This window comes from Delphinus delphis, chromosome 8 (assembly GCF_949987515.2).
Source record: "Delphinus delphis chromosome 8, mDelDel1.2, whole genome shotgun sequence".
Classification (NCBI taxonomy): Eukaryota; Metazoa; Chordata; class Mammalia; order Artiodactyla; family Delphinidae; genus Delphinus; species Delphinus delphis.
Genome location: NC_082690.1, coordinates 10,668,161 through 10,784,795, shown reverse-complemented (window position 1 = coordinate 10,784,795; position 116,635 = coordinate 10,668,161). Strand labels below are relative to the sequence as shown.

Below are 116,635 nucleotides of genomic sequence, written 5' to 3'. Positions count from 1 at the left end.
GGTTGACTTGAGGACTGAATGAGTTGCTGTGAGGATTAAATATGTAAAATGCTTAAGCAACCTAAATGCCCATAGACAGACAGCGGATAAAGAAGGTGTGGCACACACATACAATGGAACACCACTCAGCTGCAAAAAGGAACAAAATTGGGCCACCTGTAGAGACCCGGATGGACCCAGAGACTGCCATAGAGTGAAGCAAGTCAGAAAAACAAACATTGTATGTCAACGCATATATGTGGAATCTAGAAAAATGGCACAGATGAAATAGAGGCTTGCAAGGCAGAAATAGAGACACAGATGCAAGGCTTGCAAGGCAGAAGTAGAGACACAGACGTAGAGAACAAACGCATGGACGCCAAGGGGGGAAAGTGGTGGGGAGGGGCATTGAATTGGGAGATTGGGATCAACACATACACACCAATATGCATAAAATAGACAAGTAACAAGAACCTGCTGTCTAAAAAAACAAATAATAAAAATCAAAAAAAAACTATAGGCTTAGCAGGGCCTTCTAAAAATAAATAAATATGTAAAATGTTTGAAACACCTACCCTAGTTCTAGTTCATTCCTCAGGCTCAGCTGTATCCTGGAGACATTCCTGTATCCTTTTAATAAATTCTCCTTTCTCGTTTAAACCCTTCATTTCTGGGGTTCTCCACGGGGCTCCCTGCCATCAACAAATTGTCTTTTAGAATATGGTCTTATTTAATCTTCTAACAACTTTATGTGGTAAGAATTTTTTCCCGAGGGACATGAAGCTCAGAGAGGTTAAGTAACCTGCTCAAAGTCACACAGTTTATATGTCAGCATAGTGCAGATTCAGCTTGTGCTTCTTGGACTAGTGTTCACATACTACACTCCTGAAAGAGGTTGCCTCCACTCAGGCCCAGAAGTAAAAAGTGGGTGGAAAAAAGCAAGGCTCTGAGACAAGATATGAGATGAGGAAGGATAAAGGTGAGCAACAGGGACTTAAAAAAAAACAAACTAAAAACTTAGTCAACGAGAGAATGATTGGGTCCCCAGTGGTGAGTCTGGGGACACTAAGAAGATGAATTTATGATACATGGGATTCAACATAGGGAGAGACAAGGTTTTTTTTTTTTTAAATTTTATGTATTTTTGGGCTGCGTTGGGTCTTCGTTGTTGCACTTGGGCTTTCTCTAGTTGTGGTGAGCGGGGGCTACTCTTCATTTTGGTGCAGGGACTTCTCATTGCAGTGGCTTCTCTTGCTGCGGAGCACGGGCTCTAGTTGCGCAGGCTTCAGTAGTTGCAGCACGTGGGCTCAGTAGTTGTGGCGCACGGGTTTAGCTGCTCCAGCATGTGGGATCTTCCTGGACCAGGGATCAAATCTGTGTCCCCTGCATTGGCAGGCAGATTCTTAACCACTGCACCACCAGGGAAGTCCTGAGACAAGGTTTCTTAAAAGAAGGCCCCAACTAAGATAGTAGGAAGGTGGCCTTGAAGACAGGCCAAAATGTTCACCCCTTGTTATAGTACTTTTAGGGTCCAGGTCTGTCTCGTTTACAGATCCTTACCAGAGTTAGCCCTCCAGGATTCTGCATCTGGTTTGCTGCCCATCAAGCTAAAGAATGTGATTCGTCAAGATTTTTTGGTTGTAAGTGACAGAAGTTCAACTTCAACTGTTTGAAGCCCAAAAGGAGGAATTTCTTGCACCATGTAACAAAATTTCGGAGGGAACCAGAATAATTGGGAATGAGATACTTAAAAGCCATGGCAGTTATCTCTCATCTCTCTTGCTTATGTCTTGGTGTCAGCTTCATTCTCATAAACCTTCTAACGCTTTTTGAGGGGGGCCGTCGTTGCCAGTCAGTCTAAGGTATCAGTGCTGCCCAATATAACTTCTGCATCTGTGCTGGTAAGCACAGTAGCTGTTAGCCACACGTGGCTATTGAGAACTCCACATGTGGCTAGTAGGACTGAGGAACTGAATTATAAATTTTATCTAATTTTAATTAACTTGAAATTAAACAGCTTCATGTAGCTAGTGGTTAACACATTGGACTGTGCGGCTTGTTATCCACGGAGGAGGAGAATTTTGACGAAGCTAGTTAAAAAAAACTTAGTGGAGGACTGTGGCTGGTGCGGAATAGGTCACAGACACAGCTCTGTATCAGTCACAATAGTCAGGAGGATAGAATACTATCCCAGGCTGGGCCATGTGCCCAACCATGTGCAGACAAATCAGTCTGCTAGGGGCGGAAGAGATGACTTCTGTGTTGCTTCTTAAAAAAAATAAAATTAGCAAGCATTTATTGAAAACCTGTTCTATATTACACATTTCACATATATTACCTTCATTTTCACAAAAAAGTCCTGAAAGGTCAATTGTTCCACCCATATTGTAGATGAAGAAACAAAGATGCAGATTATGTGACTTGACTATAAATAGTAAATTGCAGAGTCAGAATATAAATCCAGGTTTGTTTCCAAAGTCTCTGTTCTCTGCACTATAATATGCTGTCTCTAGAGATTTGGGATATAGAAAATGAGACTATTAATAGTGGATAATTATAACAATCATAGAAGAACACACAAAATGAATGACTTGGTTTTGTCCAAATAGTTATCTTGAGTGCCTGCTACTTATTCTATAAAACATTTTTGAAATTGCTTTTAGATCCTACAACATATTTTTTAAAGTACCTTTAGTGATTGCAATTTTTATATTTTAGAAGTACATTTTCTAAAACAGTAAAAATATGGTGAATAATATTGGTAACAATTTATTAATAGATAAAATCATTTTGGTCCTAACTAACTATTGTGTTAAGGCAAAGTCTCTTATCTTCATGAAGCTTCTTTGGCTTCAAAGAACAGATACCCCAGGGAAGGTACCACCAGAGGAGAGGCACATCACAAGGATCTCAAATTGGAGAGCTCAAACGCTGAAGCAGCTCCTGGAACCAGTTTTTGTGGGTAGCTCAGAATCTTCTGCTTTTCTGCTTCATCCTCCTACATTTACCAATTGCCTCCCTCTACTTTGCTCATCTCAGGGCTCTCTCTGTTACAAACAATGTAAAACCTAATGCAAATTGGCATTCACGATAAACAACTTTCTTGGCTCACATATTTTGAAAGTCTAGAGGTGAGGTAACCTTGAGACTTAGCTTAATCCAGAGGCTCAAAAGTGTCAACAGGGAATAGCAAGGACTTTAAACTGTGGTTTGATGGAAAAAGAATAATGATAAGGATTGTCTATGTGTTTTTACACTGGGAAGTACGTGGCCTCAGAGCTGTTAGTGCCTTGGTCCCTGAGGCCTAACAACAGTCAGAGGGGGGTTGTAGGTGGGTTCTCCAGGAAGCAGACTCTAAGACTCAAGTTCAGGATGTTTATCAGGGAGTGCGCTGGAGATTGGCACCTGTGGAAGGGAGGAGGAGGAAGCAGGAAGAGGCACAGGAAGAGGCTGAGCTGTGATGTAGGTTGGACCACCTCAGCCAAGCCCACCGGGAGCTCTAAAGCTGAAATGATGGCTCATTGGCGTTGTTCCAAGTTAGGCAGAAACCGCCAGGCCTTTACATCGCCAGACCCACCGGTCTCAGGATGCGGCTGCTCCTCAGAGGGTGAGGCTGCTCTCTGAAGCTGAGGCTGTCCCTGAAGGAGTCGACAGCTCAAGGGACTACAACATTCTCAGAAGCTGGGCCAACAAGTCCTTCCTTGAAGGGAGATCTGGGAAGCGCATCTCTGTGTCCATCCAAGATGAGTATTTGGTAATGAGGAGGACAGTGAAATTCTTGTTAATTTTTTTTTATCACTCACCAACAGAAAGGGGAAAGACTTCTGCATCCATGACAAATTAGAGAATTTTTTGCAAAGATCGGTACAGCAGGTGCCACTGAGACAACCAGAACGATCTGCTATTAGTGCCACATACAATGAAATGCTGCTGCAGAAACTTATCATGCACAGGCAAGCAGAAGAACCCTCATCAATTATTCCAGTTAGAAGGGTTATTCTGTGAGGTGGGTAAGGAGGAGGAGGAACAAAGAGAACTTTCAGGAAACATCCCAGAACATTGGCTGTTAGCCCTGGGGAATCCTGCTTACATTTGGGAAAGAGAGTGGAAGAGGGTACGACTCAGCTGCCTGAGGATCCCGATATCCAGATCCCATGAGAGTGGGAATAGGCAGCTTTCCCACTTCCAGAGAGGTTCTCCTTAGGATGGGCCCTTAGGACGAACAGGTTACCAAGTTTTCTAATTTGTTACAGGTGGGGGGTGTCAGTCAGCCACAAATAGGACAGTGACGACCAAGCAGCACATTTCTGAGTTCTGTGTGGGGTGGACCACTGCCAGAGACCCAGTGACTCAGGGCTTTGTGCAGAGATGGCCAGGGATCCCCCAGCCACACACATCAGAGATCATCAGCCCAATGAAGAGTGCTCTGGAGTAGGGCCGCAAGCCTGCTGCCAGCAATACCCATTCGAGTTTCTGAAGAAGATAGACAGTTCTAAGCAAACAGTTCCCTTGCTGAGAAACAAACTCTGGCCATACAGAAGATAAGCCTTGAGAAAACGTCAGAAAATGGGTGCAGGGCCCAAGATGTGATCTCTCTAGACATACGAGAGTATATATTCATATGAAGCCACTGGCACAGCAGCTAGTGGGAGGCACAGACCTGAGGTAGAGGGTTAGAGACAGCAAGGAGCTACCTAATAACACTTCTTCTGAGTGTGTGTGTGTGTGTGTGTGTGTGTATGTATGGAGGTGTACAAATCAATCTCCCTCTGGCCCTCTCCAGTGGTATGTTCTTCTCCTCACCCTTCTGGGTGGATGTGGGATGGGTTTCCTTCTTGTTACTTGATTACTCAGTGCTATTTACAAACCATTTATTTTTTATTTTATTATTTATAAAAAGGGAGCTCCTTTTTTTTCTCAGCTTCACCTCTTGCTTTGAATCTGATGTTAGACTACGTCACTCGCTACTTTCCAGGCTACACTCATCTACCTCCAGGTCTTTTCCTGAAATTCCTTGAAGACTGTTGCTCCTGGCTCTCGCCAACACTCTTCTGGTCATGTATCTTGGTGATTTCCACAACCTCAGGAATAATCCATCCAGTGCTCTTGCCCTCATTTCTATGACCTCTTCTCCAGTAATCTTGTTCTCCGACTCCCTCCCTTGGTCATATCATAAACTTTGACAGTACCAATATCTGCAGTTTCAAGCATCCCACTCTTGGATCACCACCTCTTATTTTTTCAGTGCATTCCTTCTAGTATCCTGCTCTAACAAACCTTAGATCCCCACTGGAGCCTACAATCTCTTGATCCTACAAACTTTACAAGGTCCCTTACCCACTTGTTATCCTTTCCCATATTATCTATCTTAAATTCCATGGTCAGTCATTTAATCACTCCCTTGCGCTCAACATTAACTCTCTTGCCCCTTTCTTGTCTGAGAGTAATAGTTTGGTAAAACCTCAACCCTGGTTAAAAGTAAAATTTCTACCTATGGCTATGCCTGTAACCATGAAACTGAAGGAAAACAACTCAACCATGCTGACTAGTCTCACTTTAAATTCATAATCATGAACCTCACATGGGTCCTTAAGGCTGTCTGGCAATTGTACATGTTTCTAGTTCATACTTCTACTCTCCTGGATGACTATTTTATACCTTCTTCAAATCTCCAACGCCTCTTCCTCTATTTTATTAATTGATGAACTTGCTTTCTATTTGTATTAGTTATCTCTCTCTGTGTAACAAATTACCTCAGAATCTAGCATCTGAAAACAACAAATATTAACTCATACAGTTTCTGGCTGGGTCGTCTGTCTCAGGGTCTCTTATGAGATTGCAGTCAAGTTGTTGGCCAAGACTATACAGCCTCTGAAGACCTGACTGGGGCTGGAGGATCCACTTCCAAGATCATTCACCTGGCTGTTAGCAGGAGCCTTGAGTTCTTTGCCATGTGGGCCTTTTCACGTGACTTCCCATGACATAAATGGCTTCCCCCAGAGGAAGTGATCTGAGTGAGAGCAAGAGTAAGAGATGGAAAGAATCAGAGTGCACGCTGGAGAGAGAGAGAGAGAGAGAGAGAAAGAGAGAGAGAGAGCGAGAGAGCGCACACATAATAGAGAAAGAGAGAGAGGACACAGTGTCTTCTATAACCTCATCTCTGAAGTGACATACCACCCCTTCTGCCATATTCTATCTGTCACACAGACCAACTCTGGTACAGTGTGAAAGGGGACTACACAGGGTGTGAATACCAGCAGGTGGGGATCATCAGAGGCCATCTTGTAGGCTGGCGACAATTCTGTTTTACAGAGAAAACAGAGGAATCAGAAAAAACTTCCCACTGCCATATTACCCAATTACCAGTATATATTCTATTTTCACTGCTAGTGTTATAATGAACTCTCTCTCTCCTGCTATCTAAGACCAATCCTTCCAATAGTTCACTAGATCCTGTTCCCACTTGCCCACTTAAGGACATAGATACAAAAATTCTCCTCTCTCTCTCCTGCGTTGTCAGTTTTCTTTTGTTTACTGGACGGACAATTCCCATCAACAAAACATATGTGCTGCAATATTAAAGAATCCTCCTATGATCCTATCTCTCCTTTCAGCTACGCATTTCTCTGTGTCCCTTTACAATAAAACTCATTGAAAGAATTGTCTAAAATGACTGTCTCCAGTTCTTCCTCACCCTCTCTTTTAAGTCTACCCCATCAGGCTTTTGCTCTCAAACTACTCTAAAAATACCGCTCTTATAAAAGTCATCTATGACCTCTATATTGTTAGATCCAATGGTAAATTCTCAGTCCTCATCCTATTTGACCTAACAGCAGAGTTTAACATAGGCAGTTGGTTCTCTTAAACAAAACACATTCTTCACTTGGCTTTCAAGGTATCACACCCTCCTGGTTTTCTTCCTTAGCTTACTGGCTGATCCTTCCCAATCTCTTTGCATTTCCCTTTTCTTTCCAGGCTTTTAATGTTGGAAAACCCCAGGGTCAGTTTCTCAGCCAGGCAGGCACCCACACTGGAGTGATTGTACTTGCTGTTCCTTTTGCCTGGAACACTCTTTTGGAAAACTCTCCGGTGAAAATTAAAGTAGCTTGTTCCATTACCTCATGGAATTTTGCATTGGAGTCTTTGCTCAAAAGTACCTCAGTGAAGTGTTCTCTGGTCATCCTATCTAAAATTGCATCTCCCCTACCCCGCAACAGACTTTTTTTTTTTTTTTGGTACGCGGGCCTCTCACCACCGCGGCCCCTCCCGTTGCGGCGCACAGACTCCCGACACGCAGGCTCAGCGGCCACGGCCCACGGGCCCGGCCGCTCCGAGGCACGTGGGATTCTCCCGGACCAGGGCACGAACCCGTGTCCCCCGCATCGGCAGGCGGACCCGCAACCACTGCGCCACCAGGGAAGCCCCCAACACACTTTTAATCCTCTTCCTCGGCTTTTACTCTACAATGCTTATCAGCACCAGACACATTTGTTTACTTATTCATTAGTCTATTTGGTTACTTCTCATTGTCAATTCCATGAACAAGGGATATATGTCTATTTTGTTCACTGCTATATATTTCCAGTGCCTAGAACAGTGGTGGTATATAAAAATCTCTCAATTATATATTACACGAACGAATGGGTATTCCACATGGATAATAGCGAAGTGTCCGAGAATTATAGCAAAGCTTGGAAGCAGACAGGGAGACCACTCACGAGGCTGCGATGTTTATATATAAGAACAGGTATGAAAGAGCTCCGTTAACGTAGCGAGGTGTACAAACATCAGTATGATTTACTGTTGGCTTAGTTCGTTCCTCAAGAAAGCCCTGCCAGGCCCGCCTTCTCCCATCCTTTTCCCGTGCTTCCCTCAATTGGTCCCCTGCCCTACCCAATCAGCTCTTCGGCCCAACATACTTCTTTTCCTGAAGGATGTGGGATGGTCCCAGCGCCGGGACACGCGAGGCACGGCCAGTGTGCGACACTTCCGCCCGCCTGTTACCCAGCGCCCACGCGGACTCACCCGTGCCCCACCAGTTCCACGCGCGTTTATAGGTCCCGCCCATACAGCGAGACAAAGCGGAAGTGACGAACCTCTGGAGCGCGAAACCCCGCCCCTCACGCCTTTCCCGTCTCCGGGAGGTGACACAAGCCCGGAAGAGGCAGATACTAGGCCGCCGAGGGGCGGGGCGGGGCAGCCCCCTCCAAAGCGGCGGTTTACCGAAGGCGGGTCCTTTGGTGTCAGTGGTAGCTTGAATCCGTGGCGAACCGCGATCGATACTAGGCCGGTGCAGTCTCAGCAGGAGTGGGACCCTGAGGCTTGAGAAACAGGCTTTTCTTTGGTCCGGGACTCCCCGGCGTTCAGCGCTTCCCCCCATAACCGGACACCGATTATTCGGACTCTTTGCCTCAGACCCAGGTTCCCACCCCGCACCCTCCCAGCCCCCTTGCCCTCCGGCTGCTACGCTCTTTCCTCCCTTTCCTGCATCGCTTTGCCGCCACTGGCACAATCTTCGTTCTCTCATTCAGATTCTTGTTTCTCCCCCTTCTTGTCCCTGTTCCTTTCCGAGAGCGATCTTTAAACATTTCCTTCCTTTATTTCCTACCCCTTCTTTTCCCTTTTTTCCTTTTTCCTTCCTTCTTCGCCAGTATCCTTGTCAGGCTACTGCCTCCTCCAGGGCTTCTCTCCTTTTCAGAAGCCTGTGGCATACGCGTGTTAGGGGGTTGAGCTTTTAAGGCGGTCGTTTGAAGATTTTAAGCTTTTCCTCTCTCCTAACCAGGAGTCATAGATGCCAGGAAGTATGGCCCCCATCAAGAAGCTTCGAAATACCACAAAGTTGCCCCTGGCTTTAAACCCCCTGAAGAGCAAGGACGTGTTGGCAGTGCTGGCTGAGAGGAACCAGGCTATAGTACCCGTTGGGGCATGGGTGGAGCCTGCCCCGCCAGATAGTTCAGCAGTCCCGGCATCTGTGAGTGTCAGTTTGATGCAAGTATGGTGGGGTTCTTCCTCCATCTTTCTTTTTCTTAGCCTTCTCAAATCCCTGGTGCTCAGATAAGATGAACAGTCTGGGGATGCCGTTTCTATTCTGTCATAAATAGATATGTTCTTGCATTAGGATTATAGAACAAATATGTATCTGCCGAAACTTGCTGCAGCTTTAGTCGGCATAATCAAATATTTATTACCTATATATATTTCAGTTTGCTTTGCAAACCCTTGATTGCTTTCTATGCACAAGACATAGGCACTGTCTTCCAAACACTCTACAATGTAGTAGGGATGACGACCACAGTTAATGTAACATTGATTGCTTAAAGTTTATGGTAAATTTTGTAATGGAGATTCAGTCAGGTTCAGATGCAGTGGGAGAATAAAGGAGAAAGAGATTAATTCTGATTGGGATTCCGAGAAAGTTTAACTGTAAATTCCATGAGGACAGGGATCTTGATGTTTTGTTCATTCCTGTACTGGCATATGGCAAGTCTTCAGGATATAGTTGTTGAATGAGTAAATGAGGTAATATAGTTTGTGTTAATCCTTAAAGAATGGAAGTGCTGTAAGTACAGATGAAAGGGAAGAGCATTTCAGATGAAGGGAAACTTTTGCAAATTGACATACATGCCTGTCAGACAACTCTCTTACGTAGCTAGTAACACAGGAGGACAATTTTGTAAGATTTTTTTTTTCCTTTTTGGTAAGAAGATTTTTGATTGTCTTTCACCAAACTGTGCTCCTTAGCTATTTGTTCATATATTATTGTGGTTCATTTATTATTATAAATACCACATTATATTTATAGTAAGTTGTTTACATATCTACTTTTCCTGATGGAGCATGTAGATATTTATGGAATGCACAGAATGTTTGAAGATCTTCAGAATGTATAGACAAGGTGCTGAACATGAGTTGAAAAGTATGAGGTAGGTTCTCATAGTGGTCCTTCATCTCAGAGAAGAAATGAGACATGTTGCAAGTAAATGTTAAATAGCAGTGCAATGGCATGTATTCATTCATTTTATTTATGTCTGTAAGGATGTATATACATAAGCATTCATTTATTACTATGCTATTTCCAGAAAGGATTTTGAGTCTGAGTAGTATATGAGTAAGTGCTAAGACTATTATAGCACTTAACGAAGAAAGATATGGTTTTGAATTGATGTGACCCAGGAAAGTTTAATGAAGAATTTGGATAATCAGAAAGAAAGAGGATGATTCTCCAATTAAGGAGAATGGAGAGAGTAGGAAGTAAGCAAGATATATTTAGGATTTAAGGGTAGGTTAGATTGATTGCAGTGGAAGGCCTAGTAGGGGCATGGTGGTTGATAGGATTGTGGAAAATAGGAGTGGTAGGGAACCACAGGAAATTTTGGAGATGGGATTGACTTCATTCATTGTTTAATATTTACAGATTAATTTCATGATCAAATAGTGTTTTGATTAGATAAATTGCTTTAACATTTTTTTAAGTTCTATTTTTTAAAACTATTTATTTATTTATTTTACTTATTATTTTTGGCTGCGTTGGGTCTTCGTTGCCGCGTGTGGCTTTCTCTAGTTGTGGCGAGCAGGCTTCTCATTGCGGTGGCTTTTCTTGTTGTGGAGCACAGGCTCTAGGCACACGGGCTTCAGTAGTTGTAGCACGCGGGCTCAGTAGTTGTGGCTTGCGGGCTCTAGAGTGCAGGCTCAGTAGTTGTAGCGCACGGGCTTAATTGCCCCGTGGCATGTGGGATCTTCCCTGACCAGGGCTCAATCCCGTGTCCCCTGCATTTGCAGGCGGGTTCTTAAGCACTGAGCAACCAGGGAAGTCCTGCTTTAACATTTTTAAAGGTGAAGGAGCAGGGAGACGCAAGAGGGAAGAGATATGGGAACATATGTATATGTATAACTGATTCACTTTGTTATAAAGCAGAAACCAACACACCATTGTAAAGCAATTATACCCCAATAAAGATGTTAAAAAAAAAAAAAAATGAAGGAGCGATTGGCTCCTGAGGGACAAATTGGGTTGTAATGGTAACAATTTAGGCATGAAGTATAGCACCAAGATTTTAATGGTAAGTAATGTAGAGGGAAAGCCTTGAAAAGGGGATTGAAATGGAAATGAAAAGGGATAAATGTAAGAAACATCCCAGAAGAATCAGTAAGATTTGGTACAAAGGTATTTTGGTATTTAAATTATTGACACCTGTTTTTAATTGCCCATATTATGATATCTTTATAATATCAATAGCATAAAAATATCTAAAAACGACCAAGATTTTCTGTGTTAAAAAGAATCATCACATATTCCCATATATCAACTCAAAATATTAAAGTCTTGGAGCATGTGTAAACATGTCTCCTTTCCTTCATTTAAAAAATTCTGATCATTACCAGTCAAAGGCAATTTGGTCAAGCATCTAATAGAACTCTTTATCACTTTAGCATATACAGCCTGGGGAATTCACTCTTATTAACAGACGTAGGTCTTGTCAGCTCAGAACTTCTAAAGCTTGGTTACCCTAAGTTCATGTCTGTGCTAAAGGGAAATGCCTAATCATTTTTGTCCTTAAGTTTCAAGGAGCCATCAGAATTCCTATAAACGCCATAGTTTGAGACTGCCCCTTAATTAAATTATCATCCAAGGGTACTGCTCTCCTATCAGCATATATAGCTATTGCATTGTTTTATATAATTTATCTGATTATCTACTGTTGCGTAAGAAACCACTCTAAAACTTAATGGCATAAAGCAAACAATATTTTGTGTCAGGAATTTGCGCAGGACACAGTGGGGATGGCTTGTCTGCTCCACAGTGTCTGAGCCCTCAGTTGGGGTGACCCCAGTAGCTGATGATGTCTGGGACAACTTGACTGGATTCTGGCTGGTGGCTGGATTTCTTGGTTCTTCTTTATCTGGCATCTGCTGGGCTGTAATATCCTACATGGCTTTCTTACTCATATATCTGGCACTTGGGCTAGGCTGAGTAGAATGGCTGAGGGCTGGCTGGACATCTTCCTCTTTCCACATGGTCTCTCTGCTTGGCTGGTATGGGCTTCCCTAGGTGGAGGTTGCTTTATGACCTTGCCTGGGAAGTCATGGAGCCAACACTTGTGCCTCAGTCTATTGAGTATAGAGTCAGACTACATTCAGTATGGGAGATGACTACACAAGAGCATATATACTGGGAGGCTTGATTAATTGGGGGCAGAAGGGGAGATCATATTTGGAGACTAAGGACTATGTAATCTAACTATTAGTTCCACCATATATAAATTATCCGAATGTATTCTTTGACTGTCCTGAGAAACACTTCATTCTATATTGCCCCTTGGATAGTCTATAGGGTGCAAAAAGGCTATGAAGAATTGGTTGTACAATTGAAACAGTACAGTTGTCCCTCAGTATCTAGAGGGGATTGGTTCCAGGACCCCCCTCTTCCCCCACTTCCCCCACCTGCAGACACCAAAATTCACAGATGCTCAAGCAGTTGTATAAAATAGCATAGTATTTGCATATAACCTGTGTACATCCTCCTGTATATTTTAAATCACCTCTAGATTACTTACAATACCTAATACAATGTAGATGCTATGTAAATAGTTGCCTGTGCTTGGCATATTTAAGTTTTGCTTTTTTGGAACTTTCTGGAAAATTTTCTTTTCATCCATGGTTGGTTGAATCTGAGGATGAGGAACCTGTGGATACAGAGGGCCGACTATTTATTTTTGTTTAACCCAGTATTTCTCAAGTTTATATGATTCTGGGAACCTCTTAACGTCCCATGGAACAAGTGTTTTCAGGTTCTGGTTGTCTTACACAATAGTGTTGCTAAGAAAAATATGTTTCTAAAATATGTTTCTATGGTACAATCTTATCTTTGGTTTACTCTTGAGATCCACAATTTGGAACCAGTCATGCACTTCAATAAGACGTTTGATAATCTCAAGGTGCGAGTAAAAGAGGGCAGACAGAGACAATGGGAGTAAAAGAAAGGCAGAATGGCTTAAATTTGTCTGGGTCTTGACTTAACTTGAGTCACTTGTTCAGGCTTTACTACATATATATCTACTTTGGAATTATTTTACTTAATTATTCATTGATATCTGTCTTGTACACTCTACTCCTATGGTACATACTCTTGTAGAATAGTTTATGGGATAGATTTCTTGGGAATTTTAATTTTAATTGGAACTTCAATTCATTTGATTTTGAGAATTTAATGACTGTCTGTGAAATAATTTGGGGCACCCCTCAGAATTAGAATTTGGAATCACTGCATTAGGAGAAGGGATAGATAGGAGGTATGATGATTTTATTTAATATGAAGATTCCTTATGGATGAGAGACATAGTCAAGAGAAAAGCAGTACAGTACAGGGCATAAGTGTTGGAGTCAGAGAAACTTCTAGCTCTGCTACTTGCCAGCTGTAGGATCTTGGACTACTACTACAGATTAATCCTTCTGAGCCCCATTTCCTCATTTTTAACATAAGAGGTAAGAATACCTAGTATTGGAGGTAGTTTTGAGGATTCATTGATACAAGGTAGTTAAAGTGTTTATCTCATAATAGATCTTTAATAATGGTAACTGCTGTTATTATAATCAGTTTGTTATTCAAAGCACTTACAGGAGGCAAACAATGATCAAGGACTCAAATGTGATAAAATGTTCCAGATTGTTTAGAATGTTCTGGAATTAATCAATTATATAAATATTGAGTACCTTTGTATTCAAGGCTCTGTGTTGTATACCATAGGGGAAACAAAGGAGAATTAAATACATTTCCTGCCCTCAAAGCATTCGTAATCTAACGGGGGAGTTAAGAAGTATTGTACTCAACGTTAATAAGAGTGAGAGGTACTAGATGGGTATTGGATGGTCTTGACTGAGTAGGCCTTTTCTAGACGGAAGTGGCAAGAAGGGCATGCTAGGTTAAAAATGAAGCCTAACTCTCATTTTATAATAAGACATAGTGGGTGAGTGGTGAGCAATCTGGTGTATCTGGACTATTTTACTCATTTTAGAAAATGTAACATAATGTAGGTTTGAATTGGTTCATTAAGAATTAATGAAGATACTTTTAGTTCTCAGTACAATGAAAAATTAAGATTTGATTTGAGTGCTCACAGATTCCAATTTTTAGTTTGTGATTTGGTTTAAGTTCTTGGTACTCACTAGCTATGTCTAGATTATCAGCTCTGAACTCCTGTGATTTCTTTACTGTACGGGGAATTTTGGGTTGTAGAACTGAATTATTTTTTCAGGGCTGTATTCTGACTGCTTTGTGTTTACAACAGAGTCCTAATGGGCAAAGCGAATGGGACATGTAAGTTTATTTTCTGTCTTTCATCTTTAAAGACTTCAGCATATATGATTGAAGAAGAACTAAGGGAACAGCTAAGAAAGAAACAAGAAGCTCTGAAGCATTTTCAGAGACAAGTCAAACGCCGAGTAAATCAGCAAATTAGGCTGAGAAAAAAGCAACAACTTCAGAGGTCTTATGAAGCCGTAAGTTCAAAAGTGAGCCTGAGTAAAGACTGAATGGGAAGTGTGCTTGTAATGAGAAATGCTATTAGGCAATGACAGAATCACTTTCTTTTGATTCCAGGCTTCGCATAATCTGATTTACTAGTGAGGGCAGTAGATTGTATATAGAGAAACTGTTGTTTCTGTTTCCTGTGTTGTTCTGATTCCCTCTTTTGCTTTCACCAAATAGTTATAAACAATGTCAGAGTTTGGGGTTGGGGTTTGAATTCTGGCTTTGCTGCCTACTAGCTTTGTGACCTTGGGCTAATTACTTAAATTCTCTCGACTATAGTTTCTTTATGTGTGAAATGGGGATATGATACTTGTTTCCCAGTGTTGTTTTGAGAATTAGATAATGTAAAATATTAGCACGTAGTAGGTGCCTGGTAAATGTTAGTTTCTTTACCAGCTAAAGTTTTCCCATCCTTCCCCCCAACCCTGGTTTTAAAGCTTTTGGGCTGCTGGTAGACATTATTTGATTGCACTTCACTGGGGGAAGCTCACTCTTTCTTCCTTTGTGTAGGCAGAAAAAGAAGGCTCTATAGCCATGCACTCTTCAGATCCAGCAAACTTAACTCTTAAAAGAACAAGTGTTTTTCCAAACCATTTGAATGCTGCTATTGGAAGTGCTAGGTTACCTCCTTCCCGGAAGCTTGAGGATGGAATAGAAGATAGAGAGAATCAGAATGAACTATTCCAACAACAAGCCCAGGCTGTAAGTATATATTCATTTTATTTTATGTCTCTGGTTTTTTTAGGCTATGATGTAGAGATGAGGAGGTGTCACATTCAACTTTGCTTTTTGCCACCTCCTCTTTTTTTTACCTTTGTAAAGTGGGGAATAGTGGATGATGTTTATTTTTATATATATTTTAAATTTATATTTATTGGTCAGACACTTAAGAATCATTTAAAGAAAGGTGCCAAAGTGTTAGAGTTCAAAACTTATTAGAAAGAGCTTTAGGTCAAAGAATGTAGATTTTTCAATTATACTGAAATTGTGTTATGGGTAAGTTACTCTCAGTTTGTGGCATATGGACAAAAGATTATTTTTGTTTCTTTTTTCTGTCCCTCAATCTGATTATCACCATAAATTGATCTATAAGTCAAGTGATAATATAGTAAACTCTAAATTAACATATTCAGAATTTTTTATTGTAACTTTTTAGTGACTCACTTTACATAACGAATATTTAAAAATTAACCACCATGAGTAGATTTATCCACTCAAATCACTTGATGCCATCTAATCAGTACCCCCCTCCACCCTGCATAATGTACCCAGGCTTTTGTCCAGTTGATCATATTCTTCAACTCTTCTGTGGGAATAATCCTTCATTTATCATTTTAAAATGTAATCCTAGGGTTAGTGAGAGGAGAACAAAAATGTGGAAAATTATGATTATGTGAAAATAAAAGTTGTGTGATTGCTGACATACTTCGTCATAAGTATGAAGCAAATCTGATTATGCTGTTAGTATAAATAGGGAAAGCTTTATAATCACGTGTTATGTTGAAATACTTATTAAAAAGATTTTTCTCTCTGCCCAAACTATGACTTTTTCTTGTCATTATTTGGTTTGTAGTGATCATTTTTATAATCATTTTCGTTTTTAAGATTATGAACAGTTTACTGAGCAAATATTTATTGAGCCAGGCACCGCAGAAATTGCAAAGGATAGAACATTGACTGAGACAGAATAACAGTCCTTGCTTTCATGCTACTGGTAGCTATAAATTCCATTGTAGTGAGGACTTTACTTCATTTGTATGATACATGAATAGGACACATCAGTCCACAGATATTTGAATATACTGTGTTTGTTAACCATTGTAGGGATACTAAATGTGTGAAATAGGACCTTTCATGGGTTTATATTTCCAAGTAGAGAAACAAAGTTGGTAGACCCCCAATCTATTAGATAATAATATGGAGATATTTGCTGCATTGTTGATAAATTTGTGCAGTGGAAATTCAAAATTTTTTTAATTCCAAGGAAATAGTTTGGGAAGAATTCCTGGAAGAGGTGGAATTGAGCTGTGTATTTTGAATTGGTAAGCTGAATTTAATTGGTAAATTCAAAAGAACTTTGAGATAGGAGGAATAGTAAAAAGTCTAGAATATGTAATGAGCTTAGTATTGGGTTGGCCAGAAAGTTCGTTCAGGTTTTTCTGTAACAGCTTACAAAAACCCAAACAAACTTTCTGGCCAACCCAATATATTTGCTAATAAGTGATGGAACCTTTCTAATTGATAGTGTACAGGGTAAAGCAACAGAAAATGAGGTTAGACGGGTAGGAAAAAATCATGTTATGAAAAGCCTTAAATGTTCCCCAAATCTAAAAAGTTTTTATACTGTTTTTTTCTTTTCTTTTTTTTTTTTGGCTGTGCCTTGTGGCATGTGGGATCTTAGTTCCCCAACCAGGGATTGAACCCGTGCCCCCAGCCGTACAAGCGCGGAGTCCTAACCACTGGACAGCCAGGGAATTCCCAACCCTGTTTTTTTCTTAAAAGAAGATGCACTACTGAGGAACGTTCAGTGACTTAAACTACTTTAAGCCTGTAAACTTTTGCCCATTCAACACCATGACAATAGATGCTCAAATTTTTTTAATCTTACTGTTTTTGTTGCAGTTTCTATCCACTAGATGTCGCCAAGAACTAGACAATGAGGCAGAGTTCAAGCACTAACTCCTTTGGGACAGTTTCAGGCAAACTGAGAGTTGGTCATCCTGTCTCTACATGTGTTCTCTCTTCTTTACTTATTTTTCTACTATTAACTGGTATTTTCATCATCACAGCTCCAAAACTTTGGCATACCTGAGGCTCCTTTAGCCTCTTTTCTCCAGCTTAGGATCTTTTAGGTCCAGCTCCTGTCTCTGACTTTTTCTCTGAACACTTCCTTGTTCATTATGTAAGGTAAGGAATCTTTATTGGCCCATCCTGCCTTTTTGCATTAGGTCTAGGTTACTGGCCAGCCTCTAGCTTGGTACGCCTACTTAAAGGTATATTGATGTACTACATTGGGGTTCATAGGCTATGCTAAGGGCCTCATGTGAGTTTTTACGTGTATGGTATTTTTGTGGCTGTAGAAAAGTCTAACACACTGAAAAATCAATATGTTATCTTTTGCAAATAAACTATATTGTACTTGGATAGAATTCAACTTTGGGTAGATTTTTATGGCATTAACATACATTTAAAGACATAGGTATTAGGCCTCCATGGCAGTACAAGAGGTGAAATTCTATAAATGTTAGATCTCATCTATAGTCTTTTCCCATGACCTACATGTTATTACCACATTGTTTCATTTATATAGTTCCATATAAATTCCTAATTGTCTGAATAAATTAAAAAGAACTGAAGAAAATATGAACAATGAGTGGGAAACAGTATCACAGTAGATATCTATATTTGTCAAATTTCATCCTACATATTTGTTTGAAGTTTTACATTTTAATGTATGATCAGTGTTTGCATTAGATTTTAAGATTTAAGTCTCAAAATTTGTTTATTTAAATCTCAAAATTTGTTTATATAGTACATTTTAATTTTATTGGCCAGAACTACCTTTGCTTATTGATAGCTGGGTTTTCTATGTAATTATATAATAATTTATTTCCATCAGGGAAGTTTTAAGTCTTGGTTAGCGATTCAGTGCCAGTCTTTGCTGATAACAACAGCTACAAAGGAATGAAAATTGTGTCTAAGCTTCTAGTACAGAAAAGACTTTTGGGGGAGTTCCCTGGCAGTCCAGTGGTTAGGACTCGGTACCGTGGCCCTGGGTTCAATCCCTGGTTGGGGGACTATCACGCAAGCTGCATGGCACGGCCCCCCAAAAAGAAAAAGAAAAGACAAGACTTTTGGTCAAATTTTATGTTTTGAGTAGTTACAAACACAACATGTATATGTGTTTAAACTTACATATGTAAATGTATATGTATATATACACATACAAATGCATATATATACACACACACAGTCACCAATATATGTAGTGATCACCATTATCTTACAATAAGAGGAACGTACTTCTCTGCCTGTTCATTTTACATAATTTGATTTTTACCATCCTCCTGTCTTCTGTGTTTTGTTTAGTGCTTATTAACATTAACTTTGGTCTTTGTATTAGTTTCCTGTGGCTGCTGTAACGAATTACCCCAAACTTAGTAGCTTAAAATGACAGAAACTTATTCTCTTACAGTTGTGGAGGCCAGAAGTCCAAAATCAGTTTCACTGAGTCAAAATCCAGGTGTCCGCAGATTCTAGGGAGAATTTGTTCCTTGACTCTTGAAGCTTTTGGTGTCTGCTGGCATTCCTTTGCTTGTGACCACATCAGACCCATCTCTGCCTCCATCTTCACATCACTTCTTCCATATGTCTGATCTTCCTCTACCTCTCTTATAAAAACACTTGTGATGGCATTTAGTGCCCGTCTGGATAATCCAGGATTATCTCCTCATCTCAAGATCCTCAACTTAATCACACATGCAAAGGCCCTTTCTCCTTATAAAGTAACGTTTCAGGGATTAAGACCTGATATCTTTGGGTGGCCATTATTCAGCCTACTACAGTCCTCATAGCAGGTCATTGAAAGGATCTTTGGGTTGATTTGATGAAGGGTTTTGATAAAGACAGAAAAACTGAACGTAATGTTTAGTCCAACTGCTGGAGCAGTTGAAATATCCTGCTTAAGAGACTAAAATCAATCTGCAACTAATAGGGGTTTGGACTTGATGGAAAATGAAGATTATGTACTCTTATTTTAAATCTGTTACAGCAAGTATTTTGCATCCTTGGTCACTTTATGCAGGGCAATAATGTCTACCACACTTGGCAAGGAGTAAAAATAAGCATGTTCATGGCTTTGTATTTTTTCATAACTTCAACTGCAGATATACTATCTGTTTTTGCATTGTGATTAACTCTATCTTGACCCCTTTAGCCACTCTGCACTAACCAAATTTAGAAGTCCTCCTCTTAGTAGAATAAAGAGTAATGTTTCAAGCTGATTTCTCTGGCTAGAGGTATAGACCTTCTAGAAACAAGGACAAAACAGAGGTGATAATGCTGTAAGGAAACCGGGCTGTTAGCAAGAGAGTGTTTTTATCTCTAGGTCACTATTAGTAAATATCATAAAATATTTGTAATTTATATCTGTAAATCACAGTCATTATTTCCCTTTAAGGGAGAAATGATGTCATTAAACTTTCATTGGATGGGTTAGAACTGGTCCTGGCTTTGCCATAATTTCACTGAGTAGTATAGGGATGTGCTTTTCTGTATTTTCCTTAAAGGAACATTCTATGCAGATATGTGAAATGTAAAATAGGCTGTGTGCTTCTCTGAAAAAGAAGTCAAAATAGATACTTACTGAAATTGCTAGGTAGAGATAAGGAATGAACACAAAATTAACATATTTAATATTAATATTTATTATCAATTGTTACCTAGAGTACCTGAAACAAATTGGTCTGTTGACAGGTTTGAATTTGTACTCTAAATTAACTTAGGAAGCCTTCCTGGAAGAAGAGACATTTGAGAAAAGACTAAATAACTATAGTTTTCAAATGTTATGGGTGAAGAAGAGACTCATGTAAATAGGAAAAAAGGATTTTAGGGGGACTAGGAATAGAGAGTCTTCTTACAAGGAGTGATAAAAGTGATCAGGCATGCAAGGACCAGTTGAAGAAATAACTCTTTATTAAGAAGACGGATAGAAGGTAAGGAATGTGTCTGCTCAGTAATTTCCAAATTCAGACTTATAGGTTCTAATATTTTTGTGTACGTACTTAATATAAAGCCTACATTATTAAAAAACGATTTGAGTAACAGCACTTAAATCAAGTTATGAAATACAGTCTCTTAAGATAATGAAAATAATGTTGTAAATATACTTATCAGCAGATCAGAAAATCTCCTTTCCAAGTAATCCTCTTGTCTTAGGTCTGGCAATTTTTAATAATAGGGGCCTGTTTTCCTGTTGGAACACTTAGTGAATTTGGTATTAAGACTTTAGCCTGTTTTTCTTTTCTTTTTTTCCCCTTTCTTTGGCAGCTTAGTCAAACCATGAAAGAAGCACGTCAACGGCTGGCATCATTTAAAACTGTGAATAAAAAAAATGCATCGGTGTTTCCAGATGATCGAAAGAAAAATTTTCCCACCCAAGAGGTAAATTAAATTCTAATGAGCTGTTTCTAAAAATACAGATTAAAAAATAGGATAAAGATTAATTTACATCTCTACATTATTTAGACCTGAAAAATAATTGGAAATAACCTTAATTATCCAAAAGTAGGGAGCGGTTTAAAAGTTATGATATATTCGTTTATAGCTATTATCAAAAATATCATGCTTTCAAAGGGTATCTGAAGACTAGGGAAAGTGTCTGTGATATAAAGTTAAGTGGAAAAAGTAGGATATAAAATTAGATACAATGTAAGCTCAATTAAAAAAATTCATTCCATAAATATTTATGGGATGTGTACGATTGCCAGGCATTGTTCTAGAAGCAGGACTTAACAGTGGTGAAAAGGTAGACAAGGAGCTCCTGTGTTAGTAGGGAAGCATATAATAAATAAGCAAATAAATGCAAAATATAATTTCAAATGATAAATGCTATGAAAAAAATAAAGCAAAATATCGAGATGGGGAGAGAATGCTATGAGCACAGAGAAAGGCCTGGAAAGAAATGGACCAAGAGGTTAATACTGATTATTTCTGGATAGTGTTATTACAGGTGATTTTTATTTTTTTCTCTTGGTTTTCTTTACTGTAGAAATTTTCCATAATGTATATATTTTATTTTTTAATCAGGAAGAAGTCAATACCATTATTTTTCAAAAAGAAAGAAATTCTTTTGATTCAAAATATAGAATAAGTTTAGCGTGAATAATTGGAACCTAAATATGGAGTTAGACTTAAAAGAATATTTAAAGCTATGCTTGTAAAATTGCATTGTTTTGGTGCCTACTTATTTCCATGTTCACAAATTTGGATGTTAAACCCATGTATTTTCCTGTGTTTACTTAATTTTAGCATTAATTTCAAGTTTTGATAGGCAGCATCAGTAAAATGGCTCATTAATTAGTCTTTTTTTACTCTTTGTTTTTGGTACCATTAAGAACTCTGTCTCTTGCTTAGTTCTTTCTCAGTTTTGCTTCCTAATTGGTATTTTTTTACATTTTCCTAGATTACATATATGTTTATATTTTATTTTTGTATTTTTTCCTTAAGTATCTCTGTGCAACCATCAAAGACATTTGTCTCTTATATGTTTGCAGTTGGTAGAATACTAAGCTATAATACCTTCCTCTTCAGCGATAATTAAGAAATTTATAGTTAAATATAAAAAACAAGTGGGCATGGGTGTGCCTACATATGGCATTCCATCTTAGATGCATTAAGTATGGTTACCTTTTTCTAGGATTGCCTTGTTGTGACTTAAGACTCTTTTGAAACTAAATTCTTGACTTAGTTTCTTGACAATTTTCATACCTCTACCACGGATTTGGCAGTACTATAGTTTGGTCCATAAGACTGACTTCCCGGTACTGCTCAAAGGAGATGATTGGACACATTTTATTTAAACCAGGAAAAAAATAGGGTTATCAGAACCTAGAGACTGATACTTCACATTGTGTGGAGCATGTTCAAATCTTTCAACTGATGTTTTTCCCAGAAAGAGTACTGTTCCTAGGCCTGACTGAAATAATTCTCCAGTAGAAGGGAGGAGGATTAAGTCTGAGATGACATCCTTGTGTAAACCAGTTTGATACGTCAAAGGTGCCATTTAAGTGTAATTCATTATGATGTTGATGGTGAATTCAGGCTAGCTGCTTGCTTCCAAAGAATGCATGTGTGTTTTTCAGGTAAAACATCACAAACAAATCTACTCCATATAATTGAGAATGATCTAAGAAATTAGTGAAACTTTTCTTATCAAGTACGTAGTCTTTCCCTCAAATCTGAACAGTTTTCTATCCATTCAGTTGTGTGAAGGAGGAAGCTGCCAGTCAGAAAGGAGAACAATCTATAACCCAGTTGAACTCTGGTTTCGTATTCTTGTTAGACTTATTTTGACTGACATCTGGTTGTTCCAGATTTAGAGATAAACGTAGAAGAGATATATTTGCCTTGCCCACTGTTAGATCACCAAGACAAAATTGTAAGCCTTCTGAAATTGTTACTGGCTAGGATAGGGGCAAATTATCATTTATAAAGTTAAAATATTCTCCTACCAGGATCAACTCCGTGCTTTGTGACCACCTAGAGGGGTGGGATAGGGAGGGCGGGAGGGAGACGCAAGAGGGAGTGGATACGGGGATATATGTATATGTATAGCTGATTCACTTTGTTATACAGCAGAAACTAACACAACAGTGTAAAGCAATTATACTCCAATAAAGATGTTAAAAAAAAAACTCTCCTACCAGGAATTTCACTTCCATGTGTTTGATATGTAAGTGACTTGTTTGTATACTTGAAATAGAACTCAATATTCTGTATTAGACTACCATAACCTGCTAGGATTGCTCCAGATCTTTCACAAAAACTCAGCTTAGTGTCATGAGCATATTGCTTTCTCTAGACCATTTATATTTGTATTAATTTTTCTTCTTTTTCAGAAAGCACTTTGTAGGAAACCATCATTCACCAGGATAAATATAGGGATAAGAGGAGAAATGCCCTTTGAGGTCCATCAGGGTCTTTTTTTTTTTTTTCTTTTTTTGTGGTACGCGGGCCTCTCACTGCTGTGGCCTCTCCCGTTGCGGAGCACAGGCTCCGGACGCGCAGGCTCCGGACGCGCAGGCTCAGCGGCCACGGCTCACGGGCCCAGCCGCTCCACGGTATGTGGGATCCTCCTGGACCGGGGCACAAACCCGTGTCCCCTGCATCGGCAGGCAGACTCTCAACCACTGCACCACCAGGGAAGCCCCATCAAGGTCTTTTAACTCTTGTAGATTACCAGAAATTTATGGAAGATCAGGTAGGGAAATGTAAAGAGTAGAGGAAAAAAGATGCCTTGTTAGAACTATCCACAGCTAATTAAGGATGAGTTTAAGTATTAAGATTATAATGCCCAATAGTTATTTTTTTCTAACAGTTCTATTAAGCTTTAATTCACATACCACACAATTCACCCACTTAAAGTGTACAATTCAGAGGTTTTTGGTATATTCACAGGGTTGTGCAACTGTCACCACAATCTAATTTAGAAGATTTTCTTCACCCCTGAAAGAAACCCCATACCTGTTAACTGTCACTCCCCAGTCCCTCCCTGTCCCTACCCCCAGTACTAAGCAACCACTAAACTACTTTCTGTCTCTGTAGATTTGCTTATTCTGGGCATTTCATATAAATGGAATAATATAATATGGCGTCTTTTGTGACTGGCTTCTTTCACTTTGCATAATGTATTCAAAGTTCGTCCACATTGTAGCATGTATCAGTACATCAGTATGTCACACTTAGTTCAGCAGTTGATAGACATTTGTGTTGTTTCCATTTCTTAGCTTTTATGAATAATTGTGCTATAAGCAGTTTTTACATGTTTTTGTACGGACATTCATTTCTCTGGTTGTGGAATTTCTGGGTCATGTTAACTCTATGTTTAATATTTTGAGGAACTGCCAAGGTGGGTTTTTTTAATTTTTTTTTTTTTTTTCTTTGCGGTATGCGGGCCTCTCACTGCTGTGGCCTCTCCCGCCGTGGAGCACAGGCTCCGGACACGCAGGCCCAGCGGCCATGGCTCACGGGCCCAGCCGGTCCGCGGCATGTGGGATCTTCCAGGACCGGGGCATGAACCCGTGTCCCCTGCATCGGCAGGCGGACTCTCAACCACTGCGCCACCAGGGAAGCCCCGGTTTTTTTTAATTTTTAAAAAATTAATTAATTTTAAAATTAATTTTGGCTGTGTTGGATCGTCATCATCGTACTTGGGCTTTTCTCTAGTTGCGGTGAGCGGGGGCTACTCTTTGTTGCGGTGTGCAGGCTTCTCATTGCGGTGGTTTCTCTTGTTGCGGAGCACAGGCTCTAGGCACGCGGACTTCAGTAGCTGTGGCTCACGGGCTCTAGAGCACAGGCTCAATAGTTGTGGTGCACAGGCTTAGTTGCTCCACGGCATGTGGGATCTTCCCAGATCAGGGATCGAACCTCTGTCTCCTGCATTGGCAGGCAGATTCTTATCCACTGTGCCACCAGGGAAGCCCCTGCCAAGGTGTTTTCCATCAACAATGTATGAGGGTTCCATTTTCTCCACATTGTCTTCAAAACTTGTTATTGCCCATCTTTTTTACAGCCACCTTAGTGGGTGTGAAGTGGGATCTCTCCATACTTTTGATTTGTATTTTCCCAGTGACTGATCATCTTGAATATCTTTTCATGTGCTTATTGCCCATTTATATATCTCTCGTGGAGAAAATCTGTATTCAAATGTAGTGCCATTTTTAAATTGAGTTGTCTTTTTATTATCAAGTTATAAGAATTCTTTATATGAATACAAGTCTCTTATCAGATACTTGATTGCAAGTATTTTCTCCCATTCTCTGGGTTGTCATTTAACTTTCTTAATGCTATCATTTGCAGCACAAAATTTTTAGTTTTGGTATAGTCTAATTTATCTGTTTTTCTTTTGCTGCTGTGCTTTTGGTGCAGTATCTATTAAGCCATTGCTTAATCCTATGTCTTCTAAGAATTTTATAATTTTATCTCTCATATTTAGGTCTTTAATCCATTTTGAGTTAATTTTTATATATGGTGTGAGGAAGAGTGCTAACTTAATGCTTTTGCATGCATTCTTGTTTCTACCTGTAACAGATACATTTGGTTGGTTTTTTTTTTTTCTTTTCCATTTTTGTTTGTGTGTTCTTTAGGAACCTGACACTGAGGAATCTTCATCTATTATGATAGATAAGAAAGGGAAAAAGAATTTGTCTTGGGGGGACCAGCAGGATCTCCTTTTTGAAGACAAGGATATACCTTTCAGCACAGTTCAGGTAAAGCAGAGTGAAAGGAGATAGTATAATAAAAATTAAAGTAATTATGATTTGGACTAGAGATGCCAGTATTCTTGTACTGGTTTGAGACTGTAGATTTAGGTTCTATTGAGTTGAGCAAAGACTGTAATTTTGCATTTTATTTTAGTAATTTGTTTGACTACCGTATCCTTTTAAGATTATTTTAGGAATCTCGCAGAAAACCCAGTGTTGCTGCTGCTTGGCATTCTATATTTGATGTTTATGTTCACTTTTAGAAAGTACAATTCAAAAATCCATTATTTGCTGTGATGGAAGAGGAAGAGGTAAGGCAGTTACACCAGGATGTTCTGCCAGAAGCCCAGGATTATCTTCCAGAAGCCCCAGGTGACCTGCTGCAAACCCAGGGTGATTTGACAGGCGTCTGCAGTGTTGAGCTGGAAGCCCAGAGTGTTGAGCTGAGGCTCGGTACCCAGGATATCAAGCTGGAAGGCCAAGCTGTTGAGCCCAAAGCCCAGGCTGTTAAGACCAAAACTCAGAGTGTTATGCTGAAAGATCAGAGTGTTGAACTAGAAGATGGGAATATTGTTTTGGAAGTCCAAGATTTTCTACTCCAAAACCAGGCTTTTCTACCCACAGACCAGCATATTCTTCCCAAAGACCAGAATGTTCTACCCAAATGCCAGGACCAGGATTTTCTACCCACAGACCAGCATGTTCTTCTCAAAGACCAGAATGTTCAACCCAAATGCCAGGACCAGGATTTTCTACCCAGAGATCAGGTAAAATAGAGTGGAAAGGAGATATAACAAAAAGAAATAAGCTCTTTAAGGCTTGTAGTGGGATTTGCAAGGACTATATTGCAGCTGATTTGGAGAGCCATAGTTGGAACAAAATAGTTCACTGATTGATTTATCAAATAAATGTCCAGGGTTCTTATTAAGTGTTAAAATATTGTCAGCAGCATATTACCCCTGTCTGGACAATTTGCTTTTTAAACAATTTTCTTCATTAGGGAAAGTATTTCTTGCAGCCGTCATCTGTTTTGAGAGCTGAAAGATGGGAAAAAAGAGTGGCCCACAAGTGTCCAACAGTATTTTTTACGCAGGTTCCAAGGTCAGCCCTCCACCAGAGATCAGGTAGACCAAGAGGAAGAAGAAAGGGATCAACAGGAAGTAAATTACTTAGGGTTGTGGCTGGGTTTATGGGGAATAGAGTATAGTGTGTTAATTTATTCTATAAGATGTTCAATTAAACTCTGACCTCAGTTAACTCCTGAATTCTCAGTGCAACCTAAAGTATTATTGATTAACCTGTCTTTCTTAACTGAACAATTGCTATTTTATATTTGTTCTTTTTTAGAAAGCAAATTTGAAGCCACCAGCATCAGTTTTGATAGGTAGGAGTCGGGAAGAGGTGCTTCCTCTGGATGTCCATCAAGATCTTCTACACAGGCATCAAGATCAGGCCTTCATCAACGGCAAGGTAGAGCAGAAAAAGGAGAGGGACCATCAGGAACTGCATTGTTTGGGTTTAGTTTGGAACTTTCCAAGATTGTTCTTAGCTAGATTTCAAAAAGTATGGTTTTCTGTTTTATTCCATAATGTTTCACATTATCTGGAGTTGAAAAAATTACTGTAAGGCTCCCAATAGAGCCTAGAATATTATTGCTGTCATGTTACTCCCACTGAACAATTTACACTTTATGTTTTCTTCTCTCTTAGAAGGTACGCTTCAAGGAGTCATATTGTGATATGACAAATGAGAAAGGGAGAGAAGACTTTTCTCTGGCAGGTTATCAGTATCTGCCTCCTAAACTTCAGGACCAGGCCTTCATCAGAGATCAGGTAGAGCACAATCAGAAAGAGACAGAGAGGAAATAAAGTAGCTGGATTTCATACATTTTCAACAACTGGTAATGTGAAATGTAGAATCAGATCCTTGTTCAGTGAACTGTATCAGTCAGATCAGTTCTGTCATTCAGAAGGATGATAAATCACATTCATATTCTTATTGTGGAATCAGACTATTCTAATTTACTAAGATTATGCTATAACTTTTGCTGAAGCCCACATTATTACCACAAGCATACTGCCCTTACGTGAATATTATAGGAAGAATTAGCAGATCCTAAATTACTTAAAATTTGGGGGGGGTTGTCAGACTATTCTGTACATGTTTGGGGATTAAAAATTAAGATCTCTAGAGTTGGGGTAAAAGTATAACATCCTCGTTCAAACCAAAATGTATCAGAATAGCCTCATCTGGTGCCATTTCCCTGGAGTTCTCACTGAAGCCTAGAGTATTAAGGTTAGCATGTTGCCCTGGTTAGACGACTTGTTTTCTGTTTTTGTTGTTTCTTTTGAACATGTTTCTGAAGCAACTGTCATCTTTTATGAGAGAAGAGAGAGAGAGAGAGATGAATTGACTCTGGGGTGTCATCAGAATGTTAAACCTAAAATGCAAGACCAAGCCTCCCCTAGAGAACAGGTAGAGCAGAATACAGTGAGAGCGCTGTCTACTTTCTAAAAGAGTAACAGATGAAATTTCTTAAGATTTGGGCTGGAGCTTGCCAAGCTAGCTAGTATGTAGACTACATAGAATTAAAGCTTCTAGAGTTAGGCTAAGAGTATGATGTCTTCATTTATTTCAGAATGTGCCAGATCTAAAGAGACCAGGTGAGGAAGCATACCTCTGTCATTTGGGTTAAATAAGAGATAGGTTTTATATAAAGTTGATTGGTTATCCGTAAATTGTTCTTCTTAAACTCAAGTCCTTCAGCAAATTTGCCTTTTGACATTTAGTCTTATACATACTGAAGGAATTCTACTCTTGGCCATCTGAAGCAGTACACCAAAGCCAGACATCAAATTTGCAAACCAGTTATGATGAAGGAAAAAACAAGCTGTTTGCCACTCAAAACATCCTAGACTTCACCACTTCTAGTATTTATGCATGGAGTTATTGGGGACATCGAGTAGGAGTACTTTGGGAAATGACACAGCTTTTTTCCTGGCTTTACCTGAGAAAATGCTAGCAACATTATAAAAATATTGCCTTGTTGCCTTATCTTCTTCGAAATGTGTTGTTGAATAAAGAGTTGCCCCATGCAAAAAATGCAAAAGAAAAAAAGTGCCAGAATAATCTGGGATTTGCTTCAAAATACTCCAGGAAAGAAAGTGGGAGAAGAGATGGATGAAAAAACATGATGTTGCTGGGAGGGACAAATTGGGAAATTGGGATTGACATGTCACACTACTATATATAAAATAGATAACTAATAAGGACCTACTGTATAGCACAGGGAACTCTACTCAATATTCTGTAATGGCCTATAGGAAAAGAATCTAAACAAGAGTGGATGTATGTATAACTGACTCACTTTGCTGTACACCTGAAACTAATACAACCTTGTAAAACCAACCATACTCCAATAAAAATTAAGAGAAAAAACAAAAACAAAAAACATGATGTTGCTAATTGTCAGTGCTGGGTGATAGGTATCTTGGGACTTATTATACTAATTTTTTCCCCACTTTTATGTATGTTTGGAAATTTTATATTAAACACACACATGCACACCTCTAATTGTTATATTACCCTCCCCTGGTATCATTATTTCAGAGTTGTCACTGAAGTGTACAGTATTGTCACTAACCTATAATTTTTGCTTAGACAATTAGTTTTGTGTTTTGTTATTCCTTTAGAACAAGTGTATCAAGCAGCCCTCATCTTTTGAGAAATGGGAGGTTGAAAGACGAGTTGCTTCTGAAGTGTCATCGGTATGTTTCACTTGGTATTCAAGACCTAGCCTCTCCCAGAGAATAAGTAAAGCAGAATATAGGGAGAAGTAAGTAACAGAGAGTAAATTCCTTAGGTTTTGGTTCAAGATTGACAGGGCAAAGTAGTAACTGTTTCAGGGGTTTAGTGTTAAGGTCAATAACAATGGGCAAAGATATAATGTCCTCCTGTTCTGTGACCATTCTGCCCTGTTAAATCTACTTCTGGCCTCTTCACTAAAGCTTTTACTATTGCCCTGGCATGACGCTACTGCTTGGACAATTGATGTTCAGTGTTTGTTTTCTTTTAGCCCAGGAACTGTGGGCAGGCCTCACATAATATGACAGATGAGAGATGGAGAAAGGAGTTATTTCTGGAGCACCATGAATATGTTTTACATGAAATCCAGGATCCAGGCTCCACCAGAGAGCAGGTAGAGCAGAGTATAGTAAAGTGTAAGCAGCAGAAAGTCAGTTAGTTAGAGTTTGATATAGACTTGCCAGAGCTATGCTACCAACAACAACGATGATGATGATAGTGTTATCTCTTATTAATATTATCAATAATGTTATTAATATTATTAAGACTAACAGCTTAAATTCATTAAGCATTTACCATAGCCAAAATGGTTCTAAAACTTTGTATCCATTGTCTCATTTAACTCTCACAATTACCCTGGGAGATGGATACTATTATTATCCTTGTTTTATGGATGGAGAAACTTAGGATTGCTTCGCAGATACAGTTAAGATCCATAGTAGTGGCGAGAAGTGTAATGTCTACTTTTATGCCATAATATATTAGACTATTCTGACCTATTTAGATTACATCAGGGGTATCGCTGCAGCCTAAAGTATTTTTACTACCATTACGTCACTGCTCACGCCATTTGGTGAATGCATTTGTATCTTTTAGAGCTTACGCTCCATACGGCAACCATCTGCTAGAACAGCTGAAAGATGGCAAGCAGGTTTGCTTCCGGCTGGCCGTCAGCATCTTCCACCCAAGCACCAGAGAGAGGCTCCCAGCAGCAGACAGGTAAACCAAACTGTAGAGCATAAGCCCTGGAGTTTAGATAGGGTTGTGGGTCCTACTGAGCTGGGAGCAGTAAGGCTCAGCAAAAAGCCGATGCTGGGTTTATTTCATAGTGTGTAAAACCTAAGATTACTCACCGAAGCCTAGGGTATTGTCAGAAGCGCTTGTTACCTATTGGAAAAACTGTATTTTTTACATGTATGTTCTTTTATTAAAGGTGTATTTCTGGTGGCCCTAGTCTTCTATGGTATGAGAGGGAAAGAAATAAGTGGTTTCTGGGGGGAGGGGGAGGGAGGATCTTTCACCAACAACCAGGACTAGATCTCCATCAGTAACCTGGTAGAGCGTAAGGTAGGATCACCAAGAAAGAAACTATTCAGAATCTGGGCTGGAGCTTGTTAGGGTTATATTGCCTAAGTTTTGGGGTATTGATTTAAGATCTATAGTTTTTCAAGAAAATGTCACAGTACGCTGGCCTACTAAGATTTTTCTATGACTTAACTGAAGTCTAGTTTATTCCCGCTAGAATTTTACCATTGTCTGGATAATTTCTGACTTGTGGTTTCATGTTATTTTAAAGACAGAGCCTTCAGGCAACCAGTGTTGTTAGAATATATGAAAGAGATAAAGAGAAATTTCCTCTTGGCTCTTTTAAGAGAGCAGAAAGAAAAGGAGGCATAAAGGCAGAATTATGGATTTGGGCTGAGGTTTTTAGGACTAAACTGCGGGTCCTTTGTTATTTTTGGTTTGGGTCTCTTAAGATTGGTCTAAGGGAAGGCTGTCATGTTTTCTTCTGCATCGCCGTTTACATATCCTGAACTATGCCAGGCCCTTTTCTACTTCAGCTCTTTTGCTTTTTTTACCCCTCTGCTTGGATAGTCTTCTCTTTTTTCTTCACAAAGCTGGTCCCTTCTCATCCTTCACGTTTCAGCTTAAATGTCACCTTTTTAGAAAAGACTGCTCTGACCACCTTATCAAGATTAACGTTATTAATATTATTAAGACTAACAGCTTAAATTCATTAAGCATTTACCATAGCCAAAATGGTTCTAAAACTTTGTATCCATTGTCTCATTTAACTCTCACAATTACCCTGGGAGATGGATACTATTATTATCCTTGTGTTATGGCTGGAGAAACTTAGGATTGCTTCGCAGATACAGTTAAGATCCATAGTAGTGGCAAGAAGTGTAATGTCTACTTCTATGCCGTAATATATTAGACTATTCTGACCTATTTAGATTACATCAGGGGTATCGCTGCAGCCTAAAGTATTTTTACTACCATTACGTCACTGCTCACGCCATTTGGTGAATGCATTTGTATCTTTTAGAGCTTATGCTCCATACGGCAACCCTCTTCTGTCTTTCCTCTGTCCCTGCATTCTGTTTGTTTCCTTCTCCATAAACAAGACAGTTTGTAATTATTTACTTATTTACATGACTTCCACTAGTCTATAAGCTTTATGAGGAGAGGCACCACACTTGTTTTGTTTACCGGAGTGTGGACGGCATTTAACATGGTGCCTGGTACCTGCTGGTTTCTTGCTAAATTTGTTTAGAAAGAATTAGTCAATCAAACACTTATTGAGCACCTGTTTGATGTTAGCCATTGTTTAGGTTCTAAATATCAAAGCTATAACTATGAACAAGACAGAGCACTCAAATTTCAGACAGTCTAAAGAAGAGAGACTGACAAATAAGCGATAATTCTGAAGCAACATGATTAGTGGTAGAGGATGCATAGGGCATTAGCTGAGCACAGAAGAGGGGTGCCTAATCCTGACTGTTTAATTGAGGGTGCAGCTTTGGTAGTCAGAACCTCTTCTTCTTGTCCTTCTGCCATACCAGCCCTGAAAATCCTCAACCCTGGATCAGTCCTTTCACCTTTTAGGCTCCCAAATAATCCAGCCTTATTGGAAAAAAGCTCTTTAATGGTGTAGGTTTATACACATTCATCCTTACGGTTTATAGGCACAGCTGGGTCCCCAGTGCTGCCTAGCTTTTTCCTTACTTGCCACTTGTCCGCTCCCTCACCTATGGCCCACACTGATCATTCTAACCCTTAAATACTCCTTAAAGTTCCTGCTGCACCCCCATACTCTCAGACTTTCGATAAAAGAAAAAGTAGAAGCCATCATGCAATAACTCCCTTGACCATTTACTTTTTTGCCATTCTTACCTGTTCCTACTAATCTCAGAGGAAGAGATGTCTTTCTTTGGATCCATATTCTGGATTCTCTTGCCATCTTTTCTTCTGGGTCCAATTTTGAATATTATATTGTGAGACAGGTTTCTATTAAAATCCTCTGAATAATGTTGCATATTTTTGTTTGTTTTGGCAAGCAGTCAACCTGGTTAAATTCAGATTATACGTTCTTTCTCATCTTCTGTGAACAGTGGCTCCAATGTTAGTTCAGGTCTCAAAGCCTTCATTATACTTCTTTAAGTCCATCCCATGCATGCACAGCTCAGGGGTAATTCTGGGATGTGTGCCAGTTCATACACAGAATTAAGGAATCCACTTTTCTAACTCATGCATCTTTTTTTTTTTGCGGTATGCGGGCTTCTCACTGTTGTGGCCTCTCCCATTGCGGAGCACAGGCTCCGGACACGCAGGCTCATCGGCCATGGCTCACGGGCCCAGCCACTCCGCGGCATGTGGGATCTTCCTGGACCGGGGCACGAACCCTTGTCTCCCGCATTGGCAGGCGGACTCCCAACCACTGTGCCACCAGGGAAGCCCTGATGCATTTTTTAAAATTAATTTTTATTGGAGTATAGTTGATTTATAATGTATTTTATAATGTATTAGTTTCTGCTGTACAGCAAAGTGAATCAGTTATACATATACACATATCTACTCTTTTTTTAGATTCTGTTCCCATACAGGTCATTACAGAGTATTGAGTAGAGTTCTGAACTCACTCCTCTTGAGGATACCCACCCCATATACTCTCCAGATACCAGGGGCCACATTTCCTGGAATTTTTAGTTACAATCAGTGAGAGAGAGAGGCTCAGAGTGGGCTTACTCCTTGGCCAGTGCTGGAAGTCCAGTTTTTCTTACTTTTTTGAAAGCAGAAAATTTCATTTTTATTATAGCAAAAGTAAATACAAATAAACAAAAAGAAAAAAACCCCCAAATTCCAGAGATAACCACCATTAGCCTATTGCTATGTATTGTTTTCAGATTTTCTCTATAAAAAATAACTTTAAAAATAACAGCCTTATTGAAATATACAATCAATTCTCTTTATTCATAGTAGTTATGTTCTATAAAGTTGCCATAAACACTGAATTTTAGTGACTACTGAACCATTCATTGCTCAACTGTTTTGTGTGAATTTCTGTTTGAAGACACCTTATTTAATGTGTGTTGTTGATTCATTAACATTGTAGTCAGGGCCAGTGTCACTATAGCTTGTGCCTGAACGAAGCTTATCTAATATATGTAAATATTTTCTCCATAAGGCACATCACAGCCTTCTTATGCTTAAGAACACTAGGTAGTGCTTCAGCACTGTGCTTGAGGGATGTTTTAAACAGCAAAATCAACAGAAAAAGCACAAAAATGCAAAAACCTTTGCACCAAATGTACCTTGAAAAGGATACTTGTTTACAGTATGAAGGCCCAAAGGCAGAGCATCACCGTGTTCGACCTCAGCTTGCAATGTGTAAAACTGACGATTCAGATTTTTCACAGCTCTGTGCATGTCTGCAAGTGACCACAAAAGCACTGCGAGTATTCATTTTGTGATAACAAATACATTTTAACGAATAGGCAAATTCACAAATAATACAGGAGTGTTCAAATAATGAGGATTGACTACTTTATATACCATACAAGTAACCCATTTAAAGTGTACAATTCAGTGTTTTTACTATATTCAAAGGGTTGTGCAGACTTTGCCACAATCGGTTTTAGAATATTTTCATTACTCCCCAAAAGTCATACATACACCCATTAGCAGCCACTCGCTCCCTTTTTCCCCTCACCCCCATCCCCAGCCCTAGGCAACCACTAATCTACTTTCTGTCTCTATAGATTTGCCTGTTCTGGACATATTATATAAATGGGATCGTGGAATGGCCTTTTGTCACTGACTTCTTTCACTTAGCATAATGTTTTCAAAGTTCATTGACCTTGTAGCATGTAGTAGTACTTCATTCCTATTCATTGGATAATATTCCATTATATTCATACAGCACGTTTTATTTATCCATTCATCAGCTGATGGACATTTGGATTGTTTCCACTTCTTGACTGTCATGAATAATGCTGCTATGAACATTTGTTTATAAGTTTTTCTGTGATATGTGTTTCCATTTCCCTTGGGTATATACCTAGGAGGGGAATTGCTGAGACTTATGGTAATCATATGCTTAACCTTTGAGGAACTGCCAAACTGGTTTCCAAAGTGGCTGCGCTATTTTTCATTCTCATTGGCAGTATTATGAGGGTTCCAATTTCTCCGCATCCTCACCAATACTTGTCATTGTCTGCCTTTTTAATTATAGTTCTCTTAATGGATGTGAAGTCATATCTCACTGTGGTTTTGGTTTACATTTACTTGATGATTAATGATGAGCATCTCTTCACATGCTTATTGGTCATATGTATATGTTCTTTGGAAAATTATTAAATCCTCTGTGCAACTTGTAATTGGATTATTTATCTTCTAATTATTGAGTTATGTGAGTTCTTAATATATTCTACTGGATTCTTAATCTACTGGATTCTTAATATATTCAAATCTGTTTTGTGATTTGCAGATGTTTTCTCCTATCCTGTGGGTTGTCTTTTCACTTTCTTGGTGGTTTCCTTTCCTTTGCAGCACAGAAATTTTCAACTTTGAAGTCCAGGTTACTTATTTTTTCGTGGCTTGTGCTTTTGGTGTCATATCTAAGAAACCATTGCCTGATCCAAGGTCATGAAGATTTACTGCTGTGTGTTCCTCTAAGAATTTTATATCTCTTGCATTCTGCAAGGTCTTCAATCCACTTTGCATTAATTTTCTTATATGGTGTTCAGTAGAGGTCCAACTTCATTCTTTTTTGCACTTGGATATCCAGTTGACCCAACATCATTTGTTGAAAAGACTCTTTTTACCCGTTGAATTCGCTCATCACTTTTGTCAAAAATTAGTTGATTACGGGCTTCCCTGGTGGCACAGTGGTTGAGAGTCCACCTGCCGATGCAGGGGACACGGGTTCGTGCCCCGGTCCGGGAAGATCCCACATGCTGCGGAGCGGCTGGGCCCATGAGCCATGGCCGCTGAGCCTGCGCCTCCGGAGCCTGTGCTCCGCAACAGGAGAGGCCACAACAGTGAGAGGCCCGTGTACCGCCAAAAAAAAAAAAAAAAAGTTGATTGTAAATTTAAGAGTTTATTTCTGAACTATCAGTTCTATTCCATTGATCTATAAGTCTGTCCTTATGTTAGTACCACACTGTGTTGATCAGTGTAGCTTCGCAGTAAGTTTTGAAATTGGGGAGAGTGAGTTCTCCAACTTGGTTCTTCTGTTTCAAGGTCATCTCAGCTATTCCAGGTCCCTTGCATTTTTGTATGAATTTAAGGATAACCTTGTCAACTTCTACAAAGAAGTCAGCTGAAATTTTGATGTAGATTGCATTAAATCTGTTGATCAATTTGCCATCTTAACAATATTAAGTCTTCTGATTCATTTAGATCTTCTATTTCTTTCAACAATGTTTTGTAGATTTCAGTGTATACAATTTACACTTCCTTTATTAAATTTATTCCTAAGAATTTTTTGATGATATTTTATATGGATTTTCCCCTTAATTTCATTTTCAGATTGTTCATTGCAAGTACCTAAAAATACAATAGAGCTTTGCATACTGATCTTATATCTTGCAACTTTGCTGAAAGATAAATAACTTTTAAGCTAAAAAGATAAAAGTAATTTTAAACTTTTATTTCTAAAAGTTAGAGATCATAATTTGAGCCATATAATGTCCAAGTAAGTGTACTAAGTTATGTCAACAGGCTTTTCTAATAATTAGGGGGGAAATAAGCCCCAGTTTCTTCCCTGCCATGTCAGTTGATGGCTATAGTATTTTCAAGCTTTTATTCTCTAAACTCACACCTTTCAAGAACATGTATAAATTGAAAATGATTACAGATTTGAGATGTTAAGGGATCTAGTTTTATATCCTGGATTCAGTCCCAAGCACACACTCATGATAGAGTGATTTCAAGTGATCAATTTAGAAGGACTTTCATTCTGAACATTTTGATCTGTCATTAGTTCATTCTCTTTTTTTTTTGGCTGTGTTGGGTCTTTGTTTCTGTGTGCTGGCTTTCACTAGTTGCGGCGAGCGGGAGCTACTCTTCATTGCAGTGTGCAGGCTTCTCATTGAGGAAGCTTCTCTTATTGCGGAGCATGGGCTGTAGGCGCAGGCTTCAGTAGTTGTGGTGTGTGGGCTCAGTAGTTGTGGCTTGCGGGCTCTAGAGCACAGGCTCAGTAGTTGTGGCACATGGGCTTAGTTGCTCCATGGCATGTGGGATCTTCCCGGACCAGGTCTCGAACCCATGTATGTCCCCTGCATTGGCAGGCGGATTCTTAACCACTGCACCACCAAGGAGGTCCCCATCCATGTTTTTGACCTGGATATTTTCTTTTCTTTATTGTTTTTGTTTGATTAATTTCTTTCTTTTATTCTTTCTTAAAGCTTTATTCTTTTATATTTGTTTAAAAAATTGTTTTTATCCAGTTGAGCTCAAGATTGCAGGAGAAAGGAATCAATAGATGAAATTATCAAAAACATACGTAGGGCTAACTTTTGGCAATTTTGTCTCTTTGTGTGACTGGACTTTCTAACAGGTTGGTGGTGAATATCAATCAGGATTGAACACTGAATTCCAAACTCCACTGGCACTTCAGTCAGGAGTAAGTCAAGAGGAAGACAAGAAAGAGGTATGTAGTGACAATGGCTTTTGGACATCAGTGTTTCTACTATAATAGTATATGTGAGATTGGAAACAATTTGTTGTGTCCTAACACATTAAGAGCTAGTACTACAAATTCCATAGATAAAGGCACAAAAGTTGCTTGACTCATTTTAATATGTTGAACTTCTCTTCTAAGCTTCTAGGATTTAGGGTACCTTGATGTGAAATCAGAGAGGTGATCCTAGTGAGTTTCTTCAGTTAGTGTATATTTGCCATAATAGCTAATTTAAGGAAGAGTTTTAATTTGTGACTTCCTTTTTTTCCTTTTCAATCTAAAGTTAGTTTAAATGAACAGTTTTTAACACTGGCCATGCACCAGAATCAGACATGGAGCTTTTTCCGAATACAAATGCCTGGACCCAAAGCAGATATACTGAATCAGTATCTTAGGTAGGTTTGGGGCATCTGTGTTTTAAAAAAACACCACAGATGATTGTGATGTATCTTCAATATTGAGAACTGTTATTATAGTTTTAATAATTTTTACCAAAAAGACACAAGCTACTCTAAGGACAAAAACATGTCTGTGTGTATACTAGTGCTCTTTGAGTAGCTTGTGCCCTTAAAAAGAGAATATATAAATTTGGAAGTATGAACAGATCACGGACAGGGTAGTAGCATTTGCTTTTTTTTTTTTTTTTAAATTATTTATTTATTTATTTTTGGCTTCGTTGGGTTTTTGTTGCTGCACGCGGGCTTCCTCTAGCTGTAGCGAGCAGGGGCTACTCTTCCTTGTGGTGTGCGTGTTTCTCATTGTGGTGGCTTCTCTTGTTGCGGAGCACAGGCTCTAGGCACGTGGGCTTCAGTAGTTGTGGCACGTGGGCTCAGTAGTTGTGGCTCACGGGCTCTAGAGCGCAGGCTCAGTAGTTGTGGCGCACAGGCTTCATTGCTCCGCGGCATGTGGGATCTTCCCGGACCAAGGCTCGAACCCATGTACCCTGCATTGGCAGGCAGGTTCTTAACCACTGTGCCACCAGGGAAGCCCCAGCATTTGCTTTTATTATACTTGTTCCCTTTAAAAGTATGATGCTCTGTTATTCCTCAGTCTTCCCTCCCTCCTCCCCACCATATTAGGCTAGGCTTAGAGTGTGCTTTTGTAGTGTGGTTTTAATTTTGGAAAGTTAAAGTGACGTTCTGTTATAAAATACCTCTTACATTCTTTCTTTGGTTCTGCTTCTGTGGTACTTACTACTTGGGAACACAGAGTAAATATAGTATGTATCTTATCATATTAAATATAATCATTTCCTCAAGGGCTATTGACAACTGACCATGCTAAGTGCAAACTAAATTAGTACTTCTTTCTCTGATTTGTCTGTTACATCTAATAGCTATGTGCTTGAAAATATAAATCTCTTGCTATATGTGATATTATCCTGAGTCACCATAAATAGAAGGAAATTAAGGACTTAATTCCCTGTGACTTTTGTGTCACATAGTTTTCTTGTCTATGGCACAAGGATTTTCCTTTCTTGGAAAGTCCTCTGAGAGCGGAATCTTAACAATTTTAACTTCTTTTCTTTAGCGTCAAAAGCAGTACCTGAGATATAGACGACTTTTCATGGATATTGAAAGAGAACAAGTGAAAGAACAACAGAGGCAAAAAGAACAAAGGAAGAAAATTGAAAAGTAAGTTCTTTGATCCTCATTGTGAGCCTTAAATTACCAGTTAAGATGATTTTGGAAGCTAGGTTTAGAAATAATCAAGCAGTGGTTTTACCTTCTTATCCAAAGTGGAAACAACTGTTTTTGATCTGGGTCGTAGTATTAAAAGATGGTTAAGAGCTATGTTTTTTTAATAGACTATTTTTGGGAGTAGTTTTAGGTTCATAGCAAAATTAAGCAGAAAGTACAGAAAGTTCCCATTTACTCCCTGCCCCTACACATGGACTGCTTCCTCCACTGTCAATATCCTGTACCACAATGATACATTTGTTACAACTCATAAACCTACATTGACATATCATAATCTATATTTTACATTAGGCTTCAGTCTCAGTGTTGTACATTATTATAGGTTTTGACAAATGTATAATGACATGTATCTACAAACGTAGTATTATACAGAATAGTTTTATTGCCCTAAAAATGTTCTGTGCTCTGTGTATTCATCTCTCCCTTCCCCCAGCCTGTGGCAACCACTGATCTTGTTACTGGCTCCATTGTTTTGCTATTGGGTTGGCCAAAAGGTTCGTTTGGTTTTTGTGTAAGATGGCTCTAGTAGCACTTAGTTGTCTTTAACTTCATTCAAAATAAGTTTGTTAGATTGTATGTGACAGCTGTCATATCAGCGTGCATTTAAAAAAAGACTTATCAAGATTGGTGAATTTTTGTGTAGCCATTTTAATATTGAAGATGGAAGGAAAAAACCAACATTTTTGGCATCTTATGCTTTATTATTTCAAGAAAGGTTAAATACACAACCGAAATGCAAAAAAAAATTTGTGCAGTATATAGAGAAGGTGCTGTGACTGATCGAACATGTCAAAAGTGGTCTGCAAAGATTCGTGCTGGAGATTTCTTGCTGGATGATGCTCCACGGTCGGGTAGACCAGTTGAAGTTGATAGCAATCAAATCGAAACACTAATTGAGAACAATCAACATTATACCACACGGGAGATAGCTGACATACTCAAAATATCCAAATCAAGCGCTGAAAATCATTTGTACCAGCTTGGTTATGTGAATCGCTTTGACGTTTGGGTTCCACGTAAGTTAAGCGAAGAAAATCTTCTTGACCGTATTTCCGCATGCGATTCTCTACTTAAACGTAATGAAAACGTTCCATTTTGAAAACAAATTGTGAGGGGTGATGAAAAGTGGATACTGTACACTAATGTGGAATGGAAGAGATTGTGGGGCAAGCGAAATGAACCACCACCAACCACACCAAAGGCAAGTCTTCATCCAAAGAAGGTGATGTTGTATATGTGGTGAGATTGGAAAGGAGTCCTCTATTATGAGCTCCTTCTGGAAAACCAAACGATTAATTCCAACAAGTACTGCTCCCAGTTAGACCAACTGAAAGCAGCACTTGATGAAAAGCATCCAGAATTAGTCAACAGAAAACGCATAATCTTCCATTAGGATAACACAAGACCGCATGTTTCTTTGATGACCAGGCAAAAACTATTACAGCTTGGCTGGGAACTTCTGATTCACCCGCCACATTCACCAGACATTGCACCTTCGGATTTCCATTTATTTTGGTCTTTATAAAATTCTCTTAATGGAAAAAATTTCAATTCCCTGGAAGCTGTAAAAGGCACCTGGAAGAGTTCTTTGCTCAAAAAGGTAAAAAGTTTTGGGAAGATGGAATTATGAAGTTGCCTGAAAAATGGCAGAAGGTAGTGCAACAAAAGGGTGAATACATTGTTCACTAAACTTCTTGGTGAAAATGAAAAAATGTATCTTTTATTTTTACTTAAAAACCAAAGGCACTTTTTGGCCAACCCAGTATTTTCAGAATATCATATAGCTGGAATCATATGGTATGTAGCCTGTTCAGACTGACTTTTTCCCTTTAGTATTATGCATTTAAGATTGCTCAAATTCCTTTTCATGGCTTAATAATTCATTTCTTTTTAGTGCTGAATAATATTCTAAAATGTGGATGTACTACAGTTTATTTATCCATGCACCTACTGAAGGATAGCTTGGTTTCTTCCAAGATTTGGCAGTTACAAATAAAGCTACTATAAGCATCCATGTGCAGGTTTTGTGTGGGCATAAATTTTCAACTCCTTTGGGTAAATATTGAGGAGTACATTTGCTGGATTGTATGGTAAGGGGATGTTCACTTTTCTAAGAAACTATCAAACCTTCCTCCAAAATGTACCACTTTGCAATCCATCAGCAATGAATGAGAGTTCCTGTTGCTCCACATCCTTGTCAGCATTTGATGCTGTCGGCATTTTGAATTTTGACCATTGTAATAGGAGTGTGTGTTATCTCGTTATTTTAAATTGCATTTCCCTGATGACATGATGAGGAGCATCTTTTCATATGCTTACTAGCCATCTGTATATCATCTTTGGTGAAGTGTCTGTTCAGGTCTTGGGCCCATTTTTTAATTGGGCTATTTGTTTTCTTATTCTTGAGTTTTACGGGTTCTTTGTATATTTTGGATAATAGTACTTTATCAGATGTGTCTTTTGCAAATAATTCCTCCTAGTCTGTGGCTTGAATTCTCATTCTCATGACATTGTCTTTTGGAGAGGAGATGTTTTTAATTTTAATGAAATTCAGCTTATAATTATTTTTTTCATAGATCATACCTTTGATATTATATCTAAAAAGTCATTGCTGTACCCAAAGTCACCTATATTTTCTTTTGTGTTATCTTCTAGGAATTTTGTAGTTTTGTGTTTTACATTTAGCTTTATGATACATTTTGAGTTAACTTTTGTAAGGGGTATAAGGTCTGTGTCCGTATTCCTTTTTTTTTCACACAGATATTCAGTTGTTCCTATACCATTTGTTGAAAAGACTATCTTTGCCTCCTTATATTGCCTTTGCTCCTTTGTCAAAGATCAGTTAAGTGTATTTGTGAGGGTCTATTTCTGGGCTGTCTGTTCTGTGCCATTGACCTATTTGTGTATTCTTTTGCCAATACCACACTGTCTTAAAAGGGAAATGATGCCTGTAAGAGACTCACTTTAACTTTAAGGACACACATAGGCTGGAAGTGGAGGGATGGAAAAAGATATTCCATGCAAATGCTCACAAAAAGAGAGCAGGGATACCTATCCTTGTATCAGAAAAAATAAACTAAGTTAAAAAAGAAGGGTCACAATAGACAAAGAAGTCACTATATATGATAAAAGGATCAATTCATGAAGATGACATAACGATTGTAAATATCCAACATCGGAGCATCTAAATATAAAGCAGATATTAATAGAACTGAAGGGAGAAATAAACAATACAGTAAAGGTAGGAGACTTTAACCCCCCTCTCAACAATGGATAGATCATACAGAAAGAAAATCAATAAGGAAACAGCACTTTTGAGTAATACTATAGACCAAATGGATCTATACACACATATACAGAACATTTTATCCAACAGCAGCAGAAAACACATTCTCTTCAAGAACAAACAGAACATTCTCCAGGATAGATCATATGTTAGGCCACAAAACAAATCTTAACAAATCAAGAAGATTGAAATTATATCAAGCATCTTTTCCAAACACAATAGTGTGAAACTAGAAATCAATAACAGGAAGAAAATTGGAAAATTCACAAATACATGGAATTTAAACAACACACTCCTGAACAACCAGTGGACCAAAGAAGAAATCAAAAGGGAAATTTAAAAAAATCTTGTGATATTATGGGATATGGCAAAAGCATTTCTAAGAGGAAAGTTTATAGCTATAAAGAGAAAAGATCTCAAATAAACAACCGAACCTTCCACCTGAAGGAACTGGAAAAAGAAGAGCAAACTAAGCTCAAAATTAATAGAAAGAGGGAAATAATGATTAGAGCAGAAATAAAGAATAGGGAAAAAATAGAAATGATCAGCAAAACTAAGAATTGGTTTTTGAAAAGATAAAACAAAATTGAAAATCCTTCGCTAGATTAACCAAGAAAAAAACTCAAATAAATAATATTGTAAGTGAAAGAGGACTCATTACAACTGACACCACAGAAACACAAAGGTTTTAAGAGACTACCATTTACAATTATATGCCAACAAATTGGACAACCTAAGAAAAATGGATAAATTTCTAGAAACATACAACCTATCAAGACTGGATTATGGAGAAATAGAAAATCTGAACAGACCAATTGCAAGTAGGGAGATTGAATTAGTAATCAAAAACCTCCCAACAACAGTTGAGGAGCAGACAGCTTCATTGGGAATTCTACCAAACGTTTAAAGAGGAATTAACACTGATCCTTCTCAAAATTCCAAAAAAATAGAAGAGGAGGGAACACTTCCAAACTTATTACGAGGCCAGCATTATCCTGATATCAAAACCAGACAAGGACAGTACAAGAAAAGAAAATTACAGGCTACTATCCTTGATGAATGTAGATGCAGAAAGTTTCAACAAAGTATTAGCAAATTGAATCCAACAATACATTAAAAGGACCACACTCCAGGATCAAGTGGAATTTATTCTAGGGATGCAAGGATGGTTCAAATCCACAAATCAATCAGTGTGATACACCATATTAACATAATGAAAGATAAAAATCATGTGATTGTCTCAGTAGACGCAGAAAAAGCACTTGACAAAATTCAACATCCATTCATGATAAAAACTCTCAACAAAGTGGATATAGAGGGAACATACCTTGACATAGTAAAGACCATATATGACAACTCCATAGCTAACATCATACTCCATGGTGAAAAGCTGAAAGCTTTTCCTTTTAGGATCAGGAACAAGACAAAAACGCCTATTCTTGCCACTTTTATTCAACATAGTACAGGAAGTCCTAGCCTGAGCAGTTAGTCAAGAAAAATAAATAAAAACATTAAATTGGAAAGGAAGAATTAAAAGTGTGACTATTTACAGATGACATATTATATACAGAAAACCCTTAGACTCCACCAAAAATCTGTTAGAACTAAATGAATTCAGTAAAGTTGCAGGATACAAAATCAATTTACAAAAATCAGTTGTATTTCCATATATTAACAATGAACTATTGAAAACAGAAATTGAGAAAACAATCCTATTTACCATAACATCAAAAAGAATAAAATACTTAGGAGTAAATTTAACCAAGGAGGTGAAAGATCTTTACACTGAAAACTATAAGACACTGTTGAAAGAAATTGAAGAAGACACAATTAAATGGAAAGATATTTCATGCCCATGGGTTGGAAGAGTTAGTATTGTTAAAAATATCCATACTACCCAAAGCAGTCCACAGATGCAGTCCCTATCAAAATTCCAATGGCAGAAATAGACAAACAATCCTAAAATCCATATAGAACCACAAAAGACCCTGAATAGCCAAAACAATGTTGAGAAAGGAGCACAAAGCTGGAGACATCACACGTCCTGATATTAGACTATATTAAAAAGCTATAGTAACACTGTGGTATTGACATAAAAACAGATACATATATGATGGGACAGAATAAAGAGTTCAGAAATAAATCAATTAATTTGTGATGAGAGAGCCAAGAATATGCAATGGAGAAAGGATAGTCTTGTCAATAAATGGTGTTGGGAAAACTGGACAGCAGCATGCAAAAGAATTCAATTGGACCCCTATCTTACACTATCAAAAATCAACTCAAAATGGATTAAAAACTTGAACTTAAGACCTGAAACTGTAAAACTCCTAGAAGAAAGCACAGAGGTAACCTCCTTGACATTAGTCTTAATAATGATTTTTTGAATATGATACCATAAGCACAAGCAACAAAAGCAAAAAAAATCTAGTGAGACTACATCAGACTAAAAAGCTTCTGCACAAAAAAGTGAAAGGGAATTGTATGAAATGAGAGAAAATATTTGCAAACCGTGTAACCGATAAGTGTTCATATCCAAAATATATAATGAACTCACTCAACCCAATAGAAAAAAAAATTTTTTAAATGCACAAAGGACCTGAGTAGACATTTTTTCCAAGAAAACATAAAAATGGCCAACAGGTACGTGAAAAAGTGCTCAACATTACTAATCATCATGGAAATGCAAATCAAAGCCATAATGAGATACCACACCTATTTGAATGGCTGTTATCAAAAAGACAAGACATAAGGGCTGGCAAGGATGTGGAGAAAAGGGAACACTTGTGCATTCTTGGTAGGAATATAAATTGGTATAGATATTATGGAAAACAGTATAGAGGTTCCTCAAAAAATTAAAAGTAGAACTACCATATAATCCAGCAATTCTACTTTTGGATATATATCCGAAGGAAATTCAACCACTATTTCAAAGAAATATGTGCACTCCTATGTTCATTGCAGTATTATTCACAATAGCCAAGACATGGAAGCTGCCTAAGTGTCCATTAACAAGTGAATGGATAAAAATAATGTGGTGCAAATATAACAGAATATTATTCGGCTATGAAAAAGAAGGAAATCCTGCCATTTGTGACAGCATGAATGAAACTTGAGGGCATTATACTAAGTGAAATAAGTCAGATAAAGAAAGACAACTACTTTATGACCTCACATGTTAAATCTTAAAAAGTTGAACTTATAGAAACAGAGAATAGATTGGTGGTTGCCAGGACTTGGTGCATGGGGGAAATGAGATGTTGGTCAAAAGGTACAAACTTTTAGTTATAAGATTAATAAGTTCTGGGATCTAATAATGTACAGCATGGTAACTATAGTTAACAATACTGTATTATATACTTGACATTTGCTAAGAGACTAGAGCTTGTATGTTCTCATCTGTCTTTCTGTCTGTCTATCTAGCTATCTAAAATTATTGGTATACATTGTATACCTTAAAGTTACACAGTGTTTTTTGTCAATTATATCTCAGTAAAGCTGGGAAAAAAATATGAGTTCCAAGGCAAGGACCTACCGTCTTATCTGGGTCTGAGAGTGATTCTGCATTTATTCAGCAGATATGAATTTGGCATCTTTCATATCCTGACACTGTCCTAGGCACAAGCAATACAAAGATAAATAAAATGTGGTTTCTTTTCTTGAAGAATTCATAATCTAGGGTGGATGGGGGAAGAATTGTATGCAAATGCGTTATATAATTATTATAATAGAAGTAAGTACAGAGTCCCTGAGAGCACAGAAGAGGGATTACTGATTTCATATGGAGTGTTAAAGAAATTATTACGTTTCCCTTGGACCTAGATGGATAAATGTGTGTTTACTGGGGAAATGGATAAGGATGGTGAGGTAGAAAAATCAACAAAACTGAGTCAGGGTGGAAGGAAATAATAGTATTCATTCAGAGTTTTATAATTTACAAGGGCTTTCATATATTATCTTGTTCATATATTATCTTGTTTTATTGTTTCAACAATAAAACAAATGTTTGTTGAATGTTAAAGCCTACCATGTGGCAGGCACTGTACTGAATGCTGAGGATATACAATTTGCATATGTGGCAGGATAGTGGTTCATAGCACAAATTAAGAATCAAATAGTCTTAGGTTTGAATTTTCTACCTATTGGCTATGTAACCTTGAGCACAGTTCTTCGTGTGGATGAACTTCTTCATGTGGATGAACTTCTTTTTTTTTTGAAAATTTTTTGGAATTTTTAAATTTAATTTAAATTATTTTTTTATACAGCAGGTTATTATTAATTATCTATTTTATACACATCAGTGTATACATGTCAATCCCAATCTCCCAGTTCATCCCCCCACTCCTCACTGTCCCCCCGGGTGTCCATACGTTTGTTCTCTATGTCTGTGTCTCTGTTTCTGCTTTGCAAACTGGTTCATCTGTACCATTTTTCTAGATTCCACATATATGCGTTAATATACGATATTTGTTTTTCTCTTTCTGACTTACTTCACTCTGTATGACAGTCTCTAGGTCCATCCACGTCTCTACAAATAACCCAATTTTGCTCCTTTTTATGGCTGAGTAATATTCCATTGTATATATGTACCACATCTTCTTTATCCATTCATCTGTCGATGGGCATTTAGGTTGCTTCCATGACCTGGCTATTGTAAATAGTGCTGCAGTGAACACTGGGGTGCATGTGTCTCTTTGAATTATGGTTTTCTCTGGGTATAAGCCCAGTAGTGGGATTCCTGGGTCATATGGTAATTCTATTTTTAGTTATTTAAGGAACCTCCATACTGTTCTCCATAGAGGCTGCATCAATTTACATTCCCACCAACAGTGCTAGAGGGTTCCCTTTTCTCCACACCTTCTCCAGCATTTGTCGTTTGTAGATTTTCTGATGATGGCCATTCTAGCTGGTGTGAGGTGATACCTCACTGTAGTTTTGATTTGCATCTCTCTGCTAATTAGTGATGTTGAGCAGCTTTTCTTGTGCCTGTTGGCCATCTGTATGTCTTCTTTGGAGAAATGTCTATTTAGGTCTTCTGCCCATTTTTGGATTGCATTGTTTGTTTTTTTAATATTGAGCTGCATGAGCTGTTTATATATTTTGGAGATTAATCCTTTGTCTGTTGATTCAGTTGTAATATTTTCTCCCATTCTGAGGGTTGTCTTTTTGTCTTGTTTATGGTTTCCTTTGCTGTGCAAAAGCTTTGAAGTTTCATTAGGTCCCATTTGCTTATTTTTGTTTTTATTTCCATTACTCTAGGAGGTGGGTTAAAAAAGATCTTGCTGTGATTTATGTCAGAGAGTGATCTTCCTATGTTTTCCTCTAAGAGTTTTATAATGTCCGATCTTACATTTAGGTCTTTAATCCATTTTGAGTTTATTTTTGTGTATGGTGTTAGGGAGTGTTCTAATTTCATTCTTTTACATGTAGCTGTCCAGTTTTCCCAGCACCACTTATTGAAGAGACTGTCTTTTCTCCATTGTGTATCCTTGCCTCCTTTGTCATAGATTAGTTGACCATAGGTGCGTGGGTTTACCTCTGGGCATTCTATCCTGTTCCATTGATCTATATTTCTGTTTTTGTGCCAGTACCATATTGTCTTGATTACTGTAGCTTTGTAATATAGTCTGAAGTTAGGGAGTCTGATTCCTCCAGCTCCATTTTTTCCCCTCAAGATTGCTTTGGCTATTAGGCATCTTTTGTGTCTCCATACAAATTTTAAGATTTTTTTGTTCTAGTTCTGTAAAAACTGCCATTGGTAATTTGATAGGGCTTGCATAGAATCTGTAGATTGCTTTGGGTACTATGGTCATTTTCACAATGTTGATTCTTCCAATCCAAGAACATGGTGTATCTCTCCATCTGTGTCATCTTTGATTTCTTTCGTCAGTGTCTTATAGTTTTCTGAGTACAGGTCTTTTACCTCCTTAGGTAGGTTTATTCCAAGGTATTTTATTCTTTTTTTGCAATGGTGAATGGGATTGTTTCCTTAATTTCTCTTTCTGATCTTTCATTGTTAGTGTATAGGAATGCATGAGATTTCTGTGCATTAATTTTGTATCATGCAACCTTACCAAATTCATTGATTAGCCCTGGTAGTTTTCTGGTGGCATTTTTAGGATTATCTATGTATATTGTCATGTCATCTGCAAACAATGACAGTTTTACTTCTTTTCCAATTTGTATTCCTTTTATTTCTTTTTCTTCTCTGATTGCTGTGGCTAGGACTTTCAAAACTATGTTGAATAATAGTGGCGAGAGTGGACATCCTTGTCTTTTTTCTGATCTTAGAGAAAATGCTTTCAGTTTTTCACCATTGAGAATGATGTTTGCTGTGGGTTTGTCATATATGGCCTTTATTATGTTGAGGTAGTTTCCCTCTATGCCCACTTTCTGGAGAGTTTTTATCATAAATGGGTGTTGAATTTTGTCAAAAGCTTTTTCTGCATCTATTGAGATGGTCATATGGTTTTTATTATTCAATTTGTTAATATGGTGTATCACATTGATTGATTTGCATATATTGAAGAATCCTTGCATCCCTGGGATAAATCCCACTTGATCATGGTGTATGCTCCTTTGAATGTGTTGTTGGATTCTGTTTGCTAGTATTTTGTTGAGGACTTTTGCATTATATTCATCAGTGATATTGGTCTGTAATTTTTTTTTTAGTAGTATCTTTGTCTGGTTTTGGTATCAGGGTGATGGTGGCCTTGTAGAATGAGTTTGGGAGTGTTCCTTCCTCTGCAATTTTTTGGAAGAGTTTGAGAAGGGTGGGTGTTAGCTCTTCTCTAAATGTTTGATAGAATTCACCTGTGAAGCCATCTGCTCCTGGACTTCTGTCTGTTGGAAGATTTTTAATCACAGTTTCCATTTCATTACTTGTGATTGGTCTGTTCATATTTTCTATTTCTTCCTGGTTCAGTCTTGGAAATTTATACCTTTCTAAGAATTTGTCCATTTCTTCCAGGTTGTCCATTTTATTGACATAGAGTTGCTTGTAGTAGTCTCTTATGATGCTCTGTATTTCTGCAGTGTCCGTTGTAACTTCTCCTTTTTCATGTCTAATTTTATTGATTTGAGTCCTTTCCCTGTTTTTCTTGAGGAGTCTGGCTAAAGGTTTATCAATTTTGTTTATCTTCTCAAAGAACCAGCTTTTAGTTTTATTGATCTTTGCTATTGTTTTCTTTGTTTCTATTTCATTTGTTTCTGCTCTGATCTTGATGTTCTTTCCTTCTGCTAACTTTGGGTTTTGTTTGTTCTTCTTTCTCTAGTTCCTTTAGGTGTAAGGTTAGATTGTTTATTTGAGACTTTTCTTGTTTCTTGAGGTAGGCTTGAATTGCTATAAACTTCCCTCTTAGAACTGCTTTTGCTGCATCCCATAGGTTTTGGATCATCATGTTTTCACTGTCATTTGTCTCTAGGTTTTTTTTGATTTCCTCTTTGATTTCTTCAGTGATCTCTTGGTTATTTAGTAATGTGTTGTTTATTCTCCATGTGTTTGTGTTTTTAAAGTTTTTTTTCCCTGTAATTGATTTCTAATCTCATAGCTTCATGGTTCAGAAAAGATGCTTGATATAATTTCAGTTTTCTTAAATTTACTGAGGCTTGATTCATGACCCAAGATGTGGTCTATCCTGGAGAATGTTCTGTGTGCACTTTAATTCTTCTAGGTATTTGTTCTTTAATTTTTCTAGGTCTTTGTTAAACATTTCTTGCATCTTCTTGATCTTTGTTTGCCTCCGTTCTTTTTCCGAGGTCTTGGATCATCTTCACTATCATTATTCTGAGTTCTTTTTCTGGAAGATTGCCTATCTCCACTTCATTTAATTGTTTTTCTGGGGTTTTATCTTCTTCCTTCATCTATTACATAGCCCTCTGCCTTTTCATTTTGTCTTTCTGTGAATGTGGTTTTTGTTCCACAGGCTGCAGGATTGTAGTTCTTGCTTCTGCTCAAGTGTTTTGATTGGATAAAAGTGATGAATGCTGCACTCTCTGCCTAGCAGAGAAAAGGGTAAACTCTTTCTGGTCATAGATAACATAATTTGGAGCCTGTAAAAAATTTTAAAGCAATATTATTCAGTCAAAATTTTCTAGGCATGTCAAGAGATAGGACCAGATCAAAAGCTAACAGAAGCAGGCTTACAGATGCCACAGATACTGGTGTTATCATACAAGGACTTTAAAACACTTGATTAATATCTTTATTTGAGGAAAAGATGGAGAAAATAGATGAAAATATGGAGAATTTCACCAGAGAACTGAAATCTTTAAAATAGAATAAAATAGAAAGTCTTAAATTGAAAAAATATGATCTTAAAATATGCACTCCAGGGCTTCCCTGGTGGCACAGTGGTTGAGAATCCACCTGCCAATGCAGCGGACATGGGTCCAAGCCCTGGTTCAGGAAGGTCCCACATGCCACGGAGCAACTAAGCCCGTGTACCACAACTACTAAGCCTGTGCTCTAGAGCCCGCAAGCCACAACTACTGAGCCCGTGTCCCACCCCATGACTACTGAAGCCCATGCGTCTAGAGCCCGAGCTCTGCAACAAGAGAAGCCACCGCAATGAGAAGCCCGTGCACCACAACAAAGAGTAGCCCCCGCTCGCCACAACTAGAGAGAAGCCTGCACGCAGCAATGAAGACCCAACGTACCCAAAGATAAATAAATACATAAATTTAAAAAAAAAAGAATTATCTTTCACTGATGGAAGTAAATCATTTTTTTCTATTCTTTCTGATTTTCAATTTTTTATCATTAGCATATTTGATTTTGGGAGCCTAAGCAATATCTATATGGTAAGGGACCCCTTGCTGAATATCTTATTTATTTTGCTATAGAGAATACAAAGACTTCTGAAATTTTTATGTGGCAGTCCACTGGTGAGAATAGTTTTCCTGTGACGTGTTTAATAGTTCCTTTGGTATGTTTTTATTCTCACATTTTTTTCCCCTTTGAGATATGTTATAATACTCTTGTCCTAAAAGCAACTTGACAAAAACTGCTGCAGTAAAAAAGTGTGTGTGTGTGTGTGTGTGTGTAGTTTGGATTGGGGTTAGAAGAGAGAGGCTTGGAAGAATCCTCATGAGGTTGTCTAGGGTATCCTTTAGGCAGAATTCTATTTAAATATTTCAAGGATCTTTTCTATTCTTAATATCCTTTAGGATTGTAGTTATATTGATATAATCTCCCAAATAACAATTTCAGAACATAAGGACATTGGCTCTCGGACGTTTGTTCCTATATCTAGGCCAGATTTGTCTTACTATAACCTAGTTATTTTGCCATAATTATGATCTGATCTACATCAAAAAAAATCTCTTTTCTGTGGTGCCCATATATAAGCGTTTTTACAGACTCATCAGGCAAAAGACAGAATGGAAATTTCAGTTCATTTAACTGAAGCCAAGACATCCCTGCTGTGGGTATTTTATGTCTACCTTAAATCGTCTTATGACATCCCTACCACATCGCATAGTCGGTGGGGAATTCTTTAGCTACACTGCTGACCTTCTATGAAAGCTTTTCTACTTAAGGCTTTAGTTTTATTGCCATTTTCTCACCAGATAATCTTTTTCTTGTTGTATTTATACCCTTGACCCCAGAAAAAATATGAAGGTCTCTGTCTTACAGATGGTATCAGAACATTAAATCTGTTGTCATTGACAGTTTGCAAGTAATTAAAATTTATTTTTTGCTTTTTCCTTGTTGAAGAAACTAAATCATGTATGCCTTCTTTGCATGGGGGTTGTATGTTTTAACTTAAAGACAAAAGCCATTTTAGCAACATTCTAAAGTAAACATATACCTGCTTTCTGAACCGGGATTGTTAATAACCACTTTACCTCACCCAGTTGTTATAAGAATCAAATGATATGTTTTCATTCATTCACTTAGCAGCTACTTATTGAGCATCTATTAATTGGTAGACATGATGCTAGATTTAAGAGCTGCAAAAAATGGAGACATGATCCCACCCTTCCAGGATCTTACTAGATAGATTTCACTGACTAATGGGGAGACAGATAAATGAATAGGTAATCATAATACCATATATTAAGTATTACAAGACAGTATAGCAAGTGATTAAGAACATGGGGATACATGTGTTGAAGTCCCAGTTCTGCTGCCTACCAGCTCTGTGACTTTGGGCACGTTACCTTCTATAAGCCCCAGTTTCTTCTCTATAAAACAGGGATAATAATGATATATACCTTAGAAAGTTGCTGTGGGGATTAAATGAGGTAACATAGTAAATGAGCTTAGTATAGAATCTGGCATGTAGTATATGCTCAATAAATGTTAGTTGCCAAATATTTAAGGGAAAAAATAATACCAAGTTTTATATAAAATATTCCAGAGAATGGAAAACAGGGAATACTTCCCAGATAATTATAGAAGACAGTATAACCTTAATACCAACCTGTCATGGGTATTACAAGAAAGCAATGTTACAGACTAATTTCTTTCATCAACATAAATGTAAAAAATCAAGTAAAATATCGGTAAAATAAAGTCTTTCTTCTTATGTCATTAGAAGGAAAAAATTTCAAGAATGTCTGAGAGCACGGAGACTGTGTTTCGAAATCAAGTGTGAAAAAGGCCCCCCGTGGGGCAGAGCTGTTCAATCACACAAAAAAGAGAGAAGTCAGTCCGGCAGGAAGCCTGGCTGGGATATAAATTGCCCAGGGCCAGGGCATGCGCCAAGGCTGCTGCTGCTGGTGCTCGGTCCATTTTCTCCAGGACGGGGAAGGCTTCCTGGGCTGAGTTGTGAAGGGTTAGAAGAAGTAGTATGAGACAAAATTGGAATGGACTGGGGAAAAGAGTAGATGGGGATTCTAGGCAAAAAGAATAGCATTGTAAAAGCAGTAACTCCTGAAAGAATAGGACACTTCTGAGTTGGATGTGATTGGAGCTAAAGGAATGGCAAGAAGTAAACCTTCAAAATGAGGAAAGATCATAAAGAACTTTGTACGTCATGAGAAGGAATTTGGATTTTATCCTGAAAACAGGAGCCGTTTAGAGGCATTGTGAGGAATAGATAAAATGGCTAAGACTAGATGTTAGGGTATTATTGAAGTAATATACTTATAGAGAAGATGAGAAGTGAAATTAATTTTTTAAAGGTTATTAAATATTAAGCCCTTACTGCATGTTAAATGCTTTACATAGATTATTGTATCATTTAATTGATATACAGTCCTGCAGGGTAGTGGTGGCCACCATTCATTGAGTGTTTACAATACGCCAGACATACTGTTGGGTGTTTTAGAGGCATTAGCTCATTTGCCTACTTCAATAACTGTATGAGGTAAATTTTATTATTCTTTTTATTTTACAGATGAGAAAATGAGCCCCAGAGAGGTTAAGTAATTTGCCTAAGATTAAGATCACACTTAGCAATGGCAGAACTGGGATTCAATCCCAGATTTATTTGACTCCATCACCTAAGCACTTTTTTTTTTTTTTTTTTTTTTTTGGCTGTACGTGGGCCTCTCACTGTTGTGGCCTCTCCTGCTGTGGAGCACAGGCTCCAGAGGCGCAGGCTCAGCGGCCATGGCTCACGGGCCCAGCCGCTCCGTGGCACGTGGGATCTTCCCGGACCGGGGCACGAACCCGTGTCCCCTGCATCGGCAGGCGGACTCTCAACCACTGCGCCACCAGGGAAGCCCCACCTCAGCACTTTGAAGGCTGTAACTTCAGTAAGTTATAAGCCAAGGCCAGGAAGGCAGTGAGGAGGAGGCAGTTTTAAGAGCGAAAGAGATAGAATTAATAAAATATTGTCAGAGGAGAATTCAAGGATAAGTCCCAGGTTTATGGCTTAGGCCACCAGGTAAATGGGGTACTATGAAACATTTTCCAGGAAGGAGGTGGAGGTGGAGAGGATAAGTTTAGTTTGGGGCATATTGGATTTGAAGTTCTTAAAGGAGATCCAAGTAGAGTGTCCAGTAGGAAATATTATTTTTAGTAATGATTTCAGAAATCACTAAGGAAGAATACTATCAGAATCAAGAAACAGAGAGACAGAGAAAAAAAGTTGAGCAGAAAAACATGATCAGCAGGCAAAGATTTAGACTGTGCTAGGTTAGACCTTAATCATGTTGTACCAAAGAGGAAGATTTCTTTCATCTCCTTGAGAAGTTATTTTTCTAACAGAGCACCTCTTTTTTTTTGAATATTATTTTATTGTATTTTTTTATACAGCAGGTTCTTATTAGTTATCTATTTTATACTTATTAGTGTATATATGTCAATCCCAATCCCCCAATTCATCCCATCACCACCACCTAACAGAGCACCTCTTTTAACTCCTGAAATAAATCTATTTCTTGTTCTTGTTTGCAGAATTCCTTTTATTTGATAGTGTTAGTGTTGGCAAATTTCTGTGATTGCTCAAGAAGTATGAATCCATAGAGCCAAAAAGATAGCCCTCGATTTTAGTTCTAGGTCTCTATCTTGTTTTAACTTTGTAAAGGATTAGTGGTGTGGCTTTATACGGAACATAGCTAACAAAGAGTTTTTGAGTTGTTGTTGTAATTATAAGAATATATTTTTAGGGCTTCCCTGGTGGCGCAGTGGTTGAGAGTCCGCCTGCCGAGGTAGGGGGCGCGGGTTTGTGCCCCGGTCCGGGAGGATCCCGCGTGCCACGAAGCGGCTGGGCCCGTGAGCCGTGGCCGCTGGGCCTGCGCGTCCGGAGCCTGGGCTCCACGATGGGAGAGGCCGCAGCAGTGAGAGGCCCGCGTACAAAAAAAAAAAAAAAAAGAATATATTTTTAATGCAGTTTGCCTGTGATAATCACTTTCTTTTCAGGATTCTCTTCAAAATGTAAATATTGACATCTACTTGTTGCTTAGTTCTGCAAACACCCAGTGTAGCAAGTTTACAAATCAATTTGCAGTGTTTTGTATTCTTACTCTCTTTTACTGAAAGTCTGACACTGGTTTTAGAATACCTTTTAGCATAACCAGAGAACCAGTATAATTGTATTCACGTCAGTGCCCTGGGAAAAACCGATATGTTGACATGTTGATTTCCAACCTAGTTTAGTTTCTATTGTGTGTCAGCTAAAAGGTATATTTATGCAAGAAGCTTTAAAGACATCCGAGAAGAATAAACTTGTTTATAGAATAATTGTTTATATCAACTTTTTTAGTTGGTTTTTGCCATTTTTTATTTTTATGATCCTTTCTGAAACTACTGTATGGCAGTAGTTCTTAACCTGAGAATCTGACCAAAGCTGCGGATTTTTTTCCCAGATAAATACCTTTGAGACACTCAAGTGGAATGTCAAACTGGCAGGTAGTTAAGTAGGTTTGAATCTCAGAGGAATGGTCTATGCTGGAACCGTAGCTTAATGAGTTACAGGTGGTAGTGCGTGGTAACTGAAGCATATGGTATGCGTAAAGTCACCTGGGAAGAAGGCATAGCGTAAGATATGGAGAATGCCTAGATGTAGTGTATTTCTGCTTATGTACTATGACTTTTTGGAGAGCCCCAAACTATTTTAATATCTAAGATATTTTGCTCCCTTGAATCAATTTTTGCTGCCTTGGGTACAATGTTGCCCCTGTTGAGAATGTAAATGCTAGATGGATTAACCTGTAGGCCACCACTGACCTTAGAGAGACTTGTTTTGGTGGAGTGATTGATGGGTCTTAATAAGCCATAATGGAGTGGGAGAGGAGATCAGGAAATAGAGAGAGAAAGCTAGACAACTCTTAAGATGTTTGACTGTGAGGAGAGGAGTAGCTATGGGGGAGAAGGGGGAAAGGGCTGATTCCATCATTTCTAGTAATTGTCCTGTTACCAATATTTGAGAAACAATGCTGGTGTGTTTCCTTAGCTCTCAGTTTACTGGTATGGAGAATAAATGGTATAGAGAATTATACCAGTAACTAAGCTCTTCTGTTGTCATTCACTTGGCTCCATTTGTTTCACTATTGAAAACCTCACTTTAATTTCTTACCTACGGAAAAATCTTTTCACATTCGCCTTTTTCACAAGCTAAGGAGTTATTGAACTAATCAAATATGAATGTCCTAAAAACATTTACTTTTTTTACTGGATCTCTTTGGAATAAGATCTTTATATAAGAAGATCTTTAGCCAAGGGCACCTATGATCTTAGGCTTATCTTTAAACTTTTGTACTCTTTTAATCTCTTCCTTTTATTCTCTTATTTCATGCATTATATTTTAAGAGAGCACAGCAACGTGTATTTTAAAGTCAATTTTGGGGAATTCCCTGGTGGTCCAGTGGTTAGGACTCCAAGCTTCCACTGCAGGGGGCACGGGTTCGATCCCTGTTGGGGAAACTAAGATCTCTCATACTTTGCGGCTCAGACAAAAAAAAAAAAAAAAAAAAAAAGTCAATTGTACACAACCTTATATGCCTTTAAATCTTGATCCTTGCTAGTTATAAAAACATTCTGTCTCTGCCCAAGTGGCAATAGTGAGATTTCTTAACCTCTACCCTATTACAACTTTATATTGCATTTGAGTTTGAATCATACCATAAAAGCTATATTTATGTTCTATACTCTTTGAGGAATACTCAACTTAGACTTAACAGTTGTAGCTCAAGAAAGAATAGCAAGTGTGGCAGAACAGTTATAAGAAAATCCTTGTTCAAAGTGGCCTTGTCACTCTGCTAGAGGTGGCCAGAGATTAGCTGTAATAATCTGGATGGACTTAGTTGCACATACAAGTTTCTTGTGCTTTTCCAGTGCCTGATCTTTCAGCCTTTATAGGACAGCTTCCTGGGTTTTCGTATATACCTGTGTTAATCTAAGTAAAAGGAAGCCCATAATTCCCCGGGAGCAAATAGCCTGCTACAAATGGATAGAAGCCCAGAATTTTCAGCAGTTCATGCTTTATTGAAGAGGTGTGAGTATGAATTGACCTCACACTACTGTTCAGAAAACAATAGCTCATTTGTTTCAAAGTTCTAGTCTTGAATTAATTATATTTCTTAACAAAAGCTCTTAAATTAGGTTTTCTGACAATTTTCTCACTGAGCAACTCATTTCCTCTCTGCAAGTAGGTGTTTTTTTTAAATAAACATAATTGATATTCAATAAACTACACATATAAAAGTGTAAACTTTGATGTTTTCTCTCTCACACACACACACACAACGACCATCATAGTCAAGATAGTGAACATATATATCATCCTCAAAAGTTTCCTCATGCCCTAGGTAGCACCTCTTTCCTGCCCTCCCCACCTCTTTTTCCCCAGGCAACCACTGGTTTGCTTTGTGTCACTATAGATTAGTTTGCATTTTCTGGAGTTATACAACATGTACTCTTGGGCCCAGCTCCTTTTATTCAGAGTAATTATTTTGTCCTTGTTGTTATGATACCAAGAGTTTATTCCTTTTTGTTACTGGATAGTATTCCATTGTATGGATATACCACAATTTGTTTATCCATTCATAGTTTGATGGACATTTGAGTTGTTTCCAGTTTTTGGCTATTACAAATAAAGCTGCAGTGAACATTCGTGTGCAAGTCTTTGGAAAATGTTACCTTTTCTCTTGGGTGAATACCTGAGAGTGGACTGGATCATCATGGTAGGTATATATTTTCATTTTTTAAAGAAACTGTCAAAAGGCTTTCCAAAGTAGTTGTACCACTTTATATTACTACCAGGAAGAGTAATATAACTTGTAAGAGTTCAAGTTCCCTTACATCATCACCAACACTTGGTATGGTCAGTCTTTTTCATTTTAGCCATTTGAATAGGTATGTAGTGGCATCTCATTGTGGTTTTAGTTTACATTCCTTGAATGACTAAATATATTGTACTTTTGGCATCATATTTAAGATATCATTGCCTAACCCAAGGTCACAAAAATTTTCGTTTTCTTCTAGAAAGATTATCATTGTAGGTTTTACATTTAGGTCTGCAATCCAGTTTGAGTTAATTTTCACATATAGTTTGAAGTTTATTTTTTTGTATGTGGATATCCATTTGCTGAAAAGTTATTCTTTCTCCATTGCATTGCTTTTGTGCATTTGTTAAAAGTCAGTTGTCCAGCAAACAATAAAAGAGAAGATTGATGTTGGACTTCATCAAAATTGAAAACCATCAAGAAAGTGAAAAAACAACTACAGAATGGGAGAAATTATTTGCAAATTATATATCTGATGAGAGACTTGTAGTCAGAATATAGAAAAGAACTCTTACAACTCAATAATAAAAAGATAACCCAATTAAAAGGTAGACAAAAGATTTAACTAGACATTTTAGGAAAATATATAAATGGCTAATAAGCACTTGAAAAGATATGCAACATCATTAGTTATTGGGAAGTGCAAATCAAAACCACAATGAGATACCACTTCACACACATAAGAATTGCTCTAATAAAAAAGACAAATTATAACAAGTGCTGATGAGGATGTCTAAAAATTAGAAGTCCCATACACTGTTGGTGGGGAATGTAAAATGGTACAATCACTTTGGAAAACAGTTTAGCAATTTCTCAAAAGGTTAAACATAGAGTTACCATATGACTCAGAAATTCCATTCTTGGGTGTATACCCAAGAGAACTAAAAATGTACGTCCACACACAAACTTACACAAATGTTCATAGCAGCATTATTCAAAATAGCCAGGAAGTGGAAGCATCCCAAATGTCCATAAACTGATGAATAGATAAATAAAATATATAGATATAGATAATATTTACACAGTAGAATATCAGCAACCAAAAGGAATGAAGTTCCAGTACATGCTACAACATGGACTTATGCCAAGTGAAAGAAGCCAGTCATGAAGGGCTGCATATTGTATGATCCCATTTATATGAAATCAAGAACAGGCAAATCTATAGAGACAGAAAAATTAGTATTTGCCTAGGGCTAGGTGGGAGTGGGTGGAAGGTGACTGTTAAAGTGTACAGGGTTTCTTTTGGGGATGATGAAAATGTTCTCAAATTACATTATGGTCATGTGAACTTTATGGTATGTAAATAATATCTCAGTAAAGATGTTAAAAAAAATGAGCTGTTCTTATATGTGTGGGTTTATTTCTGGACTTTCTCTTCTGTTTTACTGATCTATTTGTCTATCTTTATGCTAATACCATGCTGTTCTGATTGGTATAGTTTTATAATAATGCTTGAAATCAGGTAGTGTTAGCCCTCCAGTTTGTTTTTCCCCAGAGTCACCATGGCTATTTTAGGCCATTTGCATTTCCATATGAATTTTAAAATGTGTGTCAATTTCTACCAAAGAACATTCCTGGATTTTGAGTGGGATTGTGTTGAATCTATAGATAATTTGGGGAGAATTGACATGTTAATGATATTGAGTCTTCCAACCCAGGAACATTTATTTAGCTCTCCTTTAATTTTTCTCAGTTATAGTTTTCAGTGTATAGGTCTTTCACATTTTTTGTCAGGTCTATCCTGAAGTATTTCATATTTTTGAAGCTATTGTAAATGGTATTTTATTTATTTATTTATTTTTAATTTTTGTGGTACGCGGGCCTCGCACTGTTGTGGCCTCTCCCGTTGCGGAGCACAGGCTCCGGACGCGCAGGCTCAGCAGCCATGGCTCACGGGCCCAGCCGCTCCGCGGCATGTGGGATCGTCCCGGACCGGGGCACGAACCCGTGTCCCCTGCATTGGCAGGCTGACTCGCAACCACTGCGCCACCAGGGAAGCCCTGTAAATGGTATTTTAAAAGATTGTCAATTGCTGATTCTGTTGTTGTCATTGCTAGTATATGGAAATATACAGTTGGTTTTTGGATATGGATCTTTGTATTCACTTATTAATTCATTGGATGTTTTTACATGGTAATCATGTCATCTTTAAACAAAAACGGTTTTGCTTCTTCCTTTAAATCTGGATGTCTTTTATTTCTCTGTCTTGCCTGATTTCACTGGCTAGAACCTCCAGAATGTTGAATAGAAGTGATGAGAGTGGACAATCCTGATTTTAGAGAGAAAGCATTTAGTCTTTCACCATCAAGTATGATGTTAGCTATAGTTTTTTCTTAGGTTCCCTTCTCTTCCTAGTTGGTTGAGAATCTTTATCTGGAATGGACGTTGGATTTTGTCAACTTTTTTTTCCTCTCTAGCGAGATGATCATAGGTTTTCTTTTCTAGTTTGCTAATATGGTGAATAACATTGTTTGATTTTCGAATGTTAAATCAGTCCTGCATTCCTGGGGTTACACCCCACTTGGTAATAATGTATTATCCTTTTAATGTATTGTTTGAGGGACTTCCCTCATGGTGCAGTGGTTAAGAATCCGCCTGCCAAGGCAGGGGACATGGGTTCCATCCCTGGTCTGGGAAGATCCCACATGCCACGGAACAACTAAGCCCGTGCGGCACAACTACTGAGCCTGTGCTCTAGAACCCGCGAACCACAACTACTGAGCCCACGCACCACAACTACTGAAGCCCGCCTAGAGCCCGTGCTCCTAGATCCCGTGCTCCGCAACAAGAGAAGCCACCACAATGAGAAGCCCGAGCACTGCAACGAAGAGTAGCCTCCGCTTGTGGCGACTAGAGAAAGCCCGTGCGCAGCAACAAAGACCCAATGCAGCCAAAAATAAATAAAATTATAATGTATCGTTTAGTAAGATTTGCTAAAAATTTTGTTTAGAATTTACATATATATTCTAGGAGATATTGGCTTTTACTTTTCTTGTAATATCTTTGACAGGTTTTGTTTTCAGAGAAATGCTAGCCTCGTAGAATGAGCTGGGAAGTATTTGGGAGGAAAAGTTTATGTAGAATTGGCATTATTTCTTCCCTAACTGTTTGGTAGAATTTGCCAGTGACTCTCCCTGTTTCTGGACTTTTCACTGTGGAAATGTTCTTAACAACAGTTTCAACATTGATGATAGAAATAGGGCTATTCAGGTTATTTATTTTTTTCTTGATGAGGCTTTAGTAGTTTGTGTGTTTCAACAAATTTGTCATTTCATCTAGGTTGTCTAATTTATTGGCATAAAATTATTCTTAGTATTCTCCTATTATCCTTTTAATATCTGTAGAATCTGTAGTAGTTTCATTTCTCTTATTTTTTCTCTTAAAAATTGTATCTTCTCTCTCTCTCTTTTTTTTCATGATTAGATAAGCTCAAGATTATCAGTTTTATTGATCTTCTCAAAGTCCTAGTGTTTGGTTTCATTAATTTTTTTATTCTGTTTTCTAATCCATTGATTTCTGCTTCAATCTTTATTATTTCTTTTCTTCTGCTTACTTTAGGTTTAATTTCCTCCTCTTTTAAGTTTCTTAAGGTAGAAGATTAGGACATTTACTTGATACCTTCCTTCTTTTCTCATATAGGCATTTAGTGCTATAAATATCATACTAAATACTCTTTAGCCACATTCAATACATTCATTTTCATTTGGTTCAAAATACCTTCTAATTTCCCCTTTTTTCTTCTTTGGTCATAGGTTATTTAGCAGTGTGTTATTTAATTTCCAAGTATTTGGAGATCTTTCAAGGATCTTTCTGTTATTGATTTCTAATTTAATTCTATTGTACTATGTATGTCTTGAAATCTTTTGAATTTACTGACACGTGTTTTATGGCCCAGAATATGACTTATCTTTGTAAATGTTCTAAGTTCAATAAGCTTATAATAGAAGAATGTGTATTCTCTTGTTCTATAAATATGTATTCTGCTATTCTATAAATGTTGTGGAGTGTCCTATAAATGTCCATTAGGTCAAGTTGGTTGATGATGTTGATCAAGTCCATATCTTTCCCATTTTTATGCCTAGTTATTCTATCAATAATTGAGAGAGGGTATTAAAAATCTCTGCCTGTAACTATGGATTTATTGTATCTCCTGAAGTTCCATCAGTCTTTGTTTCATGTATTTTGAAGTTCTTTTATTAGATACATAACTGTTTGGGATTGTTATGTCTTCTCAATTAATTGACTCCATAATTATGAAGTGATCTTTATCTTTGATATTTTGTTTGCTCTGAAATCTACATTGTCTGATACTAATATACCTACTCCAACCTTCTTTTAACTAGTGCTAGCATATCTTTTATATTTCTTGTATTTTTAATCTATTTGTTTCTTTGTATTTAAAGTGTGTTTCTTGTCAGCAGCATGTAGTTGGGTTGTGACTTTTTGTCAAATCTGACAATCTCTTCCTTTTAATTGGGGTGTTTAGATCATTTACTTTTAATGTGATTTTTGGTAGGGTTTGATATAAGTATATTATCTTGCTGTTTGCCCCATCTGTTCTTTGTCCTCTTTTTCTCTTTTTATGCCTTCTTTTGAATTACTTTTATATTTTTATATCTATTACATCTCCTTTGATGGCATGTCAGCTATGACATTTTTGTTATTTTATTGGTTGTTCTAGGATTTATATCATACATCTCTAACTTTTCACAGTCTACCTTCAAATGATATTATACGACTTCACATATAGTATAAAAATCTTAATATAAGAATCTTAAAGTAATATTCTTCCATTTCTCTCATCCCAACCTTTATGCTATTGTCATACATCTTACTTTTTTTTTTTTTTTGTGGTATGCGGGCCTCTCACTGTTGTGGCCTCTCCTGTTGTGGAGCACAGGCTCCAGACGCGCAGGCTCAGCGGCCATGGCTCACGGACCTAGCCGCTCCGCGGCATGTGGGATCTTCCCGAACCGGGGCACGAACCCGTGTCACCTGCATTGGCAGGCGGACTCTCAACCACTGTGCCACCAGGGAAGCCCCATCTTACTTTTATATATAAAATACATTGTTATTTTTGTTAAAGCAGTCTATTATTATTTAAAGAGATTTAACTAATAAGAAAAATCTTATATATATTACCTAAAGTATCACTTTGCTCAGGTCTGAAAGACAACCTTTAACATTTCTTTTAGTTGTGGATACACAGGCATATCTCATTTTATTGCACTATGTTTTATTACACATTGCAGATATTGCATTTTTTACAAATTGAAGGTATGTGGCAACCCTGTGTTGAGCAGGTCTACTGGTGCCATTTTTCCAATAGCATTAGTTTTTAATTAAGGCATGTACATTGTGTTATTGCACACTTAAAAGACTACAGTGTAGTGTAAACAGAACTTTTTTTTTTTTTTTTTTTTTTGTGGTACGCGGGCCTCTCACTGTTGTGGCCTCTCCCATTGCGGAGCACAGGCTCCGGACGCGCAGGCTCAGTGGCCATGGCTCATGGGCCCAGCCGCTCCACAGCATGTGGGATCTTCCCGGACCGGGGCACGAACCTTTGTCCCCTGCATCGGCAGGCGGACTCTCAACCAATGCGCCACCAGGGAAGCCCTAAACAGAACTTTTATATGCACTGGGAAACCAAAAAATTCATGTGACTTGCTTTATTGCAATATTCCCTTTCCTACAGTGGTCTGGAACCAAACCTGCAGTATCTCTGGGTTATGCCTGTACTAGGGATGAATTCTTTCAGTTTTTGTATGTCTAAAAACAACTTTGTTTCATTTTTTCCCCCTCCATGTGTTCATTTATATATTTATGTGACATGCTTTTTTTTTTGGTGGTATAAAACACATAATGTAAAATTTACCATTGTAACCATTTTCAAGTGTACAGTTCAGTAGTGTTAATAAATAAACATATTCACATTGCTGTGAATGTGGTATGAGGTGATACCTCATTGAGATTTTGGTTTGCATTTTCCTAAAGATTAGTGATATTGAGCATCTTTTCATGTTTGTTGGTCATTTATAGATCATCTTTGGAGAAATGTCTATTCAAGTCCTTTACCCATTTTTAATTGGATTGACTGCTTTTTTGTGTTCCTCTTAATTTTTTGGATTTTTCCCCTGTGGTTTATTTTGGATGATTTATATCATTATGCTTTCAGATTTTGTTCTGCAGCATTTAATCTCCTGGTAATCCCATCCAGTGTATTTTTAATAAATAATTTATTTTTGTAGAGCAGTTTAGATTCACAGCAAATTTGAGAGGAAGGTAGAGCAATTTCCCATATGTACTCCCTGTCCCCTGACATTCAGAGCCTCCCCCATTATCAACATCCTCCCTCCGCCCCCGCCCCTCCGGTGTGGTACATTTGTTAACAAGTGATAAGCCTACATTGACACATCGTTATCGCCCAAAGTTTATAGTTTACATTAGGGATCACTCTTGGTGTTGTACATTTATGGGTTTGGGCAAATGTGTAATGACATGTATCCATCATTATAGTATCACACAGAATAGTTTTACTACTCTAAAAGTCCTTTATGCTCTGCCTTTTCACCCTTCTTTCCTTCCCTCCCTCCAACCCCAGCTTCTGGCAACCACTGATCTTTCACTTTCTCCATTGTTTTACTATTTCCAGAATGTCATATGGTTGGAATCATACAGTATGTAGCTTTTTGAGATTGGCTTCTTTCACTTAGTAATATGCATTTATGTGCAATGTCTCTTCATGGCTTGATAGCTCATTTCTTTTCAGTACTGAATAATATTTCATTGTCTGGATGTACAACAGTTTATATATCCATTCACTTACTGAAGGACATCTTGGTTTCTTCCAAGATTTGGCAATTATAAGTAAAGCTACTTTAGGGCTTCCCTGGTGGCGCAGTGGTTAAGAATCTTCCTGCCAGTGCAAGGGACACAGGTTCGAGCCCTGGCCAGGGAATATCCCACATGCCACGGAGCCACTAAGCCTGTGCGCCACAACTACTGAGCCTGAGCTCTAGAGCCCTCAAGCCACAACTACTGAGACCATGTGCCACAACTACTGAAGCCTGCGCACCTAGAGCCCGTGCTCTGCAACAGGAGAAGCCACGGCAGTGAGAAGCCCGCACACCGCCAACGAAGAGTAGCCCCTGCTCACTGCAAGTAGAGACAGCCTGCACACAGCAACAAAGACCCAACACAGGGCTTCCCTGGTGGCGCAGTGGTTGAGAGTCCGCCTGCCGATGCAGGGGACACGGGTTCGTGCCCCGGTCTGGGAAGATCCCACATGCCGCGGAGCGGCTGGGCCCGTGAGCCATGGCCGCTGAGCCTGCACGTACGGAGCCTGTGCTCCGCAATGGGAGAGGCCACAACAGTGCGAGGCCCGTGTACAGCAAAAAAAAAAAAAAAAAAGACCCAACACAGCCATAAATAAATAAATAAATAAATAAATAAATAAATAAATAAATAACCATGTGCAGGTTTTGTGTGGGTGTAAGTTTTCAATTCCTTTGAGTAAATACCAAGGAGTATGATTGCTGGATTATATGGTATTGGATTTTGTCAAATGCTTTTTCTGTATCTATTTATAGGATCTTGTGATTTTTCTTCTTTAGCTTATTGACGTGATCTATTGCATTCATTGATCTTTTTCATGTTGAACCAGGCTTGCTTTCTTGGCATAAATTCCACTTGGCTGTGGAATGTAATATATGTACATCATTGGATTTGACTTGCTAATATTTTTGAGGATTTCTGCCTCTTGTTCATGAGAGATATTTGTTGTAGTTTTCTTGTAATATCTTTGTCAGGTTTTGGTATTAGAGTAATGCTGACCTCATAGAATGAGTTAAGAAATATTCTTTCAGTTTCTGCCCACTGAAAGAGATTGAAGAGATTTGGTATAATTTCTTCCTTAATTGTTTGGTGAACCCATCTGGGCCTAGTGCTTTCTGTTTTGGAAGGTTACCTATTATTAATTCCATTTCTTTAATATATAAGCTTATTCTCCAATGTATTTTTCATCTCAGAAATTGTAGTTTTCATCTCAAGAAGTTGATTTCAGCCTTTTTAGTCTAAACTTTTTGAACATATAGGATACAGTTGTACTATCTGTTTTAATGTCCTTCTGTGCTAATTCTAATAACTGTCCATTCTAAGTTGATTTTGATTCATTGATTATTCTCTTCATTATGAGTTGTATTTTCCTGCCTCTTTGCATCTTATCTTTTTTTTTTTTTGCGGTACGTGGGCCTCTCACTGTTGTGGTCTCTCCCATTGCGGAGCCCAGGCTCCGGACGCGCAGGCCCAGCAGCCATGGCTTATGGGCCCAGCCGCTCCGCGGCATGTGGGATCTTCCCGGACCGGGGCACGAACCCGTGTCCCCTGCATCGGCAGGCGGACTCTCAACCACTGCGCCACCAGGGAAGCCCTGCTTCTTATCTTTGATTAGATGTCCAACATTGTGAATTTACCTTGTTGGTTACTGGATATCTTTGTATTCTCATAAATTTTCCTGAGCTTTGTTTTGGGATGCAGTTAAGTTACTTTGGGGCTTTGCTTTTACAATGTTGGGTGTGTCTGGAGCAGTGCTCAGTCTAGGACTAATCATTATTTCCCACTACTGAGGTAAAATCTTTCTGAGAACTTTACCCAATGTCCTGTGCATTATGAGTTTTTCAAGTCTTGACTGGTGGGAACAGGCTCTCTATTCTGTGCTCTGTGTGAGCACAGAACACTGTTCCCTGTTATTCTTTCAGATGGTCCTGACCCTGGCCCCAAATCATTTCCTCGCATACATGCACAGTGCTCTGCTGTGTATTAGAAGGAGACCCTCTGCAGATCTCTAGGGTTCTCTCTCTGAGCAGCTCTCTCTCCCTGGTTTTCTGTCTTAGGAACTCTAGTTGCTTTTGTGTCCCTGGACTCAGGGAGTCTACCAGGCTCCACCTCAACTCCCTGTGCTGCTGCCTCGAAACTTTCAAGGCAGTAAGCTGGGGCACCTGTAGGGCTCACTTCATTTGTTTTCCATCTGTTAAGGATCACTGTCTTTTGTTGTCTAATATCTAGTGTCTTAAAAACCATTGTTTTTTTGTATTTGGTCTGGTTGATTTCTGGGTTGATTTGTTTATTTATCTATTTGGTTGTTTAAGGTGGGAGGACAAGCCCAGTCCCTATTACTCTATTTTAGCCCAAAGCAGAAGTCCTGTCTACTTGTAGTTTTAACCTGAGAAAGTTCTTGTTTTAGAATTCTTAACGGAAAACTCTTTTAGTAGTAACCATTGGTCATTTCCATCCAGGAGGCTATGTGTATACATGAACTACGGGATAAACTCAAATCAACCAGCAGGAGTTTTTGAGGCTTTTCTAGGGGTGTTAAACTGCTTTCCTGACTCCCCTGTTTCTGGGAATTTCTTGAGTTATTTGGATCTAGAAGCTAATTCTAAATAATGATTTTATGAAATTCCTAACCACGTTATGATTTTTTCCTCAGAATTAAGAAAAAGAAAGAGCAGCAACGTTATGCTGAAGAGCAGAGGATATTAAGAATGAACTTTCATGAAGAGCCATATTCAGGGGAGAAGATGAGTGAGATGCTAGCCCAGCTCCAACTTGAGGAAGGAGCCAGAGAAAAACAACAGAAAGAAAAGGAACACCAAAGGTACTTTGAAAAGTTCTGTGTGAAATTTTGGCTCTAGAGGAAACTTGTTAGGAAGTCAGTGTTCTCATTTTCCTTACAGAAGAGTTGACTGTGTCTTCTCATACTTTGGGGAGTACAGAACTTCATCACATTTCTTGATTGCCTAATACCTCTCTGGAATCGCACTACGTTTTTCCTAGTGCTGCTTCCCAGGACCAAGAGGAAGAGTTGAGGCACAGAGATATGAAATAGTTTAACAGTTAAAGCTGGTAGTAAAAAAAAAAAAAAAAAAAAAAAAAAAAGCTGGTAGTAAAATAAGGACTTATACTCATTCTCTTCCTAGTGGTTCACTTTGCCTGGTCATACTGTATTTTTATAGATATGTAGAAGCTTTAAGAGCCCAGATCCAGGAGAAAATGCAGCTGTATAATATTACTTTACCTGCACTATGCTGCTGTGGTCCTGATTTTTGGGATGCTCATCCTGATACCTGTGCCAACAATTGTATTTTCTATAAAAACCACAAAGGTAAGTCTCTTAAAGGAATGGTTGGGGCCTGGTGGCAGTTAAGAAAACAACAACAGTAAAAGTAGTGATTGTAGTAATTTAGCATTTATTGACTAAGGGCTTACTATATATCAGAGACTATTCTACCCCCTTTGCAAAACAACTGTGAGGCAATAAAAATAATTATAGTGAGTTATATTTCTCTTTGAGATCTGTTATCTTCTTGTCTCCATTTATGCTGGGGAAATATTTCTAGCTCACTCCACAGTAGTGAGACTAGGGTTTCAGGTCCTCCTGTAAATGAAGAATATTAGAGCTTGCCTCTTACGGCCATCTAAGTTAGGCCTTATCTAACATAGACTTATTATTTATCTTCACATATATATATATTATTTATAATGTGTAGATATCCACATTAGACTTTCAGTTCTGCTAAGGATCACTGAGGGAAATGAGGACCAATATAAACTCTACCTTTAACAGGGATCCCAGCTAGAGAAGATGAGTCATTCCTGCTGTGACTAGTATTTCTGTTTCCTGTCCATTCTTAAATATATTGATTTACATACTGTAGAGATTATATAGGCTTCATACACACACTGAAAGTACTGCAAGTATTTGTATTCCTGTTGCCCTGTGATAAGAGTTCCTTATCAGTCCTGTGAGTTATATTTTAAAAACACAAATCTGATCATGCCATTCCCCTATCATCAAACCCGTAGGACTTAACATTACAGTACAAAATACATGTCATACTTGGCATATTTTCTCTCTGGCTCCGGACAACCTCCAGCCTTATTGAACTTGCTACTGCCAGGACATGCCACATTTTTTTATACCTTTGCACCCCACACACTCATTTCTTTGCCTAGGATGCCTTCTTTCCTTTATTTTTATTAATCTTTCAAGACCATCTTAAATGTTACCACTTCTGGAAATCTTTTCCATCCTCTCCTAGTTTTTCTTTCATTCCAAACTTCATTCTGTGATGACATTTTGTATATGCCTCTGGTCTGGAAATATTACACTGCAATTTAATTTTTGTGTCCATCCTCTCCCTTATCTTTTCTGTAATCACAGAGTACTTGGCATGTGGTAAGTACTCAATAAATATTTATTCAGTGAATGGGTTAAAGTTAATTCCTATGAGACTGGGCAGAGAAACAGTACTAATAGAAAAAGGTTGGGAGAATTGTTTAGAATCTGACTTCATTCACCACTGTTCAAATCTTTATTTGCAGCATATACCCGGGCACTATATTCAGTCATCAATTCCTGTGATATCCCTGAAGGGAACTCAACTCTTCGAGTCGCCATTCATAATTTTGCTTCTGCACACAGACGGACTTTGAAAAATCTGTAATAAGAATCTGAAATCAACTTAGTATTTCAACCTTCATTTAAAGTCAACCCTGAGAGATTATTTACAAAAAGCCGTTAAAGTTTATAAGATGTGTAATCTGAAAAGAAAGACTGTTCCACATAATAACAGCTATCACTATAATTAGATCATGACCATTGTTTCACTCTGTGCTTGGCACCAAGGTTGAAAGTTGGCTTCCAAACTTGTCTCTTTGCTGTAAACCACATGGACCACGTTGCTTTAAAAATGATCAGTCAGACTGGTAAGGTTTCTCTCACTTTGCTCCGCTCTGATCAGAAGAGATTATTAGAAATCTTTGAGATTATCTCATTTATTGTCTTTCTATATCTGTACTTTGAGTCTTGACAAAATTGAAAATGTCTGGATGAAGCAAAAGAGAAGATGATGAAATGAGTTTCTGAGCCTCAGTGGCCATCTGTTTTGCTGTTAACTTTTCTAGTTGTATATAACAATTAGAGATGAGAACAATCTGAATTTGATGTATGTTTTCTTTTCTCAAAAATTTTTCTCTCCTGTTTTTTAATTTATTCCCTCTTTCCCCATTTGGTGACAATGGACATAGGACTTCTTAATTTTTTTTTTTTTTTTTTTTTATGCAGTACACGGGCCTCTCACTGTTGTGGCCTCTCCCCATGCGGAGCACAGGCTCCGGACGCGCAGGCTCAGCGGCCACGGCTCACGGGCCCAGCCACTCCGTGGCATGTGGGATCTTCCCGGACCGGGGCACGAACCCGCGTCCCCTGCGTCGGCAGGCGGACTCTCAACCACTGCGCCACCAGGGAAGCCCAGGACTTCTTAATTTTATAATTTTTATTGCAAAAAAGAGAAAGGCAAATAAACTCTGTCTTTTGGGCATCTTTTATGTGAAATAATTGTGAGTGACATTTCAAAAAGTGAATCTGAAGTCAAAGTGAATAAAGTTCTACCTTATTTCCCTATCTTTAAAAAAATCTGGTGAATGCCATACCTACAGAGCAGATGAAATAAAAATTGCTATAGTTAGTATGAATTTGTTATTTCTTCACAGTGTTTCTTGACACAAAATATGAAAAGGTTTAATATTGTGAATTAAAGATAGGTACTGACATTTTCTTTTTCCTATGTCTTCTAATGGTCAGTGTTAAAAAAGCACTTAGGTTATGTCTCAAAAAACACCTAAATATCTAGCCAGGTCATTGCAAATAAGAGTCAGAATTACCCATGTGACAAGATTGACTGGTTATTTAACCAGATTAATTATTCAGTTCAGTCAAAATCCTTATGTAACTATATCCTTGATTTAGCCTTTCTGAGTTGTATTTTTTAACAGCTTCATTGAGATATAATTCATAGACCATTTGATTCACCCACTTGAAATGTACAATTCAGTGGTTTTTAGTATATTCTAGGCTTGTACAACTGTCACCACTAACAAATTTTAGAACACTTTTGTCACTCTAAAGAGATGCCCCTGTGATCCAACAAACCAAAATAATTGAAAGCAGGACCTTCAACAGATATCTGCACACCCATGTTCATAATGGCATTATTCACAATAGCCAAGAGGTGGAAGCAACCTGAGTTTCCAACAGCAGATGAATGAATAACCAAAATGTGGTATATACGTACAGTGGAATACTATGCAGCCCTAAAAAGGTAAGAAATCCTGTCACGTACTATAGCATGGATTAGCCTTAAGGACATGATGGTAAGTGAAGTAAGCCAGAAACAAAAAGACAAATACTGTGTGATTCCACTCATATGAGGAACCTGGAGTAGTCAAATTCATGGAGACAAAGTGGAGTGATGGTTACCAGGGTCTGGGAGGAGGGGGAAATGGGAAGTTGATTAATGAGTAGAGTTTCAGTTTTGCAAGATGAAAAAGTTCTAGAGGTCTGTTTCACAACAATGTGCATATACTTAACACTACTAAACAGTATACTTAAAAATGGTTACAATGGTAAATTTTAGATTATGTGTGGGTTTTTTTTTTTTACCACAATTAAACTTTTTTTTTTTTTTTTGCTGTACGCGGGCCTCTCACTGTTGTGGTCTCTCCCGTTGCAGAGCACAGGCTCCGGACGCGCAGGCTCAGCAGCCATGGCTCACGGGCCCAGCCGCTCCACGGCATGTGGGATCCTCCCGGACCGGGGCACGAACCCGTGTGCCCTGCATCGGCAGGCGGGCTCTCAACCACTGCACTACCAGGGAAGTCCTAAACTTTTTTTTAAATATAGAAAAGAAAAATCCCATACCCATTAGCAGTTGTTTCCCACTCCCCTGGCAATCACCAGCCCCCTTTCTATCTCTACAGATTTGTCTATTTTGGACTTTTCATATGAATGGAATCATATAATATATAGTCTTTTGTGACTGGAGTCTTTAATTTAGTATAATGTTTTTCAGATTTGTGCATGTTGTAGTGTGTATCAGTACTTCATTGCTTTTATTGCTGAATAATATTCTACTCTGTGGATGTACTGCATTTTATTTACCCATTTATCAATTGATGAACATTTGGGCTGTTTCTACTAATTAGCTATTATGAATAAGGCTGCTATGAACATTTGTTTACAAGTTTTTCTGTGGACAGACGTTTTCATTTCTCTTGGGTATATACCTAGGAGGGGATTTGCTGGGTCATATGGTAGCTGTATGTTGAACATTTTGAGGAACTGAAAACTGTTTTACAGAGTGGCTGCACCATTTTACATTCCCACCAGCTGTGTATAAGGGTTCAGATGTCTTCACAACCTCCATCCCTTGTCCTTATCTGTCTCTTTAATTATGGTCATCCTACTGGGTATGAAGTGGTATCTTGTGGATTTGATTTGCATTTTCCTGATGGCTAATGATGTTGAGCATCTTTTCATGTGCTTATTAGCCCCTGGTATATCCTATTTGGAGAGCTGTCTTTTAAGATCCTTTGCCATTTTGTAATTGTGTTATTTATCTTTTGATTATTGAGTTATGAGAGTTGTTAATATATTCTCCATAAGGTCCATTATTAGACTTATGATTTGCAAATATTTCCTGTTGTTCTGGAGATTGTCTTTTCACTTTCTTGATGGTTTACTTTGCAGGACAAAAGTTTTTAATTTTGAGGAAGTCCAATTCATCTACTTTTTCTTTTGTTGCTTTAGCCATTACTTAATCCAAGGTCATAAAGATTTACTCCTGTGTGTTGTTCTAAGAGTTTTATAGTTTTAGCTCTTACACCAAGGTCTATGATCTATTTTGAGTTAATATTTGTATATAGTGTTAGATAGGGGTCTAACCTCATTCTTTTGCATGAGGATATCTAGTTGTCCCAGCGTCATTTGTTCTAAAAACTATTATTTGCCCCGCTGAATTGATGTGACACTGTTGTTACAAATCAATGGACCATTGGGACTTCCCTGGTGGTCCAGTGGTAAAGAATCCGTCTTCCAATGCAGGGGACACAGGTTTGATCCCTTGTCGGGGAACTAAGATCCCACATGCCTCAGGGCAGCTAAGCCTGCAAACCGCAACTACTGAGCTCACACCCTTCAACTAGAGAGCCCGCGTGCCACAAACTACAGAGCCCACTTGCTCTGGAGCCCGCATACCACAACTAGAGAGAGAAAAACCACACGCCACAACTAGAGAGAAGCCCTCACGCCGCAACAAAAGATCCCACATGCCACAACAAAGATCCTGTGTGCCGCAACTAAGACCCGATGCAGCCAAAAAAAAAAAAAAAAAAAAAAATCGTTGGACCATTAATGTTAGGGTTTATTTCTGAACTCTCAGTTCTATTCCATTAATCTATATGTTTATCCTTAAACCAGTACATTCTGTCTTGATTATTGTGGTTTTGTAGTAAGTTATGAAATCGAGAGGCATGAGTTCTCCAACTTTGTTCTTCTTTTTCAAGATTGTTTTGCTATACTGAGTCCCTTGCATTTTTTATACAAATTTTAAGATCACCTTCCTGCAAAAAAGCTAGCTGAGATTTTGATAAGGATTGTGTTGAATCTATAGGTCAATTTGGGAGCTATTGCCATCTGATCCATGAACATGGGATGTCTTTCCACTCATTTAAGTCTTTAATTTCTTTCAACAATGTTTTGTAATTTTCAGAGCATAAAATGTGTACTTTTTTGTTAAATTTATTCCAAAGTATTTTATTCTTTTTGATGCTATTTTAAATGGATTATCTCCTTAATTTTATTTTCAGATTGTTCATCACAAGTGTATAGAAATACAGTTGATTTTTGTATATCAATCTTGTATCTTGTAACCTTCCTGAATTAATTTTTTATACCTAATAGTTTTTTAGGGCATTCCTTAGGATTTTTCATCTATAAGATTTTCTCATTTGGAAATAGAGACAGTTTTACTTCTTTTCCAATCTAGATGCCTTTGATTTCTTTTTCTTGCCTAATTGCCCTGGATAGAACATCCAGTACAATGTTGAATAGGAATGATGACATTTGTGTCCTGTTCCTAATCTTAGGGGGAAAGCATTTAGTCTTTCACTATTATGTGGGATGTTAGCTGTGCATTTTTCTTGGATAGGCTTTATTAGTTTAAGGAAGTTCCCTTCTATTACTAGTTTGTTGAGTGTTTTTATCATGAAAAGTTGTTGGGTTTTGTCAAATGCTTTTTTTGCATCTATTCAGATTATCATGTATTTTTGTCATTTTTTCTATTAATAAGATGTATTATATTAATTGATTTTCAGATGTTAAAGTTTTTCACTCCTAGGATAAGTTGTATTGGTTTTTATTTGTTTCTTTGGTCTCGTATAACGTGTTTTGATTGTTTTTTTGTTTTTTCTGCTGGTTTTGTTCTACTTTTTTAGTTTGGTTATCTGATATAGGTGAATCGACTTGTCTGACATCAAGTTAATGGTAGAATGGTGATGGGATTAGGTCTTACACAGAACCAGGGAAATTTCAAGTCTTCTTCCTCTAGGTTAAGTCTATGAATATAAATCTCACCTGAGAATGAGTATGCTTTTGTATTGTAGTTTGGTTATGTGTAGACAGTATCTAAAGGTTTATTTTTGTGGGGTTAGAGAATACTGGGATAACTAGCAGCTACCAAGGAGGAAGCCTGGGTCTCATGACCCTTAGTGATGATAGGGCAATGAATCCTGTTTGAATTGGATGAATGTGCTTTGGAAAGGAGCCTGGACTCTAAGACTTTGCCTGAATTTACACGTTTCTGAAGTCATGGTTGGGAGGACAAATTCTACAAGTTTTCTAAATTAGCAGGGACTAATAAGGAAGAAGAGGCCTGAAGATAAGATTGAGCCTAAATGAGATAGATTTTGATTTCAGGGCAAGGCGGTGAGGGACAGGATTAAAATTGGGCCCACTATTTCAAATAACGTAGGTGACAGACATTTCAAGTGAAAAACAATTGATTAAGAATGAACACTTTCCTAGATAACCGTTTCTTTTTTTGACTCTCTTCAAAGTTCCTGTAGGTTTTCCCTCACACTTACTCTCAGTTGGTGACAATGCTTTGTGTATCACTGAAAAAACAAGCAGTCAAAGGGAACTTCCCTGAGCTCCCACCGTCATATCTACCTACCTACCTGTGTGTGTTGATTCCTGTTAATATGGATGAGCTGTTTGCTCTCCTGTCTTAGGCCTACTCTGACTACTGGCTGGATCCTGTTCCCTTCTACCTACTAAAGGACATTGCCTCTGCATTTCTTCCCCTTCTCTTCTGCATCATAATTTTTCCTTGACTACTAGAGTGTTCCTATCTGTATATAAACTTGCTGTAATTTCTCCCATCTTGAAAACTAACCAAGAAAAAAAGAAAGGAGAGAGAGAGAGAAAGAAAAAGAAAGCCACCTGCTGCCTTTCTTTACCCCACATTCTCCTTCATGTACCACCAACCTTCTCTGCTTCTCTTTATAAAACTCCTTGCGTGTCTATACTTCCTGTTCCTGTTCTTATCACGTTCACTCTTGAATACATTCTAGTAAGACTATTTGCCTTTACCTCTCCAATGAAAGTGCTCTTTTCAAAGCCATCAATGTCATCCACATTGCTAAATCCAATGGTCATTCTCAGACTTTATCTGGACCTGTCATCAGAATTAAACACAATTGATCACTCTGTTTTTTTGAGGTACCTTACACATGGCTCCCACAACCCCAAAGCTTTTGAGAGTGTCCCAGGGCTCAGTCCCTGGACTTCTTTTGTATCTACACTTTCTCTTTTGGTGATCTGTTTTAGTCTTGTGGCTCGAAATATTACCTATATACTGATAACTCCCACATTTATATATCTGGTGCAGACCTCTCCCTGAAAATGCAAACTTTTAACCCTAACTGCCTACTTGACATTTCCACATCATTGGTTTCCCTCAATTTGCTCTTCCTATTGTCTCCCCCATATCAGTTAATAGTAATTCCATTTGTCTAGTTACTGAGGCCAAGAACCTTGAAGAAATCATTGACTTTCCTCTTTCTCTCTCTTTCATCTTTCATCACTTCATCAGCAAATCATGGCAACTCTACCTGCAAAATATATTTCCAGTTCACATTACTTCTACTGCAAGATGCCTGGTCCAAACCACCATCATCTCTCTCATAGATTATTTTAAGAGTTCCTAAGTAATCTCTTCTTGCACCTGTGTACTTTCTCAATACAGCAGCCAAATTTAACACATCTAAAACCAAACCTTCTGATTTCCACCCTCTGCACACACACACATTCTCTCTCTCACACACACATACACACATCCCAAACTATAAAAACATCTGTTTCTTCCTGCAGTCTTCTCCATTCTCAGCAAATGACAACACCATCCTTCTAGTTGTTCTGGCCAAAAAAGCATGGAGGCAACCTTCACTCTTGTCTTTCTTATACAGCCCACATCCAATCCTTGTTGGCTCTACCTTGAATATATATTTAAAATACAGCTATTTTTTCCATGTCTGCCCTACTACAACCCTGTTCTAAGTCACCATCATGTCTCACCCGAGTTACTGCAGTAGCCTCCTGGTTGGTTCTGTTTCTCTATTTGCCCACTATAGACTGTTCTTAGCACCACCTAAGTTCTTAGCACTTAGGACCACTTAGCAGTCCTTTCAAAAAAGTGAGATCATGTCACTCCTCTGCTCAAAGTCTCCTTTGGCTATTCATTTCATTCAGAAAAAGCCGGAGTCCTTACAGTGTCATACGAGGCCCTGTAAAATCTGGTCCCAGTTACTTCTGAGACTTTATCTCCCACTACTTTCCTCCTTGCTTGTTCTGCTGGACCTCGTTGACCTTGTATTTCGGTGGATGTTCCAGGGACTCTTCTTTTTCATTAGCTCTCTGCCTGGAGACACTTGTCCCTCAGATAATGTTTGGCTCACTTTATTACCTCCGTCAAGCCTTCATTCAAGTGTATCAGAATTAAGAGGACCTTCCCTGACCACGCTGTTTTAAAATATGACCCTCCTACCCACCCCCATGCTTAGGTGCTCTGTCTCCCCTTCCCCTGCATTATTTTTCTTCATGATACTTACAGCTGTATGGCATACTATATATTTTACTTAATGTTTTATTTTCTTTCCCCACTAGATTGTATACTCCATGAGCACAGGGATTTTTGTCTGTTTTTGTTCAGTGCTCTATCTGACATGTAACAAGCTCTCAGAAAATACTTGTTAAATAGATATGCAGATTTGAATTTTTAAAATTCCAAATGCTTCTACATGATTAGTAGTTTTACCTAATGTTTTCTATCTTTAAATGTCCTTAGACATCACTTTACTTTGTTTTTCATTCTTTAACTGTGACTGTGATTTGAGACAATTTCTCTGGGCTACAGTTTTCTCTTTCTGTAAAGAGAGTTATACTAAGGGACCTTCAATCTCCCCTGTGGCTCTAATGTTCTATGAATGTATTAATTATGTTTTATACCTTTGACCTCACCAGTTTTCCATTTCATTCGCTCTTCATGCTGAGTTGTGGACTCGTGGTACATTTGACTTGTAGATGATGCGGTAGTGTCAGACCCGTTCATCCTCTTCAACTCTGATTCCAACCCTGATCTTGTCAGAGTAGATGCGAGTTCAGTAGGTCACAATGGAATAGGAGAGCAGGGCAGGAGGATATAGGAAAGTATGGGCATGTGTCCAGCAAGAGGGCCACGATCCCAGAAGAGCTCAGCTGTTCTATTCCCCAGAGGCAACTTTATCAACTTACAGAATTCATGCCGAAAGACGGAATATACATGTGATAGAGGCAATTCCAGGATTACGGTAGTGGCGGAGAATATTCATGTACTAGTTTTTTTTGTTTTTTTTTTTGCGGTATGCGGGCTTCCCACTGCTGCGGCCTCTCCCGCTGCGGAGCACAGGCTCCGGACGCGCAGGCCCAGCGGCCATGGCTCCCGGGCCCAGCCGCTCCGCGGCATGTGGGATCCTCCCGGACCGGGGCACGAACCCGCGTCCCCCGCATCGGCAGGCGGACTCCCAACAACTGCGCCACCAGGGAAGCCCTCATGTACTAGTTTTTGTGCAGTAACAATCACAAAGCTGGCACGTGATGTATTTTCCTAGGCAGTTCTACCTAAAACGGCTTGCTCTAATGAACTCTGTGGCTTCTCCCTGGCATTGTTCCACTGTATTACTGGTAACTGTCCAATATTACTTACCCTTATCTTTTAGCCCTTTTATGATGGGCAGGAATGAGATTATCAGTAACTTTATTGACTACCCACTGGGTGCAGAGGCTAGAAACTGCTGCTTTCACATCTTCCAACAATTTAAGATCTGATAGGTAGCAGGTATTACTCTTCTGTTTGCTTCCTTAGATGCTGGTTTTGGAAGCAAACTATTCCTTTAGTTTCACTTTAAGTGTAGTGAGCATAGTTTGCTTTTGTGTCCCATCTTGGGCATTTTCCCATGCTTCTCCGAAAAGAAGACTTGGCAGATTGGATATATTATAGAGAGAGATAAAAGCAGATGTTCTCCTGGCATGCTAGGCCCCTTCCACTGAGCAAAAGACTTTGAATATGCTGACTTTGGTTTTTAAAGGTCTCTTAAGGTAGAAATGAATGGTCCATGTCTGGTCTTGCTCCCAGTATTACTGACCACTATTAGAGGGGTGTGCCAAAGAGAAGTCAAGTCAATTCCTTTCGATTAAGACAGTTTGGTGTTGTACTTACTGCACGAGTCATCATCCCTTCCAGGCCCCAAGATGAGATCACCCTTGGTAAACGTTTTACTCAATTCTTGTCTTAGGTTCCTCCCCCTGCCTCAAAACACCTACGGAAATCATTATACGGAATCCACTGTGTATAATAAATTAACTTCTCTCCGGTTCACTTGAAACCAAGTGCCCCTAAAACCGAGTTCCCCTGCCGAGTTTGTGATTAACCTCTTTATCTAAAACTTGATTTCCTTTCTGGTCCTGCCCCTGGTCCCCTCACACTTGAGGAGTATCAAAGAAAAGAGGGGATTGAAAGTAAGCAGCACCCTGTGGGGTCCTGCCAGGTACAAAAGTCCCTCTGTGTCCCCCATTTCTCGTTTGCGGAGAAAGGCTTTAGTCTCCTAAGGCTTCCCTGAGTTCCAATGAGCAGACTCAAGAAGTTGCTAATTAGGGAAGTGAGGGAAGGCAGGAACAAAGGAAAAGCAGTCAAGAAACAATAGTTCAGCAACAAAACAGAGTCCGAGTTCCTCATTGTGGATACACGTTACAACCTGACACATGTTTTTGAGTTGTTCTGCAGGAGCTAAGACCGCCCTCCCACCCATGGGGACTAAATGCTGAACACGAGCACGTAGACCCCAGACTGGTTGGAACCAGAAGGTTGATGATAAAGATTCCTGAAACATCACCCTTTTACCTTACACACCAATCAGAAGAAAGCCCATGAGCTGATCACACACCCTGCAACCTCCACCCCTGATGTTGCCTTGAAAACCCTTCCCTGAAAGCCATCAGGGAATTCAGGTCTTTTGAGCACGAGCCACGCCATACTCCTTGCTTTGCACCCTACAAATAAACGCTGGAATTTCCTTCATCACAACGCAGTGTTAGTAAGTTGGCTCTGCTGCACGGCGGGCAAGTAAGACCCAAGTTCAATTCAGTTACACACTTAGAACGGCACTAGCTGTGTACCATCCTTGGGAGAATTGAGAAAATAGCCTCTCAAATCATTTTCTGTGTTTTCTAGTTTCGATGAAAACAATACGTAAAGAGAAAAGCCATGAGGATTCCATTTATAGGAAGGAGAGAGAGGGAAACAAATTATACCATGAGAAAGCAGAAATCCAGAGGATAGGTCATTCTGTAGGAAAACAAAACTTCCTTCAACAAGTTAATGGCTTGAATTTTAAAAATGGGGAGGTGGCTCTAGATTTAGACAGATTTAAAGAGATTACAAACCTCAAATATAATGTATGGACCTTGTTTGGATCCTGATATGAAAAATTAAAAAAACAGTCCGAAAAATGTGTGTTTGAAGCAATTTTGAACAGAGTCTGAGCTGTTCATTGTGTTAGGTATAACAATGGCATTATAGTTATATAAGAAAATATCTATACAGGGATGGATACTGAAGTACACAGGGATGAAATAAAATTATGTTTGAGATTTACTTTAAAATAATTCAACAAAATGAGACAAGAGAGGTAGATGAAGTAAGTGTAGCGAAAGTTTAATAATAGTGAATCTCAGTGACAGGTATATTGGGGTTTCATTATGCTATTCACTCTGCTTTTGTGTATGTTTGAATTTTTTTTTTAAGCAATTTACTTAAAAAAAAAAAAACACCTTGGGCCTGAAATAAACTTGTTAGCATTATGAATGTCCTTCCCTTCCTTTCTCCTTCCCTTCCCCCTCTCCCAATAATAGGAGGTTTAGGTAGGAAAGTAATATCCCTTAGCTGTGGGACTTCTGACATGATAGTTATTATCAGGTGGTGATTAGAACCTAGAGGCTGCAGCATTCTGTGGTCTTTCTATAAGAAAGACTGGGCACCTAGTCTCCTGGTTTTATTATCTGGTGAATACCAGGCATATAAAATTTGAGAAGTTCAGGGATGAAAGACCATGGAAAACAGGGTAGAAATTACAAAAAACCAAAATGGAAATTTAGTAAAAGAAGCTTTGAAATCTTGGGGTGAATATTTATGTGGTTTAAGTTAGGGATGAGAAAAGTCATTTAGATTTCTATCTTCCCTCTGAATAGAATCTTCTAGAGATTAAAACATTGTTTTTTGCTGTCAAAGCTCTTTCTTGCTCTGTCTTCAAAGGCCCTACTGCTGTGGGATAGTTTGTGCAGTGGTTAAGGTCACAGTCACAGGTTAAATTCTGATTGTACCACAAATCAGCTGTGTGAGCTTAAGCAAGTTACTTGAATTCTCTGTGTCTCAGTTTCTTTTTCTTTTTTTTTTTTTTAATATCTTTACTGGAGTATAATTGCTTTACAATGCTGTGTTAGTTTGTGCCTCAGTTTCATCATCTGCAAAATGGGAATAATAATAGTACCTACTTCATAGAGTTGTTGTGAGAATTCGATGAGATAGTTCAAACATTTCATTTGCCCTTTCGTATTAATGCCTAAGAGAAAAGGTTTTCTAAGTCCCTAGGTCATGATGACATTTACATTTGATTTGCATTTGGGTATTTGATTTTGTTCATTGTTCCATCCTACTCTGAGCCTTCTTACCACTAAAGCCAGATTTTTTTTTTTTAAGGTGGAGAATCAAGGAAAGAGACTTTGCCTAGTTGCCAAATGCATGGGTGTGTTGTTTAAATTGTAGATTAGCACGTCTCCTTTATTGCTCATCCAGAGGGTGAAATGATGCCTATCTTCAAGTCCTTCCTGGCTTAAAACTGTAGGTACCCTCACCTGACAGGTTCAGCTACAGGAGGAACATGTCTTACCCTGTTTTCCCAGGGGGACTCTGTGTTTTCTCTAAGGAGTTCAAAGCAATTGCTACAGAGCTGAGCAATACATCTTTTCCTGTCACTATTGGGACATTATATCCTACGCATGAAACCTGACTGACTGTCATACAGCTCGGTCTTTTAGGGTTCAGCCTCAGGAGGCTTTTTCCACATAAGGTAACTCCTTGTTCTTCCCTTACAAGTGACTTGGCTCAGGGATGGTAGATGAGGGCCTTTCTCCCTGTGACCCCTGCTCTGTAAAAAACAAACAACAAAAACAAACAACAACAAAAACCAAAAACCCGGAAACAGAGCTGGGAGTGGGAGGGGGAACCACATAGACATAAGGCAAGAAACAGGCTGGGGGCTTCCTTGGTGGCGCAGTGGTTGAGAGTCCGCCTGCCCATGCAGGGCACACAGGTTCGCGCCCCGGTCCGGGAGAATCCCACGTGCCGCGGAGCAGCTGGGCCCGTGAGCCATGGCCCCTGAGCCTGCGCGTCTGGAGCCTGTGCTGCGCAACGGGAGAGGCCACAACAGTGAGAAGCCCACGAACCGAAAAAAAAAAAATAAATAAAAAACAGGCTGAGACTGAAATTAACAATGGAGGATCAAGGGAAAAGAGAGTTTGAAGTAGAACGGGATTGGAGCTTGAGCCAACACAATCGGAAGTTTGGCTAGGCATGGGTTTCTGAAAACTGTGGAGGTGTTTTTTATTAGTCTAGGAGACTAATATAGTGTAAGTGGCTTATACTGTAGTGTCTGTAGTCAGTCAGTCTACAGTAGGTATAGACTTACACACAGTGGCTTACGCTGGAAAATCCATTCATGAAGGAATGTCATCAGGCACAGATAAACAGTGATAGCTGGAGACTTAGTTAATGCTCTACTAAATATGTGTTTTCTTTGTATTACATTTTCTGAACTCCATACCTACCTCTTCCTCTTCACCACTGGCAAAATGGAAATGTTGGATTAATAGCCATTAATGAAACTTAATTTGACTCCAGGAGTAAGATGCAATTAGATCCATACAACCCTACACCTGGCCTGCCAGGCGGCACAGGGTAGGGAATTCGTCTAGGCTGTGGTATAGTTCTATCTGACATAGAGGAAATAGGCTGTGATGCTCATTTCAAGACACCCTGCTTTGAATTGATGAGCCAGTTATCCCAGTTTCATCATACCTCGTGCTTCTGTGCTTGCCAGGAGTCCTTCATCAGCTAGCGTTGGGACTGTAAGCCTTGCCAGGTCAGATATACAGGGAGATTCCCTGGGACTGGTTCCAAACTGGGTATTGCTCCTGTGTGAATATCACAGGACTGAGTCTGGCCTCTTCTTGGGACTGTAGGGTGCTGGGTGCAGGCTAATAACATTTGGGTCAGGAGAGCCCCTTAGGATTAATAGGCCTTTTGTTTGCCTGAAATTGTCCTTCCAGTTCTCAGTCTTAAAATTTTACTCACCCTTAAGGCAAAGGATTACTGCCACCCGCTCTATGAAAAGCTATCTGATTTCTCTCAATCAGAAGGAATTCTTCCTCCTGCCCAGCCATAGTATCCCACTTGTATGCAGTACATATTTTTTCTGCCTTACATGATAATTGTTTATATACATTAAAAGACAGTTTTCAGAAAAAAGTAAACTCATGACTTTCATACAGATATTAAAATGAACATGTTGATATTAAAGTGAGCATGTGTTAGACTTAAACCCCTAAGGAAAATAAGCAGCTGTTATAACTGGTTCCAAGAAAAGGCAAAAGAAAAAAAAATACTCATATTTATATGAATAAAGGAACGTTGTGAAAGTTCAAATGGAGACAAAACTGATTTTCTTCTATAGTTATTTAAAATTTGCAGAATTGTAAATTAGATCAACTATCGGCTAAAATCAGATAACCCGGAGGGGAGTCCTCTAGCCAATGTGTAATTTTCCACCGAAGCATAAAATGTTTTCTACAGCTTCCTTTGTTTTGATCCAAAATAGTCTCCAAGAAAGGCTATTCTTGATCACAACCTAAGGCTGGTCTCATTAGATTGGGTCTAATTATTCATATAGGTGCAGCAAGAGTGTTAATTTAGGATCCAGGTCTTCTTAAGTTTGCTTTACTGGAAGCTTTTATAAGGAATTTCAGATTTGATTTTTTAAATATTTGTTAATTAACCAGACCGAATGTTTATTCATAGTTCATCTGTTTTCAACCTGATTGTATTTGTTAATTTTGAGGCTTGTGTGTGTATGTCTTAAACCTGCTACCGTGCAATAAATAGACGAGGACTTTATAAGACTTGAAGGACTTGACAAAGTCACACAAGGAGTTTGAAAGAAACTGATGAATTTTCTGTTTTGCTTTTTTTTCCCCTAGAGATGCCTGGGCATATGCCCCTCTCTCTGGCTGAAACTCTGTCATTATAAACTGGAAAGAACCTGTACAAATTCATGAGTAGGGGTGGGGGGGAAAGGTTTAGAAATAGGGCTCAGTCAATAGAAATTACTAGAAGCATACGGTGAGCATTTAGATGATCTTGAATTCAGAAGAAGGGAAGACTTGGATCTAAGTTAGGGTTAGGACTAGGTTTAGGTCTCTCTCCCAGGAATTTCAGTCTCGAGCTCAGTTCCTGTATCTTGCAGCCTGCCTGTCCTTCACATATTTTACAAGGAATGCCAACAGCACACTAAGCCAGGGATCTGAGACCAGCGCAAAAGAGTTTTGTGGAGAAATTATAGGGTGAAGGTATTGTTGGGCCAAAGGAGATATAAGAGAGTTTTTCCAGATCTGGGGCCTGCCTTTGCTGCCATGGACACCGAAGGGTAGCAAGAACATCTCCAGTTTATATAGTGCGGCACTAGTTTGTTTATCCAGAACTTCTTTAATCTGACTAGTAAACTTCTCCCTATAAAAGACCTTCCCATTCTTGTCTGTGAAAAGCATCACAGTTCTTTGAAGTCACATGCTTCTCATTTCTAAATCCACTTTCCAATTTTCCTTTGTCCAACCTGTTCTCCCTGTTTCATTCCTCTTGCTTTACAATGGTGCAGTAAAACTGTGCTCCCAACTGTAGATACAAGAGAGCAGCAGTGAAAGGCAGGGAGGCATGTCCACAGTCACCCCAGGGGCTGAGAAGGAATCTGATCTTATGGAGTGGCCCTGGGGAGAGCTGGTATCTTATCTTTCCGCCACCACCATTATGTGATTCAGAACATGCCTGTTTTCTTCTATAAGCTTAAATTTTCTTGTCTTTGGAATGGGGAGGAGTATTATCTCCTAGCCATAAAGTGGTACAGAAGAAGGTGTTAGATAAAAGCAGAGGTGGAATAACTTGGAATCAAGGGAATAATGCTGAAACCTGTACTCATGAAGGCAAGTTAGATGTTAACTTGAATTAGCATGGACAGCTGACCTTGCCACTCCACAGCATATTCCGAAAAGAAAAGATTTATATTAAAAGGTAAATTTGTACCATCCCCTGTTTCTAGAATTAGCAAACTGAGAACTACTAGGAAGAACTAAAAAGTTGACAAAGAGCTCCTTTTTTTTTCCCACTTTTTAAAAAACTTTTTTAAAAACAATGATATATATACAGGAAGTTGCAAAAATAATTCAGGGAGGAAACTTTACCCAGTTTCTCCTATAGCTATAGCACAATATCCAAAGCAGAAAGTTGGCATTGGTACAGAATGTATGTATGGCTCTCTGTGTGCCATTTCCACATGTGTTGATTCATATAAACACCACCGTGATCAAGACACAAAACTATTCCATCACCGCAGAGACCTCCCTCATGTTACTCCTCGAAAGTGACACTCGCACCCCTCCCTGTCCCCACATCCCTAACCCCTGGCCACCATTAAGCTCCTTGCCATCTCTCTAATTTTGTCATTTCAAGGAAATGGAATCATACAGTACGTGGCCTTTTGAGACAGATTTTTTTTTCACTCAGCACAATGCCATTGAGATCCATCCAAATTGTGTGTAGTAATAATTCTTTTATTTGCTGAGTAGTATTGGGTGTACCATAACTATTCACCTGTTGAGGGACATTTTCGTTGTTTCTAGGTTTTTGCTATTATAGATGAGGCCACTACAGACATTTGTATACAGGTTTGTATGGACAGAAATTTTCATTTATGGAAGGCAACTAGTGGGCTGTATGGTGAATGTATGTTTAGTTTTTTAAGAAAGTGACAGCATGTTGGATCATGTTTTTAATCCTCTCTTCCAGGTGGGTGGTAGAAATTCAGGTTTCCTACTTGGCCTCAGTTGATACCCGTGGGGTGGTGGAGAAGGGCATCTTGCTACAGCTTGGAGAGTGGGAGATCAGGGTCCCTACTGTGCCTCCACTGACACCACCCTGCGTGAGAGGGGGAGGGGCCCTCCTTACTGCTCCCCATATGATCTCTGCTGACATCATGGGGGTGGGGTGGGGGCGTGCTCATCACCACTGGAAGGTGGCGAAAGTCCTGGCTTCCCAGAACTCGGAGTTCCCTGACACCACCCTGATGTCCTGATGGCGGGGCTGGGAGGACGCCTCATTCCAGCCAGGTGCAAATGGAAGTTGAGGCCTCCACTTTGCCTCTGCTGATAGAAGTGGGGCGGGCTGCTGTGCTCTCTGTAGTGTTTGGGCGGAGGGGCTGCCCCTTTCTTGATCCTTTACTTAGCTGGCTAGCTTTTCTTGGTGTTTTTTCCTTTCCTTTTTTGTCTGTGCTGTTGATGTTTCTGGACTGGGTGCTGGCTTCTCCAGAGCCCAGCCCAGGATAAATGAAATAAAAAGCAACCCAGACAAACCACTACTGTGTCTTTCCTCAGATCTCGAGTTTCCTAGCTAATCTTCCTTCCTCTCTCCACTTTCTCAGAATTTTCTTATGTTGCTGTACATACAATGCCCAGGGTTCTAGCACTTAGCAAGAAGAATAGGGAGAAGTGAGTCTGTTCCATCTTGATCCAGAATCAGAGGTCGGCAAGGGCTTTTAAATGGCCATTTTTCCTCTAAGAACATAAATCTGATTGTGTCTCAACCCTTCTTGAAAACCTCCTTTTCATAACTCCCAACTATCCGAAGGACAAAATCCCAACCCCTTAACGTTGGCTTTGAAGGCTGTTTGCTATTTCACCACGAGTAAAAACGGTCATATCTTCAGCAACTCCTCACTGCGCATGTGTGCTCTCCAGCTACACAGAATTTTTTATGCACCATCTCTTAAATAGACCACGCTTTTTCATGCTCTGCTGTTTTGCACATGCCTGTGTCCATGCGCTCTGTTGGTCCTACCTTTCTCTTCTTCTCTACTTGGCACGCGCCCAGCTGTGCTTCACATCTGCTTCTCATATTACCTACTGTGGAGCATCTCAAGCCTCTTCCAGGGTCATCTGATCCTTTCTCAGGGCCTCCTTAGGAGGATGAACATACCTCTTTAACCTGCTTCTTGTCTGAGTCAACCTGTTCCTCTAGGGCTCTTTGAGGTGGAATTACATCCCTATACATGTCTGTCCCATTCAACTGTGACTCCTTTGAGATTAGGGGCTGTGCCTGTCTCATCCTGCCTGGCACATAGTTGGCACTCCAACAGTGTTGATTAAATGAATATATTAATGAATTGTTACTTTCAGATACTAGAGCAACCAAAACTTGTCCTCAGCTTGTGTGAACAGACTACCTGAGTCTGCCTTTTATCGTTACCTTATATTCCTTTTTATTTCTCCCCCTGAACAAAGCAACTTTGGGAGACCATAATAGTTTAACCACTTGCCCAATCTGCTCCTCCCTTCCCAAGGACTGCCTCCTTTCAGGTTGTCCATATATATACCTGCTGCCACCCCGGTTGACTGTTTGAGAGCAGGACTGTCCCCTTGTTTGGCTGATAGTGGTCCCCAAAGCCCATTCTTCAGGCCGTTATGAGCCATCAGTCCAGTCTTGCATAGACTGAAGCCCCTCCTTTTGACCAGTCGTATCAATGCTGGGGCTTTCTTTGCCAAGCCCTTCCAAAAAATTGTCTTTTATTGAGAAACAAAATCTTTTTGGATACATGGGCACCTTGCTTATTTATCTTTTGATTGTGTTGGCTGGAAGAAGTTTAAAAGCAATTCTTCTTAGCAAGAGTTCAGCATCTGATATATTTGAGATAATAATAGCTTCCTTCATTTTTATGACACTTTACTTAACCCATACATCCATCCTTGTCAAGCCCAAATTATTCCACATGTATTATCATAATGTTTACAATAACTCAGTGAGTGAAGTTATATACACACACACAGACACCCACATACATATACATTCACACACATACACACACACACACACACACACACACACACACAGGATATTAAAGACTTTGCAGGTCAGATCTATTCTGTTACACCCATTGATACTTTTTAAGGACTCTGATCCTTCGGCGCCTATATTTTGTTCTCATTTTTAAGGGCCATCTGTTTCCATCAGTTGTAGTCAATATCTAATCCTCAAGCTGTATGTTTGCTCATGCACATATAACAATTGCTCCACTTACCAAACCTATTTAATATGGCCAGACACTTTTTATATGCATAATTTTAAATTCTTACAGCCACCTTGCAAGATCAATGTTATTATCCACATTTTACAGATGAGAGAACTGAGGTTTGGAGAAGTAGGAGAGCCAGAGCTGGCTCTGCCTCAAAACCCATGTTCTTTTCACTACACTTGGCATCTCAACCAACAGGCCTAATATGAAATTGAACCTTTAAAAGGTTGAGTAATCCCAATTTCTCCTAATATCTCAACTCCTACCCCACTAATCAAGGGTCTGGGTTCTGACTCTATCACAGAAAAAATCGTGCTATTCTCTGTTCAGTGAGACAGAAGTGGGAGAACGGAGATGTGTTCAAAGAATGATGATCGTGTGTGTGCAGGAAACGCGAGGGTTCCGCTGCCTAATGGCTTGTCCTCGTGGCGCTTGTTCTCACAGACTTTCTCAAGAATTCAGGTCCCTGGGTCCCTTTGAAAAAACCAGGGAGGACACTCGTTGCTATATCTAGAAGGACCTAAACGGATAACTGACTACCGAAAAAAGTCCCATGGATGGTCAATGAAACCTGCTAGCAATAGGAACTGGTATTTGATGGGCAAAAAGGTCATTATCTGCCGGCTCCTGTTTTCAGGTGTCTGATACTAAGGCATAGTAAGCATTTTTGACCAATTATAGGGCTACTCACAATAAGAACTAAGGCTCTCTTTCTTTAGTGTGTGATTCAGTTGCTCATCCCTTCCCTCCTTATTGCCTTCAGATACTACTGTCCACACCCTGCCAGGTACGAGGAGGTAGCATGTGAAGGGGGCCAGATAACAGGAAGGTGAGTCGAGGGCAGAGAGCTTGTGTAGCTGAGTGAAAGAAGTATCCTTCTTTGTCGCTCCCCCAAGCAGCAGGAAGCGAGGACACTGTCAGGTCACACACAGGAGCAAGTGAGGAACATTGGTAGGACTGTCCCTGCTGCCATCCTGGCCCCTGAATTCACAGGAAGCCACTAGGACAAGGCAAAGACTGTCTCAGGACTGGCCCTGCTCCCAGCCACTCACTGGCACAGCATGAGTAAGAGCCATACCACCACGAGGGCGTATTCTTTATGCCTCTCTGAGGGTTCCAGCCACAGACAAGCATGGTCCCCTGAGGGGCACAAACACACCTTCTCCAGAGGGGCATGTAAAATGAGCGCTCATGCGTCTTATGCGTTGGCTTCTCTCTGTCTGGAATGGAAAGATAGACATTCCCCACTGCTGAAGTCTGGATAGCACCCCTGGAGCCCTTGCTGATATCCACGTACTCCTCCCGTGTAGCTTCAAGTGACCTCAGCTGCTTCCCTGGCTCCTCTGTATTCAACTTTCTCCTTCCCTCTAGTCCTTTGGACACAGGCAGCTCTCTTCCTGGTGATATCAGCTCATTATCCCATTTTATTTTCCACCCTTAATCTGCCTTCTTTCAGGCCTAATGTCTTTTGGGTGTTACTGACCCCAGAGCTGTCCATCATACGTTCTGGGACTGCGGGTGTCTGCTGGGATTGTCCCAGGCCAACCAGCATGGGTAGTCAGTCTTCTCAGATGGATAATGCCCACCTCCCTGACCTGTAAGAACGAAATGAATGTACGTCTGGGCACCCTGTGTGGTATAATTAAGGGCTGAGTTAGCTGCTGGTAGCTGTGCTCGTCCTCAGTGTTTCAGCTCCATAACCCAGCACAGCTTCTTCCTTCTATCCCCTGTCCCCTTTCCTTTGTAGTCGTCTACCTCCTGCCCTCTTCTGTTTGTTGCTGTCTTCATTTCTGCCACGAGACCCCTGCCCCTGACTGCCTGGCGTTACCAGAGGGTTTTACAACTCTGTTTACCTCTTTTTGCCTGATTCCGGGGCTGGTAGCGGCCAAGCGCACTCTCCTGGGTCTGAACCTGTTTGGTGTAGCCGTTGCTGCCCTTCTCTGACCTTGCACTTTGGGTCTGGGCACTCCTAGGAGTGAGGGGCAGGGTGGGCTTAGGGCTGAAATCTATTTGCCCAGACAAGTTCCTAGTTTACGTTCTATTAACCATTTTATTCTCCAGGCCAATGCTTCCCTCTATAGTTAGTTCACCCTTGGGTTCATAGACAAAGATCTCACAATCACTGCTTTTTATAGGTGGAAACATACCCTGGAAATCTTCAGGCCAGAGGTCTGCAGAGCACTTTTAAGAGCACGGAACTCTGCCTCAGAGGGGCCCTTCACTGTTGCATGGCTGCGGGCCTTCAGAAGGGAGAGCAGGAGTGGCCGCTGCACAGTCACCGTGGGGAGTAGAGGCGGGGCGGGGGGTATCAGTCTGTCCGTGGACGAGGTGCGGTAGGGTCTTGTCTGGCTCACTGCGTAATCTGGAATCTGAGTGGGACAGAAAGTCCCTGTTGGGACACCTACGCTCCCAGGAGGCGCTGACCTCAAATCAGCGTCCTCTGGGACGCTGGCCTTCCAGCCTGCCTCAGTTTCCCGATCTGTGTCTGCGCCACAGCTAATCAGGATAGGAAGGCACTGCAGGAGCAGCTGAGGGTAGACGGGAGGTCACGCAGAGCTGACTGAATCTGGGATCGCAGCTTTCAGTTCCCCGGAGGGAAGTGAGCCGACAAGCGCAGGCCGAAGGAGAGGCCCCAGAGGCTCGGAGGGCCGCGGGTCCCTAGCCCGGAGGCAGAGCACGAGAAAAGTCCGTGCCCGAGGCCGGCCGGAGGATGGGCAGTGGGCGTGCGCTTTGCGCTTGGCCGGGCCCGAGGGCGGTCAGGCGCAAGGGGGCGGGGGCTGAAGGCCACGGTTTGCGGCGTCTGGGCGGGCCGGCCGGCGGGGCATTTAAACTCTGGGGACTGCCAGCTCGGGGCGCGTGCCCAGCTCTGCATCCTCCTCTGCTTCGGATTCGCTTCGGGTATCGCCGGGCAAGATGCGGTCTTCCTTGGCGCCGGGCGTCTGGTTCCTCCGCGCCTTCTCCAGGGACAGCTGGTGAGAGGGCCTGCGGGGTGGGGGGCGCCGGGCCAGGACGGCCTCCCTCTCCCTCGGGTTTGGCGGATCCAACTCGGGCGGCCGGGAGTCCCAGCGTGCTGGTGGGGGGTGGGGGGTGGGGGGGGGTGGGGGGTGGGGGGGGCGGGGGGCGGTGCGGCGGCGGGTTCTGACAGGATCTGGCCGGTCGGCGGGGAGGTGGGTGGCACGCACGCCCTAGCTCGCTCCGCCTCCGCAGGACCCCTCCCTGGGAGGCTGCCCAGGAGAGTTTCCACCGATGCCCGTTTGCATCCGCACTTCCAGACACGCACACACCCCCACCCGACCCCGGGGAGACCTTCAGAGCGCCTCCTTTATCGCTGAGCACCCGGGGGAGCCGGGCTTGCAGGCTAGGGAACCGAGGTCAGGGCGTGGCGGAGTTGCTGAAAAAGTGGCCATTGGAGTTGTCGAGTGGTCCTTTTGGTCTCTTTTGGCCCTTGGATAACACGAAGGCCAGAACCCAGTGGTCCTGGGACTTGCCTTGAGGGGTTCTGGGCCCTGAGAGACACGCTCCCGGGAGGGCATGCGTCTCAGATCAGAGCAGCAGCTGCGCCGCAGCAGGGTAGTCACCCCAGCGGCGGGCCGGCGGCTTCCACAGGAGTTTTCCTCCCGACCAAGGAGTCCTGAGGAGGCCGCGGATCAGGGGGGGTGTGGTGGGGTGGAGGGCTTTCAGCCCATTCTTCATCAGAGGCCACACTGGAGCAGTTTGCTTGGTCTGCACAGTGTTTTTGTTTTGTTTAATATTGTGTTAGTTGCCATCGTTTACAAATTATAAAACAACGTAGATAGCCAGATTCCTCGCTTCTCTGATGTAACAGTCTCAGGCCTAAATTCCCCAATTATATCATTAGGGGTAGGAGCCCCTTTTAGATGGGGTGCAAGCTCTTAATATGACCAGCTTGTTCCCGTTTTAAAACAGAAAATCCTGCATCCCCAGCCCCCTCAGTCCCGGGCAAATCAGGATGGTCAGTTGGTGACAGCCCTCACTGGGGACAGTCCTCACACTCCCAACCTTCCCCACTCATTAGATTATTTATTTGGTCCTTTTTGAGTTTAGGACTCTTAAAAGATATTTTTCAGAGAAAAAGATAAGATCATGACTCTCGTAAGGATATAAAAATGAACATGTGTTAAAAAGATTTTATTTCACTCATAATGAGGGTGCCAGAAGATGTTATAATTGGCACAAAAGAAAAACCCAGGGAGGGGAGAATGGGGGGTTATTGTTTAATGGGTACAGAGGTGCAGCTTGAGAAGATGAAAAGGTTCTGGAGGTGGATGGTAATGATGGCGGCACACCAATACGAAGGTACTTGATGCCACTGAACTGCGTACTTTAAAATGGTTAAACGTTAAATTTTATGTTACATATATTTTACCACAGTTTTGAAAAGAGAGAATACAAAGAACGTCCCCATTTGTAAGTTAGGCATATTGAGGCAAAACTGATTGGGAGGGAAGACTATTGAAACTCTGTAAGTTCATGGACATATTTTATATGACTTACCAGTTACTTACCACTTCATGGAATTCAAGCTCAGTGAAAGACAAGAATCAGATAACTTGGAGGGGTGTCCTCTGGGCAACGCACAGTTCTCCAGAGAAACACATTTTTTCCCCTACAGTCTGCCCTGCTGGGATCAAAAATAGTCTCAAAGAAAGATTATTCTTGATCACGAAATAGGGTTGGTCTCCTTAGATTTGATCTGATCATCTATATACATAATTTACTGTATAGGCCTTGTTACGTTCACTTTGCTGCAAGTTTTCATAAGGGATCTTGGATTGGACTTTTAAAATCCTTCTATTATTTACTGTTCTGAGATTAGGAAGCCGAGCCAAGAAGCTGTCTCCACTAGGCTTTACCTGCTGTGCCTATAAATTTAGGCAAACTCCTCTCTTCTTGAGGTCCCCAAATATCCTAAGTTTCCTGGACCTGCCAGGGAGTGACCTTCCTGATTTGTGTGTAAGGGAACACAGTAAGCCGGTTTTATTAGGCGGGTTTTGTATTGGCTGTCAACCTTAATTCCTTAAAAGTGGCAGCAATAGCTGATTAAATGAGCATCATTGTCAAGTACGACATTCCAGGCAAGGCCTTGGTTGTAAAACCAAGTTTTCTAATATGTTCTGGTTAAAAAAAAAGAAAAAAATTCCTATTGAACTTTTGCAAATAACCATATTTTATAAAAAGCAAGAAGACTCAAAAACGGTTTCTGAATTCCGAGGAGTCAGGCAGGGAGAATAAGGTATTTACAAATGTTTCAGTTTACAAAAACAGGGTCTCCTAAATTGTTATGGGTTACAGACAACTTAAGAAGAAAGAGAAAGGGCTTTCTTATATATTCAGAAGATTGAACACTATAACAACATCAGTAATATTCCAAACGTGACAGTCATTCCTTATCAGTTCTTTCAGTCCTAAGTGATTAATTCTTGTTCTGCTGAATCTTGGGTTCACAACCACATAATCTGGTCAGCTTCTTTGCTGAAGAGTTTTGGAAATCCTGACTCAGTCCACTGGTATGTTCTTAAAGATATCTGAGTGATGTCATCAGGAGTCCGTACCCATGAGTATGTACCTGGTCCTGTGCTTTTCTGAGACAGTTCTTGTTTGCTGAAGGTAAAACCTTTGGCCTATAGCTGACTGCACAGCCTTTAGGGAGCATCAGAGTAGAACAAAAACTATCTGTAAGGGACAGAGACCTAAAGAGGTATGGATTAACTTATTAATGATAATTTTCAAAAGTGAATGATATGATGAGAATTCATGACAAGAAAAATGCAGCTAACAAGGAAGTCTGATTATTCCTGAGGTATGTAAAACAAAATAAAGCCAATCCAAAAAAAAAAATTAGACAATGTCTAAAAACACACTAAGGCTAATTTCAAAGAAGACAGTGAACATTATATCTGATTCATAAAAATGATGAGCATAATTTTTATAGAGGAAAAAATCTTGAGATATATAAAAACCCCAATACATAATTTACATAATATACAAGGAGATACCAAGAATGTTGACTGAAGAGATTTAGTAAGTCTGGAGTAAGTCCTAAACATCTATGTTTTAATAAAACTCCATAGGAAAGTCTGATGTACATCCCCAGTTGAAAACCACTGACCTAGAAGATGCTAGATTCAAATTAAAGAAGTAAGGTTGCAGCCAGGTAACATTTAAAATCATAGCTGAAATCATGACTGGTAACATTCTACTGTTATCACCAGGCAAAGCACCACCAGGGTGCTGATGCATAGAAACAGATCATAGACCAAGAGGGCATTGAGAAACCTTTAGAACTTTCTCACACAGCAAACAACTTCTGAGACACTTATGTAAGTGAAATATTCTACTACTCTTTTTTTCCCATAATAAACAAAAATAGATCTCATTACCATATATGTTCAAAGTTGTATCTCTCTGCCACTATTGTTCCTGGTAGAGTCTTATTCGTATACATTAATTATACCCTTTAACCAAAGTAACTTATATTTCAGAGAAAATGAGGGGCAGGGAGAGTGGATCACTGTAAACAGCCTGTCCCACTCCAGCATTTTAGAAGAGCTCAGGAAGGCACAACTCTCCACAGGCACACACGTCACTTACACACTTGTTAAAGTGTGACTCCAACCACTGTGTTCTCCCACATCTCCCAGGTTTAAGACAGATCCGGATTGAAATCCTCTCACCACTGTGTGCCTTGTGTAGTTAACTTCTCTGGGACTCAGTTCCCTCGTGGGTGAAAGTCAGGTGGGTTCTTGAAGGCAAAAGTGATCCGTGAACATCCTTGACCTCCCGTGGCTGATGGAGGGCGCACGATAAGTGTTCCTTTACTTCCTTCCTGATGCATGGAGGTTTGGACTCCTAACAGACACCGAACGTCAGTGTAGTTCCTACCGTAGGCACGCTATCGTGTTACACTGTGAGGCCTACGAAGATGATTAAGACACGGTCCTACTTTCTCGGAATTAAGGCTCCAGCTGGAGAGAGGGCGTGTTCTCTCATTATCACATTTGCTGCTTCCACCTGTACCCAAGGAGGGCTTTTAAGCAGAAGTGAAGAAAGCAGACGGTCCTGGAGCAGGACACCAGAGGGTGGGCTGGCCCTGAGCTTTGGAGTCCTTGTTTGTACCGTGAGGATACTTGTAACACCTACCTCGTCAGGTCGTTGTGAGGATTAAAGATTGTCTCGAGATGCAGCAGGTAAAATACTTAGATCAGTGCCAGGCTCATATTAAGCACTGACTAAACATTAATTACTGACTATTTTTCTACTCGCATTTCCTACTGCTCTGTGCCAGGCATTGTGTTTGTGGTTCACTGCAAGGCCTTTATTTGTTTCCCCACCTAATTCCCCATTATATGGGTATAATGGGGCACAGAGCAGTTATGTACCTGGTCAAGCGCCGCATAGCTAGTAAGTAACTGAGGTGAACTTGAATCCAGGTTAGTTAGACTCCCAAGCCCACGGTCTTTCCTCCCGATTAGAGTGTGGGAGGGGAAAAGAAAACATAGCCTTTGGACTTGAGACAAATCACTAAATCTCTAAGGCTCCAGGTCCTCGTCTTCAAATGGAAATAGCAATATACCTCTATCCCAGGGTTTTAGTGAAATTAAGTGAGAAGATATTTAAAGCACTTAGCCCAGTGCCTGGTGTGCAGTTAGTACTTGGTAATTGCACGGTGCTTGTGAGTTTCTGTGGCGGGAGGGTTTCATCTTCATTAGGAGGAACAGGTAGCATTTGCCTTGGTGGACCTGGAGGTATTCTGAGTGGAGCCGTGGAGCTGGCGAAGGCACGGCAGTGAGGACGTAGCCTGTGTTGTCAGCACTGGTCACGTGCAGCCGCAGCTGGTTGGGAGCCTGGGGCTTGAAGGCGCGGTCCCCAGACAGGAGGCTGAGAGGCAGGCGGCACGAGGTGTGCAAGCAGAAGGCAGAGACTGAGGAGTTTCTGCCCAGGAGGATGGCACTGCCCCTCCTTCTCCTGTCAGAGCCCCCGGGGTCAGGCAGTGTCCTCGCAGGAGCCACAGCCCCTCTGAGTCCTCCCCAGCCCTGGGCCTGGCCGGTGCCCCGCCTTCTGTGCCAGCGTCCGCGTGGGCATGTCTGGGGACAGATGGCAACGTGGGCATCTTGCCAGAGAGATGAGTATGGCTGCTGATTCTGGGGCTGGGCCCGCTTCCTGGGGCCTGTGGGGAGGGAGCAGTTCAGGGCTCGACGAGAGGAGCCTGTGGGAGGAGGGCCAGGTGGCATTCCTGCTGGATGAGCAGGAATGGGTGGGGCACTGGGCAGGCAGGAAAGCAGGGGCCGTGAGCTCCCAGCTCGCTGCCCTCCCCCAAGCCCACCAGGGCCGAGGTGGGCTGGAGGCTGCAGCGGGGACCAGTGGCTCTGCCCGCCGGAGTTTGCTGAGGTCCTGCTGCCGGATGCATCGCATCTCATTTCATCAACCCTTATGGACATCTCATGTGACAGGACTTCACTACCTTAGTCAAAGGAAGATCAAAGTGAGGCTGAGAGGCGAAATGTTATCTCAGTTAGTCTTTAGGGCACCCTCATGTGACAGGAGTTTACTATCCCATTTACAAGAAGCTCAAGCTGAGGCTGAGAGGTGAGACAGCTCGCCCAAGGTCACAGTAACAGACCCAGAAGTTAAGACACAGCATCTTTTGGTTTAACGTCCTTTTCCCAATTCTGCCATGGCCTCAGACCAGGGACCCAGATGCTGCAAAGTAGCTTTCTCTTGTCTTCCTTCTCTTCCTGGTAACTGCCCAGAGATGCCCAGTAAGAGCATCAGAAAGGGCTCCTTAAAAAGAGTGGTGTGTGGGCTTCCCTGGTGGTGCAGTGGTTGAGGGCCCGCCTGCCGATGCGGGGGACACGGGTTCGTGCCCCGGTCCGGGAAGATCCCACATGCCGCGGAGCGGCTGGGCCCGTGAGCCATGGCCGCTGAGCCTGTGTGTGCGGAGTGGCCACAACAGTGAGATGCCCGCGTACCGCAAAAAAAAAAAAAAAAAAAAAAAGAGTGGTGATGGCGAGAGGCAGCTCCGAGAAGGAAGGAGAGAGCCTGGTGGAGGATCTGGAGGGCTGAGCCCACCGTCCCTGTCCCCACCCCCTTCCCTTCCTCGGGCTCTTCAGGCTGACCCCCAAAGAGCATGTGAACCTGCGTGGCTCCCTCCCCCACCCGCACATGACAGCTGTCTTCTCCCCCAGCCACCTTCTGCTTCCTCTTCCTCTCCGCTGTTTCCTCTTTCCCTCCTTACACAGCAGACTGATGCGCACCTCCCTGGCTTTGGGTGGGGCGGTCGGCCTCAGGGGCCACGCACTGGTCTAGAAGGCAGCCAGGCTTTGGGGGTGGTCTGTATGGATGGCCAAGACCTTACTTCTTCCCATCAAGCTGTGCCACCTGAGTGCTGAGGTCAGAGCTGAGCGGTCCCGAAGCAATGCCAGAACTGGGGGCAGACACCAGGATCGGAGTCCCTGCAGCCCACAACGCCCCCATCTGATTGCCCCCAAACTGGTGTGTGGGGTGGGCGCGGGGTGGGCGGCATCACTGCTCTCATTTTGCCGTCTGGCTCGTGCCTCCTCCCCTGGGTCCTTCATGCTGGGGAGAAGGAGTAGGTGAGGGTGGGCCACTGGCTAAGCCTCCAGGGAATCCCGAGAGGAGAGTCCTCATCTTAGCTCCCTGGGGAGGAGGGCCCCGCCACCACCAACGCATTCCCGCCTGTGCTCTTTGTGTAGCCGCTCTTCAGAAGAGAGACCACCAACTACCCGCTGACCACTTCTTCCAAACCCTACCAGCTCTCACACTCCTCCAGAGTTTTTCCAGGTACCTAAACGAAACCACATGCTGTAGCTAAAAGCCACGTCTTTTCATTCTGTCTGAGCACCCAGGCTTCCCCTGCCGAGATTCCTTCTCAAGGCAAAGCAATCTAGCCTATATTTTCCTCTCTCCTAAAAAAGACCATTATCTTATCTACTAATTCCTTCTAGAAAGTCCCGGGCTCCTTGTGCTACTGGCCAATGGCTCCCCTTCTCTGGGAAGGATCTTGGGACCGAGCCCTGTGTCAACCTGATGTCTCTGAGCAAATGCCCAGGTTCCATCTGGAGGAGGGGCATCAGGTGGAGGAGTCCTTGGGCTGGGTCTCAGCCCCGAGAGGGCTCTGTTCCTCTGTTCTCAGAGGCCCTCCCAGACCTGGCCTGTCCCCGTCCCATCTTGTCAGTGGAAGGCCTGGCTCAGGGCTCTGCCCTGTGCTGTCTGTTCCAGGCTGACCTTTCCCTACCAGGGTGTCCCAGGGGCAGCGGAGGGCTTGGCAGGGGGCGGGGTGATGGCACTGTCACCAGCAGCCTGGTTCTTACTGTCCCCAGCCCTCTCTCCTTTTCAGATCTGCTGAGTCCCAGGACAGGCACATCCAAGGACAGGCCACCAAGTGGTACTTTCCTCCGGGCAAGTGTCAAGATCACCTGCAGCTACAGCCAGTCCAGTCTGCCCCCACCTGAGTAGCCCCAGACATCTACTAGCTGCCCCAGACATCTACTAGCTGCCCCAGGCATCTACTAGCTACCCCAGACATCTACCAGCTGCCCCAGACTTGGCTTAAGGACTGGGCTGAGGCAGGAAGTGGTAGGGATTGGTCAGTGAGGGAGTTTAATTCCCTGTCGGCCTGCCATGGGGATAGGAGCCATCAGCACCGTCAGCAATGTGGTTGCAAAGCAGGGAGCGGGGTGCAGGGACCGGGGGCTGACTGGGCAGACACTGGAGAGAAGGCACCTCTTCCCACTGTCTCCTGAGGTCAGCATTCTTCTGCTGGGCTACTTCTTGTTTTCTGTTGTTGTGATGGTGGTGGTAGTAGGTCCTTTGGGGGTTCTGTTTGTCATCTGTTGCTGCTTTGGCAGTCGTTGTTCTTTGCCCCTAACCTGAGAAGCGTTTCTAGTGCAGAGTCTTAATGAGGTCCATAAAGCTATTAGCGTGCTCATTTGGAAGAATAAGTTGGACTGTCAGCTAATAGTTAAGAGATAGCTAGTCCACCTCTCTATCTGACTTGGTTACTCAGTAACCAGTGCCGTGCAGGGGGAGGTGAGACTCTCAAAGTGCCATCTCTCGCTAACACAGACTTAGAGGGTCATGGGGTGGGCACCCTGCCCGGAACAGTCTGTGGGCCTCGCCACGCACGTTCCTGGGTCTCTGGCCTGCTTGCCCAGCCTGGCCAACACCTGGGCTGCCATCCCTCCCCCTCTGGGGCAAGCCAGGCGAAGCCCGACTGTGTATTTTCCCCCCTGCTCCCTTTCTGGGGCCTCTTGTTTCTGCAAGAAGGGCTTGTGAAAGCAGAAGTGAAACTTGCGGGTTCTACAGGCAGCAGGAGCACATCAGCTATCTTCCCTGTGAGCTACTGTGAGTTTGACAGCCTTTGTGTCAGCCCAGCCCTTCACCGGACCCATGTCCCCAGTCCCCTTTGAACTATGGCACCTTGGCCTTTTTCTCAGAAGAGCTGCCAGAGTGGAAAGGAAAGAGGACTTGACTAAGGGGAGGCCCCGGGTATGCTCTGCCCAGCTAGCTGTGCCCCTCTGGGCTCATGCCGCCATGGTGCTGCGGTCCAGGCAGGGAGTCCCAGAGGAGGCCAGTGCCCATCCTAGCATCGCACAGCAGGTTGAGGTCCTTCTGCCCCACCGCCTCCCTCCCTGTGACTCTCCTGCTATCTTGGGTGTCAGGTTTTCTACTGAGGGATGGGGTTAGAGCTGAGAGGTCAGGCCGAGCTTCTGGACAGGGCTGGAACCTGGCAGATCTGCATGACTGTGGATCTCTGCTAAGTCTCCCTGTCTACTCCCAAGGGAGAACATGGGTGGGCCCAGTGGACCAGCCTCTGCTCTCTCCCCGTGGCAGGCTCCCGCATGCGCACTGGTAGCTTCGGGGCATCTTCGTGTTCCTCTAGCCCACCTCTGTGTACTAGGCATGTGGGAGGCGTGGCCATGCTGGCCTCCAACTCCCTACCTTACAGGCAAATCCAGGGCCTGGAACCACCACCGCTCAGAGGAGTTTGGTGCTAACCCACACCCTGCTCACCTCCCGTAACAGAGCAGCGCGGGCTGCCTCCGCCGCCTCCAGCTTTCCTTCCTCAAAATCTGAAATCGTAGTGGCTGTCATTTTTAAGTGTCCACTGGGTGTGAGGAACATGTAAGAGCTGTCCTATGCATCGTCTCATCAACCTGTCAATAGCCCTATGAGAAAGGTGATAAACACTACTTTGCAGACCGCTAACAGGTGTAAGGAATGAAATCAGGTTTCGCCTGATTCCTAAGTCCTTGCTCTTTTCTCTTACAGACACCAGCTCCCTGAGATGCACCACCGAGGGTCTCCATAGAGGGTGGCTGGCAGTGTGGATGAGGCAGAGGGAACCAGCCCTACCTTCTGCGAGGAAGCTTGTCTGGAGCTTCCCAAACTAATCAGCAGGGCAGAGCTTAGCCTGGGAGGTGTCCGGAACCCTCCGACCTAGAAAATCCCACCCCTCTGCAGTGACTCCCCATCACCCCAAGAGACAGTCGAAACTCACCCTAGGCCCTCCATGACCTGTCCGCTCCCTCCTTCCCCACTCCTTCACCTTCCATGCTTGGCCCAGTCCCACCTTCCAGACCTCTGGCTACATAGCGTTCCCCAGTCAGGTATCATTGCTGTTCACGCCTCCGCACTTTGGCACACGTACTTCCCTCTCCCTGGCGCCGCTTCCCGCCCCAGCCCTGGTGGACCTGGCCACCTCCTGCTTGTTTGTGAAGATGCGGCTGAAGCCTCGCCTCCTGAACCCTTTCCTGACACTGCTCCCGCCCCAGCTGGCCTCGGCGCCCCTGCTTCCGTGTCACGCAGGGCTGCCCTCTCTTATGGCACTGTCGCACCAACTCTGTTTGTCTCCTGCTGACCTGCGAGCCCCTGGAGGGCAGAGGTCTCTCTTACAGCTTCTCTGGGTCCCTAGCACAGTGCCTGGCACGTGGCAGGATGTGGATGGGAAGGCAGTCCTGTTTCCGCCAGAGAGAATCGAGATGTCAGAAATGGGCCTGGGTGTGCCTGCTGTCCTGTCTTAGCTTCTGCCACGCAAGGTTGGGAGGGACAGGACTCCAGAAGGCAGATAAGGAAGCACACCGGGGACCACAGGCTGGAGAAAGCCAGGGCAGGTGACCTGAGGTGGGCAGGTGTTGGCACTTGGGGCTGAAGCAGTGTCGTGGTGGGAGGAGCGAGGGAGGAGCGAGGTGGCTGCCAGCGGGGCTGTGCCTTTCGATCCCTCGTTGTGTCTGAGCATCTCCTGCGTGGGCTCGGCATGGCTGAGTTGCAGCCTGGGCCTCCCTGCCTGGCCTGTCAAGGAAGGACAGTCAGTGCTGGGGGCACTCAGTGGGGCCTGGGGATCCTTCAGGCCCAGAGGAGATCTCATCTGTCACCAGGGTCAACGGCTGTATCCAGGTGGCAGCCGAGATAGACTCAGCTGATCCCGGGGGTCGTAAAGGTGGCCCAACAGACACGTAGGGACTAGGGTGAGAGTTACATTGTGTTCCCTGGTCTTTGAGCTGGATGTGGTTGGCACTGTCCTCCGTGGGCATCTGATGAGGAAACCGGAGGCAAAAAAGGCTTAGGAACTTTCATTTGGTTACACAGTAAATTAGAGTCATCCCTCAAAGCTTTCAGCTTTTTTCCGGACTCAGCAGCTCCCCGGGCAGGACACTGGTGAGTGTTATCTGTAGGGCTGTGATTTTCTTCCATCTTGTGCACTTTGAAGAAGCCTCACTGGGCAGCCTCTCCAGTTCTCTCAGAGACACCCCCAACCCTGCCACCAGATTCTGCAAGTTCCTGAGGTAGGAGTCACATGAGCCATTTGCCAAGTGGAAAACATTGCTGCCACCAAGCTTGTGTATGTCACAGGGTCACTGTGACAGTCCCTTGGAGTAACCCCAGATTCCCTGGAGAACCCCTGGTGACTCCCCCCGAGCCATGCACCCTCGGCAATGGGGAGCCAGAGAGGCTGGGCGGTAGAGAGACCGTAAGATTCAAGCTAGAGAGAGCTTCGTTCTTAGTGGAACGGAGAGCCACCGAGAAACGTTAAGCCAGGTGACGGCGGGGGCACATGTACCTTCAGTCTCTTCAGAAGATAAACTGTGAGGCAGTGGAGGGAACGAGGCAGAGAACGAGTCCAGGGGTGAAGGGCCCCGGTAGCCCGGCCTGAATGCAGCCTCTGCTGAAACACCCCTTCATCTCACGAGCAGGAGCCTTCACGACATGCTTGGGAGGAAGGGATTAGGGTTTGGAGGCAGATCCCTGGAGAGGGCAGACTGAGCCTCCAGCGTCCTGGCCCTTTGGTTCGTGGATCCAGAGATAGAAAGGGTTTCAGGCCCCCTTCCCCTTCTTCCCCACCTTCTCCGTGGGCTCTTTAAGAAACCAAGGCTCTGGTCTTTCTCCTGGGCTGGAGTCCGTGCTGAGGTCTATTTTCCATGTACTTCCTGGCTCCCGGCTGCTGACTCGTCTCAGCTGATGCCGTGACTCAGGAGGACCTGGAAGCCCTTCCTCAGAGCCTCGGCAGAAGGGGAAGGGGGAGCGCGCAGCGGAAACTTCGGTGGGGCCTGGCTAAACTGTTCTTTCCGCCCCAGACCGGCGCATGGGATGAGAAGCACTGTATGAGAGGGCCCATGTGATGTGTGAGCCGCAGATGGAAAGGATGACCCCTCTGTCCAGTGGAACGGACTAGGGCAGAGGACCTGGGTTCTGTCACCAGCTTTCCCTCTGTTGCCACATTTCCAGCTAGGTTTTGGGCTCCGCCCCTACTGGGCTGCAGCAGGTGCTGTTTCTGCCGTGTTCTAGGCTTGAGAGCATAGTCGACTTCACTTTATTTCATTTATTTATTTTTAAAATTAATTAATTTATTTTTGGCTGCATTGGGTCGTCTTTGCTGCGCGCGGGCTTTCTCTAGTTGCGGCGAGCAGGGGCTGCTCTTTGTTGTAGCGTGCGAGCTTCTCATTGCGGTGGCTTCTCTTGTTGCGGAGCACGGGCTCTAGGCATGCAGGCTTCAGTAGTTGTGGCTCACGGGCTCTAGAGCGCAGGCTCAGTAGTTGTGGCGCATGGGCTTAGTTGCTCTGCGGCATGTGAGATCTTCCCGGACCAGGGCTCGAACCCGTGTCCCCTGCGTTAGCAGGCGGATTCTTAACCACTGCACCACCAGGAAAGTCCCGACCTCACTTTAAAGACAGACCCTTCTCCCACATCAGCCTCCTGCCGGCTCCCAGCATGTCCAGTATTTTAAATACAATTCTGTCTCCCTGCCCCCATCTCTCACACACACAGAGGCACCACTGCCCAGGAAGCAGAGGTGATGGGCAGTGGTAAGAGCAGGAGGCGGTACTTTGGTGTTGTCTAGGGCGCTGATGCTGGGCTAGCTCTGTCGGGAGGCCTCGGTAGCAGGAGCAGGGACTTGGGGCCCCCCGGAGCACTCTGGCCTCTGGCGTCTGTTCCTACCCTCCCCTTGGCCTCTGCCCCGAGGAACTTGTGTCTGGAGGGGAGCCTGATGTAGAAGAGTTGGCGGTGCTGGGGCTCTGAGGCTGCTAGAATGGGCACAGGTGCATGCTTCCTGGACACAGTAGAGGCGGAGGTCCGAGTGCCCTGCCAGCCCAGCTGCCCACCTCTCCCTGCAGGTACCGCGGCTTCATCCTGCTGATCACTTTCCTCATCTACACCTGTTATCACATGTCCAGGAAGCCCATCAGTGTCGTCAAGGTGAGGCTGGCCTGGGCGTAAGGAAGAAAGCAGGAGATGCTGGGCCCCAGCGGAAATACACTTCCGTAGAATGGTCTGGAACTTGGCGTATAACCATCCTTGTTCCCTTACCTTGGTCACTGAGCCCGCTCCTTCCCCCGGCAGAGTCCCACTTTCAGCAGTTCTCTTTTCCCAGGAGAGTTTCCTGGGTTTATTCACCAAGATGGTGGTGTCGGGGGCTGCGGGTGGAGCCAGAGAGCAGACACCCTGGGCCCCGTGTCTACCCTGCGCGTCGACCCCCGTTGCCCTTCACCGAGGCTCTGCTGTGGCCACTTGCCCCTGGAGCCAGTTTTTGCCGGAGGAGGGAGCGTGGGGTCCGGTCAAGGGGACAGCGGGGCTGGTGTGTTGGAGGCTGCTTGCTCCTTTCGGGGCCACAGGATGCCCCTGACCCGTGCACCCGTGACTCCTCCAGAGCCGTCTGCACCACAACTGCTCAGAGATGATCCAGCCCATCGGCGACACCCACAGGCTCAACGACACCACGTGGTGCAACTGGGCCCCGTTTGGTAAGAGCGGGGCAAGCTGTTCTTCCCCACAGCCCGCTCCCCCTACCCAGGAGAGGGTCAGCCGGGGCCAGAAGGGGCTTCCTGCAGGGGTGTCCAAGCAGCCAGCCAGCATTCTGCCTCTCCCATCGGCTTTCAGACCAGAGCAACTACAAGGAACTCCTGGGGGCAGTGGACAACGCCTTCCTCGTGGCCTATGCCATCGGCATGTTTATCAGGTAAGAGAGAGGCGGAGCCTGTGACTGCCCGCAGCAGAACCGTTCAGAGCTGCCTCTCCCCTTGGCCGACCTGGGGGCAGCAGGGTCAAAGGGAAAAAGCTGGGGACCCCCCCCCAGGTGGAAATGAGACGACAAGACTTGCACACGTCCTGTCAGCCCGTAGCCAGCATGCTCCCACGGTTACCGAGCCTGCTCCTTCACCTGGCCAGCTCCCACTTTTAGTAGCTCTTTTCCCTGGAAAGGCTTTCCTGGATGTCCTTTTGAGTTTATTCACTCAGATGGCAGTGTCAGCGGTGTGGCTGGAAAATGGTTTGTCCTTCAAGGATAGCCCTGGATGCTAGGAAGACCCCAGCACGGCTTTTATGTAGCAAGCATGATGTTTGTTCCCAGGAATCAAAGATGACTGAGGCAGGGTACCACCTCCAGAGAGCTCACGGTCTAGTGGAGTGACCGATAACAGCAGCTAGTTATAGAGCAGTGTGGGAGTGGTGGCTCCCAGACAGGTGCTTCACACGGGGCGCCCTGGGGGCTCCGAGGGGTCACTTAATGTGAGCTGGGATTAGAGAAGAGGGGTTGGGGAAGGCTTCTTGGAGGAGATGACACTTGAACTAATGAAGAAGAATTGGGCTTGGCAATGCAGAAATGGCTAGGTGGAGGGAATGGCATGGGCAGAGTAAGGCGAGTGTGAAACAGCACGATCTGGGGGGACAAGTAACAGGTTTACCAGAGTGTAAAATGCAGGAGATGGGGCTGAAGAATGAGGTCATTGTGTACCAGGCCATGGGCACAGGAGAACCTCTGAAGGGTGGCATGTTCAGATTAACACGTCAGACAGATCGCTGTGAGGGTGACGGAAGGTAGATTTGAGGGAGAGTAGGACTGAGTACCACGTCACACTAAGGAACAGATCTGATAATAGCTCAGCTGAGCATTGAGCAATGCCTGAGAACAATAGTAATAGAGATGAAAGAGTAACGCCGCACCGGAGAGATGTAAGTAGAAGGTACAGGTCTTGGAGGTTGCTTGTGAAGGGTGGGGCGGAGAGGCAGGAAACGGAGGTAGCCCCGTGGTTTCTGGCTTGAGTGGCCAAACGTGGTGGCGACATCCACTCAGATGAGGGGCACAGGACACGGGGCAGGGTGGGGGGCAGAGGCAGAGGAGTCCTGATTGTGGAGCATCCCAGTCAAGATGTCTGGAAGGCATCTGGATATGATCGTGACGCTCTGGGGGAGAGTTCAGGGCTGTAGCTATGCAGCTGGGCTGTGTAACGCATATGTAGCTGGTAGTTAAAACCATAAAAGTGATGCAAGAGAAAATGCATGAGGAGCGCTGGTCAGCCAAGGGGGGAGGCAGGTGGGCCACGGTGACCTCACAGAGGCCACGGAGAGCGCACTTCAAGGCGCTTGGTCAGCAGCATCAAATAAAGCGGAGGAGCCCAGCGAGTGGAGGACCGAGGGTGTCCCTGGCGTGTGGCAACACAGAGGTCACTGGTGATCACCTTAGCAGAGTCGTTTCAGTGGCTTTGGGGTGGGGGGGCGGAGAGATAGGAGGTAGAGAGCCGAAGGGCGCAGGTAGCAGAGATTACCATGGATCCAACCCTCTCTTCTGCAGTGGCATTTTTGGGGAGCGGCTCCCCCTCCGTTACTACCTTACAGCCGGAATGCTGCTCAGCGGCCTTTTCACCTCGCTCTTTGGCCTGGGGTATTTCTGGAACATCCACGCGCTCTGGTACTTTGTTCTTATCCAGGTACGAGCCTTGGCCTTGCACTCAGGCCTCTGTTCCCGGCACAGAAAGATAGTAGAGGCTGCAGGTCCTTCCCAGCCACCCCAGGTCCCGGCGCATCCAGCCCTGTGCTCCTTTATCACGATGCGGGGTCCCATTGCCCATTGCCTGTGGTCACCCTCGTGGGCTCAGTGAGTTTGCGCTGAGCGTTACCCTGAGGTCCGTGGAGGTGCCTGCGAGGCCTGGTCTCTGCCGTGGGGATCTGGGGCCACAGGAGAAATCAGCTGGTGGGTTACGGGGTGCGTGCACGCAGGTGAAGGAAGGGGGTGCATAGTGTGCGCTGCGGAGGGGCCCCCGTCCCAGAGGCTGCACCGCTCAGCCCAGGCCTGTCCCGCCTCTCTCCTCCCTCCCTGCAGATCTGCAACGGACTCGTCCAGACCACGGGCTGGCCCTCCGTGGTGACCTGTGTGGGCAACTGGTTCGGGAAGGGGAAGTGAGTGTGATGGGACAGGAGGGTGGGCGGTGCCTGGGGGGCCGGGCTGGTGGGTCCCTCGTGGCCCCTGATGTGATTTCAGGGTCAAAGATTAGAAACTTGCCTCCATCTTGCTGACTTTCACAGGCCGAGATACACATGTTTTAGTGACTAAAAGCAGTACTGATTTTCTCATTGCTAAGGTTTTGATCCTTAAAACCTGCAACCTCAGGTATGCTTTTTTCCTCTTAATAGATGAATTTCCATTTTGCGTGAAGACAAAAATGAAGCCTATAAAACTGTTTGTATACACACACACACATATATATGCGTTTGTATATATTTTTATATATATATATATATATTTTTTTTTCTTTTTCCTTGAACTGGCTTTTGTGCAAAAGTTTCTTTAGGGCAGGGTTTCTCAACCCTGGCACTATTGACATATGGGGCTGGATAATTCTTTGTTGTGGGACCGTCCTACACAGTGTAGGGTGTTCAGCAGCCTCTACCCCTAGATGCCACTAGCGCACCCACAGCTGGGACGTCGCAACTCTCCAGACGGTGCCCGTGTCCCCTGGGGGCAGAGTCACCCCTGGTTGAGGACTTCAGAGTCACGGCCTTAGGGCAAGAGAAGAAAGGGCTGGGGCTCTGGGCCCTGGGGCAGCAAGGAGCCAGAGAGCGCTTGCTCAGGGAGCGGCTGGGGAGCGGGACCCCCGGCCTTGCTGTCACTCCCTTGACACCAGCAAACCCTCCCGCTCCTCCCTGAGGGGGGTCTTCAGCTCAGAGGCTGCAGGCAGCCAGCTTTTTGCACTTGGTCGGCGGTCGCCAGGAGCCCTGTGCTTCTCTTCTCACTTTTCCCGTTCTTCTCTCCCTCCCTCCCTCCCTCCCCTCCAGGCGGGGGCTCATCATGGGCATCTGGAATTCCCACACATCCGTGGGCAACATCCTGGGCTCCCTGATCGCCGGCGTCTGGGTGGATGAGCAGTGGGGCCTGTCCTTTGTGGTGCCCGGCATCATCACCGCCGTCATGGGCCTCGTCACCTTCTTCTTCTTAATTGAATGTGAGTGGAGCCCTCCCTCCTCACAGGGCCGGAGCCGAGCCTCCCGGTCAGGCCCTGGGAGAAGGCAGTGGGTAGCGTGGGATCATGGGGTCAGAGCCACAGATGTGTGACTTGGGACAGACAACCTCTCTGAGCCTCAGTTTTCTCATGTGTGACAGAAGTATAACAACGCCTGCTTCCCTGGGCTGTTGAGCGTTTCCATGAGACGTGAGACTGAGGAGGGAAAGGTTGGGGGGACCTCTCCACCTTTGCTGCCTCTTCCCAGCTCCCTGACAGACGGGCCAGGGAGTCAGGGCCGTGGTCACTTGTAGCAAGAGAACGAAAGTCCACGAGGCAGTAGTGACACAACTTATTGTTAGGAGACCCAGACCTCGAAGGTGGTCTCTGGAGCCCCGGTTCCATGCTCCCTTGTGCTGGAAAGTCAACTCACCCCCTTTGAGGAGGGGTGGGGACCACACGCCATGCAAGGTGAGGGCCTGGCCTGCTGGGAAGCTTCTTAGAAGATTTTTCTTTCAGACCCAGAGGACGTGGACTGCTCACCCCCTCAGCACCATGTGAGTGTGGCCCCCAGTCCTATCCCTGCCCTCCACTCCACCCGGGGGCTGGTCCCAGGGAGGCCTGGGGAGTTGGAGGAGGGGCCCGTGTGCCCACAGTTACTTCACAGGCCCTTGGGTGAGGGCCAAAGTCACGCCCTCAGGGGGCTCCCCGACAGCCTGACGGGCCTGGCAGGATGTTAGTCCAGTCCAGGAAGGGGACACATACCTCTTGCAGCGTGGGAGCCCCTACCTCTCACATGGGCTGTCCCTCCAGCTGGTGGGAGGTGGTACGTGGACGCGCCCACAGCAAGGGCTCTTCTCTGCTCAGGGTGAGCTGGAAGAGAATGGGGACAACGCTGAGGACCCTGGCAATGGACCCCACTCTAACAGAGGGAACGGCCGGGAGTCTGCTGTCACCTTGTCCAAGGAGCCAAGTGCTCAGCCCGCTGCCATCAGCTTTTTTGGGGCGCTCTGGATCCCGGTGAGTCTTTTGTGGACTGGAAGGAGGAGAGAGGCTCTCTAGATTTTTTTGCTGGGTCTCAGGAGATGGGGATGCTCAGGGTGACCTGTGGTTTCCAGAATTTCTTTACATGCAGTGCCTAGGGAGGGCGGCCCACTTGGGGAGGGGAACACGGGAGACTTGTCCTGACACAGCATATCCAGGCCACAGGTACACTGCTGTTACTGAGGCTGGAGAGGTCCTCGAGGCTGCTTTGTGCAGTGGGCGGTGGAAAGTGCTGGGTTGGGGCTCCGCTGACGGACCAAGGGCGTCTTGCCCCTGTTTCCATCGCGCCCTCTGTTACGCTCCCCAGGGTGTGGTCGAGTTCTCCTTGTGTCTGCTGTTTGCCAAGCTGGTCAGTTACACCTTCCTCTACTGGCTGCCCCTCTACATCTTCAATGTGGGTGAGTACCTGGGGAAGAAGAGGTGAGGAACGGAGGGGTCTCTGAGGAGGAAACCTGTCACGTGACGCATACGACTCCAGGAATAGGCAGGATTTCTGCTGAACCTCTCCTAGGGCAGGAGGGAAAGTTTTTTTCTTTAATGGGGAGCTAAACCTTGCAGATGCACCCCCGCCCCCCACCCAGTCCCTGATTCCAGCCACTCTTCCTCCCTTGGCGCTGAGTCGGGGTTAGGAACTCAGAGCTCTGTTCTGCAATCCTCCCTAACTGCTCCAGCCTCAGGCATAGGAGAAGCCCCCCTCCAGGCTGCTTGGCTCATAGGTGGGCGGGACTGGAGGGTGCTGGAAACGGTCTGCCTTTTGAGCGCCTCCAGGAGCCCCTTAAGCCTCCCCCAGCCCAAGGAAGAGGGCCTGAGGAGCTACCCCCACTGCCTGTAGCCTGGCAGTAAATGCTGTTCTCTTCCAAGGAGGGCTGCCGGGAGCCTCGGGGGATTGATGCCCTGTGCGTGGGTCTGCTGGGCTGCCCACCTTGTGGCCCTCCTCTCCCCTGCCTCTGCCCCTGCCCGAGGATGGACAGATGAGGAGAGGTCACTCTTGCGGTTGAAAAGGATGTTTATGTTCCCCTGTCCTGGATCTCTGGTTTTCCACACGTGGAGCTACTCTGTCAGGGAGCAGTTCTGCCCCCAGAGCCTCAGAGCCTCAGAGCCCCACCAGGGCCAAGGACCACTCAGCCAGGGCTGCCGGGCTCCCTCCAGGCCCCGTGGGAGGGACGAGGCTGCTCTCCACACAGCATCCTCGCACCGAACAGGATGCGGTGGGGATGAGTCAGGGCCAGGTCTCAAGCTGTAACTCACCCCCCCAGCCCCGCCGCCGGCTCCATCTGAGGGGCCTCTCTCGACGACGGGGGTAGAGCATCGGGGCAACCCTGCGGTCGCTGACTCTGTTCTGTGGCCTTGATGCTGGCTACAGAGTGTGAGTCAACCTTGAGGGCTGGGCTACGAGTCAAGCTTCTGGGCGTCCCTTTTTCTAATTCTAGGGCGAGGTCTGGGACCTGAGGTCCCCATTTTCCCGCAAGCCTCCTTCCTGGCTCTGTTTATAAGCAGGGACCTCAAATGGAGGTGACAAGCTTCTATGGGGACCAGCCGCTCGGTCAGGGGGAGGGAGGAATGGGGCTGGACAGGCTGAGGCTCAGTGAGAGCAGTTGTACCCCCAGTGGGACAGGGTCCTCAGGGGCCAGATCCCAGTGCTTTCATAGAAGGGCTTTTCCGGGAGGTCAAGGCCATCCGACAGGACTGGGGGCCGGAAAGGGCATCTGGTCCCAAACTGCTGCAGACTCGCTTGTGACCTTGGCCAGTCACTTCTCCATGGGCCCCACTCCTTCCTCTGAAGGTGATACTGGACCAGGTGTCTGCAGGGACGCTCCCAGCGGTGGCCCTCCAGGATGTCTGCCCGGAGCCCCCAGGTCTGAACACATGCTTTTGTTTTCCACAGTTCACTTTACTGCCAAGGAGTCTGGGGACCTGTCCACGCTCTTCGATGTTGGTGGCATCGCAGGTGAGGCCATGCCCTGCTCTGCCTCTAGGCTGCATCCCCCTCTTCTCTTGTCAGGGTGCAGAAAAATGGGACGGGTCCAGTGGGATGTGACCTAGGCAGGTGGCATCCTGCCCAGGTGGTCTTCCCGTGAGCAGTGGGTGCGGGAAAGGCTGCGGAGGGAGACACTCAGCTGGCTCTGGGTGCCCGGCCCCGGTTCGTGCTGGGCTGAGTGATGGGGCAGTGCTCGGGGTCCCACATGCCTGGGGCGGCAGTGTGCACGTTGTGTTCCAGGTGGCATCCTGGCGGGGCTCATCTCTGACTACACCAACGGCAGGGCCACCACCTGTTGCGTCATGCTGATCTTGGCTGCCCCCACGGTGCGTAGAACCTCAAGGGCAAAGTGTGTGTGTGTCGTGGGCCGCTGAACCCTGTGCACGCCTGGGCATCACGCACACACCCGTCTCTTTGCGTGGGTACATCCCTGTGCGCGGCCAGGGCAGGAGAAGCCAGGGTCAGCACAGGACAGAGATCCAGACAGGATTTTGGAAAGGGATTCGTGGTTATGTGGCCTTGGCGAGAAGGGGCAGGCCAGCTGCTGAGCTTCTTGACCAAGGAAAGAATAAGTGATTGAGGTTCGATATGAGAGGAGACTTTGGGGGCAAAGGGAAATGATAGATTACCACGTATTAGACCCTGCATCCCTGGGACCGGAAGACCGAGAGGCCTGGGTATGAGAAGGCAAAGGAGAAAGGGGACCCCTGGGGTTCCCAGACTTCCGGGCTCCAGTCTAACAGAGGCAGCCCGTGGGGAAGCCAGGCTGTGATCCTGTCTTCCGCCTTCTCCTCTCTCAGATGTTCCTGTACAACTACGTTGGCCAGAGTGGGATCAGCATCTCCATAGGTGAGGAGCTGGCGCTGCCGTGGAGACACCGCGAGGCTGGCTTGGGGACGTGGGTGGGAGGCTCGGGGAAGTGGAGGTTCTCAGCCTGACGCCTGGGGGACTCACCCGCTTTGGGGCTGGGGGTGGTGGTGGCCTCTCCTCTCTAACTGGGCCGTCTCCATCACCACGTCAGTAATGCTGCTCACCTGTGGAGCCCTGGTCAACGGCCCTTATGCCCTCATCACCACTGCCGTCTCGGCTGACCTGGTAAGCGGAGCCACCTCGGGGATTGGCCAGGGCCTCTGTCTCCAGGCCCATCTTCACGTCTCTCCCCCTCCCCCCGCCCGCAGAGACGAGATCCTCAAAGTCCTTCAGAATCCGCCATCGGCCCCCCTTTCTTCCCAGCTCCAAGCCCCCCTCGCTGCCTTTCCCTGAGCCAGTCCCTCTCCTGGTCCCGGTCCCGGTCCTGCTCGGTGCCGCCTCTCGGTTCAGGCCTCCCCACTCTGCTCTCTCCCCAGGGGACTCACAAGAGCCTGAAGGGCAACGCAAAGGCGCTCTCCACCGTCACGGCCATCATCGACGGCACTGGATCCATAGGTCTGTGACTCTCGCCCCAAGCCTGGTCTCAGGCGCACTCTTGGGATGCTGCCCTCTTGCGGGCAGGGAGGCCAGGGTCCCTGGTGCAGGGCCCTTCTCATGCTGTGCTCCACACAGGTGCGGCTCTGGGGCCTCTGCTGGCCGGGCTCATTTCCCCCACAGGCTGGAACAACGTCTTCTACATGCTCATCACTGCCGACATCCTGGCTTGCTTGGTAAGAGCTTTGGGGTGCACAGATGGGTATGGGGAGGGGCCCTGTCCTGCGGGGCTGGGACCCTGGAAAGTTCCGAAGTGTCCAAAGTGGTCCAAAGTGTCGGCCATCCAGGGCTTTGCTCGGAACCACTCTGCGTCCCGTGGGTGAACCCCTGCGGAGTGACGCTGTGAGCCAGCCGAGCGGTCACCTAGCGCTGGGGACCAGCCACGTGCTGCACGCTGAGGTCGCCCTCCCTCCCCTCAGCTCCTCTGCCGGTTGGTGTACAAAGAGATCCTGGGCTGGCGGTCATCCCTGAGTAGAGACAGAGGGTAAGTCCTGCGGAGGGAGGGCCGGAGCCCCGCCTGCCCGGCCTCACTTCTCGTGGGAGTCAAATCCGGCACTCAGCTGCTCTGCACCAGTCTGAGCCTCGCTCCAGCCCAGACCTCAGGAACTCGGAGCCGGGAGCTGAACGTGCTCCGGGAACCCCTGCCTGGCCCCCAGCCCCACTAACCTGTCCTCTGTTATCCCCATGTGTCTCCATAGCTCTAGTGTGGCCCTAACCCACGCGTGGTAGTATTTTCCTCAAGTCCCGTGACTTTTGTGAGTATTTTCTTCGAGTCTGTAACTCCTGTGCCCTTAGCGTGCATGCAAAGCCTCTCTCCTCCAGTGCGATTTTTCTGACTTTCGCTTTTTCCTTGGGGGCCAGTTCCAAAGACTCTGAGTCTGGACGGAGTGTGGTGCTTGGGAAGTGTTTCCTAAGGGGCCGGAGCTGCTGCAAAGGTTGGCAGCCTCTCCTCCTTAGGGACAGCGATAGGGCTTTGGACGTAGACCCCAGGACAGAGGGGGCAGCATCCAGGGAAATCGTTTTCCCTCTGAACTTGGACTCTGAAGTTCAGAAACCAAGGGCACCTGGCCCCTCTGCCTGGGGTGTGCAGACAAAGGCAGCTACCAAGCAAAGCCTCTGGAGCAAAACCCAAAGCCGGCCTGCTGTGCTCTCTGCCTGTCGCCCAGCGGTGGCGGGCGTGGAGGCCGCGCAGATAGGCCCGCGGCTGAGGCAGGGCGCTAGAGGCTGGGCTGCGCGGCTGGCGCTGGGATGGCAATGTTCTCTCGTGGCCTTTCTGGCTCTCCTTAGGAAGCTCTTGCTAATGAGAAGCTGCCGGAGCGATGGACCTGGTCTGGATGGTAAATGTGAGGAAGAGCCCACGGGGGTCATGGTAACCAGCACTGTATCCGGGGAAGAGCTTCCCTTTGAGGAAGGCATCGTCCGGGTTCAGGGGGAGAAGAATGCAGGGCAGGAGGCATTAACAGAGTCTGTGCCCTGCCCTGCCCTGGAGGGGGAGCAGTGGATGGCACCTCACGTGACCAGTGCCCCCTCCACCTGCTGTCCCCCGGCCAGGCCCGGGGGGACGTTGGGAGGAGAGGAAGTGATGCAGAAAGGGAAAAGAATTAGTGCGTAGTAAGCGTCTGCTCTGGGCGTGAGCTGTACTGGCTTCCCTCTCGGCAGCCTTGAGAGGTAGATGTTCTCACTTAGAGGTGAGAGAACAGACGCTCGGAGCTCATGGAGCGTACCTCAGGCCTTTAGCTAGTCCCAGCAGAGCCTGAGTTTGACCCCAGGTGTGCGGGCTTGGCTTCTCTCTGTATCCTCAGCGGGTCCTTCTCTGAGGAAGGCCTGTGTGGGAGAAGCAGAGTCACCTGCTTGGGCAGAGGGAGCCTGGGGCTTGAAACCAGAAATGCTGGACCATCCTGACTTCTCTGCTCACCTGCTTCTGTAGAGCCTCGGGCACCTTCTCTGAATGTCCGCGTCCTTGTGTGTCAAATGGGGATGCTCGTTTCTAACTACCCGGTAGGGCTGATCTCAGGCTGCGACAAGCTGGGTATGCGGTACTGCTTTGCAGAGTGGTCAGACGCGGTACAGGCATTGTAAGGCTTTTCACCTTATTCTGGCTTGGTGTTCCCTGCTTGCTGAAGAGGTGACAGGAGCCCTAATGATAGCGAACGGGATGAAAGGCAATTATTAAGGGACTCTCGGGACCTGCCTTCCCCGTCCCACCGTTGGGGACGTCCTCACTTTCTCTCCCATTGCCTCTCTGCTCCTCACGCAGGTATAGAGAAATGTGAGGACCCGATCGCAGCAGAAACTTGGAGGGCCCTCGCCGGGTCCCACAGTGCACCCCCCCAGGAGGCCGAGGCAAAGCCTCCGGGCCCAGCACCAGCCAGCGCAGCCCACGAGGCTTCCACGGGCTAGGAGACTCTCCACCGGAAGGGGACCACCAAGCTTGAGGCCACGGAAGACTCAAGGGCCTTGTTGGAGGACGGAGGGGACGCAAAGTGCCCACTGAACTAAGGCACCTTGAGACCAAGAAATGAGGGGGCAGCTCCATGCGATCAAGACCAGTTTAGTATAGGGTCACTTACGGGGTGGGTTGGGGCTCGGGCTCAGGTGGACGGCGGTCTGGGAGCGCTCCACGCCACCTGGGGGCCCAGGACAGTTTTATAGTTAACCTGGGGCAGGGGGGCGGGTACTGGGAAACAGGACATGCATTCTTCAGATTTATGAATGGGTAACTAGTCTCGTGGCTGCCGGGAATACGTCAGGGGAGGTTTTCATCATTGTTTGGGGACTAACAGAGCATAGAGGCTGCCTGGTCCTAAAGATTATTAAACAATATCTATTAACTACAAAGCCCTTGATGACAGAGAAGTGATTTACCACACAGTATACGGTCCTGGCTAGGGGGGCGGAAGGAGAGGAGGAACTGTAAAGGCCCTGAAGGCGTCAGTACCGACAGCGATAAAGGCCTGAGCTCTGGAGGCCGCCAGTGGAAGGGATCAGGGCTAAGCGGTGTCTGCGTTTTGGTACAAGAAGGGATATGCTCAGACTCCTGCTCGTTCAGATTCCAAGTCAGAAGGCAGAGGTTCAGCAGGGCCGAGGCCTGGAAAAGCGTGTCTCTCCTTCTCACGCTAAACGTGAACCTCTGTCATCAGCCTGTACCTAGAAGTGGCTATTTCAGAGCCACCCGGCCTCTCTTTGTCCCTTTGTCCACAAGCCAGTTTTCTCTGTGTGTTTCCCCACGTTGGCACTCCTCCATCTACCCTCCATTTGATCCTGGTTCTAACTCCTGACCCATTTTGATTAAAGCATTATTGCTGTATCCTCCAGGGCAGGACTAGGGAGAGAGGGGAGGTGTCACTCCCGACTGTGAGGGCCCCTTGCCTGCTCTCATCCCAGCCCTCTGTGTCCCCAGGGAAGATGGCTTGTCAGGGCAGTGCTGCTGTAGGGGAAGGGTGGGGCGGAGGGCATGACCAAAGTACCAGTCACATTATTAAATATTTTGATAATGAAATGCCAGTGGTTACCGAGTGCTCACTGTTTGCCAGCTGTGCTCTAGGAATGGAGTAGGTAGTGGACACAGAAAAAGGACTGACACCCTAAGCACAGGCACGGGGGTGACATGACTAGCAAGGTGGGAGGGTGCTGCTGGCTTCGTTCAGGCAGCTGTTACGTGTGCAGCTCGCAGCCCCCTGCAGCTGGCCCCAAACCCTTGGGTCTGCCAGCGCTTGGCATTTCTGTCTGCCTTCTGAAGCTGCCCATTAAGCCCCGATATAGATGTCACCAGCTGTGCCTGTGCTTGTCCTGTCAGGGCTCATGTGGGCCGCTGGGGCAGCGTCCCAGGGCCACAGGGTGGTGTGCTGGGGAGCTGACAACTGGCGTGCCCAGAGGACGCAGTCGTGAGGACACTGGGACCCGCGGGCGAGCCTGTGGGCAGTTCATGGGCGGGATACAAATCCCTCCACGCTGAGATAGGTTATACACACGCCAATGGTGACAAATAGCAAGTCTCAAAGTGCCCGAGACCCACTCTGGCTTTAAAAGCAGGAGTCAGTTGGGATGTCTAAGTCCTCAGGCCCAAGAATGCGTCTCTCAAGATCAGGTTTACCTGGGGCTTCCCTGGTGGCACAGTGCTTAAGAATCCGACTGCCATTGCAGGGGATGTGGGTTCGAGCCCTGGTCTGGGAAGATCCCACATGCCACGGAGCAACTAAGCCTGTGCGCCACGACTGAGCCCACGTGCCTAGAGCCCGTGCTCCACAACAAGAGAGCTCACGCACTGCAATGAAGAGTAGCCCCTCGCTCACCGCAACTAGAGAAAGCCTGCGCGCAGCAACAAAGACCCAACGCAGCCAAAAATAAATAAAACAAAAAGATCAGGTTTACCTGCCAGCAGCACTCAGGGAAGCCACTAGATGGCGCCATCATCCCACGGTAGAGCCCGTGCCTGGGCTCCCTTTCTGCTTCCTGCAGGGAGACAGGCTCCCTCGCCCACCACTTCTGGGGCAGTGTTGGCAGGGTGTTGTCCCTCCCTGGGCGCTCACTCTGGAGGTCTCCTTCTCAGCCTCACCACTGATGGCTTCGAGCCTTTTCCTCATTAGAAAACAGTGATGA

At 42.9% G+C, this 116,635-nt stretch overlaps 2 protein-coding genes across 5 annotated transcripts; both read left to right on the top strand.

Moving 5' to 3' along the window:
• The first annotated feature begins 8,246 nt into the window (after nucleotides 1-8,246).
• On the top strand, nucleotides 8,247-70,419 carry CCDC15 (coiled-coil domain containing 15). 2 transcript variants are annotated; one of them, XM_060017728.1, is made up of 16 exons: nucleotides 8,247-8,400; nucleotides 8,762-8,950; nucleotides 14,326-14,475; nucleotides 15,017-15,208; nucleotides 20,555-20,668; nucleotides 25,372-25,494; nucleotides 25,752-26,255; nucleotides 26,836-26,958; nucleotides 27,198-27,320; nucleotides 29,181-29,255; nucleotides 30,169-30,291; nucleotides 37,136-37,228; nucleotides 38,789-38,892; nucleotides 67,410-67,577; nucleotides 67,936-68,084; nucleotides 69,305-70,419. In XM_060017728.1, exons 2-16 carry the CDS (start codon nucleotides 8,771-8,773, stop codon nucleotides 69,424-69,426), a joined length of 2,343 nt encoding a protein of 780 aa, XP_059873711.1. In that variant the 5' UTR covers nucleotides 8,247-8,400; nucleotides 8,762-8,770; the 3' UTR covers nucleotides 69,427-70,419. The 2 variants fall into 2 exon arrangements, with proteins under 2 accessions (XP_059873711.1, XP_059873710.1); XM_060017727.1 differs by having other exon boundaries at nucleotides 14,326-14,487.
• A 20,268-nt stretch (nucleotides 70,420-90,687) lies between these two features.
• SLC37A2 (solute carrier family 37 member 2) lies at nucleotides 90,688-115,481 on the top strand. 3 transcript variants are annotated; one of them, XM_060017109.1, is made up of 19 exons: nucleotides 90,688-90,771; nucleotides 103,453-103,534; nucleotides 103,986-104,079; nucleotides 104,216-104,294; nucleotides 105,906-106,041; nucleotides 106,434-106,510; nucleotides 107,387-107,553; nucleotides 108,070-108,107; nucleotides 108,418-108,570; nucleotides 108,902-108,992; nucleotides 110,480-110,542; nucleotides 110,813-110,898; nucleotides 111,373-111,421; nucleotides 111,594-111,667; nucleotides 111,919-111,997; nucleotides 112,115-112,212; nucleotides 112,456-112,520; nucleotides 112,735-112,791; nucleotides 114,294-115,481. In XM_060017109.1, exons 1-18 carry the CDS (start codon nucleotides 90,713-90,715, stop codon nucleotides 112,763-112,765), a joined length of 1,521 nt encoding a protein of 506 aa, XP_059873092.1. In that variant the 5' UTR covers nucleotides 90,688-90,712; the 3' UTR covers nucleotides 112,766-112,791; nucleotides 114,294-115,481. The 3 variants fall into 3 exon arrangements, with proteins under 3 accessions (XP_059873092.1, XP_059873091.1, XP_059873093.1); XM_060017108.1 differs by lacking the exon at nucleotides 90,688-90,771 and having other exon boundaries at nucleotides 103,182-103,534; XM_060017110.1 differs by lacking the exons at nucleotides 90,688-90,771; nucleotides 112,735-112,791 and having other exon boundaries at nucleotides 103,182-103,534.
• The last annotated feature ends 1,154 nt before the right edge of the window (nucleotides 115,482-116,635 follow it).

Bases quoted from the DNA above. Each gene is read 5' to 3' on its own strand.
- CCDC15 (XM_060017727.1), top strand. From the start codon at position 8,771: ATGCCAGGAAGTATGGCCCCCATCAAGAAGCTTCGAAATACCACAAAG. The intron at 29,256-30,168 runs GTATGTTTCACT...TGTATCTTTTAG, and splicing joins TTGCTTCTGAAGTGTCATCG to AGCTTACGCTCCATACGGCA. The intron at 68,085-69,304 runs GTAAGTCTCTTA...CTTTATTTGCAG, and splicing joins TTTCTATAAAAACCACAAAG to CATATACCCGGGCACTATAT.
- SLC37A2 (XM_060017108.1), top strand. From the start codon at position 103,382: ATGCTTCCTGGACACAGTAGAGGCGGAGGTCCGAGTGCCCTGCCAGCC. The intron at 108,571-108,901 runs GTGAGTCTTTTG...TACGCTCCCCAG, and splicing joins TTGGGGCGCTCTGGATCCCG to GGTGTGGTCGAGTTCTCCTT. The intron at 111,422-111,593 runs GTGAGGAGCTGG...TCACCACGTCAG, and splicing joins TGGGATCAGCATCTCCATAG to TAATGCTGCTCACCTGTGGA.